Here is a 144,179-nt window from a genome sequence, read left to right on the forward strand (position 1 = left end):
TTTTTGTGAATGATTTTTCCTTGTGTATATTGAGTTGTTTGGTGTGAACATACTCGGGATATTAACTGCACTCCAAAATGATGGAAACTTGAACGGTGGATTTCTGAAGCACTTTGCCTTTTCTTTTTTTGAGCATTCATTAAACGAGACTGAGTGTGATTATCAGACTGCTTCTCTTTCATTGGGGGCCACTTTTTGTTCTTTTCTGAAAGGGACTGGGCCGTGGAGTGGCGGGGGGCGGGGGGTTAGAGTTATTTGGGTTTTGTTTCTCCTGTTAACCTTCACTTTAGGTATACACAGCTTCTTTCCTACTTTAACATAAAATGCCTACAATCTCTCCACTTTTGCTCAAACAATGGTTATTATTGAAATGTTTCAAGGCCTTAGCAGCCTTCAATTAAAACAGATAAGGAGTGTAGTTTCAGATATAGGCTCAGTAGGTCAAATTGTACACAGTTTAACAGACACCATGATGACTGGAGCTGGCAATCCAGTGTCTCCGTTTAGTGGAAAGACTTTTACGCACGCTTTTCCTACTATTACGCATGGTGCAATGTAAACAAGAACAATAATTACTTGATTAAAACAACTGCAGGGGGGGGGGGGATCAACCTAAAAACACAAGTGATTATCTTTAAAATAAAATACTACCATTACTTGTGCGCGTATGGAGAAAAAAACCCAAAACAAAACATAATTTAATCCCATTGAAAGGTGTAAACATAAAGTTTTTGTTTGCACTTAGATCAAAATAAATCTACACGGATATAAAATAATTAAAACTAAATGATCTCCCATGAGATTCAGAAGAAAAAATATTTTATTTGCATACCTTTTCTTTCATGTCAGACGCAGCCCAGTCCCAGCGGTGAAAGCTGAAGACCATGCCCGGGATTGGTGAGGGGAAACCCGGGGTTTGCAACTAGGCTGTGTGGCCTCGAACATCCTGCATCCATGCAGTAAAGTAGCAGCTCTGCAGGGGTTAAATCCCTGCGCGCATTATCTGTAGAATAACAACAGAAGAGACATTACGCGTGCAAACAAATTCAAAACTCAACACTAAATAGAAGTGATTCAAGTGTATTTCATCTAAAAATATGCAATGCAAAAATACAACGTTTAATGTAAACTTAAAACGAGTTTTTTACTATTGTAAAGTGGCCAGTTTAAATGCGTCTGGTGTGTGTTTGCATGCATGAACAGAGAAATAATAAAACCTATAAAAGTTTGCAGAAACACATGCAGGGAAATAACTACCCATGCATGCATAAAGCATAACATTTCTGTTAACGCAACAAGTTAAAACAAGTCGAATTCTTTGTCTAAATTATACTGCAGGATGATAAGTTATTTATGTCATGGTGGATTAAATGCACTCAGTTAAACTTTAGGGTGAAAAATGTGCACATAGTCATGCAGAAAACATGTGCAACATTTAAAAATTGAATAAAGACATTATTTTAGCAATTAAATAATTACGCAGTAACAAAAGGTGAAACCTATAAACCAAAGCCACACTACATTACATTTTAATGTCGATATGTGCGTTCTCCAAGGTTCCATGATGATCCACAAAAAAGACCTATAACAACTCAATTCAAATAACACATCAATCTTATTAAATGTTATTCTCCTTTTCTTTGGCTTCAAAACCATAAGATTTCCAAATTTAAGCAAACTATTATTACCCAATCTTATAAAATGCTCATAAGTGGTGCTTTAATTCATGTTGTGCTTCTACGTGTGTCGAGGAAATTTAAATTTTAATGCAATCCCTTTAATAAGTGACCCCGAAGCGTTGAAAAGCACATTAGGAGGAGACACAGGGAGCCCTGAGCTGGATGCATGGAGAGTTTCCCTGCACATAGTGCTGAGGAGTGGGAGGAAGGGGGGAAAACCAGTGCCAGGGGCTCCCAGTCCTCCCAGTCCCACTCTATATATATACTCTATATGTCATGGAGCTCAAGCACATTTGTTAAAAGCTTTTCAAAGCCAGATATGCCTCATACATGCATGGAGAAAAGTGTTAAAACAACTTCTACCAATTAGTTATTATCAGTAGAATAAACTCAGAGGGGATTTTAGGTTAAATTATTGAAAATTTGATAAATTATGAAGATTTTACACAAAGAAAACAAGCATTCATGAACACTTCGCTGCATATGGGTTGCTTTTAAGTTTGTTTTTAGAGTAGTTTTTTGAGTTTGGGCAAAAAAAAAATCAATATAAATGTTTTAACATTTTTACATATTTTGCATAAAAATATGTATATAGGAATATAATACCTAATGAGTTTGAGCAAAAAAAGAAAATGTATTTTTTTATTTTTGTATCAAACATTTATACAGGATTTTGCATAAAAAATACTACAAGTACCTATAGTACATGTATTACTTTTTTAAATTTTTATTTTGGTGTCAAATATTATTTTGCATTAAAAAGAGGAGTACCAATAGGTACTTTAGTATAATACTTGTTGAGTTTGGGCAATAATAATAATAATAATAATAATAATAATAATAATAATAATAATAATAATAATAATAATGTTTTACTTTTTAAATTTTACTTTTGTATCAAATATTTATACAACACATCCTGAATAATAAAAATAGTTTAAATATAGGTACTATAGTATAATACTGGTGAGCACTTCACTATTAATGGATTGCTTCAAAGTTTGGTCTTCAGAGAAGATTTTTGAGTTTGGGTAAAAAGAAAAATAGATTAACTACTATTTTTTAAATTTTTTTGTTTTTGTATGAAATAATCATACAACATATTCAAAAAAAATGTACATATGCTGCTTGTGCACAAGTTTGGTTTGCACATTTAAACATAATTTAAACAAGCAGCGTTTGTGTTGTTATGTTGTTATAAAAGGGAGATAGATGGCTAAAAACTCCTCAATTACTTAATATTTATCTAGATAACTCAACGCAAAGCTCTCTCATCAATTATAAAACTACAAAACGATAATAAAAACAATTTACTCTTAATTTATCTAACGTCTTTTTAAATGTATTTTATTGCGACCCCACGTATAGTGGAACCATTAGTTGAGAATTCAAAGATTAAAATGTCCCCCTGCTCTGAAAACTAATAACTAGACACTGCTTTTCTTTTATCAAAACCACAGGTCAGTGGAGAACATTACAAACCATTGAGGGATTTGAACATGGCCACAAGCAGTGGTGACCTTTGACCCCTTCATACCAGAGAGTCAGGGCGAGGAGCCACGGCTCAACTGGATAAAAGCCACCAAGCATGCAAGCACACATATACACACTTACAAAAGCACGCACACACACACGCAAACATACGCACGAACACACATATAGGCACGCACACAATGCACTCACACATACGCAGTACACGCAAGTATACGCACACACACATACGCACGCATGTACACAAAACGCACGCACACATACACACATATCCATGCACACAAAACATATGCACGCACACAGACGCACGCGTACATATACGTAAACACATACGAAGGCGTACATACGCACGCACACACACGCAAGCACACATGAGCAAGCGCACAACCGCATGCACACATATGCACGCATACAAAATGCACACATATGCACATGCACGCACACACACATACACATATATACACAAACGCATAACCCAAAATTAGCTGCATTTCAGCTTGAAGATTATTGATTGCTGTGTCACTGCCAGTTGGCCTCTCTGCTGCTGCTGGTGATCGGCAGATAGAAATTTGGTCTGTGTGTCAGATTAAAGGCACAGCGGTCATGCCTTGCTGCAAGGAACTAAGGCAGAGGGGAAACCATGCGTCAAATGCCACTTTGACAAAGATGAGCTTCTTTTCTTCTCAACTTCAAGCGAAGTAACTTCAAATGAGTCTGTGAGGAACAGAAAAACACAGTTTTCAGTGAAGATATTTAACAGATTAGCTTCCAGTCGTACATTTATTTTTAGTGGAAGTTCAAGGCGTGGGACAAAGAGGTTAAACTGGGAATCATCACAGTGTTTTGGCTCCTTTTCAGTGAAATAAACCATGATTAAGAGTGAAACAAGCAAAGTGTAAATATAATAAAAGCATTCTTTTGATAGTTGGTAATAGTTTATGCCTATGTTTTTCAACCTTGGGGCTGCCTGGAGTTTATATATATATATATATATATATATATATATATATATATATAATGCAGTAAGAAATAAAAATAAAAACATCTGAGCTGGCACAATTTCTCACTAATCCTGGCTACTTTTATTTGTAATGCATTATAATAACAATACATTAGATTACATTACAATTTTTAGAAATTGTATCAAATGGGGTCAGGATCCAAAAAGGGTTGGGAACCACTGGTTTAAGCATTCAAAATATGACTAAAATGCAGCAAATTTTCTAACCGTAAAGTATGTTTACCCAAAAAAAACTCAATTTAAATCAGATGAACTATTTCTTATATAGATATTCTATCAGATTCAGTCTAAATGTCCCTAATATGGCATTAGTTGTTAGTTGTGCTATTGTTATCCTTTCTCTGTCAAACACACGAGACCACTGCTGATAAAATCTTTACGTTGGGAAGGAATTGGTTGTAATAATTTGGTTTGATGGAAGAATGTTTGTGAAGTAATCTGAGCTGCAGGGATCCTTCTTCATCCCCTGAGGGGGGGATGAGTGGGGGGTGGGGTTTAAAGAATGGAGCTGTCAAATAGGCTTTAAAGAAGCATGTTTCACTTATAGATTTAGACACAGAGTGATCGACATGAAATGCAGATGAGGAAATAATTATTTATGTGTTTAGTTTAAATTTTCCACTCATTTTTGTCCCTTTTTTTAATGTCAGCTCTTAATTCTATTTTTTAATAATGTTTTACCTGCACTCATGAGACTTATTTAGCTGTTATTGGGTATTGGGATTTTAATTTAATTCATATAATTCAATGCAGAGACTTTAATTGCGTTACACTTCTTGACAAACAAGCTTAATTGGAGGCAAAAAATACATTTAAATATAAATCTGATGTGATACTAATTTACTTGGGACAAAGAATGGTGTGTGATTAATTTATTATTGTGTGACTTTTCATATGAAAAAAACAAAGATTTAACACAAAGTCAATGAAGCAAAATTAGATGTTAACCTGATGTTGTTGGATATATACATATATATATATATATATATATATAAACTCCATATATTAAGAACAACTTATAATTAAAGAGCTACAAGTAGATAGAAAAATAATGTTTTTATGAAGCAAAAATTTGTGTTGCAGTGGCATGGATGAAAACATACAACTTATTAAAATAATGGGACAAAATGTAAAGTTAGATGCTCTGTAACATGAATATATGATAATAGGATGAGTAAAATTCTTTCTTTTCTTATCTTAAAAGTATATTATATAAAAATAGTAGAATTGAATAATTGGTGCTTACATATTTTATCATGATTTAGGTATTTTTTTATTTACCATGTGAGTTTTTGTCTCTCAAATGTATTAAAAAACTGGATTTTATCTTTATGGAGTGAAGTTTGAAAGCATCAATCGTGTATTTTCTTTAGGATGACAAAATTTACACGTATATTGACTTGTATTCACAATGTGAATCAGATAAGAAGAAAATAAGTGTCACTTATAGCTGAAAATCTAAAGAATATTTCAGATTATTATCATTTTGATGGATTAAAAAGTGAAAACATGCTTGTGGTTTAAGGTTGAAGAGTCAAAGAAGAGATGAAGATTAAATGAAAATCGAGGAAACATAAACTGTTAAAGTTAAGAGAATAAAAGTGAAATTATAAAAATTCTCAACAGATTATTAGAAATGAAGACCAAGTCATTTAAAGCCTGACAAGTTGGGTAAAAACGCCTTTTCCTATTTGTTGATTGTTTATTTAATGAACGTTTCGCTTTTTATCTGAAAATAAATAAATTAAAAATAATTTCATCATCAGCTTTATTCACATTTATATCGAACAGCGCAGTTTTCCTTCATTACCTCATTAATTGCGCAAAAACAACGTCAGACGGAGTGGATTTATTTATTGATTTATCTTTTAAATTCTTGTCATTCCTGTTTAATTCCATCTCAGCTTAATGTCCAACATGTAGGTTTTCAAACTGCGGCGCTCTTACATAAGGACGCTGTTGATTCCCAGCGGGGCACCAGCATGCGCTGCTTTTTTTTTTTTTTTTTTTTTTTTTTTTTTTTTTAAATCTAAGTTTTTTTAATGAACATTTCGCTGTTTTTTCAATCCGAAAATCGCATCCACGCACAACATACAAAGAAAACAAAAGCTGGACTTAACGAATGGACAAAATAAGGGCCTTAAATTGGGTTTTTTAAGCGCGCTTGTGCCCATAAGGTTTAAAATGGACTGGATGGGAGTCACGTTTCATGGTGTGACCTGTGCACTTTTCATAGGAGGCTGTGGGTGTTCTTATTAAATAATAATAAATATCACACTTTAAAAGTCAGATTTTTCCCTTTTTAATTTTTGATTCGGTGACTTTAGATCATATTTAGATAATTACGCGCAAACATTCTGATGTCAAAGAAATAGTTGATTTGTTTGTGAACGGAAATTACCATAATTTCTTTCTTTTCTTGGGGGTTGTGAAAATAGATTTCATGTCTGAGCTGCTTTTTATGCTTTTATAATTTAACTGTGAGAGTGTTTGGTCACCAAACGAAAAAAAAAAAGAGGAAAAACTGCAACAACTGCGTAAAAAAATGAAATCTGGAGAAAAAAAACCAAAAAAAAAAACGTCTGATTCCCCGTTTTTTATTTTTTTAATTCTCCTTCTTTCCGCTTGGACCGGCGTGCGTTAAAGGTGTGGTCTAACGGCGCCCCCTGCTGTTACTGAGGGGGAGTGGAAATAACTCTTAAAGGGGAGGTTGGGAGGAGAGGAAGAATTATTTAAGGTGGACCGGGAGAGATAGCTGAAACGGTCTCAGACAAGAACCTGTACCACTGACCAACTTTAAAAAATGTAAAATTATATTCAGATCCATTTTTTGTGCGTGTATTTCCACATATATTATTTTTGGATATTTGAGTGAGTTTTATTCAATATATGATTGGCAGCGGTGTAAAGTGTACAGATGTATCCTTCTCAAGTAGAAGTACTGTTACTTGATTCAAGTACAAGCACAAGTAAAAAAAAAAAGCACTAAAAAAGTAGGAACAATTAGTTTAAACCAGCAAATAATTTGTAAGACAAATTGACATGAATGTGGTCAAATGGGCCAAAAATAGGCATGACATATGGTGAAGAGGCTAAAGGTGACAATATGTAAATCCTTGTTTTGATCAGAAATAAAAAGGGGTTAAAAGTGGCCAAAAATGGTGGAAAAAGGTGGTGAAATGGCATATTAAAAAAAACCACAGAAATTGGTTAAAAGTTGTAGGGGCCAAAAACAGACAGAAACGTTCAAAGTTCCAATTAGAACAATTTGTTTAAACTGGCAAATAATGAGAATGACAAATCTTGAATGTGGTTAAATGGGCAAAAAAAAAAAAATAAGCATGAATTATAGTAAAAAAAAAAAGAGGTTAAACGTGTCAGAAATAAAATCTGCTAAAAGTGTCCAAAAATGGTGGAAAGGGTGGTGAAATGGGATTTTAATAACCACAGAAATTAATTAAAAGTTGCAAATTACAGTGGCCAAAAATGGACAGAAAAAGAGGTAAACATGGTTCAAAGAGTCAATATTGGGACAATCAGTAGGAACAATTAGTTTAAACAGGCAAACAATAGGCGTGTCAAGTTGTGAATGTGAATAAATTGGCAAAAATCAGCATGAAAAATGATGAAAAGAGGTTAAAAGTGACACAAATGGGTCAACATATGCGACATTAGGGTTTATAAGTGCTGAAAATGTCTTTAAAGTGGAAAAAGATAGTACATACAGTAACCTTAAAGATGTAAATGTAAAAAATAAAATTGGTTAAAAGTGATTAAAAAAATTGGTTGAAAAGGTGGTGAAATGAGATTTTGAAAACCATAGAAATTGGTTAAAAGTTTTCAAATTAGAGTGGCCAAAATCAGACAGAAAAAGTGGTAAAAAGAGCTCAAAATGTCAAAATCGGTTTAAAAGTGGAAGAAAAAAGTAGGAACAAATAATTTAAACTGACAAATAATGGGCATGACAAACTGTGAATGTGATTAAATAAACATTAAATATGGTGAAAAGAGGTTAAAAGTGACAATAATGGGTCAACATGTGAAACATTAGGTGCAAAAAGTGGTTGGAAAGGGTTTATAAGTGCTGAATGTGCAGAAAAGGCAATGAAAGTGGCAGAAATACATTAAAAGGAGCAAAAATCTGGCAAGAAAAAGTGATGAAAATAGGTTAAAATATGGCAAGTTTGGTGTAGTTGCAAAAAAATGGTAAAAATAGACTTTCTTCCTCTTTTTTCCTATAGTTTTTGATAATGATTATTAAAGTGTTTTTTTGTTTGTTTTTTTTTAGCAATTACTAGACAATTGAGGAGACCCCATTTTAATTTATTTCGACCCCACATGGGGTCATGACCTCAAAGTTGAAAAACGCTGCTATAAAGGCGTTAGTCTGAGCATTGGAACGTTTTTTAAAGTAACTCATTACATTTTTATTTAAGTAATCATTCAAGTAACTAGTAACCAGAGGTGTAAAGAGTACTGATATGTAGAAGTATTGTTATATGATTGAAATTGTCCTTGTAAGTTATACATAAAATACTCAAGTACAAGTAAAAAGTAGCTCAAAGTAAAAGTTACTAGTTACTTTCACACCCCATGTTTATTTTTGGTTGTTTTTTAATAAAATAACACTAATGCACACAGATTAGGGCACTAGTTCCCAACCTTTTTTGGGTCAGGACCCCATTTACATATGACAAACTATTGGTGACCCCAAAGGTGCATTTTTTTCTTTTATAATTAGTTTTTGATCATGTTAGTCATTAGTTATACTGAGTTACAAATACAGAGAAGCCAGGATCAGAGCACAAAATGACAAAATTATTATCAATTTAGACATTTCAGGAGGTGACCTCATTTGAATTCCAGGTGACCCCACATGAGGTCATGACCCCAAGGTTGGAAAACTCTGGATTAGGGCCAGTTTTTAATGGAGACGGTTTATATTTGAGAAAGTGAAAGCATAGAATAGTTATTTAAGATTGTGTTACAATTTGAAAAAAAATAACAACTAAAACATAATAACTAAACTTTTATTTTGATCAGTATTTATTTCTTTTTAACACTAGACATTTCAGGAGACCCCATTTGAATTCCAGGTGACGCAACATGGGGTTGCGACCCCAAGGTTGTAAAACCCTGGATTAGGGCCAGTTTTGATGGATACTGTTACGTACTGTATATGGTGAACTGGCCCTTGTCAGCTTCCGTAGATTTGACTTTATTAGCAATCCCCTTTTTTCAACTTTAATTTCAACATTTTATTTGAACTTTATTCTCGAAATTTCAATTATATCTCGACATTTCGACTTTATTCATTATTTGTTCAACATCATTTTCTCAAAATTGGCCCTAATCTGCTTCCGTTTTTTTTTTTTTAATTGCTTTATCTTCCTGGTAAAACTCCAGGCCCCCACCCACACTGTGAAAACCACCTCCACCTCTGGCCCTTCCTTTGCATACAGAAGCTTCCCAGTCTCTACTGGGGGTGTCGGTCTGTTTTGGTCCCTCGCCCTGCGCAACGCGCTCCTCGTGGCCCTCCGTGCACCTCCGTGCACGCACAGAAAAAGAAATGCTCGGGTTTTTTTCCTGCACCGTGGGGGTGTCTCTTTGGGTCTATGTGTGCACGTCTACAGCGGACTCACCCCCGTGGATGGACCGCAGGGCTCCGGCTGCAGGAGCGCATCCACCGGAGCGGCTCCGTGACCTTGACCCGGCGGCCTGCGCTGCTCTCTGCGGGGACCATGGGTGAGTGGCTGCTGGGTTAAAGACACATTTAAATAGCACGGTTCTAAATACATACACATGCGTATTATAAGGTTGTTCATTCAATAAAATGAAATTATTTCCAGACAGTCTTGAGAAAGACAACTTTTACGCACAGTGGGGGCCACAAAAATGTGATTGATCTATAAGAGTCACATGATTAACATTAACTTTAATGTTAACATTTAGAATAATGACCAATCTGAGCATTAAAACAGGGGAGAAAACAAAGAGTTTGGTCCGTTTTCTGTCTTTTTGTTGTTATTTAATGTGTTTTTGTCCATATTTCATTGTTCAGTTGCATATCTTTATATTCATCTTCTGAGTTTTTGGAGTAAATATTATTTTTGTTGTATAATTTTGTGTTTTTGGACTAATTTTTGTTGCCAATTTCCGTATTTCTATTGTGTGTTTTTGTTATTCTTTTCCATGTTTTTGTTTTCATTCTATAATTGATTTTATCTATTTTTGTTGCCAATTTCAGCATTTTGTGATTTCATTTTTTGCATTTACATATTTACTCAGATTAGAAAGTAAAATGAGCTGCTTATTCTTTTTTTTTGTTTGTTTACAAACTACTTTAATACAAAGCAAAAAAGTCTTTTTTGTGTAATTTTGTTGTTATTTAGTGTGTTTTTTGTTGTCATTTCCCATATTTCTGTGTGACATTTGCATATTTTTGGAGTTTTTGGAGTCAATATTAGATTTGTTGTAATGTTGTTTGTTTTCGGAGTACTTTTTGTTGCCATTTAGTGTTTCTTTGTTTTCATTGTGTATGTTTTTTTGGGAGTCATTTTAAAAAAAAATCTATTTCTGTTTTCATTTTGTGCATCATTTACTTATTTACACAGATTAGAAAGTAAAATCCCCCCCCCCCCCCCCCCCCTTTTTTTGTTGTTAAACTACTATAATGCAAAGCATACAATATCATTTTATTACATAACATTGTTTTATGTTTACAATGAATATAATGCTCAATTTTTGCCTCCCTTTTTTCATTCAAACGTTGATTTATAACTTTTGTTTATGTTTGGGAGACAACAAAAAGAGTTTGGGTTTGGGCTTTAAAAATGTCTCTGAAGGTGAAAATAAACCAAATTTGCAGGAGTCACATACATTTTTGCATACAAAATGTTTTTTATTTTTATTTTATGTAAATAAAAATAGTATTTTTTTCCCTCAAAAAAACATAATAAAATATGTGATTTTAGAAGTCTATTCTATATCATTTTTAAATCAGTTTAAACATGATTTATTTTCAATAAAGTCGTATCCTTGTGACACATTGGTGTGGTTGTGTGTCTTCATGTGTGTCACCAACCCCTCATTAAGGTACCAGGTTGCACTATTGTCTCCAAGATCTTGTTACTGTGGCAACCAGCTGAATGCTTCAGTGGTCTCTGAGTGTTTCGACACATCCTCCAATGAAAACACAATGGATGAGAAAAGAGGAAGTCAAACACAAAGGTGAGAGCGACAGCTGCTTATATTGACGTCTGATTGTTGCTTTTCTTACATGAAGTGATTCTCAAACAGCCACAGAAAGAAAAAAGAAAAAAAACCCCACGTGTTTCACAGGTGGAAAATTACATTTGGAATTAATTTTTACAGGTCCTCGTCTCCATCTCACGGAAAGACTTTTATTTTGGAAAATTCAGGAAAGCTGGTGGGACGCCCAGGTCAGCTGTTCTATTTCACACACAACTCACAATATTAGATATCATATCACACTAAATGCATTGAATTGTCATTAACACTCTTATTTGTTTACCTTACTCTGTGGGGTTTGCATGTTCTCCCTGTGCTTATAAGAGCTCCAGTACACACGTGACTGTTTGAAATTGATTTCAAATGCACAATACACACTCAATGAGTATATACTGTCTACTAGGGCTGCACGATTATCGCCAAAATGATAATCACGATTATTTTGATCAATATTGTAATCACGATTATTTATCATATGGGGGGGGGGTCATTTTTTAATGCACTACTTTTAAACAAACAAGATTTGTACAGGATACAGTGCAAAATTAAGCTTTAAAATGGAGTTATAATAAATAATAATAATTAAAAAAAAATAATAGAAGAATTTAAAAGGATACAGTGCAAAACTAAGCTTTAAAATGGAGTTATAATAAATAATAATAATTAAAAAAAATTAATAGAAGAATTTAAAACGTACCCAAGGCTAACGCTGAATAAATACATTATTACAGAGTGCAGAGCCAGGATTTTAAATGTAAATATTGGCAACGATTTGGTTGAGGTAACCGTGGCAACCAAAATCGTGATCATGATTAAAATTTGATTAATTGTGCAGCCCTACTGTCTACTATATACTATTAGTATGATTAGGATAATGAGCGTTCCCACTGAAGTATACTTCCAAGTTTCCCAAGATGCATTTGGAACCTACAACGACAAAAACCTGAATCACACTGAGGCTAAATATCTCTGTTGATTCTCCGCCTTTACTTTGAAAGTTATGAAAACATTTTAAGTGAGAAAGTGAATAAGTAGAATATCAACATGTGCTCATTTGATCCATAAAACTCACAGAAAACACATTTCATGCCAACATTTCAGAGATTTTCTGAGAGCCTCCATTGTGATACTGACAAAATTCCGGTTAACTTCAAAATAAGAGCCCTATTTACAAAAGCGTTAAAAAAACTAATGGAAGAAAAGAAGAGATGCTTTTATTTTGAAAAGAGGATGTTTGTTTTTTAGCTTGAAGCCGGTCCCAGGACCATTTTACATTCCACACACAATGCATCATAGGACGGTTGAGTATGACTAGTGTTCCCACCGTGCATATAATATACATCCTGGTATTTCTCGTGTACTCAATCTTTACATGTGAACGCACTACATACTCATTTTGACGTCAGACTTAGTATGAGTAGTACATTAGCATGAATAGTACGTTAGTATGAGTAGTTCATTAGATATTTACAACACGGCCACGGTCAAGGTCGGCGCAATGTGACAATGAACTTTGACCTCCAGAGTTAGAGGTCAAAGTTCACATGAGGTCAGTGTGCTGGACTGTTAGATTTAGCTCTGAAACATAAAATCTGTGAGTTTAGACAAATAGTCTGACCATTTCAAACAAATAATGAATAAACGAATAAGGACGATTCACCATTTGTCATGCCCATTATTTGCCAGTTTAATCCTATTTTTCCTACATTTTTTCTGCCACTTTGAACCCTTTTTACCACTTTTTTTGTCCGTTTTTGGCCACTCTAATGTTCAACTTTTAGGCAATTCCTGTAGTTTTTAAAATCCCATTTTACCACCTTTTCCACCATTTTTGGTCACTTTTAACTCATTTTATTTCTGATTGAAACAAGGATTTACATCTTTAAGAACACTATACTAGGTGAATGGAACGAGTAACTTTTACTTTAAGTACTATTTAATCAAGCAGCTTTGTACTTGTACTTGAGTAGGATATATCAGCACTCTTTACACCTGTGCCTAATAAGTCAAATCTTTGTATTTTCAACTTTTTTTAATTTCCTCTTTTCTGTATGAGTTTTAAAATAGAAATGTTCAAAAATGTCCTCTAACTTATTAATCCTGCATATTTTTGTTTTTGCAACAATCAAATCAGTTTAGCATTATTATTACATGACGTTGAATGTTGCTATGTAAATGGGACTCGTACAGCAGACTGTTGTAGGAAATATGTTTGAAATAAATACACATTTTTAAGCCAAAATCTCCTGTAAATGGCGTCTGTTTTGTTTCGTCTTGTAACAGTCAGGATTCATGCAGAAAAGCAGACGTATCCTACAAACACAGACATAACCCTCCAGGCTGAAGCTGATGCTTTGGATCCTGTGGAGTTTCTCTGGTACTTTGGAGACTCCACATCCATCAGGACAAACTCAAAGACCGTCACCAAGAAATACCACTCCGCTGGCCGGTAGGAGAACTTCTTTCTTTACACGTGAAACATGTGGCCTGAACACATCTATGTTTGCTTGTACTAAAACACTAAAAATATATGTTCTGTATGTGAATGACATACAGAACATTGGTTACAGATTAGGGGTGTGCATTTCCAGGAATCCGACGATACGATTCATGATTTGCATGTCACGATACAATATATCCCGATACCTAACAATGATATACATCACGATATATTGCGATATAAACAATTTGACGATACAATACATGATTTGCATGCCGCGATACGATATATCCCGATATACCCAGGGGCTAAACAATGCGATATATATGTCGCAATATCAATAATAACAAATTTAACCTTTACAAGTACAAAATGGTATAAAATACAATTTACTTCATTTTTTTCGAACTTGCGAAAGCTTTTAAATGTCAATTAACTGTAATTCAAGTACCAATATATAAAAGAAGTGGTATATTTATCACACTGTCAAATTACTATTTTTCCAAAAAGTTTCACTTTTGCTTCTACAACAGATTCTGATTCTGTTAAGTTCTGAAATTCCACATACATCTATAAAAGTGTCCAGTATGTTTTATGAAAATAAATCAACTTCCAGCTAAAAAGCATTGAGGAGTGAGGTAGTTTAACAAGGTCTGACGGTGCATTCACTGACACCTAGTGACCGGGCGTTTACTTGCTATGCATATGATGCAATGAAATGGTTTTTTCGTTAAAAAATATGATTAAACAAAATTTGTTTGTACATTTTTTTGATTGATACAATAATCGTGCGGTGAACTATTGCGATGTATCACCAAATCAAGTTTTCCTTACACTCTTATTACACATTTTAATTCCTAATGCTGTCTTTTTTAACCAGATGTAATATTGGTATGATCTGAAAACGTAACCATGACGTTTCTCACCACAGGTTTGACGTAGTTTTGGAAGCTTCTGATGGTGGAACATCCGTCACCTCTGATGTGTTCCAGTTGTTCATCCAGAGAGTGGTGAGTCTCAACAGGCTGGTCCATCGGGCCTCGGTCCTGCAGAACGAGACGGTGACAGTGAACTGTAGAGTCAACACAGGGTCCAACCTCACCTTCCTCTGGAGCTTTGGAGACGGGACAATAACCAGGCCTGGACAGAGCACCACAGAGCATGTTTATCACAGGTGAGAAGGGCCACATGATCAACATTCTAGTCAGAACAATGACCATTCTGAGCGCTAACACAGGAAGAGTTTTTATAGTAAATGTCTGTCATTCTGTTTGTTGTTGTCTTGCTTGTTATGATTGCATTTTGTGCATTTCTGTTGTCCTTTTGTGTATGTTTCATGTAAAATGTGTGTTTTGGGGTCATGTTGTGCATTTATGCTGTCATTTTGAGTAACTTTTGTGTAATTCTGTTATTGTTTTGCTTGTTTGTTAGTACTGTGGGTTTGAAAAGCCATTTTTGTTGTTTTTCTTGTCTTTTTCTTGACTTTTGTTGTCATTTTCTGTAGTTTTGCAATTTTTTGTTAGTCATTTTTGTGTATTTTTGTTGTCATTTTGTGAATCACTGTTGTTGTTTTGTTCATTTTGGTAGGAGATTTGTGTGTTTTTGGAGTATTTTCCTGCAATGTTGTAAATCTTTGTATTTCTTTAATGTATGATGGCTTTTGTTTTGTGTATTTTTCTGTTATTTTCTACGTGTACTTTGGGGGCCGCCAGTTGCCCATGTCTGTGTTAGAGTTTCACACTGTAGATATGAAAAGAATCAGTATCGGAACGTGAAGACTTTTCCTCTGTGTTTTCAGAACAGGAGAGTTCACCATCGAAGTGACTGTTTCTAATCTGATCAGCTCGGCTTCTTTAAGAACTCATATTTTTGTGGTGGACAGGCTCTGTCAACCTCCACCAGTGAAATCTATGGGTCCACCAAAGCTACTGGTACCTACCGGAACGTCACTAAAACCATAACATTTTATGAAAGCTGCTGGAGACGATAATAAGATCAGATAAATCCATTGTGTAGGTCTCATAGATTGCATGCACACATTGCATTGTGGGATTTAAGCCCATTTTTGCTTATTTTGATCATTTTTCATCAACTACACCAAACTTGCCATATTTTAACCTATTTTCATCACTTTTTTTTTAAATGCATTTTTGCTACATTACTCCCATTCCATTAATGTTCAATGCCTTTTTTGCACATTTTTTCCTACTTTTCAAGACATTTTCAGCATTTATAAACCCTTTCCACCACTTTTCCACCTAATGTCACATATGTTGACCTTTATTGACACTTTTAACCTCTTTTCACCATATTTCATACTTATTTTTGCCAATTTAACCACATTCACAATTTGTCATGCCTATTATTTGCCAGTTTAAAACAATTGTTCCTACTTTTTAAATTACATATATATATATATATTTATATAAAGCCAATATTGACACTTTGAACCCTTTTTACTACTTTTTCTGTCCATTTTTGGCCACTCCAATTTGCACATTTTAACCAATTTCTGTGGTTTTTAAAATACCATTTTTATCACATTTTCTACATTTTTTGGTGACTTTTGACCCATTTTATTTCTTGTTAAAACAAGGATTTACAAAGTTGCGGCAAAAACAATGGCAAATGTTTATTTCGGTGTTCAGAAAGATCTGATTCCAGCCGTAACTAAATGTCTTGTGGAGTGAGGTGAACGGTGATATGGGGAATACCGGGAACAAACTAGAACAACAATGGTGAAAAGCAAATCACTGTCCTCCGTATCTGGCAAATAAACACAAGAAATCATAGTAAGAATGAATGAAAAACACTCAACATCTCAAGCAAACGATTTCAGATGTATTGACTTATGAGGCCTACACTATGATTGTCTCCAGCAGCTTTAAATGTGTCAACGATTAAAGAATTCCGTCTTGTGCAGGTACGGAGGAATGAAGTCATTCGTCTGGGTGTCACTTATGACACAGATGTGGACTGTGAGGCGTCACAAGGGCTCCGCTACACCTGGACTTTACTAGACTCTGCAGGACGGATCTTTCCTTTGCCGAAGACAGAGATACACAGACAGAGCCTTATAGTGCAAAGTCATCTCCTCAAATATGAAACATATACTGCCATTGCAAGAGTAAGCAAGAGGGTCATTACATGTCATTTTAACAAATGGCCAACACACTTCAGTCTTAAAAAAAGCTTACATTTTTACCACCTTTTCCGTGATTATTCAATTGGCACACTGTAAATTTTTAGTTTGATCAGATTAATACTTTTTGAGATATGGACAAATAAGTGAAGAGGGTATGTGTCAATTTTGGTGCGTTCTTATTTTTCTTCCATTTTTAGCTTCCAATGTCTCAGGAAGAACATCACATAGGAAACTGAAATGTGGTACAGTAATATAGCTCCACCTACTCTCTCAGAATATATAAAAACATCTGCTGGTGAAAAACTAATAACCAATAAATGATTATAAGACACAGAGACAAGCTACAATGGCTTCATGTATAGGATATTCAATATCCACAAGTAGTGAAATAACCCAAAGTTTTAGTCCAAAATAAGAATAAAGAAGTTGCATAAAGAAAAATAGTTTTACATCCCAAGAAAGAATCTATTTTATACTATGAATTAAAACAGAGATCAATGTTTTTCTTACATTCCCACATGCAGTTATGGGCCAATGAAAATAGCAATAAAAGTATATTTTGGGGATTTGAAGACACTGTCACCCAAGAACCAATGCATATACTGTATGTGACTGATCATTAGTGATGTGAACAGTCTATGTTCATAGCTCTAAGCTGATCTAATTACAGGGAGCTGAGACATATGCTAAGTTATTTACTGAAGACCCAAACATGTTCCAGACCCCAAGAAACTTTTTTCCAATTTTGAGGAGCTGGCATGTCCACCAGATAGGATGTATAGCACATGTTTTTGTATATTCTGAGAGAGTAAGTAGAGTTGTATTACTATACCACATTTTAGCTTCCTATGTGATGTAATTCCTGAGATAATGGAAGCTAAAAATGGAAGAAAAATAAGGAAGAGTGAAAATGGCATGAAAATCGACACATACTGTACGCCCCTCACTAAAATTGCCATATCTAAAAAAGTATTCATCTGATCAAACTAAAAATATAATGTGTCTATTGAATAATCGCGTAACAACTGGTGAAAAATTCAGAATTTTCTAAGGCCCAAGTGCGTGAGATGTGTTGAAAATTTGTTGAAATAACATGGAATAACCCAGGATTCTTTTTGTCTTTTTGGTCCAAATAATGCAGTATGACGTCCATTTATTTCTGTGTGCAGGTGCAGGTTATCAGCAGTGTGGTGTACAGTAACTATAGCGTAAAGGTTGAGGTGATGCCGAGTCCTCCTGTAGCTCTCATCAAAGGTGGCACAAACATCTTCATTAGCAAAGAAACCTCCAGCGTGATACTTCTGGATGGACGGGGATCGTACGACGCCGACTTCCCATCCAATCCACTCATGTAGGAAAAATGTGTTCAGCAACGAAGCTTCCGATATGACCCCCAACAGGTGGCTCAACGTTTCCTGATGTTTCTCTGTGTAGTTACAGTTGGACGTGTAAGCCTGTCAGCTCCATCTCCAGCTCCTGTTTCAACCAGTTTGTTCCCATTTCGTCGCCTGTGCTTACGTTTCCAGTCGCTAACCTAAAAGCTAACTTTGACCAGTTTTGGTTTAAGCTAATCGTGCACAGCGGGAACAGTTCGGCTTCATCAGAGACCTTCATCACAGTGATGCAGAACATGGTTGGGTATGAGACAGCAGTTTAGGGCTGGGCAATATGGACCAAAACTCGATATTTATTTCTCAAAATGGTGATATACGATATAAATCTCAATAATTTAAATTCAAATTAAGTTGACCAGAAAGACAATTCTGAGTTAAATTTTCACAGAAAAGTGCCCCACAGACACACTGATTAATTTATTATAATTATTTCACTGTATGTGAATTTTTGGCTTTTTCTCCTTTTACGGGACAGCACGTGTGAGTGAGTTCTGTAGTGTGTATATATATCGATATATCAAAATATATTGATATTCATTTTTTATTTTGGCGATATAGAAAATTACAATATTGCCTATATCAATTTACAGTACATATTTTTGTATAGCTTATTTTGTATCAAAATATTTCGTTTAGGAGTTGCTGCTTTCTCTATTTCTCAGAACATCATAAAAAGCTCAGAGTGTGTCCTAACACAGACCTTCCCCTAAACAAGCCACACAACAGAACTCACTCACACGTGCTGTCCTTTATAGGAGAAAAAGCCAAAAATGTCACATATTGTACAACAGTTTGTTGATAAATGTGCTTGTGTGGCATTTTTCAGCAGCAAATTTAACCCAGAATAATCTTTCTGGTCAGACTTCATTTGAATTAAAATGATCAAAATTTATATCATATAACGCGATTTTGAGAAAAAAATATCGTGATATGAGGTTTGGTCCATATCGCTCAGCCCTACAATATTATGGCAAAATGTGGATATTTTTTTTAACATTCAGGCCCACTATCTAATCTTTTGTCTTACTGTTTGTTAAAACCTTCAGAAAGGTGTTGATTTACTGCAACGAGTGCCAAGGAGAACATGTAAACTGGAACCATCCGTTCTCCGTCAATGCTTCTTGTGAAGACTGTGTAATACCTACAGAACATGTTCAGTACACCTGGACTTTGTACCTGGTCAATGCTTCTTCTAAACCAGTCATTGATGGTAAATCATGAGAAAGTCATCTAGCAGCACTGGTCCATCTTACCTTAGACCTTACATCTGTATGCTTGTGTAATCCTACAGTGCCGTTTTGTCACACGGTGGATCTCGGAGTTCCTTCTACCATCAACGAAAAACTCACCTCCAGGATTTCACACCAGAATTCTTCTGTCGTCACCGGCCAAACCGTTGATGGAACTGTGGTGGACGAGCAAGACGATAAAATCTCTGACTGCGAGACTTCCTCAAACAAAAGCAGAAATACATCATGCGTAGCCGGTCTGTGTTGTGGTGTCTTAAGTGAAAGCTTAGCCACGCCCTGATTTCACCTCCATCATAACCTAAGACTCTCCTCTCGTCTTCACACAGATTCATCACAGTCTGAGAATGCACACAAACTACTCAACCGTGACAAGGAGAGAAACCAGCATTTAGACTATTTTGATGGAATGAATGAATTCCCAGTTGACCATGATTTGTCTGTTGACTGGGAGATACTGGATAGTGTGGTTGAAGGCCAGCTCGGTGAGAAAACACAGAGATATGTTCTAACACGTTACTTGATGTTTTATACATAAGGCTGACATTACGCTGCCATTAAGTGTCGATCGCTAAATTATGACACCTTTGGAGCTATGTTGGCATTTTTGGGTTAGGTGGAGGGATTTAGTGGGGTTAGGGTTAAGGTATGGCTAAGGTTAAGGTTATGGCTAAGGTTAGGGTTAAGGTTAAGGTTAAGGTTATGGCTAAGGTTTGGGTTAAGGTTATGTTTAAGGTTATGGTTATGGTTAAGGTTAGGGCTAAGGTTAGGGTTAAGGTTAAGGTTATGGTTAAGGGTGTCAGGCTCATTTTAGTTCAGGGGCCAAATATGGATCAGTTTGATCTCCAGTGGGCCACAGATGTTAGGCGGGAAAAAGAACCCATTTAACGTCAGTTGGACTGTAGTTTTTAATATCAGTCCCTGCCATATCTTCACTTAAAAAATTGTTGATTTTGTCACAAATGTTTGTGTAATTTAGAGGTATTTTGTGGGATGGTTTGTAAGAAATTGCAAGATTTGTGAGAAAAATGTTGAGTTTTTTCCACAATGACTGCATTCATGTGATATAAACAAAGGAAAACTGCAAATTTGTGGATTTGAGATATCTACAACTGGATTATTTGGTCATTTACACAATAGTTCATGTTATCTGTCATTTATACAGTCTACTGAGGGCCTAATTGAATGCTCTAAAGGGCCAGATTTGGCCCCCGGGCCTTGATTTTGACACGTGGGTTAGGGTAACGCCACTTAATGACAGCCTTCATGACAGCTTATTCATGCTAATGACAGGTATCATGTCATAATGTCAGCCTTCATGTATAAAACTTCTAGTGTTACTGATATGTTAATGTTTCTACTTTTTTCAGGAAAATTTACTTTGATCTCCGGACATGTTTCGACTGCCAACTGTCAGTTTTCCTCAGAGGTGTCTGCTGATCGCTTTGATGAGTTCCTTATGAGTTTAACCTTAACATATTATTCAAAATGAAGACGAAAAGAACTTACTGGAATTACTGTGCGCAAGTCAAAGAAACCTCAACAAAATCAGCTGACGCCTCTGAGGAAGACTGACAGTTGGCAGTCGAGACATGTCCGGAGATCAAAGTCAATTTTCCTGAAAAAAGTTGTCTGAATGAATAAAACCTTAACATATTATTCAAAAAAAGACAAAAAGAACTTGCTGGAAGATACTAGTCATTGAAAAGCACCACTTGTTCAATAATCAGTGTAGTTATTCTGTTATTCTGATCTTTTATTCCTTGTTAATTCTTTCAACTCTTCCATGCAGAGGAAGGAAACCTGGGAATGTCAGCCGGGAGATTCCAAGGTACAGCAAACAACATCTGCTAACAGCATCATCAGCCAATATGATTAATTCACATACTGTATGTTGATTCCCAGATGTCAGCTCAGGGGATTTCCCCACGTTTGACGCGTCGTTGATTGAAGACGTGAGCAGTAACCTGTTGGATCCAAAGCCATTGGTTAAAAATCCAGAGCCAACGGTACTCGACTTACCTCGGAACCCTGTGGGGAGGAGCCTGTTTGAATCTTACACCTCCACAGGTACATATTCTGTAAAAACTCAAATGACTACATCCTCTGTGTGTGTGTGTGTGTGTGTGTGTGTGTGTGTGTGTGTGTGTGTGTGGTAAATTACATTTTCTCTTCTCCGCCATCTTTCCAGGAATCTTTTCTGATTTAATCAGCTTTAAACCGTTCAGTCTGAGGCCGAACAGCAGATACATGTTGGAAGTCACTGCCAGTAGGTTTTACAACTACATTAACATCACATAATAACATCTCATATCGCACATCATGCTCAATGAATGCAATGAACTGGAGGCTTTTTAAATGAGTTACTGGGAAATGTCAATAAAAGCATGCTAGGGCCATTCCACATCATTCCAACAAATGGCAAACACACTTCCGTCTCAAAGAATTCAGATTTTTACCAATTGTTCCGTTATTAATCCATAGGCACATTGTATATTTATAGTGTGATCAGATAAATACTTGTTGAGATATGGCCAATTTAGTGAGGGGGATGTGTTGATTTTCATGCGTCATTTTTCTTCCATTTTCAGCTTCCAATATCTCAGGAACTGCATCACATATGAAACTGAAATGTGGTATATTAATACAGCTCCACCTACTCTCTCAGAATATAGAAAAAGATCTGCTATACATCCTATCTGGTGGACATGTCAGCTCCTCAAATTTGGAAAAAAGTTCTTCTGTGTTTGGGCCTGGAACATGTTTGGGCCTTCAGTAAACTACTTAGCATATGTCTCAGCTCCCTGTAATGTGATCATCTTAGAGCTCTGGACATAGACTGTTCACATCACTAATGATTAGTCACATATATGCATTGGTTCTTGGGTGACACACACAGGAATTGGCCCATAACTGCATGTGGGAATGTAATTTATAGTATAAACATTACTCTTTCCTGGGATATTTAACTATTTTTCTTTATGAGACTTCTTCAGTTTTATTTTGGACCCCAATTTTGGGTTATTTCACCACTTGAGGCCATTGTAGCTTGCCTCTGTGTCTTATAATCATTTGTCATGTATTAGTTTTACACTAGTAAATTAAAAACTATAAAAACCATTGCATCAGAAAATATAATATTAATTATGAACAAAATTGTCAAAATTTGTTGAAATGACTTGGAATGATCCATATAATATGTTTTATATATATTTTACAAAGTCATTGGGGATGTTTTTCATCCAACAGGACCAATGTCTGGCACCCGAGAGCTAATTATTATCATTATTATCTCTGTGCTAAATGTTGTTATAATATTTCAGCATCCCAAAGCAACGTAATGGGTCGAACTCAACTGTTCCTACAAACCAACCCTGCTCCTGAAGGTGTGACCTGCCAAGTGCAGCCAGTCAAAGGAAAAGAGTTACACACACACTTCAGCGTCTTCTGCACCTCAGGGAGGGAGGTACGTCACTTTTTACATTTCATTTTATTCAGCTTGCAAGATTAAGTTGCAACGATTCCTCCACAACGTCCTCACTTCCTGTGTGAAAATATAAATTGATAAATTTTCTTTGCCTCAAAGCCTCATTTATTGAAAAAAAATGTAATTTAGATTTTTAAATTTAATAATTATTTTTAGGTTTTTCTACCCGTGTGTGTGTTTAAGGACTTACTGTATAAATACAGTTACCGTGTTGGAGGCGGAGCTCCCAGGATTCTGTACCAGGGATCAGACTTCCAGTATTATTTCAGCCTTCCTGCAGGTGACCCAGGTGACGACTATAAAGGTAAACAAGCACTATGTAAGATACTAAATGCTCATTAAGTCGTTTGGCAGAAAAATAATCAACATTTTGGTTTCTATAGTTACCATTTACACTGAAATCAGGAGCAGGACACATGGATCCACGTCCAAACCGTGTCCGGTCATCGTCCTAGTGGAGCCGAGCTTCTTCAGAGAAACATCGTCTCCATCTCCGGCTCACAACGACCAGATGTTGTAAGAGCATCACACACACATGTGGAAGTCATGTGTGTGTTCCATGAACTAACAAATGCAATCGATGCTTTACATTTTAGAGCAGAGATGGGCAAGTTTTATCACAATGGAGGTTCCGAACACCGCATTGTGATCATTCATGTCAGCATTTAGATCATGTGTCAAACTCAAGGTCTGGGTGCCAAATCTGGCCATTTAGAGCATCCAATGTGGCCCTAAAGATAAATTAAAACAACAGAAAAAACATTATTTATTACTTGACTGCATTTTATATCTCAATTATTTCAAAGAACTCTTAGTTTTTTTGAAAATCCTGCATTTTTTTTTTCGGAAAATATTTAACATGATTTCCCCAAATTAAATAAATATTGGTCACAAAATCAATGAAATTTAAAAGAGAAGATCCCACAGGGACTGATATGTCATTTACTGCTTGGATATTGTCGTTGCCTTACATACTTTATATATCATTTATATGTAGAAGTTCAAACTAAGGAGCAATAATGTTGAAATTGCTCAATGTCTCGCCTAAAATCTGCGGCCCACTCGGGATGAAACTGCTCTGCATATGACACCCCTGCTTTAGAGTAATTACCTATCTGAAAAAACAATGTTTTTTGTGTTTTTGTGGTAATTTTGTATCTTTTATTGTTATTTTTGCTTATTGCTGTATATCTAGTGTTCTTTTAAAGTATTTTTTGTTGTTATTTTATATATTTTTCTGTAATTCTGTATCTTTTTCAGAGATATTTGCGTTTACTTTGGGAGCCACACGATATTGGGCCGCATGTTCTACTGGAGTCCATGACTGTGTTTGACGTCAGAATTAGTATAGTGTGTTTACATTAGATAGTATGAAAAGATTGAGTATGTGAGAAATACCCACATGTATACTATATCGGGACATTTTTTAAGTATCCACGGTGGGCCCCATGATGCAACCGCCCCATGATGCATTGTGAGTGGAATGTCTTGGAACATCCCCTTTTCAAAATAAAAGCATCTCTTCTTGTCTTCTGTTAGTTTTTAAACTCTTTTGTTAATAGGGCTCTTGTTCTGAAGTTAACAGGAAGTTTAGTTAGTAGCACAATGGCGGGTCTCTGAAAATCTTAGAAATGTCGGAATGACATGTGTTTACCTCGAGTTTTATGGATCAAATGACCTCATGTTTCAGAACTTTCAAAGGTGGAGAATCAACATGTACTGTATATTTAGTGTGTATTGTGTGTATAATGTACATTATTGTTATGGTGTTTTCTCCGTCTCTAGTTGCGAGTCTGGACTGAAGAACCTGTCGTCTCTGCTGTCGCTCGGGAACACGTTAGAGATTCACAACTATGTTAGTTTGCTCTCGATTGTCCTGAACCGACTTGGAGAAAACACACTGGCCAACACACGTGCACAGAGACACATGCGCAGTGTGCTCATCGGCACCATGTGTGAGCTGGAGGCAATGCAGCAGGTCTGTGCACAAACTACACAACTATGGAAAGATGTGATCTGAGCTTTAGCCTATAGCGAAGCTCAAATTTAAAGTACATGTACTCAATTTGGGTTTACTAGTGCATGATTACACTTTACAAGTGAAGCAAATAGTGTCACAAGTACTACTAGTAAGCCTCATATGCAATTATATGCAATAAAGGGGGCGGGGAAAACAAATTTGCGAGCAGACCTTACTCGTTAAGCAAAATCATCTACTAGTAGTAAATCTTGTGTTACTAGTAGTTGTAGTTAAGCTATGAGTTTTTATTAATAGCATATTTCAAGGGTGCGTTCACATCGATGACTCCTAGAGCAGCTAAATCACTCTAGGATTTGTTTGCTTGGATAGTCCGACTTGATTGTTTGGTGTGAACACGTAAACAAAGTCTAGAGCGGATCAAAGTGGCAAATTGGCAAAACTGACTGTTTTTGTCTGTCTCTGAGTGTTTCAAATCGAAGCCCAGAGCGATTAGGAACGTTGTGAACACAACCGCTCTTGGAGTAGATCAAACATGAAGAGCCGGCGATGACGCAAAACAGGGCATTAAAACCAGAAGACAGAAGTTTCTGAGCACTCTATAGCGCTCGCTTTAACCCATAGATGGGTGCCTCTTCTTTGAGTTTCTGTTTTTCTGCTCATAGAAGTCTCGAGTTCCTCAACTGGTTAGCTCCAGATGCTTTTTGAAACGGATCAGAAACTGTTCTCTGAACGCAAACCAAGCCAAACCAATGTGATAAAATTATCACCTGCCCTCCACCCATTCGGACCGAGTCCAGGACTAAACCCGTGTGAAAGCACCCTAAGGGTAGTTGTCCCACCATCCCGTGTGCTCTACGTCATCGTAGAGAAGTTGTGGTCACGGGGGGGCTCCTAATCGCTCTATACTTTGATTGGAAATGCTCCGAGACCGACAGAAACAATCTCTCTAGACATTGCTTGTTTGATCCGCTCTAGACTTTGTGTGTTCACACTGACCAAACGAGGAGGACTATCAGAGCAAATAGATCGTAGAGCGTTTTAACCACTCTAAGATCCGTTGCAAATTCAGCGGCTCTGGAGACCAAAATACATTTAAAATCAATGTAAACGATGCAACGTCAAGCAACCTCCCTTCAGGCGATGCGACTCGCACTATTCCAGTGACTAGAGTCGCTCAAAGCGGAAAATTCTGAACATTTCACGCAACTTCTAGTGACGCTGTGTCGCGAAAAGGAGTTTCTCCACACGTCACTCCCCCGGTCGGAGAAGGGAACGTCTCCAGAGCCAGAGGCTGCACTGAGAGGGCTGCACACTTCTTCTACGGCCGCACGCTTACAGCTGCATACTCCTCTATTAAGCCTTTTAAATTTTAAGTATATTTTGAGTGAACTCATCCTTTAGTAACTCTGTAAGTTGATCATTTAAACCGTAAGTACTGTAGATTCTGCCGTAGACAAAGTGTGCAGCCTTTTCACGGTCGTCACATCACTGAAGCGATGAAGCGAGCAAAAAGCGCAACTAGGTTCAAGCGATTCATCATGAGCGATTTAAGCAACTATAGTCGCTGAAGTCGCGGTCGATGTGAATGCACTCCAGGTCTACTAGCATCACTAGTACACAGTGACACTTTCTGCTACACTAGTACTAGAGATAAATATTGATTTACTAGTAAATTAGTATTGGTAAACCAAAATTGAGTACTAATTGAGCTTAACTATATGGTTGATATCAGATTTATGCTCAAACATCTTTCCATAAACATCTCTTCATTGATAGAAAGACTTTTAGCAGCACACTGATCTCATGTGAAACTTTTTTCCAGGAAACAATGACAGACAGCATCTTTATTCTTAAAGATCTTCTACAGGTTAAACACCAGGTAGGCGGATCTTAGAGGTTCTATTGTTTTTAAAAACTTAAAATAATTGGTTTCTGCCTGTTTTAGGTTTCGTTCGTCAACGTCCAACAAGTTACAGCTCATGTCCAAAGTATCTGTGAGCGGTTAACGGACTCTGGACCTTATTCTGGATTCATTATGAATCAGAGGATTCTCACCGCTCTCATCCAACTGCTGTCGTCCAGTCTTCAGACGATCACACGTGTTGATAAAGACACTTCCACTGATCCTCGTGGTTTAAAGAGTCGATCCGGTTCACCAAAGCAGATTGAGCTGATTATCAAAGAGATTCTGGAAACAGCGACTGAGCTGATGCTGGTGAAAAAAACGCCCATTTTTGTCTTAATAATCGTGTCTCTGTCTAAATCATGGAGTGATTAAAAGTGATCAGTAATAACTCATCTATATCAGGAGTTCTCAACATAGGGGTCGATAGATGCCTTCAAGAAACTAAGAATATTTTCTCACATTTTAAGCCAATTTGTGCTTATTTTTACCCTTTTCTGAATCTACACCAAACTTGCCAAATATTAACCTATTTTCATCACTTTTTCTTCCTCCTTTTAATGCAATTTTGCTACGTTATTTCCATTTCTGCCACTTCTCCATCAAATCACTTACAAGACATTTTTGGCACTTCTAAACCCTTTATACCAATGTATCCACCATAATGTAGCATATGTTGATCAAATATTGTTACTTTTAACCTCTTTTAACCACATGCAACACTTATTTTTGCCAATTTAAGCACATTTACAGTTTGTCATGACCATTATTTGCCAGTTTAAACTAATTGTTCCAATATTGACACTTTGAAACCTTTTTTTTTTACCACTTTTTCTGTCTGTTTTTGGCCAATCTAATGTGCAACTTTTAACCAATTTCTGTGGTTTTTAAAATCACATTTCGCCACCTTTTCCACCATTTTTGGTGAATTTTACCCTATTTTATTTCGGATTAAAATGAGGATTTACATCTTTAAGATGACTATATACTATGGAAGCAAATAATAATTCATTTCCTGGATAACAGGAGATGAATAAATGAATGTGGTTAGAACAATGGACCATCATTTTGCTGACTTTATGGATGGGACCTAAAAGGACGTGGGCTAAAAATGTTGAGAACCATCAGTCTATACCACTTTATATAACTATGATATATTTGTTTATTCCTCAGAAGTTTATTCTGCTGAATAAAACCAAGGAACACAGCGTCACCACTGGTTCCATCTTCTTAAAGGCTGCATTCCAAAACCAAAGCTCCAGAGTCGTGAGTGGAGGAACTTCTACTTTCTACATTTCTGCCTCTTTGATGGAGCCTCTGTTTGCTAAACACAGATTAGAATCAGACCCCAGGCAGCATCAGGGAGCGTGTTTCCTCACAGTGCTGACGGAAATCACTCACAGTTCTCACATCTGGGCAGCTCTTCCAATACAGGCGAGCACAGGCACAACGTGCGGAAACCAGTCATTAAAAGACAAATCATTAACTTACGTTCTTTGTGGTTTTTGCAGTTGAGTGGACCGCTGGTAGAGCTGAATTTTTACAAGTGCACAACAAGGAGAAAGATCTCGATTGGGTCAATCATTCAGCCGATCCATGTGGAGATGAAGCTTCCGCAAATAAACGTATATTCCTAAAGCTTTGTTACGCTTCAGGTGAAACTCCTTTAGTGAGACAATGTGTGTATATTTTGTTTCAGATGAGCTCCAGTTCAAACTACACACTCTCGCGCCGTAAGATGAACTTCCACAGCTTTAACATTACCCAGCAGCACCTGCAAGAGTCTATCCAGATGACCATCAGATTCACTACACCGTGTAACGCAAGGTCGTTTCCCATCATGCTTCTCTTCAGGTACAATCACATTTCTCAGGATCACATGATCACATTGTATTATGAATAAATGGATAGAACTGGACACACAACAAATGTTTTTTTGTTTTAAGAATGTTTGAGAGACCGACTCCCAGCATGCACCACTTATACAAGATTCACCGCTGGGGATCCAACGTTGCACACATCACTCTGCCTCCATTATACCTCAGCGGTAGGAACTTTTATTCTATTGTTGCATCAGATCACTCTTGCACAGTGAAGTATATTGTACCATGTCGTATCAATTCTTACCTCCGCCAAGACGTTGATGTTTTTACCAGCGTTCGTCTAACCGTCTGTTCGTTAATGTGGATGTTTGTCGCAGTGATAGACAATGTCAAAAGGAAGAACGTGTTTGATTGTGGAGATTATCCAGTTGGTCTTGTGGATACAATACCCAGAACATATTGTTGGCACATAACGTGGATGTTTGTCACCACTGGTGACTTTGCACCTCTAACCTTGGCAGAGGTTCACGCTCTGAGTGCTCTTGTTTACACAACTGTTCTTTTCAGTCACTCTCATTATTAATGGCACAATATTTCGTCTTTTTTTTTTTCTTGCTTACACTTTCTACGCACATGCCTTGAGCCATAAAAACTAGTTTTTTTGTATCTACAGTACATTTCAATAATGTAGTGACAGTTAGTAGAGGTTGGAACGACATATTGTGCGATAAGTAATCGAAATGAATAAATGCCACAGGTTGTATTGAGGAGTGTACAAGTGTATATTTTAAATTCCTATAATTGGGTTGAAAAGGTCAAACCCAGAGTATTACGTTTTCCTGGTTAAAGTCCAGGAAACGTAATACAAAAGAGTTGTAACAATTAGTTTAACCTGGCAAATAAAGAGCATCACAAATCAAGCATGAAATATGGTAAAAGTGACAATAATGGGTCAACATATGCAACATTAGGTGGAAAAGTTGTGGAAAGGGTTTATAAGTGCCAAACATGTCTTGAAATTGGGAAGAATGTGCAGAAAAGGCATTGAAATTTGAAATAGGAGTAATGTAGCAAACATGCATTAAAAGGAGCAAAAATATGGCAAGAAAAAGTGATGAAAATTGGTTCAAATATGATAAATTTGGTGTTTGCAGAAAAACGGTTAAAAATAAGCAAAAATGGGCTCAAATTGTTCAAAAAATATTCTTGTTTCTTGAAGGCATCTGGCGACCCCCTCCCAGTGTCTCGCGACCCCAAGGTTGAAAACCCCCAGTCTATCGTATCATACCTATATTGGCTAATAAGCCGATGCTACATGTATGATCACAGCGTACGACTATATTCCACTTCCTTCTGGTGACATTTTGTTGTTGTTTCCAGCTGCAGGCGTTGGTCACCTGGCTCTACTTCATGCAGATTATAATCAAACGTCCAAACACAGACATGTGAGTGAAAAGGTGAGCTACAGTGTGACAGTGGAGAGCAGTGTGTGTCTGCTGTGGGACGGTCAGAGCAAGACATGGACACGTCACGGCTGCCGTACGCAACAGGAAGACACCACGTCTACAGTTACCTGCAGGTCTGGAATAAAATCAAAGAGAATCTGTGTTTTACTCACGGTTGGAGTCCATTCAAATTTTTAATTTCAATTATCCATGTTCAAATACAATTTAATTACAATGACTTTGACCAGCATTCCAGTTCAAATTAAGATTATTATTTTTCCCCTGAAAGTCAATTACAATTAAGTTCTCAATTACTGAGTCTTTAATAAATAACATAACCTTCCTTTTATGTTAGCTTTCTGTTAGCATCTCTTATGATCATGGTTCCGATTTGACCCAAAATAATTAAAAATCTGGTGTCTTAAACCAATTTGAAAGTAATTTTTTTTTTTTATCAAATTAAACAAGCCAACCATGTTTGCTCTTGAAAAAGAAATAAATCCATCTGTTGTTTCAACTGCCCTCCAAGCTCAGAAATAAATGACTAAAAATTAGCACGAAAAAACGAAATAAATTAGTCTGATAAACAGAAAAAAAAACAGACCAAAAACAATAATTATTCATGAAATAACTGTTTTATTTTTTTCAAGTGAATGCAATATATTTTTCCATATATTAGGCTTCCTAATCAACGAAAATATTGGTATTAATATTAATATAATGGTAAAATGATTCTCAGAGAACATGAAACATATTTTAATAATTGTTAACTATACAGTATATGTGTAAACCATATAAGCCTGATTCCCTAGATTTGTTTTTGATTAAAATGTAATTTACAGTTTTTTTTAAATAATTTCCATGCCAATTACAATTACAAAGTTACAAGAGCAAGAGTTTTCTCAATAGCAATTACAATTATAACTACATCACAATGGTAATTAATTTTCAATTACACAAATATAATGAAACTATTCATTCCTCACTTTTTAATTCCAGTTGCCAGATGCTGAGGCCTCTGACTGTGATTCAGCAGAAGTTAAAAAGCAGTCACGACGACATAGACGTGGATCCTTTTCTCAGGTGGTTTTACACGTTCTCTGAATCTTTTCTCCTCCTGTGGCTTTAATCACAACATTTTATAGGTTTTTAGTGATTTTAATTTCGTCTCTCCTAAACCTCAGTGAATCATTGTATGATCTGACCATCCTTGGCGTGTTATTGGTGAGCGTGCTCCTCTACATCGTGGGGATGAGGGTGTGTAGGAGAGCTGATGAAGCTTCAGAGAGGAATAGAAGAGTCCACTACCTTCCTGATAACTGCCCGTCTGACCCTCACCTGTATGTGGTCACCGTCCACACTGGCCTCTGGTCTGCAGCTCACATGAGTGCAAAGGTACTATTACCAATGTTAGTATTCATGTTCTGTTAAGCCTTTATCCATTTGATTTTTATAAACAATATGAAATCTATATTTAATTAGATGCATTCATTCATCTTTAAATTATAAAAAAAATACTATTATAGCTGCTGCTCAGCAGTAGTGGAGGCCAGGCAATTTTAGGCAAAACAAGACAGCAGCTTTCTAAAGTTCAGTTAATATGACAAAAAAAAACCACAAACACCCATTATATCTAGACCAGGGGGTCTCAACTGGTCTCACCCTGGGACCCACATTTTGCCACGGTCATTAAATCCCGACCCATTTTTGATTTTTTCGTCAATTTGACCAATTAAATTTAGTTTTTCAAAAATAGCTGTTGAAGACACATATATAATATATATAATTGTTTTGAAAACAAATCTATACATTTTCTTGTGTAACATGTATTTTACACCATGTCCAACATGTGAGACAATAAGTATTTATTTATTTATTTTTTCCCAGCTGTCCGCGACCCACTTTTGGCTCCGAACCCGACAGTTGAGAATCGCTGATTTAGACTAGTGGTGTAACCAACGATTTGATTCACATCCCGATTTAAAAAAACGACAACTAAGATTAAAGGATGGGATGTAATGATGCATTTAACTCATACATAGAATACATAGAGATCATAATATGGAGAAAAAAACTTGTTACTAATTTTTTAAATATATTTTCTTCTAACAAACTGTTTGAATTCAGAAACCAAAATAAAGTACACGTTTCTTAATTTATCACTATGCAAAGTTGAACAAAAATACATATTTTTTAAACACATAAAATAAAAATATAAGAAAAGTTTTCAAATCATAAATTACAGTGAAAAAAATAGGTGACTTTCTTTTCTTTTTTTTAAGTGCATCTTATGCTCCCGACATGGAATTCACATATTTTTTCTTAAGGAATCGTGCATGCATGTGTATTTTCTTGCACTACTTGCATACAGTCTGTTATACTGTTATTAACAAGCATCACTAAAACAGTCCCAGCGCCCCCTATTGTTTCAGCACAGTATTGAAGCACATAATGTGCTGTAACCATTTTAATCCACTCTTATTTGCATCGATTTGAAGGTGATTTAGGAGATATTACGTCCCTAATCTAGACAGCATGAAAATGTTAATAATTTGTTTTTATCAATGATTTATTGGTTCCATTATTGAAAACCTGATGTTTGAAAAGGACATTTTTGCATTGACTCCAATTGTTCACATGGTAGGGAAATTCAAAATGCTGTAAAAAACGTGTTTTTAAAAAAAATTTTTTAAATGTATTTAGCCAGAATTTGTAAATATGTTTACATTACTGTTTACAGTCAAACATGTTGATGCACTGTGGTCTCAATTTTTGATAAATCAAAAGTCTGTGTGTATGGTTTGTTTACAACAGTCTGAAGATGCTCTTGTAATTTTATTTTGGCGGGTAATTCTTCCTCACTTTGCTCATCAGGTTTACATTGTGCTGCATGGTGAAGACGGATCGTCACAAACCAAAGAATTACAAGTTCCAGGTTTTACTCTGTTCAGGAGGAACTCTCAGGACACGTTTATTTTGAGGTAAGTTCATCAAACTTTGTTAATCGAGACGTTCCGAAACACATTATTAACGAACCAAAGAAGAAGTCTAAACGTTGTACTCCACAGTACGGCTGATGATCTGGGAGCAGTGACGGGGATTCACATCTGGCACGATAACTCTGGGCCGTCCCCAGAGTGGTACATCAAACATGTGGAGGTAACCGAGGTTATTTTGTATTTGAAAAATAATAATACTTACGTAAAAATGTATTAAAATAAAAAAAAAGTAAGTTTTTTTTTTACCAATTACTAGACATTTCAGTTGACCCCATTTTAATTCCAGGTGATCCCACATGGGGTCCCGACTCCAAGGTTGAAAAACACTGTGTTAATGTTTCATTCATTCAGACAACTTTTTTCTGGAAATGGACTTTGATCTCCTGACCTGTTTCAACTTTCAACTGTCAGTCTTCCTCAGAGGCATCTGCTGATTGCTTTGATGTGTCCTTATGAGTTATTTCTGGGTGTGGTCAACGTGACACTTCTGTCAGCCTGGCCATGCCTCCTCTCGCCCATGGTCTCTGGAGAAGTGAGTCCCAGGTGTAGTGGCCACATTTAGAAAAAAACCCCTAAGCACACACCTGAGGAAGACTGACAGTGGATTGTCGAAACATGTCAGGAGATCAAAGTAAATTTCCTGAAAAAAAGAAGTTGTCTGAATAAATGAAACCATCACATATTATTTGAAAAGAAAACAAAAATTATTTGCTGGAATTATTACACGAAAGTCAAGAAAACATCAAAGCGATAAGCAGATGCCCCTGAGGAAGACTGACAGTTGGCCGTTAAAACAAGATCAAAGTGAATTTCCTGAAAAATAAATGTTGTCCGAATAAATGAAACATTAACATATTAAAAAATAGACAAAATTGACTTGCTGGAATTATTAAGTGAAAGTCAAAAAAGCTCAAAGTGTTCAGAAGATGCCTCTAAGGAAGACTGACAGTTGACAGTCGAAAGATGTCAGGAGAAGTTTTTAAACCACAACATATTATTCAAAAAGGAGACAAAATGAACTTGCTGGAAGTATTACGCAAAAGTCAAGAAAACATCAAAGCAATCAGCAGATTCCTCTGAGGAAGACTGGAAGTGGACAGTTTCCTGGGAAAAAAAGTTGCCTGAAAAAATGAAACCCTAACATGTTTAAAAAGAAGATAAAATGAACTTGCTGGAATTAAAGCTCGGTGTGTTCTGTGCTGCGTTCACGTTGTATTTTTAACCAATAAGACGACTCGCTTCCTGCTTTTTCTCCAGCTCAGCACAGCCAATGAGAGGAGGCCTGTGAGCTTGTTGCTTGGTCACTGCTGGCTGGCCGTGAACAAAGGAGATGGTCGGGTAGAGAGAACGCTGCGTGTTCGCACTGGACGGATAAGTTTCACTGAGGTGCAACACACACACACACACACACAGACACAATTGTCCTGGTGGGCCAGTCCACTACGTTGTGGAGGCAGACATGGTAACAGGTGACTAAAAACGGTCCAAAAGCAGTCAAGAGTGCCCAAAAAATGGGCAAATACAGAGGAACCAGGTGGTATGTAATGGAAAAAGGTAACTTAAATGGGCAAAATGTGGCAAACAATAGTGAAAAATGGCAAAAATGTGGAACAAAAAGAGGCTAAATGTAGGGGCAAAAGGAAACAAGTGGTGTTTATAGGGCAAAAGTTAGCTTATTTTGATAAAAAGTGGCCAAAAAAATTAAGGAAAGGACAAAAATTGGATAAAAGTGTCAAAAAGAAGTTGTAAAAATCAACAGAAAATAGTGGAAATATATATATATATATATATATATATATATATATATATATATATATATATTTATTGGCAAAAGGTAGTTAAAGTCTGATAAAAGTGTCAGAACTTTTTGAAAAGATCAGACAAAAGACGTTGCAAAATGGAAAAAGGTAATAAGGGGTTAAAAAAATCACTGATAATGTAGTGGGATGGTCTGGACACAAAATGCCAGGGATACATTTTTGTCCCAATCCACCCCTGCACACAAACACAAACACAACAACAACAACAACAACAACAATGGGGCTTTTCACAATAAAGGCTTTGTACTATGTACATCTTTGTACATCTGTACTATTAATGTTTCCAGATGTTGAGTGTAAAGCTGGTGGACTACATGGCTGACGTCCACCTCTGGATGTCTGTGTGCTGCTGCCATAGCAACGACCCCTTCACACACTCTCAGAGGCTCAGTGTGTGTCTGCTGCTGTTTTTGGGTTACGCTTGTGTCCACACGGTTCTCATCTCACAGATGGATGATCAGGTGTGTTCATCGAGTTTAAAACTACAGTTGTTTAAACCTGATTAATGGGATTTGTTGCTTTTTTTCACAGTTAAAGGTGGACGTCATCGATGTGTCGTCAGTGTCTGTGACTACAGGACTTTTAGGTGTTGCCTATGCGTTACCCGTGGCAACAGTGATGTCTTTGTTGTTTAGAATGTGTGGCAACAAGTCAAGAAAAACCAAAACTCCACCAGGAAACACAGACTGCTTTCCAAGTGAGCTTTCTTTAATAAAACCCCTGTATGAATCACTTGGTTCTTAATTTTATTTAGGTTTTTTTTGTTGTAATTTTGACTTTATTTCTTGATTTTTTTCCTCATGCAGATGTGCATTCATTTGATGACAGCGCGTTTGGAACTGATTTGTCCTTGAATGAACTCAGGATTAAAAAACAGGTTCAAATTTCTTTTTTTTTTTTTAATATTTTGATAAAGAGGTTCTCAAACTATTGGTTTGGGACCCAAAAGTTGAGGATTTTGTCCAGGAAAAAACAAGAAAATATATATTTTTTAAATATATAGCAAAGCTTTGACTATTGTCACTTCTAACAATAGCTGGCAATAATTTTAGATTTGATTTTAATGCAAGTGTAGCAATTTTTATTTTTATATATTACCTACATAAAAATTCTACTAACTTATATTTAGATTTTTAATGAATTTATTTTGTTGAATCTGTTTAGGTTGTGCTTAGTTATTAAAGCTGCCGGCGATGATTCTAATCCCCTCTTTTAACACAGAAAAAAACAAAAATATCAATAAATAAATAATTTGCTCAGGAAATAATATGTCAGATGAGTCCCGTAGGTTTTTTCACTAGGGGCGGGACTTCATCGCTTTAATTGCAATTAATTAATACAGAGAAATAATGCAGCGTGTTCTGTACTAAGTGCTGTTTTTTATTTTAATACAAAAACACATTTGCTTTGAAAAGTTTACAAAAAATCCAGAAGAGCATGAATATAGTTTACTTGCTTTGTGAAAAACGCAATAAAAATATTCTTTATTCATATTATTACATAATATTTTAGCACTCAGTGATAAAAAAATATATAATAATAAAGACTATTTTGTTGTTTAAGCTCATTTATTGTTTTAAATGATTCAGTCATATACCAAAATACATTTAAATTGGAAAAAAAATGTTGCTTCTCATGTCAAATATTGTTAGGCTATTAATTCAGATTAATCAAGATTAATTAATTACAAAGCCTCCAATTAATAAGATTTTTTTTTTCTTTAATCGAGTCCCACCCCTACAATAAATAGATCATTTGGGCAGAAAAAAGATGCAAGATGATTCCCGCAGGCAGACGCTTTTCCTTAATTCTTATGAATAGCATCAGTAATGGATGACAGTTTTTTAAATATTAGGGATCGTTGTTGGCAGCTTTAAGAGACCTGAACTCTTAAGCATAACCAGATTTTTTATAAAAATACATCTAAGTTTTTTTAACCTTATGTTTTGTAGGACCCAGATGTTTCCTCAGTGTGCACCAGAACCCCAGTGAACACAGACAGAGTCAAAGAAAGGGGGATCCTGCACACAGATGTGCTCTCACTTTTAGAAAAGGTCACGATGACGTCTAAGGAAAACAGTGCAGATCGAGCACCTCAAAGACACAAATATCAACTTTCAACCCAAAGCATCAGGATGGAGAGAACGTTCTCGTCATCTGATGTGATGCATGAAGATGCTGAAGGAGGGAACACACACATAAGAACAACACATTCTGGCCTCTGTGTGGCTTGGACTCTGTTGTTGCTGCTGTCCTCCTCCTGCCTGATGATCTCTGTGGTGCTGGGGTTGAGGTAACGCAGCGTCACTAATCATCTTTTTCTAACGTCTGTGTCACACTGTACCTGCATGTCTGTCTGCTAGGTTCAGCAGCAGAGACGTCCTGCTTTGGATTCACTCTCTCTTTGTCTCTTTGATCTGTTGCATATTCCTCATCCAGCCAGCTGTGGTAAAGTAACATCTGCATTTTATCAACCTCTCACTGCACATCTGCTTTAGAAGCACTCAGTTCTTTACTCCTTTGTGAGGCCTCATGACATACTGTTGTGTATTTTGTAGTTTAACCATGAATTTGCAAGGATTAAGTCCCCCCCCCCCCCCCCCCATGAGCCTCTATTCAAACCCATCACTCCATTAGTACCCCTTTGTTTGATTTTTATGTTGTTTACATGCTTGCATCAGAATCATCTTCTGCAGCTAGAGCAACAATGTATGGAACACATGCATTTTACTCTGCTTTAGAACAGATTTTTTTTTTACCATTTCCAGTGAGTATGGGCTTGCTTGGTTTTGATGTGCCACCCCACAACCTAAACCTAAGGTTGCATAATGCAGAATTCAGCCTACTGTGTCAGCTATGTTTAGCGACACGCATTTCAACCATATGCACCAAAAGAGCTTTAAAAATAGTTGAAATTATCTTTATTTTGTAATACAAGGAACCAACGGATTTAAAGTTTTTCTTATTTCTTTCTTTCAGGTGTTTATTATGGCTGTGATCGTCTCTGTTTGGTACCTGAAATCATCAGATATGCACAGTTTCTTCAGGATTAGTGACTTTACCCTGTGGGATGGTGATGTTAAGGACGACTTTTGGCCTTATTTCTCCGAAAAACGATGCTCTTATTTTGAAAAGGTGCTTCACAGATGGCTGTTTTGCATTGCCTACATTCCCCTTTTATTACAGTGAGTCACAGATAGTCATTTATCTCTCCTTGACAGAGGCTCGAAGCCCGTCAGCGAACTCGCTACCTCCGTCTAGTGCATCCGTTGGCTTCTGCAGAACTGAGGAGAGCTCGTGGGCAGAAGAGGAGAGAAGCTAATATTCAGGAAACACTGCGGTGTGTGTGTGTGTGTGTGTTTGGATGTGTACACCTCTTTGTAACTGACTCTTTCCTTATTTGCTGTGCAGGAACTTCCCTCTTTGTGTCACAATGCTTTTCCTAATGATGTGCACGGCCTACAGCAGCTCATCCAACGACATTTATCATCTAAACACATCCATCAGAAAACAATTAACCAGGTGACTTTAGTACACACCACGGTTGGGGTCAATTACATTTTTCAACTACAATTATGTCTTCAATTATACATGTTCAATTACAATTATGGTAACCACCATTTTTTTTTTCTAATTATCTTTAAAATGACAATGATTGTTTTTCCCTGAAAATCAATTAAAGTTACTAAAGTTCAAATTCAACAAAGCACAATTACTGAGCCTGAAATAAACAACCTCATAAAACTTGTATTTACTTTTGTGTTAGCTTTCTGTTAGCATCTCTTATGATAACGGGTCAGTTTTGACACTAAGAAATATATTACTATCATCCAATTGGTTTTTTTTATCTCTTGGTTACCTTGTTAGTAGGGATGTACGATTCGATACACTATACTGGGTTCACGATACGATTCTGTCACGATTTATTTTACAAAATGGGACTGTAAACAAATGATGACTGAAAAATATTCCTTTATTTTTTTGGGGAAAATACTGTACTATTTTCCTTTTATTTTTGATTGTCAAAAGAATCCCTTGATAAACTATTCAAAACAATGCAATTTAACTATAAATAAATCTTGAATGAAATAAAGGAATAATACAAATGAAGAAGAAGCCTATTAATTTAAATTATGGTTCTATAGTAAACAATGCAAAACTGCATAATAGTTCTTTTCCTTTTTAAAAGTGCAACTGAAAATGTATTTTGTGCCTTAACAATTGGACTTTTTAAAAAAAAAAAAACAGTCATTGCACTGTATTTACGTCAGACATTTGTTTGGACCAGCAGAGGGCGCTGGTAACCCAGTGGTCGGTAGGCATGCAGCTATTCTTGCAGTGAAGAAGAGATGCTATGCGCTAGCAGACAGAGCTAATAGAAAAACGTGACTCTTACAGATATTCACGTAATATTACAGATATTCTTTCGGTGCTAAAGGGTTATGGAATCATTTATGAACATGTTTAAGAGTAGAAGGCGGCCAGAAAAAAAGTGGTAGCAGATTCCACCCGCCGCCAACACTTCTGGACAAGAGAAGGTGCTGTTTAAAAAAAGTACTGCGATTCAATTTTCACAGCATCGACGTTAACCGTGATACCTATGAATCGATTTTTAACTGCCTTACGATTAATCATTAAATCCCTACTTGTTGGGCTTCCTAGTCAATAAAAATATTGGTATTTATATTTTTGGTGTGGGTGTCTGAGCCTTTTTTCTGTCACTATACCCCTAGAATATTTTTTTATAATAAAAAAAATGGTAAAATGACCCTCAAGCGAACTGACAAGTGCAGTAGCCATGTAGACATGAAACATATTTTAATATTTTTTAACTACGTATGTGTAAGCCATCGAACTGTAACATGGTTCCCCAGGTTTGCGTTTAATTAAATTGTAAATGGCAGTTTTTATAGAATTTTCATGCCAATTACAAAGTCAATTATCTGTACTCAATTATATTCAAATTACGATCACAACAGCAACAAATTTTGTTTTACAATTACAACTCCTATTATAATTATGTCATAATTGTGAATAATTATCAGTTATGCAAGTACAATGATAATTGACCCCAACCCTAGTACAGATAATATGTTCCAGCTCGGTGGCTTTGTCACAAAAGCCAAACTAATAACAAAGCGGTTTTTATTCCACAGAAGCCATAATAAAGCTTTCACACTCATACACAGTCATACAGAGTGGTGGAAGTGGACACAGACAACTCTGCTTGATTTACTCTACAAGAATTTAACGGTCAAATCTAAGGTGAGTCCAATATGAAAGACAAAAACCTCACACTTACTATGAATTTTTAACTAATCTATCAAAAGTTACTTATCCCTCCTTATAAAATATGTTCACAAATATTAGTCTTCCTCCTATTTTTCCTCCAGATCTCCAGTATTCTGATTGGTGAGCCAGTTCTGCAGAAGAAAGAGAAGTCTGTCACACTTCAGCGCCTGGTGAGCAATAATGACACGTTCAGGTGCATGCGTTTCTACTACACAAGAAACAAAAAGGTTTTCTTTCTCCTGTGGAACACTGGTTGGTGTTAGAGTTACTGTGCAGAAACCAGAAGTTTGATTCCTTCAAATTGGGCCTCAAACTTCTCAAACAAACAAAATGTGTTTAGACAAACTGGATTCTAAAGTAAAAGAGCAGGAATCTTGCTACACTCTTGAAAAGTCAAAAACACGTAAATTCAAACTTATAACGACTTGCTAGCGAACAGCCTCGGTACTTCCTATAAAAGAAATTCTGCATCCAGACTTAAAGATCCTGTACTACGAAGCTGGATAAGTATATCCTGATATCTCTCCGTTAGCTTCTAATAACCAAACGTTCTCCATTACAGAGCAACTGTACTACGACTCGAGAAATAAACACGTTCACTTCAGCCTGGCTACGTGCGCGCTCCTGTGACAGTTGTGGAGATTTGCAGCGTCAGACCAATCACAATCACAGAGAAACCGTAATCTCTAAAAATAACAATTTATGCTGTGCTAACTAGCTACTTAATACTCACTATACAGCTCTATTCACAATTCTCTCAAGCCAACCTACTCACCACAGATTGCAGAGTCCACAGGTGATTGTTTTTATAAAAGGGGTGGAGCCAACATTTGTGGTTAGTGATGTAAAAAGCCACCAAAAGGTCACAAACTACCATTCTTAGCCAATAGGAAAATTCTATTGTAATGGCCGGGTTTCGACCCATAGAGGGCAATCACTCTCAGGTTTTGCAACAAAATACACCAAATTTTAATACTTTGTCTAAAATGTCAAGAGTTGAACTGTTTATTACTCTTATGTGACAGTTTTGCGATCCCCCGTGAGATCGTGTCTAAAACACATGCATGTTGGCAAAGATGTGCAACCTTTCTGAGTATTTAATAAGGAAATTATTATTCCTGACTTGTTGTAAAACTGCTTAACTCGTAATAAAAATCGGATTACTAGGTTTCCATGATGACACTTCCAGGAATCTGTGGGTACCTGGGTTGCTACTCGAGATCCAGTACTGCAGTGGGCTTGGGACACACCAAGTGAGGAATTACAAACAATTACACAGTTTGCTTTGTTTTTTTGCACACAATCATCACCACTCTGCTGTTCTGCAGACCCGACGCCGCGTCCAAACTGGAGCGTCTGCAGTCAGACGTCTGGCTACGTGGACAAACGATGGAGTTGGGCTTCACCTTGTACAGCTCCTCCCTCAACCTGTACACCAGTGTAACTCTGCTAGCTGAGCGTAGCAATGGTGGCGTGACGCTAGCATCATCCAACGTCCAGTCAGTGAGGATACATCACACTCCTACCACAGGGGATTACGTTATCATGGCCTTTCAGGTACAAACACTTCAGGATGTTTGGCCTCTTTTTTTTTTTTTTAAAAGCAATCCTCCACTGTTTTTACAAATGTGGTCTAAAACCTTTACAATGTACTTATTAGAACCAAAACACATTATTTTGCACCACATTCATTTTATTAACTTTCTAAAATGGGCCTGTGTTCTCGCCATTTTGAAATCACGAGTTATTGATGATGGGACAAGCCCCCATTTGCTTGTAAACACATCCCTTTGTTTTCTATTAGAGTGAAATGTTCAGCCTGCTTTTTAGACGATTTAGCGGCTTTTTCAGTCCAAATGGCAATTTGTGCTGCTTTTCTTTGCTCTTAATCAGGGGTGTCAAACTCATTAGCTCAGGGGCCAAATACAGACCAGTTTGATCTCAAGTGAGCCACAGATTTTAGGTGGGGTGGAAAATTAATTTTTTTTTTTAATATGTGTGCCCTATTTTTCAATATCATTTCAATTCACTTTAAAAATGACTGATTTTATAACCAATATATGTGTAATTTAGAGGAATTTCGTGCAATAGTTTGTGATAAATTGCAAGATTTGTGGAAATATTGAGAATTCTTTCCACAATTTGCAATTAAAAATGACTGCATTCATGCAAGCCCCTAAAAATATTGTCGAGTTTCATTAAATTGGTGAATATGAGATATTTACAACTGGCATTTTTGGTAAATTACACAATAATTAATATTTTCTCTGTAATATTTTACTCTCTTCTGAGAGAATTGGATGCTCTAAAGGGACGGATTTGGCCCCCGGGCCTTGAGTTTGACACGTGCTCTAAATAATCCAGAAAATAAGTCAATGAAACCATTTTTGTTTACCCAAAGAGGATAAAAACAATGTGTGTCAACGTAGGGCGACAGTTCCACCTCTGCTGTTTAGTAGTGGACAATGAAGCAGAGAAGAAGAGCTCTCCTAAGGGACCTTTACTCTCTTTTAACAGTGCACTGACACGCTCTGGTGACTGAAGTTAGCGAGTAATCACGAACTGTTGAAGACACATAAACCATGAGGATAGAAGTCCTTTTGGGTGGGAGTCTTTCAACAGTCTGTGATTTACTTTAAACCAGTTTGTCCCACTTCACAACCAAAATGTTGACGTTTTTTTTTTTTTTTTTTTTACATACAGCTGGTTTTCCTCTTGTTGTCTTTGCTACGACTCAGTCAACAAGTGTCACGTGTGATACTGGAAGGACCAAAAGCTTACTGGAGAACGTACAGCAACTGGATAGAAGTAAGCTAACGCTTTTAGAGACAGACTGTAGATAAAACAGGACACACACAGACACACACACATGCTCAAATGAGTCTGCCAATGCCAACACAACAGGACAAACAGGATCAGGACGACCTCACTGAAAGGACAAAGCGACCTGCTGCAGTTAGGATGAAGATGGACGAGGCCAAAGCACACACACGGGTTTAGATTGAGCAGAAAAAAAGAGTTTAATTGCAGCTCTGCTAAGGGTGTAAGAAAAAATGATTTCAGAGATACAGACTCTTTCCAAAAAAATAGAATATCATGAAAAAGTTGTTTAATTTCCATAATTCCATTCAAAAAGTGAAACTTTCATAGATTATAGATTCAGGGACACAATTTAAAGTATTTATTTATTTATTTTTACATAATTTGGGCTTCCAGCTCATACAACCCACAAAAACAGGAATTCAAAAAATTAGAATACTGTGAAGAAATCACCATTTACTTCTCAGTTTTTGCAGAAAAAAAGAGGAGAAGAAGGACTGGACTGTTGGCCAGTGGTCCATGGTCCTCTTTTCTGATGAAAGTAAAGTGTCTTTCATTTGGGAATCGAGGTTCAAGGGTTTGGAGGAAGACGGGTGAGGAACAGAACCCAAGTTGCTTGAGGTCCAGTGTGAAATATCCACAGTCAGTCATAATTTGGGGTGAAATGTTCTGTTCTGTTCTTAACCCTTCTTCATGTGTTATCAAATTCACGTTATCTTTTTTTCCATTACAAAACTTTATTCGATATCATTTTAACTTTTATACACTATATTGTCTTCATTGAGAAGGTACTTTTTTCGCTCCAGAAGGACATTAATCTAGGTGAAATGAGACAAAATGGCTCCTTTGAGAGAAAAGGTTACAGACGTCTGTGAAGTTCCAGCAATCTTTTTGAGAATTACTTCTTGCAAGTAAAAAAAAATTAAACAAATTGTTTTATTTCAAACCATTTTGTACCTGTAAAGATGAATTTTGTAATAATTGATAGTGATATAACGTGATGTACTGTATATAATATTGTTTAATATCGTATTGATACATGCAAATCGTGAATCGTATCGTGAGTACCTTGTCAATGTACACCCCTAAGCTGTGCAGTAGAAACATGGCCGACTCCTCTGTTTCCCTCTCTACAGGTCATTCTGCTGACTGTGACGCTGATCTATTATGTCTACTACGTCAATCGCTCGGCTGTTATGGTGGAAGCTGTGGAGCAGCTGCAGACACACAACCACACAGAGCGTGCTGATATCAGAACACTGGCCGCCTGCGAACAAGTGAGAGGAAGAAGGAAATCCTCCTAGTGAGCTTTGATTTATCCTTCGTTAGAGGATTTCTAACAGGTGTTTCATTTGATTTTCCAGTTTCTTCGAACTCTTCGAGGTATTTTACTCTTCCTCCTCATCGTTCAGTGTGTGGCTGTGCTGAGGATGAGTCGGACCTTTGCTGTTCCTGTTACACTATTCACCCGTTCACTGTCCAGACTCACATGGCCCGTGGTAAAAACAACACACACTTAGAATCATTAAACACAAGACGTGATGTTAAACCGTCCTTTGTGCTAAAAGATGAGGTTTACAGTTTTAGAGTGTCTGAATTTAAATAACAACACGATAAAGTTTCCTTACTCTGCAAACTTTAATCATGCACACAAGAAAACAACAATAAATACAGTTTATATACTCAATTATTATTAGGCAGTTATTGTTTATTATACACAAATATTAGAAATTAAAAAAAATTATCCAAAGGAGGCATTCAAACTAGGGCTGGGACTTTAATGCGTTAGTTGAAATAAATTAATTATAGAAAAAAAAAAAAGTACTTTAAAAAAAAAACACGCAGTTAATCACACTTTTTTTGCACTCCAACTAGCACAGAATGTCGCTCATTTCACGAGTTCCCCGTATACCCATAATACTGATACACAGACTACGGGAGAACCCGAGGAGAAGTGTTTCCTGTGCTTCGTTGACGTTAAATCGGAAAAATTGTGGAATAACGTCAGGAAATTTACTGGATTTTGGAAAAATTGAGAGTTCTTTTAACAATTTGAGATGAAGAATGACTGCTATCCGGACCTTGACTTTGACACCTGTGCCCTTTTTGTATTGTGTTCTAATAAAACTGTGTGGAGCTGACATCTTGTGTTCTGCGTTCTAGATTTCAGGTGTGATCCTCCAGTTTGCCTTGTCCTCCTGTGGAACTTTACTGTACCCCGTTTCCTTCAAATCTAATCTTTACTGGTGCCTCAAAACTGTCAGAAGCAACGTCATCTCTAGAGAAATCTCTGGAGTTTTCAGCTTGTCTTCCTTCGTGGTTTGCACCATCGTGGTATGAATAATCTACTACAACTATGTGTTTGCTTTAAAATCCAGAAAACAGAAAGCGTTAAATATGAGATTAAGATATCTGACAATGATTCATTTCACAGGCGGTGGCTGTCGTCACGTCAACGTTCAAAAGGGTCAAACGAAATCAAAGCCGAAGAAATGCCTTTACTGTAGCAGAAATGGCTTCTAGCATCAAAGTCAAAGTCTCTGAGGCGACAGGACGACACAGCCGCAGATGGAGCGACAACAACAAGGAGAGACATGTAAGAAATGTACACTGTAAACATGGATGTGATTATTGTGGAATATACAGTTATTTTCTATATTTTTTCTTTATCTTTAGATCAGAATCAGAAAAAACTTTATTTATCCCCGAGAGGTAATTAGAAAGGCAAAGAGCGGCATATTAAAAAATAATAACTAAGCAAGACCTGTATTCGCATGGCGAATACGTATTTGGCAATTTCAAAAAAATTGGCAAAAATGACAACCTGTATCTGGATTTGTTGACCAGTTTGTTCTTTTTACTAATTAAATCGAAGGTAATAATGTAGGAAAAACAGAAGACTGACCTTGAACTTAAATATGTTTGCACACATTGAATGGAAATGTTGTTCAATGGTACCAGTCTGAGGACTGTATCTCAATTTGTGGCCAAGTTATAGGGAAAAAAGTTTTTTTGTGACGTCACAAACTTTGACCCCTACCGATCTTTTTACTGGTAGGTCGTACAGCTTTGGTCCAAATAAAATACTCCAGTTGAGATGAGCTTTTCAGAAATGTAAGCATCAAACTTGTACCATAACTATTCGTAGAGATATAGAAAATGTTTTTGACACTTGACCTTGATATTTTGGCTCCAAAAAAGGTCGACTGCACACCCTTGACATTGCCCCTATGAGATGACATACGTGTCATTAGTGCTGCATTAATAGCCTAGGAGGAGTTCCAGGACAAAAGAGTTACGTAAGAAAAATAATAAGAACTCCAACGAGAACAATGTATTTGCTAATTTTCAATTGCCAAATACAATAAAAATAAAATAAAAACAGCACTAATAATAATAAGAATTATACACAAACATGAAGAAAACAAGGAGGTTGTAAGGGAAACTGAATAACAAGGTGCAAATGAATGATAAGGTGCCAAATGCTTAACGAGAAGTAAAAAATATCAAAATTTGGTAAAAAAAAATTAGACCCGACCTGAGCACGTCAGAACACGACCCGAACTCACCCGACATGAATGAAGCCGATTATTACACCTGAACTTGTTTCAACCAGACACTATTCACATCCGTGCACACGCATGTAGATGAGTCAGCATTTATTTGTGCCGTTAAAAGGAGATTTTTGTCTCGCCACAGTAGCTGATACATGTTCATGTGGATATGTTGGGTTTTTTCTTAAGAATTTGATATTTTGATAAGTGCTTCGAGATGACTATTGTCGTAATTTGCGCTATATAAATAAAGTTGAATTAGTTTGAAGTCAGAGCAGGTGTGGCAGCATTTTGTCTCTTTGAAATCAGAAAAAATGTATAAAAAGGTGAGAAGATCAGAGTAAGGACAAAGACTGTATGAGAGTGTTGCAAAAAAATAGTCACGAACACATGAATTCTTTAGAAAAATATGTAAATTTCAAGCCAGGAACATAAGCTGCACTTTAAAAAAATGTAAGTCGCCTTTATTTTTTCACTGTATTCATGAGTTGAAAACTTTTCTTATATTATATGTTTTTAAAAATATTTTTTTGTTCAACTTTGCCTGGTGACAGATGAAGAAATGTGTAGTTTATCTTGGTTTATGAGTTCAAATGGTTTGTAAGAAGAAAATACATTAGTTTTAATAAAAGAATAAGAATCTTTATTTTGACTTGAAAGGAGTTAAAGTGCATCATTACATCCCAATCTTTGATATGAGTTTTTTTTTTTTTATTATTTTAAATGAGGATTCAAACCTTTTGTTTTCCAGTGGTGTCAGCTGGAGGAGTTTGAAAGCGCTGTGGATGAACTGTTGTTCAGACTAAACGCTCTGACTGACAGTCTGCACCACACTCTGCCTCCTAAAGCCCACGCCCACAGCCCCGTGTTCTCAGCTTTACCTGAGCTTCATCACATGGACTCACAGGTGAGACGCCTTCGTGCACAGAAAACTGACAAATAACATGAAAAACAATCATAATGTGTAGCTAACACTGAATTATTCTGTTTCAGTCACAAATTCTGCCTGATTCAACGTTTATCAGTGATATTCAAAGGGAAATTCGTGCTTTTTCTCCCCAGTTCAGGTAAAAAAAAAAAAGAATGAAAACACAGTCAAATAAGAGTTTACATTGTATTACTGTATAAAAATGTATATTGTCATGTGACTTTTCATGTCAACAGGTGTAAAAAAGGCCAAACAAGCCATCGCCCATCTTCAGTTAGCAAAGAGGGAAGATTTCAGAATAAAGAGTACGGGACAGACGGAGACCACCGATTGGTTAACAACACAGATGACACGAGTTTATTTAGAAAACTGCAGCCAATCAGTGCAGAGCTTTTAGTGAAGGTGCTCATACATGACGAGCCTCAGAGGCTGAATGTGTAACGATCACACGGGTGTTTATTAGTAATCAGAATTCAAAATATTAAACCAGTTTTTAGTCCAAATCTTTGCATTGATTTATCAAATAATTTTGTTGCTTGAAGATTTTAGCATTTTATTACATTTAAATGTTTTTGTCACTTATCATTTTTGTACTGTTACAAATACATTTTGTCACATCATAAGTAATAGAGGGTTTTTTTTTTTGCATGTGACATTTGTGTTTTTATAGAACACTTAATAACCAGTGTTGTGTTAACTACTGAAAATGTGTAAATAGATACTGTTACTAGTTATTTAGATTAGCTAAGATTACATTTGAGTTCCTTAAAAAATAAAACTAAAAAAAAAAAAAAAAACTTGCTCAGACTACTAATGACCTTATAGCAGTGTTTTCAACTTTGGGGTGGTGACCCCATGTGGGGTCGAATGGAATTCAAATAGGGTCTCTTGAAATGTCTAGTAATAAATTAAGTTCAAAAATGTTTTTATTGTTGTTCTTTTCATATTGTAACGCCAGACAATCTCAAATAACTGTATTCTATACTTTTACTTTCTCAAATATAAATCTAGTTCAAATAAAAAGTAGTGTAATAATATCTGAGCTGAAAAAGAGAGGAAAAAAGTCTATTTTGACCATTATTCTGCAACTACACCAAACTTGCCTTATTTTAAGCTATTTTCATATTCTTTTCTTGCGATATTTTTGCCCCTTTTAATGCATTTTAGCTACAATACTCCCACTTCACCATCAAATTTCAGGTCTTTTCGGCACATTTTTCCATTTTCAGGACATTTTTGGCATTTATAAAACCTTTCCATCACTTTTTCACCTAAGGTTTCACATGTTGACCCATCATTGTCACTTTTAACCATATTTCATGCTTATTTTTGCCAATTTAACTACATTCACTATTTGGCATGCTTTTTAAATGCCAGGTTAAACTAATTGTTACAACTTTTTAAAATCTTTTCACCACATTTCAAGCTTTTTAATAGTTGGCCTTGAAGTGGGCAATCCTCTGTAAATAGGCTGTATGTTTACTATATCATACCGTGCAGTTAGTCTGTGAAGATGTCTCTGGTTAACGGTCCCTCGGTTCAAATCCAGGCGCTGTTGGGTGGATGGTGTCGTATGGATCAGGTTGGATGTGTCCATCAGGTCTCCTTTAGCATCTAGCTTAGCCATACTTCCCATTTCTAACACCCAAAAGAAAGACAAATTGTAAAACTGGACAAAGACAGTATTTGTACAAAAAACGATTGCAAACCAATAACATAAGACTGTGAGAAAATAGAGTTGAGTCACACTGTATATTAAAACATATTTATACATATACAACAAATTATGTATGGGGCGCCATTTGTTAATTGCTCATGCTAAAATAAACACCAACTTTTTGTGGTTTACAAACCACATTTAAAAATACTTATGTGAATTTTCTGTTACTTTTGACCAGCAATATTTGTGGAATTTGTGGTATTGGTTTTTCTCGTAAAAATATAATCTAAATGTTAAATATTAAATCTAAATGTTAAAGCAGCTAAATGAGCTTATACTTTTTTTTTTATTTCATTTTGCATATTGACTAAATATTTATTTCCATCAGTTATATTTGTATTTAACATTTAGATTTATATTGAACATTAAGATTTAACATTTGACATTTACATTTAACATTTGGATTTAACAATTAGCATTTACATTTAACATTTCTATTTACTGTAAATATAATATTTACCATTTAAGTTTAACATTGACATCATCTTTACGAGAAGAAAGGACCTCAAATTTCACTAATATTGCTGTGAATCTGGTCAACAGTAACATACTTTTATTGTTAACATATCTTTTAAACGTGGTTTGTTGCTAAATGTTGCAAAAAGTTCTAACACACTCCTTTTCCTCCCGCCCACACTTATTAATCCTCGTTCTACTCCCGCCAACCACGAACTAACGCGAGAGTGAGGACACAACAAAAGGAAACGTCACAATCACATGCATTAATTCAGGGCGGCAAAAACACACGGAAACACCCAACGTGGCAACCCAGACATGGCAACACAGAACAACAACAAGGCTGGATTCACCGGCATCACAATATTTTAGTTTTAGTTTCAGATTTTATACAGCAGTCATAGTGTCTCAGGTACAATATTAATCCCCAAAATATAATCTTCTTGTTTTAGTATTTTATATTCTTCACTTAAAAAAAAAAAAAAAATATATATATATATATATATATATATATATAAAACAATTTTTTTCTGCATTCATTTGGATTTTTTTTTACACATCTGAGCTTTCTGACATTAGTTCAGGTCTGTGTCGCCTGTGCTACAAAAGCTATTAAAACACAGGTTCATTTGTCATTTTAATTCCTGACAAACAGTGGACTAAATAAAGCATTTAAAGTCATGAAATGGTTTATTTAGTGAAAGAAAAGCTTCTGTCTTTTGTTTAATTACCTTATTTTCTATTCTACAACGTGTCTGTCGGTGTTTGTCTGAAGTACCTCACACTGCACGTGCTCTGTGTTGCCAGATAAAACTGATAATTCTCCTCACATGCTGTCAAAACGTAGCCTAGCACACACCGCCTCCATCGGAAACTCTAAACCCAACCTGGCAACACAGCTGCAGCGTCCCAATGCACTGTGACGTCACGCCGTAAAGTAATTTAATAAGACACGTTTATTTATTCTTTACTTATTTACACTAGTATATTGTCATTTTAGAGATGTAAATTATTATAAAGTGTGTTAAAAGTGACCGATTGTGGAAAAGGTGGTGAAATGGATTTTAAAAACCACAGAAATTGGTTAAAAATTGCAAACAAGATTGGTTAAAAATGAACAGAAAAATCGGTAAAAAAGGGTTAAAAGTGTCAACATTGGAACAATTATTTTAAGCTAGCAAATAATGTGGTTAAATTGGCAAAAATAAGCATATGAAATATGGTGTAAAGAGGTTTAAAGTGACAATAATGGGTCAACATATGTGACATTAAGGGGAAAAGGTGGTGGAAAGGGTTTATAAGTGCTGAAAATTACTTGAAAGTGGAAAAAATGTGCAGAAATAGCATTCAAATTTGATGGAGAAGTGTCAGAAATTGGAGCAATGTAGCAAAAATGCATTAAAAGGAGCAAAAATATGGCAAGAATAAGTAATGAAAATCGGTTAAAATATGACAAGTTTGGTGCAGTTGCAGAAAAATTGTAAAAATAAGCAAAAATGGCCTCAAATTGTAAAATATTCTTAGTTTCTTGAAGGCATCTAACGACCCCCCCTCCCAGTGTCGCATGACCCCAAATTTGAAGAATTTTTTATTCCTTGTTTGATTTAGTTTTTTCAAATTGTATTTTCATCCTCTCTCTCTAAAAAAAAAAAAAAAACACATTCCTCTTGATTTATCACGACAAGCCAAACTTGACAGACTGGTTGGCCAGATTTTTAGTCCTCCAGCTGCATTTTATACATTCAGGTAAAGAGTAAATATTGCAGTCGCTCTGACTGAAAAACTACCAATTATATACTTATTTTCACCTGCTCTGATCATCATGAATGGCTCATTATGAAAATTTCTACATCTTGATAAATTGACTTAAAAGGTTGTCATCAATTGACTCATGGTGTATGAGGCGCTGATTGTAAAATTGCAACTTTTCGCAACATTTAGCAACAAACCACTCCGCGGCTAGCGCTCGTTCTCGTCAATGAGCTTTTATTTTGGTACTTCCAGTGAATTTGCATAACATTCGTGATATTTAGATTTAACATTTAGCTTTAGATTTAACATTTAAGATCTACATTTAAGACTTGCATTTAAAATTTATATTTAAATCTAACATTTAGATGTAATATTGAACTTTTAGATTTAACATTTAGATTTAACATTTAAGATTTATATTTAAGACAGATTTAAGATGTATATTTAAATCTAACATTTAGATTAAATATTTAATGTTTAGATTTAACATTTAAGATTTATATTTAAATCTAACATTTAAGATTTATATTTAAATCTAACATTTAAATTTAATATTCAACATTTAGATTTAACATTTAAGACTTAGATTTAAATTTAAATCTTAAATCTAAGTCTTAAATGTAAATCTTAAATGTTAAGTCTAAATGTTGAATATTAAATTAAATGTTAGATTTAAATATAAATCTTAAATCTAACATTTAGATTGAATACTTAATGTTTAGATTTAACATTTAAGACTTAAATTTAAGAATTACATTTAAGACTTAAATTCAAGATTTAAATTTAAATCTAACATTTAGATTTAATATTGAATGTTTAGATTTAACATATAAGATTTACATTAAGAGTTAAATTTAAGATTTATATTTAAATCTAACATGTAGATTCGACAATTAGATTTAGACTTCATATTTAACATTCAGGATTTACATTTAAGACTTAGATTTAAAATGATATTTAAAGCCAAAATTAAGATTTAGATTGAACATTTAACATTTAGATTTAACACTGACATTCTTTTTTTTTTTTTTTTAGAAGAAAAGTAAATATCACAAGATTCACAGATATTGCTCTAAATCTGGTCAAAATAACCCTAACCCTTGAAACATGGTTAGTTACTAAATGTTGCTGTTTATTCTATTCTATCATAAATATATATATATATATATATATATATATATATATATATATATATGTTTTTTTTAATCGATAAATCATAATGTTTCTTGTCTACGTGGTTCATTGACATTATTTGTTCAATTAAGAAACCGGTTGCTAGGAGACAATGAACGACTGTATCCAATGGCAACCTTCAACGTCTTAACTTTAGGAATTGAGTGGCGTGCTGTGATTGGACGACTGCTGGCGAGAGGAACCAATCGGAACGTGGCAAGTCAGACTAGTTCGCAAAAAGGCGGAAGAGGCGGCGGAGTGTGATTGTGATTGAAAAGTAGGAGCAGAGAAACCACTTCCTTTCACACACACACACACGGTAACATACCCGGTAACACGCACACACTCGGGGGGTCGGTCCGGTTGCTTCGGTCGTTCTTTGTGTCCGGGACGATGAGGAAGGTCGCTCTACTGCTGATAGTTCTGCTAGGAGTCGCTCACTTTGCTACTGTGTGCAGAGCAGACGACGGTGAGTGGGAAATTATTGGCATAATTCATTTATTCAGTTTTTATTTATTTATTATTATTATTATTTATGTCTGGTTGATGTCAAAGATGAGGTCTGCGGCTCCAAACTAGCTACACAAAACGTAAAAAATCTGGCCTCTAGAAATGTACAGCACCTGGTAAAGGATACAGCAGGGATTTAGAAACTAACAACGCAATTCAAGGTTAGGAAGCCATTTATAAAGGTTAATGTAATACAGAAACTATTGTTTACGTTTTAACTTAAAACTAAAATGTTATTGAAAGAAAAAGCAGTAATAGCTTCATTTTTTATCCAATGTTCAGTTCTTTAGCAAGTGCTACACTATTATTGTGCATATGAAAACATATATATTATTTCTACATAGTTTCATTATTTCAAAAAAAGCAACAACAAAAAAAAACTCGCTTTAGTGATTTTCAACCTTGGTGTCATGACCCCATGTGGGGTCGCTTGGCGTTTAAATGGGGGTCACCTGAAATGTCTGAAAAATTTAAAAAAAAAAAAATAGATTTTTGAAATGTTTAATATTTTTTAATTTAATTAAAATGACAATCTTATATTAATCCTCCACTGTTTTTTTTTTTGTTTTTTTTTAAAGAAATGTGGCCTAAAACCTTTAAAATGTACTTATTAGCAGATCTATGCCTAACAAAATGCATTATTATGCTGTTAAAAGAGATTTTATTAAAAGTTAATAAAATATTTTTGTCATACATTTTTAAAAATGGGACTACTTTACCGATGTTCTGCCATCTTGAAATCACATGATTGACATCACACACAACCATTCACCTGTAGTGTAAACATCCCATTGTTTTCTATTGGAGTGAAACATTTAGCAGCTTTTTCAGTCAATATTTGTGCTGCTTTTGGTTGCTCTACAGACAACTTTCTCCTGGAAAAAAAAAAAAAGTTGTCTGAATAAATGGAACCTCAACATATTTAAAAAAAGCAGACAAAAAGTAAAAACCAACATGCAGAATGTTTGCGCTGGTGCATAAACCGGTGTTTACTGAGCAAATCAATGTGATTTCATCATTAGTAAATAATGCCTAATCACTGAAAATCATCCAAAACATGATTCAAAACCATTGTCTGATGCACCAAACTGTCTTATTTAAACCTGGGGCATTCTCATTGTTAAAAAGCCACCACACAAGTTCAACTTCAACGCAATTAAGTGTGAGTCATTTAAAGAGTACTGATATCCTACTGAAGCAGAAGTACTGTTGATTTAATTTGTACTTGAGTACAAGTAAAAAGTAGTTAAATTAAATAGTACTCAAAGTAAAAGTTACTAAGTTATGTTTATTTTTGGTAATAAATCTTGCCATATAGTAAACATCTCATGTATAAACTAAAAAAGTCAAAATTTTGCATAATTTGAACTTAATTTACTTTCTACAAAGGCATCTGTATAAAATAAAAAGTTTGTCAAAATGTACAATTATTAAAAACAAAAAACACCAATTAATTCAATTAAAATATAGAATGTGTAGAAATGTAACAAATAACTTTTTTATTTTAAAACGTACTTAAGTACAAGTAAAATGACTGATTTAGAAATATACGCAAAAAAGTACAAGTACCCATTAAAGTGACCTGATTACAGCATTGAGTACTTGTAATCTATTGCTTTCACCCTATGTTAAAGCGTACTAATGACATGTCTGATTAAAGCAGTAAATAAGTTGGTGTTTTTGTGGTTTTTAATTGATAAATTTGCTCTCGTCTAATATTGTTTCACCTGAAGATGATGCAGACGACAAGGAGGAAAGTGATGGAGAGGAGAGTGAAGATGAGGATGATGATGGTGATGAAGATGACACAGAGGTGAAAGAAGAGAATGGCGTTGTAATCCTCACTGACGGCAATTTTGACACCTTCGTGGAGGGCAAAGACACCGTTTTAGTGGAGTTTTACGCTCCATGGTGAGACAACAGGAATCACATGGTTCTCTACGCTGGTTTGTCCAGTTTTGTGTCAACTCATCAGTGATTGTGTTCCAGGTGTGGTCACTGCAAACAGTTTGCTCCGGAATATGAAAAAATCGCCCAAAGTCTGAAAGAAAACGAGCCTCCGATCCCCGTGGCTAAAGTCGACGCGACCGTAGCCAGTAAAGTAGCAGGAAGGTTCGATGTGTCGGGGTATCCGACCATTAAGATCCTGAAGAACGGAGAACCTGTGGATTATGAAGGAGACAGGACGGAGAAAGGTAGGAAGAACACTAGGGATGCAAGGATGTAATCCTGAATTAGCTACACTCACCAACGCACACCTACACATTAACACAGTGACATACATACACACATACTGACACACACATAGCGACATACATACCAAACCACATGCACACCGACACACACAGTGTCATACATACCGACGCACACCAAAACACACACATACCGACACATACCAACACACACACACAGCGGCATACATACACACATACCGATGCACACCAAAACACACACAGCGACATAGTACATACTCACACACCGACGCACACCACAACACACACACACACACACACACACACACACACACACACACACAAACTTTAAGAAAGAAATGTAAATTCCAAACCAGGAACATTTGTAAAAAAAAAAAAAAAATCATACAATTGTTTAACTTTGCATGTTGATAAATTTAGAAATGTGCAGTTTATCTTGGTTTGTGAGTTCAAACGCTTTTTAAGAAGAAAATATATTAGTTAAGAAAAATATTGACAATTTAAATAAAGAGCATAAGAATCTGTATTTTGACTAATCAGTTTTTTTTCTCTCCAAAATATGATCTATGTATTCAGATTGAAAGCAGTTAAATGCATCGTTACATCCCAATCTTTGATTAGTTTCTTTTAAATTGGGATTTGATTAGTTTCGTTGTTTCAGTGTATCCTTGCATCACTAAAGAACACTGATTAATTTGAACGTTGAGGTTAACTTTTCATCTCTTTATTTAGATTAATTAGTTCATTATTGTTTAATGACCATAAGTGTGTGTTTTTTTTTTTTGGGTGACAGCCATCGTGGAGCGAGTAAAGGAAGTGTCTCAGCCAGACTGGAAACCTCCTCCTGAGGCCACGCTGGTGCTGACTAAGGATAACTTTGACGACACTGTCAACGACGCCGACATCATCCTGGTGGAGTTCTACGCTCCGTGGTGGGTGGAGGTTTCAAACCAAACGCCTACGCAGGATAAATGGGGTCACAAACCACAGCTTTTAACCCTGTGCTGACCTCCAGGTGTGGCCACTGTAAGCGTTTGGCTCCAGAGTACGAAAAGGCGGCGAAAATGCTGAGTCAGCGCTCGCCGCCCATCCCTCTGGCTAAGGTGGACAGCACGGTGGAGAGCGAGCTAGCATCACGCTACGACGTCACCGGGTACCCGACGCTTAAGATCTTCAGGCGCGGAAAAGTTTTTGAGTACAACGGACCACGAGAGAAAGACGGTTTGTTTCAACACGAGCTGAACACAGATCAATCACTGATGATGATGATGATGATCCTCAGTCTTTGTTTCCCTGAAGGAATCGTTGACTACATGAGCGAGCAGGCGGGGCCTCCCTCTAAGCAGGTCCAGGCTGTTAAACAGGTGCAGGAGTTAATTAAAGACGGAGACGACGCCGTCATAGTGGGCGTGTTCAACAGCGAATCAGACGCAGCGTATGAGCTCTACATCGAAGCCTGTAAGAATTTAAACACTGACGTTTTTAACTCCCTGCCAGGGTTGGACTCATTCACACTTTTCAATTACGTCTCTAATTATCTATGTCCAATTACAACTCAGTTATGATAGTGACTGGCATTTTTTCCAATTACTTTTAAAATTAATAAAACTAGAATATTAGCATTTCCTGAGGAAAATGCAAGTGGGAATGCAATATTAACCTAGCAATAATCTAGCATTAACATTAACCAAGCAATAGTATTAGCCTAGCATTAACATTAACCTAGCAATAGTATTAGCCTAGCATTAACATTAACCTAGCAATAATATTAGCCCAGCATTAACATTAACCTAGCAATAGTATTAGCCTAGCATTAACATTAATCTAGGATTAGCTCAGCATTAACCTAGCAATAGCTTAACATTAGCAATAAGGTATCAAAGGTTAAAACGTATTAGCTGAACATGTTAAAGGTTAAATGTAATAAGTTAAAAAGTTCACAGAAGTACAAACAAATCTCTGGAACTTTGTGAACGTTTTTACAGCTTATTTGTCAACATCAGACAAACTGTAGGACGCCTCCTGCGTCCTCACTAATTACATTCAATTACTAAAGCTTAAATTCAATTACTGAGGCTGAAATAAATAACCTCATGAAAAGTGAGTTTCATCTGTAGCTGTAAAATACACTAAAATATGATCCATCATCTAATTTGTTTTTCTTACAGGCAACGCGCTGAGGGAGGACTTCACCTTCCGTCACACGTTTACCGCTGACGTAGCAAAACACCTGAAAGCCGCCGTGGGTCAGATCGTCATCGCTCAGCCGGAGAAGTTTCGCTCTAAACATGAGCCGTCGTCATACACGCTCACAGTCAAAGTATGACTTTTATATGATTAACATTTCACTCAACTTATTTGATTTTGTAAGTAATTTTTAATGTAGTTTGGGGGAAATTGTGTAATTTTATGGAATTTGCAGGATTTTGGGAAAAATTGAATTCTAACAACTTCAGATTAAAAATAACTGCCATCATGTGATGAATGTGGGGGAAATGTGAGCCCTGCAAATATTGTGGAGTTTCATTGAAATTGTGTATCAGTTTGTTGGTAATTTACACCAGGATTAATAATTTTTCTGCCGCGGGATAAATTGGATGCTCTGAAGGGCCTTTGACACGTGTGCTCTAGCATCATAAAGTTAAATGGAAAATAATAGTTTTAATTAAATTTAAACAATTGAAATCAGTAAATGATTGACCAACTAACATTTGTGAAAACGTCAAACTGTATTTAATGACACAATTGGCAACTAGACTGACTTTAATATGGATTTCATTTTTTAAATGAATATTTCAATAATGAAACAAACTCAACTAAAGCATACATTTGGGTCAATGTGTTTGTTCAATAATCTCCTGTAGGACTCCACAGCCGTCTCAGAGTTGCAAGAGTTCTTTAAGAAACGCGTGGTTCCACTGGTGGGACACAGGAAACGAAGCAACGACGCCAAACGCTACGCGAAGAGGCCCATGGTGGTCGTTTATTACGGAGTGGATTTCAGCTTCGACTACAGAAAAGGTCGGTAGCAAGTTCTCTTTGAATAATGTTATTCTGACAACTTTACTTTGATCTCCTGACATGTTTCAACCGTCAACTGCCCGTCTTCTTCAGAGGCATCTGCTGATCGCTTTGATGTGTCCTTGACTTCCGCGTAATAATTCCAGCAAGTTCCTGAAAAAAGTTGTCCAAAAGAACTTGATGGAATTACTACGCGGAAGCCGAGGACACAAAGTGATCAGACGCCTCTGAAGAAGACTGGCAGTTGAAAGTCGAAACACGTCAGATCAAAGTAAATTTCCGGAAACAAAGTTGTCAGAATAAATAAAACTGTAACAAGTTATTTAAAAAGACAAAAAGAACTTGCTAGAAATACTATGTGGAAATCAAGGTCACATCAAAGCGATTAGCAGATGCTTCTGAAAAAGACTGGCAGTTGACAGTCGAAACATGTCAGGAGATTAAAGTAAATGACCCCCAAAAAAGTTGCCTGAATAAATTAAGCTTAACATATTATTCAAAAGAACTTGTTGGAATTACTATGTGGAAGTCAAGGACACAAAGCGATCAGCAGATGCCTTTGATCTCCCGACATGTTTCAACTGTCAAGTCTTCTTCAAAGTAAATTTCCTAAAAAAAGTGTCAGAATAAATGAAACCTTAACATATCATTGTAGTAGTTTTTCAACGCGATTCCCGCATCTAACAAAATTTTTGGCTCTGACTTTTTAGCGACGCAGTTTTGGAGATCAAAGGTTCTGGAGGTGGCCAAGGACTTCCCGGAGTACACGTTTGCTATCGCCGATGAGGAGGATTACGCAGAGGAGCTGAAGAATTTGGGCCTGGACGAGAGCGGCGAAGAAGTGAACGTGGGGATATTGGGAGACGGAGGGAAGAAGTACGCAATGGCGCCGGAGGAGTTTGACGCGGATGTGCTGAGAGACTTTGTAATTGCGTTCAAAAAAGGTAAAAACGCGATTTTGGAGTGTTTGATTTTGACGTGTTTGATTGTGACGTGTTTTTATTTTATATCGAAATCTCATTTTGTCGTGAATCTTGCAGGAAAACTCAAACCCATCATCAAGTCACAACCGGTGCCGAAGAACAACAAAGGACCGGTGAAGGTCGTGGTGGGAAATACGTTTGACGACATCGTCATGGATACCAAGAAGGACGTCCTGATCGAGTTCTACGCCCCGTGGTGCGGCCACTGCAAGAAACTGGAGCCCGACTACGTGGCTTTAGGTAAAAAATACAAAGGGGAGAAGAACGTGGTGATCGCTAAAATGGACGCCACCGCCAACGACGTCCCTAACGACAGCTATAAAGTGGAGGGGTTCCCTACAATATACTTGGCGCCGAGCAACAACAAGCAGAACCCCGTGAAGTTTGAAGGCGGCGACCGAACACTGGAAGGATTTAGTAAGTTCTTAGAACAACACGCCACGAAGCTCTCACAGAAGGATGAACTTTAAAGCCTCGGCTCGACGGGAAGCAAAGAACTGTTGATGGTTTGTGGAGGCGGAGTCAAGAGGACGACCGCGAGGGGGTGGTTGTTACTGAGGTGATTTTGATTTCAGTCATCTGTTTAGTTTCTGTTCATTCCAAGAGATTCAGATGACTTCTGTTTAAAAGCTGGTAAGCACTGTTGGAGAAAAGTCTTTTTAAAATAAAAACACTAAATGGATCGAGGTTTTGGGAGTCTTTGTTTTAGCAACACATCAACACATGTGGCCCTCAGTCTAATTTTTTGCGGCCCCCGGAGGAAGCAAATCCATAAAAATTGTGATTCAAGAAGTTGGAAGGAATATGAAGCCCAACATAATAGACAATAACTACCAAAACACACACATTCAGAAGCAAAATGCACAAAATCCAGGCTTGCCATTGGCTTTCAAAAGTTTTACAACCAATCAGAGAGCTGGATTTGGTTCTAATCCCTCCTACTTTATTTGCATTAGGGCTACTTGTACTACAAGTGAATCTTTCAGCTTTACTAGTAGAATAAAAACAATCTACTAGTTTTGAATTTATACGCGTAAACATTCATGTTTAGTTTTATTTGTGGCTCCATCTTGTTTTTATTTCTATATAATTATACATTTTATCTGTATTCTAATGTAATTTTTTTTCATAGAGCCAAATTAATATATCTATACTGACAGAGTCAGATAGTACAGTATTTAATACTAATAACGGTTGTCAGGTTAAATGGATTGTTATACGATCATTATGTACCAATGATATATTAGGGATGGGGTGAGTTAGGGGCCTCAGGATCCAAACTCGCTCTGGGCCCCAATTTGGTCAATTAACGAAAAAAATAAAGGAACATGAAATGTGTTTGAGAAAATGTATTTGTTTGGCTTTAATCACATTAATTAACATTTGTAAAAACAAATGGCTACATTCCAGGGAAGACTGAGATTCTAGCTAAGGTACGTTTTGTACAGCCTGGATTTATGATCTAACTGTAAACGTTTGGCAGGACACGGACAAGCATTAAAAAGCTCTACAATCGTTATTTATTGAGTCTAGAGAAACTCAAAGGGAGATATAAAGGGGAGGGGGAAGTGCATCTTGTTGTCATTAGAGGAAGACTGACTATCTGCTGTCTGAACAGAGTAACTTTCAAAGTAAAGTTCTAAAATCTCAACTTAAAGAAGAGTTACGCAGTGAAATCACTGACTCTTTTGCTCAAAGGCACGTCATCATTACTGGCACTGAAAGCTTCCTGTAATAAATGTTAGGAAAACTCTTGTGTGAACCGCAAGTGGAAATCTTTGATCCTCTGGAGAACTATCTTCAGCTTCTCTGTTGGTGGCAGTATGGTCATTCTGGAGAAACGACAACAACAGGGTCAAAAAGTAGTTTTCGTTCTCTTTTCATGCCTCTTTTTACACACCTGAAGTGGAACGTTCCGTCTCTTTGGCCAAATCCACTTCCTGGAACCAGACAGATTCCCTCCTCCTCCAGAAGCTTCATACAGTAGAACATGTCAGGAACCTGACCCAGCTCCTGCACATACACAGACCCATTGTTACGATCCTAAATATACTGTTAAAATGTCAACATTATGGTAATTAATACGAATTTCATCCAAATAGTGACTTTTTTTTTTTTTTTTTACAGAAGAACATGTGGGACCTGTTAAAATAAGCCAATCAAAAGTTATCTGTGGAAATGTAATCACTACAAATACTAAACAACAGCACAAACCTCCACCAAGTGTTAAATCTCCCCCTTTTTTCCCAGATATTTGCAGTTATCTGGATCATTGACACTTTAAAGGCTTCTTATCCCCATTAATAACGAGACAGTAGGTCCATGTATAGAATGCAATTACACACGCAATCCAGATCAGATCCTGATAAAACTCTGAGTGAAGAACCAATGTGGTATAACTGAGTTAAATTTCATGTTGATCGGTGAATTACGAAATGAAATTCTGCCAATGATGAGCGATTCAGATTCCGTCCAAATATTAGCTGAAGCTTCCATGGCATAAGGTCTACTGTATCTTAGGTTAAAAATGTTAAAATCTATGAAGTACCTTTAACGCAGGGGTGTCAAACTCATTTTAGTTCAGGGGCCAAATACGAACCAGTTCCATCACACGTGGGCCGCAGGTTTTAGGCGGGAAAACCAACAATTTCAACATTAATGTGCAATAGTTTGCACTTCAACCATATCTGAGCATTAAGCGTCAGATACTTAAATGTCCTTTGATTGATTTATTTTTTGACCAATTTTTATATAATTTGGGGAGATTTTGTAAAATAATTTAAGAAAAAAAATGCAGGATTTTGGAAAAATTGAGTTCTTTCAACAATTTACAAGTGAAATATTTGATAAGTTACACAATGATTCATTTTCACTTTCTCCAGCAGGCCGAATTCGATGCTCTGAAGGGCCGGATTTGGCCCCCGGGCCTTGAGTTTGACATGTGCTTTAATATAATCCTGTGGAAAGCACTTTATCACAGTTTTTATGCTTTTATTTTTAAAGCCTAATAGTCAAGCCCTGTGTAGAAAACTTTGTTCTGTAGGAGCCTATAGTGTATATGTATGAATGACAATAAACTATATCTAAAAAAAAAAGAAATGCAGCGCAGACTTTTGAAAACGCCTAATTGTCATAATCATAGTTACTAGATCTGCGGACGTCAGTTAGATTTTTCGGAAAATAAAAACTGCTTTGGAAACTCGACATTTTGATAGAGGTCACAACCCGACATTAATCCACCAAATTTGAATAAAATGATAACTTATTTAAACTGTATAGGAATATTTGAAAGTCGTGAATGGGCTTTCCAATGTTAATTTCAAAAAAATTGCTGAGTCAGCAATCTGGATTGGATCCGGATCCTGTTTGGTCAGATGTTGCACGTCATAGCCTTACATCATCCTGCAAAATGTTGAACCAATCGATGAAGAGCTGACAGAGATATGAGTTTTAGGAATTTTGCCCAATCCTCAAGATAGAGAATTTTGCAACTTTTGAATTTTTTTTGTGACCTTGATCTTGAACATAGCTTCACTAAAATTGAATGGTCTCATCTGTGGCCAAAAACCAATTACCACATTTTTTTTTTTAAGTGGATTTGTCTAAAATTGAGGACACCATCGTGTACAAAAACAACCAATATACTTTAGAAAACCGTTTTTAAAAGTAATAAATATGCCGGTTAAAATATTCCCTCCTTGCCGGAGGTAATAATAGAACTATTTTCATCCAATTGGTGACTAATGTTAGCGGAACAGTTGGTGTGGACATGTTAAGCCAATCAAAAGTTATCTAAGCTACAAACATACATCAGTAATCCTGGGTGATGACGCAGACTAATATCTTTGTTTTTCATTTGTCAAACCTTGGCTTTATCGATGGCCTTCTGAGGAATGCTGATCCTGGGGAAGGTGTACATGGCTCCTTGAACTGGGTTACAGGTGAAACCAGGCATTGTGTTAAAGGCCTGTTCTGTGATACTAGCTTTCTCAGCTAACGCTGCTAGCACCGCCGTCTTCTCCTGAAAGGACAGAAAAAAGTAGAACATTTTCAGATCCATTTTCTGACCCGTTTGTTCCTGTTTTTCAGAGTTGTGGGCGTCTGCTGCCAATCTCCAGCGGTACACCACAAACAGAGTGTCAGTCCATCACAGAGCAACAGACACACAGACAAACAACCACACACACACACACACACATATATATATATATACATATATATATATACTACTACTGAATAGTACTTTGACATGTAGTTAAACAGCATTAGGGTGTTGACCTTTATGTGCACAGTGTGCAGCAGGGGTGAAAAAAGAAGGTAAAGAATAGTAAATGAGCATAATGTGATATAAACAGAGCCACAAAAACAAAGTTAGCTAGCTAACATACCTCTGACCAAGTGATCACTACAGACTCTGCTCCTCCAGACAGCAGACGTAGCTTTAAAATCCACTTTTTACGTTGTTGTTCTGTGAGCTTTTTACATTTCTCACCTTTGTGAACGACAATCTTTGGTAAAATCTATTTTCCTTTTCTCAGTTAGAACGATTGGAGCATCCGTAAACTACACAAAACATGGGCATTTTGATTATTCTCAAGCTACTTCACTTCCTGCCCTCCATCTGAATTTTTCACTCTTGTAGTAATGTGACATCATGTGAAAGCAACCAATAGAAAGTGCTGAGATTCCTTCAGATGAACCCATCTATTGTCTCTTTTCTACCCCCTTGTGGACAGACAGGGTATGAGAAAGTAAAGTATTGCTCAATCCCAACAGCCTCACATCTGTCACTCATTGAGGCCTTGAAAACGCTGCAGAATAGTTTGAGGATTAGCACACACGCACACAGACACACACACACTAAACTAAACAGGGCAGCACATATGCAGGGAGTCATGACATGTCCTGATTGGCTGATACATTTCAAATGAGCCAATGCAGCGTTTGCGTGCACAGTGACTCATGTCTGCACGCACACACGTGTGCACACACACAGCCTATACTGGACAGCAGCTGTTTAGAGCGACTCGCCTTCACGAAGGTGGTGTAAGACGGTTCATCAGGCTGAGGGGGGTTCACCACTAGGTCCATCAGAGCCTGCCCGGGTACGGGGGGGCACAGCCGCACAGACACCAGTTTAATGAGCTGAGCTTTCACTGCAGGGTCCATGTTGATGACCTCCATGTAACCACCACGGAACCCACACCTGAGACAGAAAACAAACAGAAGGATTAATTACAAATAAATAAGAAGAACCGATAAATATTAATACTAGTAACAAACATAAATAAGGATTTATTACTAGTAATAAACATTAATAAGGTTCTATTACTAGTAACAACCATTAATAAGGATTAATTACTAATTATAACAATAATTAATAGAGCTTTAATAAGGTTGATAAGGCTTTATTTCTAGTAATAATCAATAATAAAGATATAAGAATAACTAATAGGCCTTCAATAAGGTTAATATGCATTAATAAAGCTTCATTACTAGTAATAAGGATTAATTACTAGTAACAAGCATTAATAGGGACTAATTATGAGTAACATTACTCTTTATAAATTCTTATCAATGCTTAAGCATTAACAGGACTGTGATAATGTTAATAAGCATCAATCTGGCTTTATTACTAGTTATAAGCATTATGAAGGACTTATTACAAGTAATAAGGATAAATAGAGCTTTAATAAGGTCAATATGTGTTGATGAGGCTTTATTACAAGTAATAAGCAGCAATAATAAGGCTTTATTATTAGTAATAAGCATTAATAGGGCTTTTAATCAGATTAATATCCATTGATGAGGATTTATTACTGGTAATAAGCATTAATAGCATGTAGCATCCATGGAAACCACATCTGAGAGAAGCAAACTGCAGAAGTAACATGTATGTAATCATGTCGTGCTCATTACACAGCGTTCCTGACACTCACTCCCCCATGAAGCACTTGGAGGTGGAGTGAAACGAGGCCATCTCCACCGTGCTGGAATATTCTGGTCCCATCTCAAACAGAACCTTCTTGAAGGAGTGGAACTTGCAACCCTCTGCGTACACGTTATCCTGGTAAACCTGTGGCCAGGAAACAAGCTTGCATTTAAAAACGTAAAGAGGTTAAAATACAACCAGAGTAAAAGTGACACATTAAACCATTTCTAATTATTTATAAGTGTAGTTACTGTTGTGACAGTGAACTACAGGGAATAATCCTACAAAATGGTTAAAAAATCTCATAAAATAAAGGTACACTTGAAGGATTTCTGATATATATAAAAAGTGTTTATTTCAAACGTGCAGATATGTTTTTATTCTCTGAATAAAATAAAACATCAGTAAATTATTACTTCATCAGCCATGAGGAAGAGACGCTCCTCTTTAGCGAATCGGATCACGTCTTCAATGCATTGCCTGCTCTGGACCTGACCTATCACAGAGGAGTTTAATGTTTTCATTAGCACAAACAAGATACAGGCTGTGTTAGTATTATTAGTATGTTAATATGATATTTCTAAGTCCAACGTCTAAATGAGTATGTAGTACATTTACATTAGATAGCATGTAAAGATTGAGTACACGAGGAATACCCAGATGTATACTATAGGGGACATTTTTTTTTTTTAAGTGTGCACGATGGGCACACTAGTCACACTCAACCGTCCCATAATGCATTGCGAGTTGAATGTAAAATGGTCCTGGGAGCATCTCTTCTTGTCTTCCATTTGTTTTTAACCCTTAAAATAAATCATAAATAGGGCTCTTGTTTTGAAGTTAACAGAAAGTTTTGTCAGTAGCACAATGTACGGCCTCTGAAAATCTGCAAAATGTCAAAATGAAATGTGTTTCTGTGATTTTTCTGGATGAAATGAGCACATGTTGATATTCTACTTGGTCACGTTCTCACTTCAAATGTTTTCAGAACTTTCAAAGGTGGAGAATCAACAAAAGCGTTAAAAATGAATGGAAGATAAGAAGCTATGCTTTTATTTTGAAACGGGGAAGTTTGATTTTTAGCTTGAAGCCGGTGTCATGGTTTGAGTTCACATCGTACTGAGATTGTAAATGCTCATATATGCGCATGTGCACTACCAAAAAATTAATTTTTCCTAAAAAAAAAAAAATTTGTTAATTTTTGTTTTCAAAGTGAACGGACGCGTTTTATATGTTTAATGGATTATGTTAGGGTTATAATCTCAGCACGGAGGTAAACACAGAAGTTGACACCAGTCCCAGGACCATATTACATACTGCTCGCAATGCATCATGGGACAATTGAGTATGACTTATGTGCCGACCACGCAAACTTAAAAATGTCCCCATATATAGTATACATCCTGGTATTTCTCACATACTCGATATTTTCATACTATTTAACATGAACGTACTACATACTCATCTAGACCTCAGACTTAGTATAATTACGTTAGTATGAGGTTTCCAACATGGCCCTTGAGTTGATTCCTTTCAAAGTAAGACATTATTTTTTTTAAAGCATAACCCGACCCACCGGTGGGGTTCCCGGGGTTGATGATGCAGAGGACGCGGGGGTTGCAGTGCTCTCGTGCTGCGTTCAAAGACCTCCTGAGCTCCGCGACGTCCAGACTCCAGGACTTGTCCTCGTCCAGGTAGTAGTTGATCTGCACCGCGGCCAGGTCGGCCAGCGCGGCCGAGTACAGAGGATACTGAGGGATGGAGATCATTACACCTGTACGCTGACGACCTTCGCCACACACCAGCAGCTTCAGCATCGTCTGAGGAGGAGAGAACGTAGAAAACTATCAGTGCAGTTTGAGGGTTAAATAGAAATCTAGAGTCCATCATCTACGTTCTTGACTCATTTTTCCAGTTCAGAAACATCTGTCCTCCTGTTTTCACTGAACAAAACTCCCACTGAGATGTTAAGTAATCCTTTAGTAATAAAAGTAACCCCATGTTTAAAACATTCAGACTTGTTTCTACTCGTTTCTCACATTCATGTCTGAGTCAGCTTTGGTTCTTGCTGCAGAAAAGAGAGGTGAAAGTAATGGATTACAATACTCACGTTACTGTAACTGAGTTGCTTTTATGGATACTTACTTGTGCTTGAGTATGTTTTAAAAGAAGTAAAGTTACTGAGTAAATTATTATTATTCTGACAACTTTGTAATAGAAAAAACCCAAGATTTAGGTCATTTTCTCTTGTTACACAATCCTGGGTGTAAAATGATTTGAAGTCTGAGAACACAGTGTGACTAGGTTTGAAGCTCCGCCCAGTTTCAGTGCTGCAAATGAGTCGTGCCTCGTGCACTCAGACATTTCTCCAGCACTATGCTCACAGGATCCTGTACAGTGTCTCTTGAGGTCACGGAATTGGACTGATTCCATTACACAACATTAACGGAGACATTGTGGAAGATTGTGGGAGGAGTCTCTCAGAGGAAAACAACAGCTGTGTAAAATCACTTCAGAAAAGGGTTTTAACCACAACTATTCTACTCGTGCTCATTAGTGGCAGCACATTAAAGTGATCCTCCACTGTTTTTACAAATGTGGCCTAAAATGTACTTATTAGTAGATCTATGTCTAACAAAACACATTATTTTGCACCATATTTGTTTTATTAACTTGTAAAAATGGGACTATTTTACAGCGTTAAAGCCTGTGTTCCTCCATCTTGAAATCACATGATTGATGATGTCACACGGCTCCACTGCCTGTAAACATCCCATTGTTTTATATTGAAGTGAAGCATTCAACCTGATTTTTAGATTATTTAGCAGATTTTTCCGTCAAAATGTTAATTTGTGTTGCTCTAAATCACTGATGTCAAACTTAAGGCGCGGGGGCCAGATCCGGCCCTTTGGAGCATCCAATTCGGCCCGCATGAGAAATTAAAAATGTAAAAACATGAATCATTGTTGAAATGAAACTCAATATTTGCAGGGGCTCCTCGCAGTTTTCCCGGTGCTTATTAATTTTTCCGCTAATTAAATATAAATTGGTCTGAAAATATTGGCGCTGATATCTTTCACTTGTTGCTTGGATATGGTCGGTTTCTTACATAGTTTGTATTTTATGTATACGCAGAAGTGCAAACTCGGGCATAATTGTTTTCAATTTACTCGTTTTCCCGCAAAAATCTGTGGCTCTCTTGAAATCTAACTGCTCCGTGTTCGGACCCGGAACTAAAATGAGTTTGACACCCGTGCTCTAAATAATCAGAAAATGTTAAAGGCGTCTCTTTTGTTAACTGAAAGAGGATAAAAACAGTTGTGACCCGTAAAATAATCTCCGACTGCAGAGGGCGACAGTTCCAACTCTGCCGTTTTATGTAGTAGACAACGAAGCAGAGAAGAAGAGCTCTACGAAGGGACCTTAACTTAACTCCTCCCTTTAAACAGTGCGCTGACCCGCTCTGGTGGCTGAAGTTGACGCAAATTATTTCAAGATGGTGGAACACAAGCTCTAAAACTGTAAAGTTGTCCCATTTTTGAAAGTTAAAAAAACAAATATAGTGCAACATAATGTGTTTTGTTAGGCATAGAGCTACTAATAAGTATATTTCATTTGTAAAAACAGTGGATAATCCCTTTAAACAACCCTGGAATGTCTCATATCTTAGTGTTAAAGTGATGATTACACACCACGATGGCGTCGCTGGCGCCGGTAGAAAGGTAGATGTTGTCCGGGTTGGATGGGATGCCTCCGTCTCTTTTCTCGATGTAGCGCGACACGTCCTGTCGGATGCACTCGATTCCCTGGCTGGCGCTGTAGGCCCCTTGAACGCATCACAGTGAACTTTGACTCAAACCGCATTGATCGTTCAGTCCAAAGTCAGGCTGTTGCACTTGATTATTAATGAGTCAGCAAACAGACGTGGAGGCTGCTGACGTGGGTGCTTAAAAATGTGTCTGACCTATACTGTGACCTCCGCAGGCGGCCAGGATACGCCGCGCTCTCTGTTTGGCGTCCTCTGGGAACTTTTCTTCTTCCAGGAGGGCAGGGTACGCGCACAGAGCCAGGACCTGTAGTAAGAGGGACACGAGTCAGCAAAAAAACACTCAGAAAACCCTCAATCCTCATTGGCTCCCTCAACCCTGGACTTTTCTGTGGCATCATTAGACGAGGTATTGGAGGGAGTTTTGATTTAAATCAGTCACACACAGACTGTTGATGTTGAATTTTAACAGTTCTATATTGCATATTACTACTAATAAGCAATAATAAAGATTTGTAACTAGCAATAAGCATTTATAGGGCTTTAACAACTTATAAGTAATAAAACTTTATTACTAGTAATAAGCAATAATACGGCTTTATACTAGTTATAAGCATTTATAGGGCTTGAATATGTTTATAAGCATTACTATGGCTTTAATTAAAATGTATTACTAGTAATAAGCATTAATTAGAATGTATTACTAGTAATAAGCATTAATAACAATAATTAGGTTAATATGAATTGATAAGGCTTTATTACCAGTAATAAGCAATAATTAGACCCAGCAGCTCTCTCAGATCTATGGGCCCAGGTCAGATAATGGAGCCCAGAGTTTACAGCAAACATGATGATACTACTTTTAGTTGCATTTAGCTGCATTTTTTTAAAAATTCAAGTTAAAAGCTGTTGTTGATTTCAAACCTGTTGAATGTTTTTTTTCTTATTGTTTAATGTTTTCTGTTGTACTTTTTAAAATCATGTAAAGCACAACTGAATTGTCTTTGGTTTTTATTCCCAACACAAAAATAATAACAAGAGTACCCAAAGAGGCACTGGGAGAACGTGCAAATTAAATAAAACTATTTACATGCTTAGGATTTTGACTTCACTGTAGTACAACACAAAGGTTGCACAAGATTGGTCATAATTACTCATGTTTTTCTTTAACGAAAAGTGCATAAACTAAGAAACTCTGATAAAAAATTCTTCTTTACGTGATTATGAGTTTAACTCTCACAACTGCCGTCATTTCCAGAGGTCCATCTATTGCAGACATGGGCAAATGGGAGCGAGGGGTCCCAGTCTAATTTTGTGTGGCCCCCAAAGTAAACACATAACATAACTCCAAAAACATCTAAAATTACAGAAAATTACGCAAAAATACCAAAAAAAATATACAAAAACAGCAAAAATTCAAAACACAATTGACTCTAGAAAACATAAAATTAAAGAAAAATAGTAAGTACACAAAAGGACTACAAATATACACAATATCACTCCATTAAGTGCAAATGGACTAAAAAACACACAAAATGACAGAAAAAACACATTACTTCATAAATAAATAAACAAATTAAACACAAAACAGACAAACTATACCAAACAACAAAAACACACGAAACGAGAAAATATACAAAAAACAATAAAACTACACAAAATGATTCCAAAAAGACAACAAAAATACACAATGAAATCCATTGTTCTTTTCCTTAATCGATGCTCAGATTGGTCTTTATTCTAAATGCTGACGTGAATGTTGATAACGTGGCCCCTTGTGGCCCCCGCTGTAATAAAAGCTGCCTGTCTATTATTTCATGGTGTGTTAACTAAAGATTGGAGATGACTCTTTATTTAGATGTGTTGATAATCTTGTATCTGACAGACGTGGAAGATGATGTAATGTGTCTGTTCCTATGCTGGTTGGATGCCAGCCTAGGCCCTACAGTCATGGTTGTAATCCTGGTGCGTAAGCAGCTGTCTGTTGTTCCTCCGGAGAAAAGCCCACCCCAGTAAAACCAGAACCCCCATTTTATCCATCACAGAAATCAGAAACCAAAAGGGAAAATCCGTGTCACGGTGCAGCAGTTTGAACCGTTAATGACCTACTTATTGGTTATTATCAGTTATGGATTCACACGCTTACATAGTAAAGGTGACTTATTTAAAAGAAGTAGAAACAAAGTTAGGGCTGATTGAACTTTAACTCATGTGTACAGATTAGAATGAAACATCAGGGCAGAAAGAATGAGCATTTGTCACATGACTCCTGGAACAAACAGGATTTACTTGTAACTTCAGTTACAAAAGAGCATCAAACAGCTGCAGCTGGTTCAGAACAAAGAGGTCAGAGTACATTAGTTCACTTTTATTATATTCACACTAGTCTTTAGGGTCTAAATAAAGCTTTAACTCACAAAAATCCTTTTTCATTTTGGGTGTTTCAGATTTTTGACATTTTGGTTATTTTACTGCAGTCTCACTTCAGTTTAAGTGTGTTTTACGTATTTACACTAGTTTTTAGGGTATTTCTTTAGACTTTATCTAAAAAAAAAAAACTACATTTAAACTTTTTACCAATTTTATGCCTTACCTCTGATTTTGGCTTTTTCATATTTTTGAATTTTTTTGTATTTTACTGCACTCTCAGTTTTACTATGTTTACACTAGTTTAAGGGTCTTTTAAATGTTTTACTGCTTATTTTAAATGTTTTTACTGCCAATTTTAAATGTTTTTACTGCTTATTTTAAATGTTTTTAGTGCCAATTTTAATGTTTTTACAGCTTATTTTAATGTATTTACTGCTTATCTTAAATGTTTTTACTGCCAATTTTAATGTTTTTACAGCTTATTTTAATGTATTTACTGCTTATTTTAATGTATTTACTGCTTATTTTAATGTTTTCACAGCTTATTTTAATGTTTTTACTGCTTATTTTAAATGTTTTTGCTGCCAATTTTAAATGTTTTTACTGCTTATTTTAAATGTTTTTGCTGCCAATTTTAAATGTTTTTGCTGCCAATTTTAAATGTTTTTGCTAATGATTTTAAATGTTTTTGATGCCGTTTTTAATGTTTTTGCTATTGATTTCATGTTTTTACTGACAATTTTAATGTTTTTACTGCCAGTTTTAATGTTCTTCTTGCTTTTTAAACTGTTTGTTTTCTGTTGCACTTTTTTATCATTAAAGCACATTGAATTGCTTTGTGTATGAAATGCTCTCTATAAATATTATTGCCATGGCATGCCCAGAAGTCGTGCTGTAATTATGAGAGTAACCGGTTTAGAGCGCAAAAAACATGCAGAAGACTTGAGGAACGGTGTGTAAGAAGTGTCCCTACCTGTCTGAAGAAGGTTATGGGCTTCTGACCCATGGCGTGGGCGTCGCCGATGTTGGCCTTAATGACCTCTGTGAAAGGTTTCTTGGCTCCCTGCAGCAGGACAGAAAGCAGAAAGATTGATTAGTTTAATGTCAATAAAATGGGTCAGAGAGAATAATATAAATGAGTCATAATGAGCAAAGAATACCACTTTCCAGCCTTTATTTTATTCATTTATCATTTCTAGGACAGAACAGACTGATCTTTGTTGCTTTCCATCAGCATGAAAAACCCAACACTTATTGTATTTATTCAAACAGAGCCTCTTTAGTTCCTTTCAGCACCGTCACATTCATCCTCACTCATTAGCACCTTTTGTGCTTTTCACATCCTGGGACGATGGGCGTCCCACAGAAACTCTAAGAAGGACTGACATGGACCACAGACGGCCCTCTGTCTAATTGGTCTAAAGTTAAAGTGCAAATGGACTGAAAAACACACACAAAATGACACAAAAAAATACAACAAAAAACTGCACAAATACACCAAAATACTCCAAGAAACACAATATTACTTCATAAACACAGAAAAAGACTACAAATATATAACTACTAAACTACACCAAAAAGAGAAAAGAAAAACAAAAATATTAACAAACAAATTGCACACATAATGACAGAAAAAAACTGAACAAACAAAAGGCAAAAAATACAAATAATATTTAAAAAAATACACAAAAGACAAAAAAAAAAAAAATGCAAAACTACACCAATTGACTCACACAAAAACACACATGACAGAAAAATATACAAAGGGACTAAAAACACACAAAAAGACAAAATACACTAAAAAACAAAACAAAAACAAATACACAGACAACACAGAAAAATATACTGAACACACAAAAACAAAAATACACAAAATGAGAGAAAAATATTAATGAAAAAATGGACAAAAAAACACTTCATGACAGAAAAAATTACAAAACAAAAAGCAAAAAAATACACACACACAAAAAAAAAAAATACATGTAGAATTGAAGAATCTTTATGACAAACATGAACAAAATACAGTAAGTGATGAGAAACACTAGGTCTGAGTTAAGACAAAAGACTCAGATCATAATGATTCACTGTTACAGTCCTTCCTACTGACCATTAAGACCAGGACAACAACACATTAATGTTAATGGTAATCACAGTAAATCCCAATGAGAGCGCGTTAGACTGTGACTGGTTCTTTTACACTTTTATTCATCATCCACTCCCTGTTCCCAGCTTTTATTCAGGTCATGCAAGCACAGCACATCATCTGATATGTAATCAAACTGATCTGTGTCAACGTCATAAAAAATATGTAACTTGATCTCACGTCTGCAGGATGGTGATGTGTCATTCATAAAGGGTAAACACTGGAGGTTAATCGTTTTATTATTATTATGCAGGAAATGCAATTGTATGTACAAAAAAAGGCAAACCTGGACAGGATAGTGATGACTTACTAAACATTTTGTCTGTTTTAACTTAGTTTACAAATGTTTTCATGACTTTGTTTTAACTCCTGTTCTACTTTAACCACTCCCTTTAGTCAAACAATGCTCAGCTGGTTCCACGTAGACAAAACACAGGCATGATGGGAGGAAAAATGCTGTCTCTGCCCAAACTTTAAGCTTTTAAATCAATTAATATTGCATTATTAATTCATTCCTATGGGCCACTGGCACACAAAAAAATATAGAAAAATACACAAAAAAACATACAAACAATTGAAAAAATACATAAAAATAGAAAGAACACAAAAAAAAACAGTAAACATACACCAATTGACTCAATATTACTTCGGAAATACCCTGGATGACTACAAATATATAACTGCAGAAAGCTTTTATAAATTAGACAGAGAAATATACCAAACATACAAAAACACACAAAATGACTCCAAAACAAACAAGAATTACGACAAAAACACAAAGAGAGAGAAAAATATTAACGAACAAATTGACATTGACAAAAATACACAAAAAAACTACACAAATATACTAAACAAGCAAATAATACATAGAAAAAAATCAAAATTCACAAATACATACACAATTTAAAAAATACACAACAAAAAATACAAAACAGCAAAAAATACACAAAAAAATAGCAAAAATACACACAAAAATAGAAAAATACATACAAATTTGAAAAATACCAGAAAATATAAAAAGAAAGAAAATAAAACACTAATTGACACAATGAGAGAAAAACATTAACAAAGACTAAAAAACACACATACATAATGACAGGAAAAATATACCAATATCACACTAACTGACAAAAACACAAAGAATGACAGAAAAATATATACAACAACAAAAATGCAATAAAAAACACACCAAACGATAGAAAAATAAACATAACGATACCAAAAACAAAAAACCTTTTGATTCTTCCTGTGTTAATGCTCAAATTGGTAATTATTCTAAATACTGACATGAATGTTGATAATGTGACCCTCGGATCAGAAACAATCACACGTGATAAAAGTTGCTCTCTCGATGCTGAAATGCTTTGTGAAAAATTAGTAATAACGTGACGGATGCCGTGCTTTGCATGATTAAAACAGGTTAAAAAAAATAAAAATTCCTGCAGCTCAGACTGTGTAAAGTTGTCTCAGTTCGATACGTTTGATCTTAGTCCAACTAAGTGGATGCAGCACGTTTCCGTTCTCGTCTTATCCTAGTTTTCCAACAACAAAGAGGCTGTTGTTCCCTGAGTAGAAAAGCAGCCATTGGTCTGAGTCGTCCATGCGCAGAGTGCACAGGACTCACAGCACTGCTTCTACTGCACTTTCTATCACATGAAACCTGACACTGATCTACTCTGAATAATAATTTTTAAAAAAAAGGAGAAGACAAGTACTGAGGAAGTGTGGTTCTCCTTCCTGTCGTAATTTCTCTCTTGTTGCAGAAACTAGAGATGATCAAACCCAGAGGTGTGAGAGCAGACTGTGGACTACCAGATGTGTGCGTGAGGATTCACGAGGGTCATTATCGCTGCACTCGGACACACAGAAAATCTGCTGAGGCGTCAATAAAAGTGTTACGGTCACAGCTTAGAACAGGAAGTACGTCTGCAAGATGACTATGTTCTCCTCTCTCACTACACAGACTCTGAGGAGCATATATATATATATATATATGGCTTGTGTAGCTAAAACAAGCTTTGATAGCTAAAGCAAAAAACAGAGGAAAAACGTGTCAAACTCAAGACTTTAGAGCAGTTGTTCTTCTCAACCTTGGGGTCTTCAAGAAACTAAGAATATTTCTTATTTATACCATTTTTCTGCAACGACACAAAACTTTCAATTTTTTAACGTATTTATCAGTTTTTCTTGCCATATTTTTGCTCCTTTTAATGCATTTTTGCTAAATTACTCTGCCACTTCTCCATTAAATTTCAATGTCTTTTCTGCACATTTTTTACACTTTCAACACATTTTCAGCACTTATAAACCCTTTCCACCACTTTTTCCACCTAATGTTGCATATGTTGACCCATTATTGTCACTTTTAACCTATTTTTTTGAAAAAGTGATGAAAATAGGTTGAAATATGGCAAGTTTGGTGTAGTTGCAGAAAAATGATGTGAAAAAAATAAGCAAAAACAGGCTTAAATTGTTCAAAAAAATATTCTTAGTTTCTTGAAGGCATCTGACGAGCCCCTCCCATTGTCTCTCAACCCCAAATGCAGTCCCGACCCCCAGGTTGAGAACACCTGGGAAAACAAAAAAAAAAAAAGATATGTATCGGCTTTAGGACCACATATAAAAGTGAAATGGGCTGGATTTATTTATTTCAATTGTAATCCTGTTGTTCAGACTGTCTTTAACTAATCAGATACAGGACACGTGGGAAAAAAAGATCAGATTTGGGTCGCATTTGCCTCCAAAACCTCTGGAACTGTGTTCCTGTTAAACTCTACAGTCCGCTTTGGCCTTTTGCATCGTCAATCATCAATCTTTATCATGATTGATCAAACATTAACGATTGAGGAAAACAAGACGATGACAGAGAGCTGAAGCAGTTTTTAACTTTTTATCAAATAAAGAGTTCAGCCAATGAATGGGTCGTATGGGAGGTGGGCAAACCCGAATGTACCCTCACCTCTTATGTAATAACTCTACAACACACACACACACACTTGAGCTGCAGCTTCCAGGTCACTGAGTGTCTCATCAAGACTCAATCAGAGAGGATTACACAGCACTGCAGCTCTTAGAGACACTGACTCTGCATGTTTCACAAGATCAATATATAATGATGTAATGTGAGCAGAGAATCAAAGGGTTATTATTGGAAGCATTCCAGGACTCCAACAGCTGATTTAACCCCAAGAGTTCCCATCTGACCTGAGTCACTCAGATCTATAACGGCCTGAACTAAACCATGTCGGTATAAGTGTGTGTATGACAGTAGCTGCTGCTTTGGTCCAAAGGCCAGAGGCTGAGCACGGCTTAATTATTCATAGCTGGGTAATTGATCAAAGAAGGATTGGTCTGAAAGCCAATGTAAAAAACCACATAACAAGCACACAAAAGGAGTGATTGTCAGATAAGTGAAAGTCCAGATGTTCCTGCTATTAGAAATAAAAGGAAGAAAATACAAATAAATTATATTCTCCTGCACAACAATGTGTATATATGCCTTCATGTATGTTAATGTGTATAATTTATCTTTATCTGTTGTTATATCTATATAACAGTGATGCACCAAAATTCTGGCCACAAAAACAAGATGTTGTAAAGCTGATTTTCATCAAGAATCATGAATGCACTTTGTGTTTTAATGAGACAAAATATTTAATTTGACTTTTTAAAAAGCCCAGTCAGCTATAGGCCTCCTGTACAACATTATTTAATGCATGAGTGGAGTCAAATTTAAACATTTTATGACTTTATTTTATATTGTGCATTGTTGGAAGTCAGTGCTAAAGAAAACGTATAAATATGAATTGCAATGTTTTAATTTTAGTGAGGTTAGTACACATTTCACAGCCATAAATGCAATGGGATTCATAATTTGCATAATTTCTTTCAGTTTTGGCCAATAATTTTCCTTTCCCTGCATTACTATATATACGTAAAAATATATATATTTATTATAAAAAAATTTGTTTTAATATTTTACCTCAAATATTCTTGCTAAAAGACATAACTTAAAACTGATTGGAGGATATAACCTAAAGCTTTACACATTCAGTCATTGTTTTTGATGGGACACCCCAACATTTCTTAAGGGCCCCCCTCTGAGAATTTGCTATTGTCGCCCCTGCATTTAATATGCGTTCATTCAAGTAATTTTTGTCTATTTTACTAATGATTTCGTGCATGTTTTTTGTGTAATTCGTGCAGTATAGTGTTGCTGGTCATTTACCTGCTTGAGCTCCTTCTCCAGCTGCACGGCCCGCTGCACTATGGGTCCGCGGACCGCGTATTCGACCCGCTTCACGTTGGGGTTCATGGTCTCCACCGTCAGAACCTTCGCCCGGCACCGGTCCCCGTTTGCTGCCTGCTGGGACATCTTTGTCTCCCCTCTAACACTTCCACACTCTCAAGTTTAACCTTAAAAAGCACAGATAGTGACTAAGAACCAACTTTTAACTGACTAAAGTTGAGATAAACACACTTTTATCGGCTGGTACCAGGCTTTTGGCTGAAGGCGGTGTCAGAGTCGCCTCTCTGCGGTGTTTTGCTCTCTCTGAAGCCGCCTCCGAAGCACTGCCTGGCGGTCGGTGCTCTTATTGGACCCAGGTAGACCCGCCTCCTCCCGCTGCAGCACCTGATTGGCTGCTTTTGTAGGGGCGTGCCAAAATTACGCCTTCACGGACCGTCGGAAATTTGGATTACTTTAAACAAAACCATTTTCGTTTGCTCTGTTGTTGATCTGATTAAGGGTGGATTGTACGGTGCCATTTCAAACCCATTAACACCAGGGTTTGGGTCAATTCTAATTATAATCACGTAAATGATAAGTAACTACAACTAGTGCAGTGCCTGTAGGAAGCATGTATTGCTATAGAAAAGTGGGAGGTTTAGTATTTAGCACTGTAATATAGGCTAGCATACATCTGCAGCTTGCTGAGAGAGAGAGAGAGATGTGTGCGTGTGTGTAGCTAGTCGACTAAATGAGCTGTGCAGAGCATAATATTTAGCGCTGTAATATACTGTAGGCTACTCATATATAGTGAAAGCCTATTTTTGTTATCAATTTTTATTATTACTCACCTTAGTTACAAACGTTGCTCACTGAGGACACCTGCTGGCCAATATTTACAGCGTGGTTTTTTTTACGCTATTAGACGCACTTTATTCGTTTTTAAAAGCCCTTTGTGCAGACACTCCTGTAGATTATACGCTGCAACAACGTATCCTGAATTACCATCACTACCAGTCATCAATGAGCTGCATTTAAGACAATTTTATGAACTGCATCATTGCAGTGCAAACAAATCCTTGAACCAAGCAGCAGCCATGTTGAAAGTCTCAGGTCAATCTGAACCTGACTCGCTGAAATATTTGAGGAACAGACACACAGAGACAGAGATTCATTGCTTTATATATTAATAGATTATTGCATAATTGTAATTCATTTTTTTCTTCCGTCACAGAATTTTGGCGCGTTCTACTCCATCGTTGATTTTGAGAATTAAGATGCTAGAAAATGTTAATGCTAGGTTAATGATGACATTAGCTAATGCTAATGTTAATACTAGGGTAATGCTAGCTAGTGCTAATTAATGCTAGGCAAACACTAACGCTAGGCAAATGTTAGCTAATGGCATTGCTAGGTTAATGTTAGGCTTATGCTAAGTTAATGCTAATATTAGGTAAATGCTAGTAAATGTTAATGTTAATATTAGCTAATGCTAGCCAATGCTAATGCTAACTAGTGCTAATGCTAAGCTAATGCAGTGTTCAATGATGCAGGCCAGCACCTGCATCTTCACTAGCATTTTCTTCAGGAAATGCAAATATTCTAGTTGTAATTGTAACTAATTGAAAACATATGTTGCTGTTGTAATTCATAACTGAATTGTAAGAGAGTTCAAATAATTGACTTTGTATTTATAATTGCATGGAAATTATATTAAAATACTACAATCCATTCATTTGTAAAGCAAGTAATCTCTGTCTGTCTGTTCCTCAAATATCTCAGTGAATCAGGCTCAGATTGACCAGAGACTTTCAACATGGCTGCTGCTTGGTTCAAAGTTGGCCAACGTCGGATTTGTTTGGACTGCAATGATACCGTTAAGAAATTATTTCATTAAATTGTCCACAGAGAGCGGACATCATCACTGTAGATTAAGCCTTTGTCACGCGGCACAGTGGGCTGGGTTAGAGGCAGCACCAGAGCCAATCACTCTGTGGGCAGTAGTTAACAATCATTAAAATATGTTTCATATCAAGTTTTCCAAATACATTTCAGTTCTCTTGAATATCATTTTATCTTTTTTCAAAAAATAACTTGAAATTGAGGGGTATACTGACAGAAAAAAGGCTCAGACGCCCACACCAAAGACATTAATACCATTATTATTATGGATAAGGAAGCCTTACAAGGTAACCAAAATATGAAAAAGTATTTGGATGATAGATAATGTATTTTAGTGTATTTTACAGCTGATTTAAGACATGGGTCAAAACTGACCCATTATCATAAGAGATGCGAACAGAAAGCTAACACAAGAGGAAGGTTACGTTTTATGGGCTTATTTATTAAAGCCTTAGTAATTGCGATCAAATGTAATTGAACTTTAGTAATTGTAATGAACTTCTGTGGCAAATATAAGGCCCTGAATAACAGCTCACAGTCTTGATTTGATTTACATAAGTACCCTGAATAACAGCTCACAGCAATCATTAAATATATACAGTAAAAACATTGATTAAAACTGATGAGATTGTCCTTTTTACTTTAAGACTCAGAATTGGTTACTGATATTTATCCCCAGTTGACACCACTCAAGACTTATTTACTTAATTCAATTAGATTCAAATTGAACTGCCGTTACCAGGCAGCGCAGAACATTAAACTGTTCCTGTAAAAGGAATGAAGAAGAGCCCACAGTGTTTATCAGAATGCCCTTTGATTATTTTAATATTTTGCTTACATTTCTATTGGAATCTATAATGATGCGATCAGAAAACTTGTGTCAATAAACAAGCAGCATAAATACATTATAGTTTCCATTTGTATAATAGAAAACCTGCCAGCAAATGCAACAATGTACAAATTATAAGATTGACACATTAATGGGATCCTCCATTAAATTTTATTTATTTTTTACAAATGTGGCCCAAATTGTTCCAGTTGTTCTCATGAGAAAGTCTGTGCTGTAAAAAAAATAACAACCGACAACTGTTTTTCAGGAAATCGACTTACGTAGATCTCATGTCATGTTTCGACTGTCAACTGCCAGTCTTCTTCAGAGGTGTCAGCTGATTGCTTTGATGCTACCTTAACTTCCACGCAATAATTCCAGCAAATTCCTTTTGAATGTGTGTTTAAGTTTCATTTATTCAGACAACTGTTTTTCAGAAAATTTACTTTGATCTTCGGACATGTTTTGACTGTCAACTTTTTTGCCAGTCTTCTTCAGAGGTGTCTGCTGATCGCTTTGATGTTTCCTTGACTCCTGCCTAATAATTACAGCAAGTTCTTTTTGAACAATGTTGTGGTTTCATTTATTTAGACAACTTTTTTTCAGGAAATGTACATGTTTCGACTGTCAACTGCCAGCCTTCTTCAGAGGCGTTGCTTTGATGTGTCCCTGACTTACGTGCAATAATTTCTGCAAGCTCTTTTTGTCTTTTTTTTAACAATATGTGAAGGATTGATTAAATCAGGCGATTGTTTTTCAGGAAATTTATCTTGATCTCATGTCATGTTTCGACTGCCAGTCTTCTTCAGAACCGTCTGCTGATTGCTTTGATGTTTCCTTGACTTCCACATAATAATTCCAGCAAGTTCTTTTGATCTTCTTTTTGAATAATATGTTATTGTTTCATTTATTTAGACAACTTTTTATCAGGAAATGTAGATGTTTCGACTGTCAACTGCCAGTCTTCTTCAGAGGTGTCTGCTGATTGCTTTGATGTTATCTTAACTTCCGTGCAATAATTCCAGCGTGTGTAAAAGTAGAAAAGCTGAACGGGGAACAGACAAACAGCCCAGATGTCTTGGAAGGAGCTCGGGGAAAGACATTTGATCCCAAACTAAAACTGCTTTCATAGAAGCATGTGATGCCGCGGTGGCTCTGGAGCGTCACGCAGTGAACTTTCCTAAGACACGGCGTTCCTTTTTAAACAGCAGGTCCCACTCCTCCACATCCGATCATGGTCTACGTTTATTTAAGAGCAGGAGACGCTCACAAGCTCAGCCCATGGCTCACAGTCAAGCCATAAACATAAGCAGCAGGAAGTATTTTTAACACACGATGGGCACAACTGCTTCCAAGGCCACACACAGAAGTAAAATTAGAAGAAAAACCTGTTTAACTATGTTTTTTTTTTTTTTTTTTTTTTAAACAAACCAGCAATGTGTGGCTTTCTTAAAACCTTGACCTGAAGGTGTAATGAGATGTTGACAATGTGTGTCAGCTGCTGCTTTGGCACTGAAGGAACAGACTGTGACATCTGAGAGTGTGATGTAAGAGGGAGGGGAAAGGCCAAAGGTGTTTAAATATTTTTTGGCATTTCTAAACTGGGTGCTAGAAACACTCAAAGATGGAGACGTTTTCAACTTCTTTTTCTCAAATCAGATCAAAAAGTCACTGATGGTTTCCATTTTTTTTTGTGGCGTTAACTCAACATAGTGAAACATTTACTGCGTCCAAATATTCCCTCCTATCTCCTTTCCTATCCACTTTTCCTTAACCCTGTGGATGATGTCACAGGGTTAAGGAAAGGCGTTAAGAGACTTCCTAAAGGAGTGAGGGAAAGGCCATCACGTTGTTTTGACAATCAGATGCGCTTCCACTAGGTGATGTAATAATAATAATGTTAGTGACGTTTGCTGTGGTGAAAAGAAACGAAAAATGTCCTAAAATGAATGACAAATTGTCTGTTTTATGTGAGTTATAACCTGATAATATGGCTTAGATAACATAATATATGGGTTTTAGATTATTTAAGGTTGTTCAAGGCATATTATTGCATTGCAAAACTCAGGATTTCATGAGTTTCCGTGAACACTCTGATGAGCGGTTCTCTTTAAATGTTGTCGCAGCAAGGAATTGTGGGTCATCATTATGTGGTCTCCTTTGGTAAAGGATACATCAGTGTTTCCAAGCTAAAGGAGGTTATAAAGGAAGCATCAAACCTCCTTTCCTTAGCTTTTAGAGAATTGGAAAGCTCCTTATCATGGCTGACACTTAAACACCAAAGGGCGTTAAGGAAAAGTGGATAGGAAAAGGAGATAGGAGGGACTATTCGGACACACCCATTGTAAATCATGCTATTAATTGCCCATTATTTTGGTAACCCTAACCCTAACCCTAATATTAGGGCTGGGTAATATGGATCAAAACTCATATCTCAAAATGGAAACTTTTTCCTTGACAGTCTTTCGCTTGAGTTGAAAATATTGAACTCCAGCAAATGTTTTGCATGAGGTGCAGGCGCGAAAGCCAATCAGAGTTCTTGTTGACAATGACCATGAGGCCATCAGGCCATGAGCGCGGAAATCGCTCTTTTTTCACCCATTCAACCATGGAGGACAAGCTGATTGTAGCAGCGTGTGACCACCCGGAGCTCTACGACACAGCGTGACATTTTTACCAGGACCAGACCAGGAAGGTTTTGGCATGGAGGAGAATAGGCAAGGAGGTGGGAATAGCAGGTAAATGTTCTCTCTGTAGTTTTCATCTTGGAAAGTCGGCAATGAGCAAGGATTTGCATTAGTTAATGATAGCATTAGCCGCTATGTCATCACACTGGCTTTTTTCACTGGTGGTTTATATTTCCGCTGTTTGTCAGAGGATGTCTGGCAAAAAAAATGGGTGCTTTTCATTTTGTTCTAAGAAGTGGTGAGAGCAGCGACTCCTAAAACAAGTATTTTGATACAAAATAAGCTAGAAAATAAAAATATATCGTTACAGGCGATATCGTAATTTCCTATATCGCCAAGATAGGAATCTCAATATAGATTGAGCTCAGGCTTGATCACCCTGTAGTTGACCACCTTTGATGAGCATCTCAAAAAAACAGGTTACCTGAGCAAAAACAAAAATAGAAAGGGGAAAATTCCTTGCGCTTTTATTTTGAAGGGGACACTACCTACAAAAGGTTTAAGAAAATATAGACGCATTAAAAACACGACCATTTTCAGTGAAAATGTGTTTTTTTTTATATCTTCAGTGTTTCTGAAACAGGAATCAGTAAAAATCACCACCAAAACTGAAATGATGCAGAAAATAAATGGAAGTGCAACGACAGCAATAAACATGTCCACGACACGGATCCATCCCACTGCTCCAGCAGGACTTTGTGCAAGTGCTGCAAACCGATAATAAATAAGGTTCCAGATGAAGGCACTCGTATTCCGCTCTGTACACAATCGTTAAGAAGAGCTTTTTTCTCTGGTGCAACATCGAAAAATTAGAATCAAGCCAAACTTTCTTTCTCCTTCATATAGTCATACATCTTTTTAAATAAGATAATTTACTGTCAACATCAGATAGAATAAATAATCATATTATTCTAAAGGTAGAAAAATAAAAAAAAATACTGACTGAAAACAAAGAAACAAAAAAAATCTTATTGATGTGCAGCGTCAGTCAGTTTTCCAGGTTGGAAACAATCAATCATTTACAAATCACGCGCAATTACAATTTCATGAATTGTCGGCAAATGTAACAAATCTTCATTATATTACTCAGTTTATTAAAGAAAAAGAAAAGTATAATCGTGTAAATAAAGCTATGATCAGCCACAACATAAAACAACCAAGATGTGATCGGCTTGAGAAAGGAAGAAAACACACGCACACGTGTTGGAGGAGAGTAAACAGACACACACATTCTGACATGATTGAGTTACAGGAAAGAAGGCTGGGGCTCATTTGGTGGATTAATGGATGACGACTGCACCAAATTACAGGATGAATCGCTGCTGTCAAGTGTCAAAATAGTGAGTTTGACACGATATTAAGGTTTTATATTGTGGCCGAGCAGTTTATTTTGAAATCTTGGGTCTCAATCATAATAAAGATACAAGAAACTGAATTAACGGAGTGACTTTTTGCGGCTGAAACAATGGATTTTGTTGTTTTTCTAAGAGTAAAGGAAAAAAAAAATGATTAGAGTGTTGATTAAAGGGAAAAATAAAGCACTTTAGCTTACTTTAGCTCACCGTTATTGGCATGTGGCCTTAAGACTTGTCATGATTGATTTTTTTTAGCATACACACCTCTCCCTCAGTCTACATGAGTCCACAGCACGGCTCCTTCTTGGTCTGTTCCTCTTCAGGAGCTCGCAGCTTTAACAGCGGAGGATCTCCACTGCCTGGAGTGAAGTACACCTGTGTGGAGGGAAGCGGCTGCTCCGTTTGGTCGCCATGCTCCGCCTGAGCAGCAGAAGATACCTCAACAGCTCTGACAGCAGCAGGCTCCTCCTCTAGAGGAGGGGACAGCGGCGGGGGAGGAGCAGGGTATTTGTTGAGCTTGGCGGCGGCTCGCTGGCGCTTCAGGTCGGCCAAAGTGTGGTGAGACTTCTCCCGGGTCATGTCGTCCCCGCCCTCGCGCTCCTCAGAGGCGGAGCCAAGCTGGTAGGAGGCGCTGCGATCCATGCGGCCGCCGCCGCTCCACAGCTCGCCGGGCACGGAGGACGCCAGGGAAACGGAGGTGTCGCCGTTACCAACAGCGGGCATGATTGTTCTATCCGCAGCCTCAAGTTCTTCAAGACGTGATGTTGCTCCGCCTCCAGAAACCTGAGACATACGGAGAGCGTTAAATAAAACATCAATAATCACAGAGACTATTTATTGGCTACCAACAATTCCATTCTAATCCCTTTAATAACTTGGAGAGGGATGGTGATGGTGATGAGAATTATGCAATAAAATAAATGCATTTATTTAATTGTAATTCAAATAATTGCACAGCTGTCACAAAAACATTGCACTACATGTAGTGTTCGAAAGCATGTGCAGAAAAGGTGAAAAAAACATAAAGATTGGGATGTAAGGATGCACTTTAACTCCTTTCAATTTGAATACATAGAGATCATATTTTGAAGAAAAATAAATAAATAAATAAAAAACGAATAGTCAAAATACAGACTCTCATTCATTTTATTTAAATTGCCAATACTTTAAAAAAATATTTTTTTCTTACATACCATTTGAATTATTTGAATTCATAAACTACAATAAACTGCACATTTCGTAATTTTATCACCATGCAAAGTTGAACAAACATATATATATAAACAAAACATAAAATAAAAAATAAAAAAAAGTTTTTTATGTTCTTGGCTTGGATTTTTAACATTTTTTATTTAGAAACTCTTTATTACACATTTTTGGCACTCTAACAAAAATGTCCACATTTGGTACAGTAATTACATGCCTGGCTTGGAATTTGCATATTTTTCTTAAACTATGTGTGTGTGTGTGTGTGTCGCTCTGTACCAACGGTTTGGGCTTTAATTTTGATTGTTATGCCACGGACTAGGGCTGCGTTCGGACGTTGTGCTGTAAATCAGGTGACGACTCTTGTGACGATATTGAAATCACTTCTTAAAACACACTTATCAGGGAGCCTTCCATGATTGTAAAGGTATTGTGGAGGATGTTATTTTGGCTTCAAATTCCAGGTGGATCATCAAGACTATTGCTCCTCCTAATTGTCAATCATTCTGGTGATATGTTTACGTAAGTCCGTCGTGCGTGCTCGTCCCTAGCTGGTTTTTGCTTGCTGTGCATGCACACATTTCACTTGCCGGTAGAGAGTCTGACAGATTGAGAAAAGTGCAAATCTTCTTTTGGAAAGTAACCTTGTATGGGCGATGCCGACACCAACTTGTAAACAGAGCTGTGCACGAGGAAAACTGGGCTCGTGCACGCTCTCTAGCACACGTTTAATAGGTGTTCCCTCTTGGGAGCAGGTAGAATGTTGTGCATAGGAAAGGGAAACTTCAGGAAAATCCTTCTCTGTACCTTTAAGTAACTTCTAACTTGTTTTTATGTTTCTTAAACTGTTTGAATCTCTGACCAAGAATCTCTATCTTTTATTTTCTAATGTATACATGCCTTTGGAAAGCAGTTATTACTATTATGATAATTATTATGTTTAAGCAGAGTATTGAAGCACATGCTGTGCTGTATCCACTAGAACAGATCCCTACAACCCTACGAGAGACACTTCTAAACCTGCTCACCGTGGCAGTGTGATGATGATGATGATGATGAAGTTCATCATCAGTCTGTCTGTCCTCATCGTCGTCCTGAACCTCAGCCTGTCGTCCTCTCTCCTGCCACACCATGGCCTCTTTGTGGTGTTCCCTCCGATACAGACTGGATCGCTCGTTCACGCTGACACGTCGCACCACCTTACTGCACACACACACACAGGTAAAGAGTAAAACCATGGAGTGGTTGAACATCCATGCACGTGTATCTCTGAAAGCTGTCATCTGACCCTCTGCTTCCAGTGCTGGACGCTCGTCTCTGCAGCGTGCCCTTCTGCCTGTCCTGGCTCTTCATGATGGCGTCGTGTTTGTTCTTCAAGTCCATCAGTTTGGCTCGAACCTCCTCATCTATACACATGTCTGAGGACAAACAAAGGGCAGGAAACAAACACACAGACTTACCAACATGTCAGGAACTAAATAAATATGGGTCATTTCAACAAAAGTGAGCGTGTGTTTGGGTCTGGAACATGTTTGGTCCTTCAGTAAATAACTTAGCATATGTCTCAGCTCCCTGTAATTAGATCATCTTAGAGCTATGAACATAGACTGTTCACATCACTAATGATTAGTCACATATATGCATTGGTTCATGGGTGACAGTCTCTTATTTTACTATTTTCATTGGCCTATTTTTTATTTCTCCACTCGTGAATATTGAAAATCCTTTACATGAAGTTAATGTAGATTGTCTCTATGTCTTATTATCATTTGTTCTTTATTATTCTTTCATTAAATATAAATTTAAATAAATTATAAAATGAATGAAAATATAAATTGTAGCAAATGTAGAGCATGAGAAATTCATAATTAACATTATTATTATTACGGTTAGATCTTTTCACATGTGTTTTCGTGTTTGTTTGTATGGTTTTTATGGACTGAAATGAAGGTATCTATCTATTGTTATATCTATCTATTATGTTTTCAAAAATAAATGTTTTTCTGATGCAATGGTTTTTACATTTGTTATGTTATATTGTTTATTAGTTTTCCACTAGTAACATAAAAATGTGGAACTTGGGACATTTGTTCATAATTAATATGTTTTCCAAAATAAATGTTTTCCTAAAGCAATGGTTTTTATTTTATTTATTAATATTCTGAGAGAGTAGGTGGAGCTGTATTACTATAGCAAATATCAGTTTCCTATGTGATGTAGTTCCTGAGATATTAGAAGCTGAAAATGGAAGACAAATAAAAACGCACAAAAATCGACACACACACACACACCCCTCACTAAATTGGACATATCTCAAAAAGTATTAATCTGATCAAAATCAAAACATTTACAGTGTGCCTATTAAATATTCACTGAACAATTGGTAAAAATTAGAATTTTATTGAAATGACATTGACCCAATACACATTAAATATTCAGGTCAGCTTCTCTAAACTCACCCAACGGCGTCTCATCCAGAAGTGACTTAGAGTTCAGATCAGCTCCATGAGCCACCAGTAGCTCCACCATCTGTATCTGCATATGAAATGCAAAAATATACGATTTTAGTTTTTAAAATCCTTTAACACTTTTAAACGTGTGATCCAGGCTGCAGTGCTGACCTGTCCCCAGCAGGAGGCAGCATGTAACGGCGTCCATCCATCACAGTCCTTCACTTCAACCTGAGCTCTGTTCTCTAGCAGCAGCTCCGCCACAGACATGTAGCCGTTGGCTGAGGCGATATGAAGCTGGAGGAAGAAACAACAACAAGTCACGTCAGCAAAAGGTTTGGACAACATTTTACAACAAAACCTTATTTTTTTAACACATTAAAAATGGATTTGGTTTTCTTTATGGTGACCGTATTTTGATTTCCAAAACAAGAGGACACGGGCCAAACTAACGACAATATACAATATAGTAGATAATTTGTTATTGTTTAAAAATTAATTTCTCTATTAATAACAAAAACTTAAAAAACATCTGAAATCCTTGGCGACTGAAGTCAATCACCTTAATTATGCATTATAACAATCTGTCCTCTCATATAAACCTTCTTAAAATATCTCAATCATTGAATGAAGATTAGAAACATCTCCTCCTAGAAATAAAGAAACTAAAACTAAAACTAAAAAACCCTCATGGCTTATAGAACATTAAATAATTATTAAACATACACTTCAATAAGTAACTGTGACCATAACTTCCCATGGGATAACTTTCTCCACATGAAAAAAGGACATGTCCAGGTAAAAGTGGACGTATGGTCACCCTATGTTCTTAGTGAGCGGGAATAAAACCTCAGAGGAAGGTTGGACCTTCAGACATCAGTGGCCACGTTTACATGGGAGCTTTAATTCCTCTTTAAAGTGGAATAAAAGTTAATTCCTCTTTAACCTGACCTTGTAAACACATACTTCCTAATGATAATTCCTCTTTCTTGTAAACACTTCACTTGGTTTAAGTTAATTCGGATTGCGACTTGCGAAGATGACGCGCTGGTGAAGACATAATCCAAGATGGCGGTGGCCCGGACTCCAGCCTAGACTATTTAATAGGAGCCTTAAAAGACATGGATATAATGAAAAGAGTGGATGGACGGAGGCATAAACATGCAGACTTTCACACGGACACACACAAAATTATTAAACACACACAGACCTCGGTAAACGGTACCGGTTTGCTGGCTAACTCGGAACCAGAGGCAAAGTAAATGCGTCTCCGTACTGTATGCACAGGCTGTAATATCACCAGTTTATCATTTTACCTGTTGTTAGAGCTACTATCGTTATTAGGGAGCAAATATTTATTCCTGGTGATTGTTTTCCAGACTTTTACTGGGATTTTTACCAGTAATTAGTTACTATCTCTCTTACGCTCCGCAGTCCAAACTGAAACCGTGTGTTATTGTCGAGCTGCTGCTTCAAAACTACAATCAAAATAAAGGTGAAAACAGTTCTCATGTCTGGTCATGTGTTATAGCCGACAATAAAAGGTTTGTTGTGTGTTTTTCCTGATAGACGTGATACGTCATGTTCTCCCTTTGTCCAATCAGAGCCTTCCCAACCCCAGACCTAAAGCGGAATTAACTAAAGCCGAATAAACCTGTTTTCCATGTAAACCTCATTCGGGAATTACCATTTCCATGTAAACACGAAGCAGAACACTTTAATTCCGAATGATTTAATTCGGAATAACTAATTCGAAATTAAAAAACGTCATGTAACCGTGGCCAGTGATGCCATTCAGTTCCAGTCCCTCTTTCTTACCAGTGACGCTCCATTGTTGTCTTGTGCATTTAAATCGGCGTCGCTCTCAATCAGAGCCCGGACATCGGCCAGCATCGCGATCTCTTTAGCTGCTCTGCATTCATCGATGCGATCCTGAGTGATGCCTTCACCAGCAAACACACACACACACGCACACACGCACACACGCACGGGCAAAAACAAAGAAATAAAATTAGTAGAGAGTGGGTGTACAATACACAAGTTCAGAAATAGAATAACATTTTAGTTTAGTTTGTTACACAATAATAATAAAGGAAAGAAATAATACAAAATCTTGGTAATACAGTTGAACCACTGTTAATGTGGTTGAAGACTGATTTGAATATAACTTAGTCAAAGTTTGACATATATATATATGTATATATTATATGAAGGCAAGAAAAAAAGTTACCAAAAATGTCAGTGTTCTCTAAAAGCTTTTAATTATATACACACATACATATATATATTATGTATGATACTACTCTCTACATTGAAGCATTAAACCTTTTAATCCATAAATCCTTGACTCACTCAATGATGTAATAAAATTATAAAACTATTAAGGAAAAAAAAAACTATTTTGCGTGCCCCATAATGTAATAACAAAAATAAGTATTTATGTTTTCATCTCAGCATTATTGACCAGTAGCAATATTTTGGTTTTTATTTATTTTTTTAATTACATTTCAGCCTCAGCACTTTAGTTACATTATTGACCAGTTATTACATTTTGGGTTTTTATTACATTTATTTGTTACTTTTGGGGTTTTTATTACAGTTTGGGCTCAGCATGTTTGGTACCAGTTGTAACATTTTGGGTTTTATTACATTTTTTTTTAAAATTACATTTCGGATCATTGTTGCATATCAGGCTTTAGCAAGTTGTCTTTGCTTTTTCCAAAATCTTGAACTTTTAAAAGCGTCCTGTGGACAGGTGTCGACAGTAAATTAGCATTTTACTATAATCATTTATTGCAGTGCATGTGGGACCAGTGCATGATAAAATATGAGAACGTCAACGTTCCTGTGTGCATGTTAAATAAATAATGGAATTTCAGTTCAAATGTAAAACCCAGGGCTAGTAGTAGGGGAGGATGTGATCCAGGCTACAGACCGTGCTCAGCCATGACCATCTCCAGCAGCTCCAGGGTAGCCTCGTCCTCACAGAGGTCGTAGGGCATGTTGCCATCGGCGTTGACTGCCAGTAAATCAGCCCCGCTGAGAACACACACACACACACACACACACACACTTTAGGTCAAGCCTTTATTCAACAAGCCTTTAACAAAGAGGGAGGACGACACACCCTGGTGAACAGAGCGGTCCACTCTACTCACGCTTGCATGAGCAGCTGCACCAGCGCAGTGTGTCCACAGGTGGCAGCAGCGTGCAGAGGGGTCCACAGCTCACTGTCACAGGCGTTCACACAGGCGCCTGCATCCAGCAGACACTGAACTATCTCCACAAAGTCATCAATGCAGCACTGCAAACAGTATGCAGATGTAAATAAATAATAAAGAACACTAATCAGACATATACACACAGAGCGTGTCTTTCAGGGACTGTTTGGAGAAATGAATTTGCATGAAGAGCTTAGCTTCCATTCTGCTGAACAAACATCAGAGTTTTTTCACTGAGTCGGCAGCGCTGAAAGCTTCTATAAAGAGCTCTCTGTTTTAACCAATACTTCTCACATCATTAAGGTCAGGCATGAATACGTGTGAGCAAGAAATCAACTTAAAATAAAGCCAAGAGTTGTAAAAAATCTCTAGAAAGGTAAAGAGAATATGTGTAGGCTCTCTAAAGAACTGAACTAAACAAAATATCCCTCACACACACCTTTAAATCCTACTTTAATATTAAGAAAAAGCTCAAATGCCTGAGAAAATATTGAATATTCACTGGTGAGATAAAAGTTTTTATTATGATTCTAGTTTGTACTAAACTAAATATTCATATTTAGTCATATTTCACGAAGTTTTATTTAAGTACGACAGTTTAAATGAGGAAAACAACAGTATTAGAGAATTTATCAAATTACTGTAGTACCAGATTTATGCAGTAATAGAATTAAATTGTGATCACAGCTCTTTATTAGGATAATTCTTTAACAGTTGAAAAAAAAGGTTTATCAACCAAATAAAAAAAAAATAAAAAAAACTACAAATACCGTCATGGATCAAATTTGGCACCTCTGGATTTTTTTTTTAGAAATTACACAATTTCTCCCAGCAAATGTGTTATTTCCAATGTACATAAAGTAAAATAAACATGTGTACCAAAAACATTTGTAATTGCAACTATTTCTAGGTGAAATTGAGTATTTTCTAGAAAAATTCCAGGGGTGCCAATACTTTTGTATTCCATGACTGTATATATTTGGATTAGCTCTGTTAGCTAGCTCTCTACACGCAGAGAGAGGACTCCTCGTCTGAGGTTATTGCTTGTCGTTTTAACGCACAATAATAAGCCTTTTCACGCTCTCGCACTGGTTCAGCTCTTCCGCATTAGGTCAAAGGTCAAGAGGGATAAACTCGCCATGGCTGACGGTGTTGGAAGCAAGTCTGACAGAGATTTACATTATTTTACCCGTTTGAGCGTTGAGCCCTTGAAAGATTTTTTGCGTAAACCTTAGGGATGTAACGATTAATCGTAAGGCAGTTAAAAATCGATTCATAGGTATCGCGGTTCACATCGATGCTCTGAAAATTGAATCGCAGTACTTTCTTTAAACAGCAGAGGGCACTATATATTTATCCTTCTTGTCCAAAAGTGTAGGCGACGGGCGGAATCTGCTACTACTTTCTTTCTGGCCACCTTCTACACATGTTCATAAATTATTCCTTACCCCTTTAGCACCAAAAGAATATCTGTAATATTACGTGAATATCTGTAAAAGTCACGTTTTTCTATTAGCTCTGTCTGCTAGCATAGCATCTCTTCTTCACTGCAATAATATCTGCATGCCAACCGACCACTGGGTTACCAGCGTCCTCTGCTGGTCCAAACAAATATCTGACGTAAATACAGTTCAGACTGTTTTTTTTTTTTTTTTTTAAGTCCAATTGTTAAGGGACAAAATACATTTTCAGTTGCACTTTTAAAAAGAAAAAGAACTATTATGTAGTTTTGCATTGTTTACTATAGAACCAGAATTTAAATTAATAGGCTTATTCCTTTATTTATTTCATTCAAGATTTATTTTTAGTTAAATTGCATTGTTTTTGAATAGTTTATTAAGGGATTCTTTTGACAATGAAATATAAAATGAAAATAATACAGTATTTTTTCCCCAAAAAAATAAGAATATTTTTCAGTCATCATTTGTGTACAGTCCCATTTTGTGATAAATTGCGAGAGAATCGTATCATGAACCCAGTATCGTGAATCGAATTGTATCGGGAGTTGAGTGCATCATTACATCACTAGTAAACGTGGTATCGGTCTCCGAGGCAGAAAGACAGAGTTAGCTGCTATAGCTAATGCTGCTAAAGCTAATGCTGCACACGAGCTGAAAATTCTGTTTTTCCCCGACTTTTCTTTCAAACTGTTTCAGCTGATGGCATTACTACAGATCACTTATCAACCTGTCCATCTTGTGCACTTCATTCAAATTTGTAAATTGAATTAAAATAATAGCCTAATAAATATAATCATTGACCTGGTTAGTGAATGTGTACATTGTAAAATTTACCTTTTCAAAGTGAGAACTCATGCCGTCCTTTTCACATTCGGAAATATCTCTTGTCCCATCAATAATAATAATAAATTTGATTTATAAGAGCTTTTCAAAAAACTCTAAGACACTTTACAGTTGTTAAAACGACTACACAAGTCAGAAAAAGAAACCAACAACAATAAAGTAAACACATAACAATGAAAAGTTGAAAGCTTGGGAGAGGAGTGTGGAAGCATTGTGATGCTTTGATACTGTTTCTCACTTCGGTTTTACAAAAGTGCTCAGATACGTGCATCATTCCTGGGTAGAGTCCTAATCCGCCCACTGCAGACCCAGGTAGTCTGTGTTTTCATTCACCAGGGGTGGAAGCGAGGGGACCGCACTGCTTCAATACGGCTGCTGAGATGCTTCCTTCGGTTTTTAAAAGTGCTCGGATCGGTCGAAATCGGCATCAGCGGAAAAATCTGGACACTATTAAAACACTATGACCCCCCCCCCCCCCCCCAGGTCGCGCATGCGCAGTTCCAGAGTGTGAAAAGGCTTATTACACAAACAACACAAACACAAAAAAAATTGTTGCACTGAGATGTTTTTGTATTTGTGATTGATTGTGTCTGAACAACAGCAAAAACATGCACGTTTACCTGATGTAAGGCTGTCAGTCCGTCCTCATTCACAAGATCTGGGCTAACACCGCTGTTTAGCAGCTGTCGCACTGGAAAACACCAACAACTCATAGTATTAATATGATATTATAACAGTCATAATCATATTCATAATGAAAGTCTGAGTCAAAATAACTCACTACTTGACTTTTCTGAAGTCAAAACAGGCTGCAAAAACCTCTTAATGGATGTTAGAGGAATGCTATAAATATATATCTATAAATAAATAAATACATAGAATTCTTCTTTATTGATTAAAGAAAACCCTGCACATTACAACACAACACTAAGAAATGAATAATAATTCATGACCTGCAGGATGTTAAGTAGAATTGTCTGATACACGGACACCAAAACCTAGTTCGTTTTTACTGCTACATCATACTTACAGTATATCCAGTGAATCATTGTCCAGTTTACAGGAACATAATCACCAGTCAGGAATGTTGGTTCAGGGAAAAAATATGCAAAGCAGCCCTGAAATAGGCCACCAGAGTCTCAGAGGAGCAGGACTTTTAACAGTAGGTTTTATTGGATACGAGCCTGTTTGTTTCTATGTGTTTTCAATGTGAATATGTTTCTGTCTTTTGTTATTTTTTTTTCATATTTATTTTCTTTGACATCACTATTGTCTCTGGTTAATTCCTTTTGCAGTATTTTATAAATCTTTGAAATCAGCCTTTTGCATGTATACGACATGAATAATTCCTCTACTTTGGCTTATTTTTTTTTTTTACATATTTTGTTTTCCACTCCTTGTGTTTCTGAAGATAATGTCTCAATTACAAATGTTTGGGTTGTTTAAATGATTTCAAAATTTGTCCCTTAAAACAGGCGTTCTCAACTTTGGGGTCAGGACTCCATTTATGGTCGAGAGACACTGGGAGGAGGTCGCCAGAGACCTTCAAAAGACTAATAATTATTTTTTTGCTGAGTTTTTTACCCTTTTTCTGTAACTACACCTAACTACTCCTTTTAATGCATTTTTGCTACATTTCTCTCCCATTTCTGCCACTTCTCCTTCACATTTCTGTTCTTCAATGTTCATGTCTGTGTTCAACCACCTTCAGCTACAGTGGGGGTCCCCGGTCTCTGGAACCTTTATTTTGGGGGTTGTAGGCTGAAAACGTTGAGAACCACTGCCTTAAAGACTTGTTCAATAAATATTCACCTCTAACTTGTCCATTTTTTAAATCCCTTGTATATCCTACATGGTACAAACCCCAGATTTTTAGCGATTTTAGTCATTTTTCCCACTGAATTCGATACATCTACTTCTTTTTGGACCACTGACCATAGTTTTATTGTTTCTTTAATCCATTAATTCTGAATCTTTAGCTTTGGTTGTTCTGATCCAGTCTTGAAGGTTTGCTTTTTGTTTCTTTTTTCTAACTCACCTTCCTCTACGTCGTTGCGTGCTGCAGCATCGAGCAGAGTGACGGCGTGGGGAAACGTCACTTTGGTGGTGCGGGCCTTCTTCTTGTCGGCCTTGGCCCTTGAGCCTCGCACCACGTCCTTTTCCATCTGAGCCCAGGATTTCAGCTGCTGTGCGCGACGCTTCTGGGCGTGTTTCAGACGCTCGGTCGCGCTCAGTCGTCCAACCGTCGCCATCTCAGCCAGTAGTTCGTTGTGTTCTGCGGCCATGTCACCGCGCCGTAAGCACAAACGGTTCCCTTTGTGTGGACAATTAATCCAACCAGTGTTCCTTTGAAGCCTTTAATAAAGGACTACATTCCGATCCGTCACCAACAATCCTGTAGTTCACATGAAAAATGTCACTCCAAAGAAATGTCCAAACTTTGACAAAAAAAAGTACGATTATGTGACGTTTATCTCCATGATTTAAGAGGAAAGTGCATAGAATTACAATCACGTCTCCCTCCCATCTTTACTGCAAGACATCTTTATCACGATGAAGAAAATGGAAAACCTGGAACTTCAAATGCAACAATCCAAGCGGAGGTTTTCAACCTGCTGTCAGTCTTTATATCCATTTCATACACCGTAAACGGGCCAGGAATCCAAAGGAATGGTGTGGTCTTGGTTCTACCTGTGAGATCCTTTATTTCAGTTTCTAACCTTTACTCATGATTGGATCCAGGTGTTACAGATGTTAATATATATCAATCCTGCCCGGCGTTAAATGCAGAAAGTACCAAAAATTACAATATTCCGTTGGTTTCTTCCTTCTGAATTCTCCATTGATTATAAACATTGATGATATTGAAGCTTTGCATTGGAAATGTTTCTTTTCATACGATCCTTTGAAGAACAAAGTGTGGCAAGAAAAGCTCAATCACTTCTTCCTCCATCTGTGAAAAAAAAGCAAACAACACACTTTAGAGTTTTTTTTACACTGGCCAAGGTTACATGATGTTTTTTAATTCGGAATTAATCATTCCGATCAAAAGAATTGTGCGCTATGTTTACATGGAAATAGTAATTCTGAATTGAGGTTTACACAGAAACAGGTTAATTCACCTTTATTAAATTCCCTTTTAAGTCTGGGAGAAAGGGGGAAGGGTTCCAATTGGACAGAGGAAAGTCTACCGGAAAAAAAACACTCTTTTTGGCTACAACATAGAATTGATTGATTGTAGTTTTGAAGGTTCTAAAATAAATAGTCTCGGTTTGAGTCCAACGCTTGCTTTGGCGACCATCTTGGATTATGTTGTCACCAGCGCGTCATCGCAACAGGATGAGCGGAATTAATTTAAAGTTGAATGAACGTTTACAAGATCAAGGAATTTTCATTAGTCTCTATTTCGTCAGGAGAACCACATTGAGATGAATGATCTCTTTTACAAGTGTGTCCTGGCAGCAGTACATAAAACAAGTTTACAGTGTCAAAATATTACTAAAATGTTCTTAAAAATAATAAAATTCTTCAAACAAATAAAATCATTCAATTCAGAATTAAAAATGGCTTAAACCAGCTACTTTCTTCAGATTTAAGTTTAATTCGGAATGACATTATGTGTTTACAAGGTGATTTTATATCTTTTTAAAGAAAATGTAACTTTTATTCTGAATTAAAGGGGAATTAAAGCTCCCATGTAAACGTAGCCACTGTATTTTGTACGTGTGCAGCTCTCAGTTTTAACCCTAATACCTTTAACCCTTGAGCTCCTTCTCCCTGCTCCCTCCTTTCCCACTCCTGACAGAAACTTGAGATGCGGGGATGCTTTTCATTAATGACTGACAAACGCTGCCGTCCAGCCTCAAACACTTGTCTGAGAATAAAGTAGCCATGAGAGAACATAGGAGGGAGTGTAGAGAGGAGAAGCAGTGAGTATGCAGAATGTTTCAGTGTGTACACTAACTCTGGTAAACATTGGTGAGGGAGGGCGATCCCTCTCACTACCTGTGGTTACAAGGCGAGTTAGGGATCTCAGGCGCACTGAGCCATTTGCAGGCTGCTCATATATTATTTAGACTGTGGCCTGTGAGCGCTGAGAAGAAGGTCAACTAGAGGCACTCGCTAAGTTAGAGAACGACTGATGAGAAGACAGACCCGGGCCAAACGTGCTTATGTAGCGGCTAAGCCTGTTAAAGCCGGATCATCGCACACACAACTGGTGCATGCCATCCATATATCAGCAGAAACAGGACTTTGTACAAAGATAGGATTTAGTTTTTATCTGAGTGTTGTAGTTTAGTACCAAAAACGAAAATGAAAAACCCACAGAAAGACTCCAGTGAGTCACATCCTGACTGCTCTGTAGTCTGTACGATGCAATAATGCAAACACTGTCCACAGCTTCTATAGAAGATGAACTCTTCACCCCGGCAAGAAGTGACTAAGCATAAATAAGAGAGATAAAGACATAGTGTAGACCTCAGATCGATAAATCAAAAATTATTTGCTAAAAACAAAGTAAAATCACGACATTACCACTAGAAAGTTTGTTATGATCTCCACTTGGTTTATTGACATCGTCAGAAATGTTTAACTTGCATAGACATTTGCATAGACGGATACATAGGTAGTGCCCAAAAAGTCACTTCCCAACACATTTCTGGTGTTTTCACAGACTGGAAGTTGCAGCAAAACAATGGCAGATTTTTATTTCGGGTTTAGATCCAAATCAGGAAAAAAAGACTGAGATGATATGACAGGGAATACCAAAAATACAAGAAATCACAGTACAAATGAAGTCAAACCCATCTATGCATCAGTTTAGGGGACTCCACATCCCACAATGCAATGCTTGAAACTTTTCCAACATCGTTAATAAGAGTGTTAAAGATGGCGACGAAAACAAACCTTCAAGTGGCGATTTCAACTTTTTAATATTTATTTTTTTTCCCCGAGCAAATGATCTTCGATTTATTGATCTATGAGGTCTACACTATGGCTGCGTTCTAAATGTTTCACTGAGTATATACTGTCTACTATATACTATACGTATGATTAGTATGATCAGCGTTCCCACTGAAGTATACCACCAAGTTCTGCAAGATGCATTTGGAACTTAAATAAACCTGAATCACACTGACGCTAAGTAAACTTTGGTAAACACATTTTATTCCCACATTTTGGAGATTTTCAGAAACCCTCCATTGATCTACCTACAAAACTTCCTGTTAACTTCAAAACAAGAGCCCTATTTACAAAAGCCTTAAAAAAAACAAATGGCAGACAAGAAGAGTTGCCTTTATTTTGAAAAGACAATGTTTGATTTTTAGCTTGAAGAATAAATTTACGTTCTGCTTGCAATGCATCATGGGACGGTTATGACTAGTGTGCCCACCGTGCATACTTAAATGTCCACATATAGTAGGGCTGCTCAATTAATCAAAATTCGGAAATGATTTCGATTATTACACCCAACGATTACAAAAATAACATAATCGAGAAAAACAATTATAAAAAATAATAAAAATATTAATAATATATATGTTTTTTTTTAACGTGTTTTGTTCGCTTAATAAAACAAACCCACCATTACGGACAGCTACAAATAATAAAGCTTGGCATACACATTATTAATACTAACTTTGAGTTGTTTAATCCACACACATGCAAGCTCCTCCCATCCGCCCCGCCCCTCTCAAAGCAAAATGGGAACAACTGCATCCATGTGATGTGACAAATATCAAACAGCAAATGTATACCAGTTATGTGTTCTTAATTATTTTTTCAAAATATTAGTTATTATTAAAAGCTCAGTCCCATACAATAGTGGAAATGGATTACAGTATATTTAAGGCCAAAAGCCTTTGGGAGCAAATTTAAAATACTTCCCGTACCTTTAAATACTCTGGCCAATACTTTTGACCATGGGGAAAAAAAAACACCAGTTTTTGTCATTCCTTCTCTTGCTATGCATGCCAACTATTTTTAGGAATAGTCACATCTCACCCTTTGTAACAGACCACAATGTGAGGATTTCCTTAGACTGAAGTAGTAAAAATTCCACGTTGATCAGCAAACATGGAGCAGTTTACTCAGAATTTTACCAGCTGATGATGGGAAAAGAACTTTTTCTTGATTGTTTCACAAAGTTTCCTCTACAAGTAGCAGTGCAGCTTGTGTTTAAGAGGTTTGGTTTGGAACACAGTGAAGAAGAATGAGAAACACTGAAAGCTCTGGCATTTTAAGGTGGTTTTCAGGGCGATAGGATTTGAATAACTAGGAAAATACCAGCAGGAACTTAAGTTCAGCATCAGTGAGATAATCCCACACACAATCTGAAAGATCAGTGGAGTAAAGAGAACAAAGCCCTGAACTTTTGGTTTGTGTGGATTACTGACTGAACAAAGTTTTTAATACACATTCCAATTGATTCCAAGATGTTCACAATTACTTATAGATTTAAAAACTCTAATTAGACGACTGATTTCATAAAAAATTACTGATTAAAACTCTAAATTATTAAAGGAAAACACACTTAAACCACAGGATAAACTTGAATGAAGACTTAAATCTAAGGTATGTGGTCACTGAAAAGACTTGTAATTTTAATGTTGTGATGAGCAAAATTATAGCGAGAAACTTCATTAAAAACGTAAACATTGATGTAAAGCAGTGATTCATAACCTGGGGGCTTTGGGTGCATTTATAATTAATCTGTAGTTAACAAAATAAAAGCACCAGGCAGTTTATTATAATTTCTCTAGTTAGAATCATGAGTGCCACCTAGGCTTAGTGGTTAGCACATCTGCCTCACAGCAAGAAGGTTCTGGGTTCAAGCCCTGGGGTGGACACCTGGGTCCTTTCTGTGTGGAGTTTGCATGTTCTCCCCGTGCTGCGTGGGTTTCCTCCGGTACTCCGGCTTCCTCCCACAATCCAAAAACATGACCGTAAGGTTGATTGGAGTCTCTAAATCGCCTATAGGACTGAATGGGTGTCTGTCTGTGTTGCCCTGCGATGGACTGGCGCCCTGTCCAGGGTGTACCCCCACCTAGTGCCCAATGAGAGCCGGGCAGACCCCCGCGACCCTGAACAGGGATAAGTGGGTCTGATTACTTTTTTTAAAGAATTTAAGAACTTCAGAATCTGTTGTAGAAGCAAAAGTTAAACTTTTTGGAAAAATGGAATTTGACAGTTTGATAAACATTCCACTTATTTTTGATATTTGTTCATGAATTAAAGTTACCATTTATTCGCAGGTTTTTAAAAAAATTATTATTTTCTACTTGTAAAGATGAAATTTGTAATCATTGCAACGTATATCGTATTGTTTAGTATTGGGATGTATTGTATCATTACCATTTACTTGTTCTCGCAAGTATAAAAATAAATAAATAAATTGTATTTTATACCTTGTAAAGGTGAAATGTGTAATTATTGATATCGCAATATATATTGTATTGTTTAGTATCGGGTTATATCGTATTGTAACACGTGAATTCTATCGTATCATCAATTTAATAGCAATGCACACCCCTAGTGCCACCTCTTTATAAACAGCATCATCACTTGTAATAATATTAGTTTAAACTAATATGAATTAATTACTCTTTATGACAGTAAAATAGGTGATTCTAAGCCAATTTACTGCAATAATTATTCACTCAATCATTAGAAAAAGTAGTTAACACCCACTGACCACCCTAAAAAAAATAAAAATAAAATAAATACCATCACGTTCCGTGAGTTTTGAAAAATACTGTGATATAGATTTATACCATTTATTTATCCCATTACGAAATGCATGTAAATCTAAAATTCCATTAATTTCCATACAAGTAGCGGACGACTCACTATCATGACATTGACTTTAAACATATAACCCAGCAAAAAATTACAACAAATAAATAAAATAAATCATACAAATGGTATAAACACCAGTTTTAAAGAGATTTTTTGTTTATAAATGTACACATTGCTGAACAATGCATTAAAATCACAGACAAAACAGACACCAATTTCTGACAGAGTCAAAGCTCAATGAAAATGAAACAAATCCCCTAAAAAAAATAATAAGTGTACACATGGCAAACAGCAGCATAGACAGTGAATGTCACTTTACTGAACAACATATAAAACAAACTAATGTTTCTTGTTATTGATCTTACCTGACTGATGGTCAGTCTGCACAGGAAGTTTAAAAGTTTGTGGTGACATCATTTCAAACCTTAGCTTGGTCTGAATTTGTTGGTTTTTGTTGAAAACGAATCATTTCTAGTCTCTGAATTATCCAAAACACAGAGTGAAGAATAAAATCACAAAGTAAGAGAGAACTCCTAACGTCCAAACTGTGACACGTAGTAGTGTGTGCACACAAATAGGTGTGTGTTTGGAGGGGAAAAAGTAGATCAAGGTGACGTTTCTGGTCCTCAGACTGTTTCTGTGAGCTCACAGGAAGGGCTGACTTCAGCTGAAACTTTCCTTCACCCACAGATATGAATGGTGTACTATGAACACACACATAAAACACACACACACACACACATACATTCTGAGGCTCATACACTCAGAGTAGGTGGTGCCTTGGACTTGAAGAGCGTGACAGGCTAATTTACTGTTCTACCTTCAATCTGGAAACCACACAAGCTAATTTATGGTGTACGACCAACCAACAGCATGTAACACACACACACACAGGCACGCACACACACACACACACACGCACACTGCTGCAGAGTCGATGTGGGCTGGTGATTCAGGAATGATCCCAGTAGACAATCCCAAACACAGTGGAATGGCTTTTAGCGCCTGCCAAACAGCTCAGACTGTTTAGGTTATCACAAGTAGACAATGAAAAACAGGCCAAAAGCCAAGCACCAGTCTGGATAAATAGTTCATATTAATGTCTCAACTTAGTCAAATAAAGTAAGAAATAATGTTCTAATTACAGTGGAAGCTTCATTAGAATGCTCACAGATCCTTTATTAGTGACTCTACTGATCTGTGTCAGTTTACCCTTTTCTGTTTCGTTTCCATTCTATCATCTTTCCCAATTTAGAGGACTTATACTTTCTGAAATTGTACCAAAAAACATGCTAAATAGGGTTAATAAGGTCAAAACCGGTTATTAATTTCATATTTATATGCTGCCAAGGGTTATGTTAAAATCGTGCAAAATTGGGCCGTGTTCTCTTGGCCCAGGCCTTCATTTTCAGCACGATTAAGTGTGTGTGTGTGTGCGTGCGTGCGTGTGTGTGAATTCTTATGGTAAAAGGAAAGTTTATTTTTTGTTGGAAAAGCACTTTCTGTATTAGCATTTGTAATTCTGAGTTTAAGAAAAATGTGAGTGGCAGCGTGTATTACTTTAAGTTGTTGTTATTTTCATGTGAATGAAAAATTAAAAGCTAGGCCTATGTGTTTATAACATAAATCTTCAATTTTGTTGGTTCAGGAACTACACCATGACAGGCTGCCGGCTCCCACTGCTTTTTTTTTTTTTTATTATTGAATGCTACCTCTGACTCTGAATGCATTATTTTGTACTTTTATTATATTATATTGTACTTTATTTTGGAATTTTGAGTTGAAGAGCAATAAACACATATTGCAATGTTAAGGAATTCATGTTCTTTTTCACTTTAGATATGTAAACCAACATGTATAAATTATTTTTAATCAATTAATGGGGAGATGATCGATAATCGAATCAAATCGAACTGGAAAAAATGAATCGTTAGATTTATCGAAGCATTGAAAAAAATAATCGCTAAATTAATACTTTATCTGAGCCCTACACACACATATATATATATATATATGAACACCAAGCATGAGTAATTATCTAACTACATTCATCATCACCTTCACTTACTTCTAGCTTTAAGGTAACACTGGAACAAAGATAAAAACAACAAAACTAAAGCTAACTTTAGCTTTACTTCACTAAATGTGGCCCTCAGAAAGTTATACATTATAAAACGGTCCGTGCCAGTGGTACTCGCACGCCACACGATGCTGTGAAAAATTCCAAGTAAGAGAACTGGCCATGGTGTATAACAAAAATACATTTTTTTTTAATTACTTGATGAAGGAAAGTAATTGCAACTCTTTAGGGTTACAGATGAAAAGAAGGAAAAGTACTGAGGAAAAGCAGGAGGATGTAAAATAAATCCAGTCACATGTGAAGCTTTGCTGCATCTAATCTCTCTGAAATCTCAGTAATTCTACAGCCAAGTGTGGCTCCTTAAGAAAAACCCAGAGCTGTGGTTGGTAGATGTTGGATGGAGATAGAATAGAAGCTAACGGTAGACTCAAAGACAGGAAATGGAAGAAGCGTTAAAGGAAGTGGAGGACGGAGTGTAGAGAAAATAGAAAATCTGAGCAGGAGGAAGGATGGGGAGGAGATAAAGACTAACGCAGTTAACGCAAAAGTTCTCAACCTTGGGGTCAGGACCCCATTTGGGAGGGGGTTGAGAGATACCTTCAAGAAACTGAGAATATTTTCTCACAATTTGAGCCAATTCTTGGTTATTTTTACCATTTTTCTGCAACTACACCAAACTTGCCATATTTTAACCTCTTTTCATCACTTTTTCTTGCCATATTTTTTGCTCCTTTTAATGCATTTTTGCTCCTTTACTCCCATTTCTGCCACTTCTACATCAAATTGCAATGCCTTTCCTGCACATTTTTCCACTTTCAAGACATTTTCTGCACTTATAAACTCTTTCACCACTTTTTCCACCTAATGTCGCACATGTTGACCCATTATTGTCACTTTTAACCTCTTTTCACCATATTTCATGCTTATTTTTGACAATTTAACCACATTCAGGATTCATCATGCCCATTATTTGCCAGTTTACACCAAATGTTCCTACTTTTTAAATAATTCTGCCACTTTTAAGCCAACATTGACACTTTGAACCCTTTTTACTACTTTTTCTGTCCATTTATAGCCAATTTAATTTGCCAATTTTAAGCAATTTATGTGGTTTTTAAATTCCCAAAAAAAATCTCACCACCTTTTCCACCATTTTTGGTCCCTTTGAACCCATATTATTGCTGATTAAAACCATGATTTACATCTTTAAGATGACTATATACTATGGCCCAGATAATAATAAACTTCCTGGATAACAGTGGATATTATTCAGATAAATAAATTAAAAAATGTGGTTATTATCACAGATTCTTAGAACAATGGACCATCATTTTGCTGACTTTATGGATGGGGAAGGAAACAAAGTAAAATAAAAACTAAACATGGAGGAGTGCGAGCTCAGAGAAAACACAAGAAAGAGCCAATTCAGCAGTTTTACTTTCTTATCACAGGAGAAAAAAGATTAAAAAAAGAACAACGAAGTCTCTTTTACACTGTGTCCTTCCAAAATTATCTGAAGAAATGCCTTCAGTAGAGATAGATTCTAGTGCAGAATCTGACAGTGCATGTGTGCTTTAAAGCAGAAGCAAAAGTTGTAATTTGACCTTTTTTTATGATTACCTCTTTATCAGTATTACTGTACACACAACACTGCGTGTACATACATACGTGCCTTACTCACACTATAGGTTGAGAAACCTGCAAATATTTGACCAAACATACCAAGAAGACCCTGTTGAGGAAGTACTTTGACCTTTACCGACGTTGATCTAACAATCACTTTATGGTTGAGGTTGTATTTATTCATCCATTATCTACTCTGACCATCCCCTATCCCCCAATCTGTTCATTAGAATTTAGAAACTATTAAATCAACACAAGAAATACAAAATGTGACAACAGAAACACACACAAGAACAACAAAAAACAAAGAAAATTAGTAAAATGTTAAAAATTACATGAAAAGAAACCCAACCAAAAACATAAAGGGAAACATTTACAAAATTAAAACAAAAATACACATAATGAAAGAAAAATATACATAAAAAAACATACATAAGCTTTTGTTCTTTCCTGTGTTAATGCTCAGATTGGTTATTATTGCTCTAAATGGTGATACTGTGGCCCTTGAATTAAACTAAGAAGAGGCCCTAATTTTGTGCGGCCCCCATAAGCAAATGTACAAATTGAGTTCAAAAACAGACAAAATAACAGAAGTTACACAAAAACGATTCCAAAAACACACAAAACAACAACGAAAATGTTTGAAATGAGTGTAAATTATTAAAAAATGACAACAGTAACAGTAATTGATAAAACACGTCACACAATCATAAACAACTGAATTGTATTCTATACTTTCACTTTCTCAAATATATATATTCATATTTTACTTTTATTTTGTATGTTTTTCATGTCATTTTGCATTATTTACTTGTTTTAATGGGGTTTGTGTGCGTGTGTGTATATATATATATATATATCACTGTTGTCATTTGGTATGTTTTACACCCATTTTGAATGTTTTTGTTGTTTTTTGTGTGTTTTTGGAGTCATTCGGTGCATCTTTCTGTCATTTTCTGTGTTTTTGTGGCCCTTGCTGTGATAAAAGTTTCCAATCTCTGCTTTAAAACATTGACCCAACAATAAAACATTGATTGTACCAATAAATATCACTGGGTGTCACTTTATGAGAACATTTAAAGGTGTGTGTGAGCTCTACTGTCACACATTAGACTCAGATAGAGGATTAGCAACCCATCAGGTCCTCACACACACCGGTGTTACGCATTCACTGGTTTCCATAATAACTGGTGACATACTTTCCCATACACGTGTAAGATAATATAGGGTAACTTTAAATGTGTCTGAAAGTAAAATATATCTACATTTAAGCCACAAATTGGTTGAATACATGAGGGGGAAAACACCGGAAGATGTTCATATTCACAAGTTACCAAAGTTACTAATAGATTCCTAACAGTGATCCAGGCTCAACAGGTGTTTAAACACCGACAGGTAAAACAAATAGCTCCTATATTAATCACTTCTGGCTTTAATAAGACTATAACCGATGTGTTTACCTAAAGTAATTTGGTTTAAATGGTTAAAATGGAGTAAAACTCCTTTAGAAGTGGTTATGTCAGCCCAGTAACCATCGATAGTGACGCTAACGCTAACTTTAGCCGCAGGCTCCAGCTTTTATTGACTCAATAACCAGCAGAATGTGTTTAAAACCAGTGTTGTACTTAGTTTAACTGATTAAATGAACACAGGGTTTGGTCATAAAGCGACAGAAACAACAAAGTAGAGCTCTTACCTGTTGGTTTTTCCGTCCGCGGCTGTAACTGAATCAGCTGCTTCTGGTCCGTCCCTCCGAGCAAAGCTTCACCATAACAACCGGCTCTCCTCGCTCTCCTCCCGGGGAAGAGTGACGCTAGAGGGCGGCAGAGGACCGACGGAGGACCGCCTCCTGGAGACACACTTTATTCTTTCTTTTTCTTTTATTGTTTAAAAGAAAACAACAAACAAACAAACAAACAAAAATGTCACTAATTTTGAGTTTGATTAATTCATTTAATATATGTAAATACAAATCCACACATATCCCAGAAAAAACTTTTTTATTTACTCTTATCTTATTAATTCCCCACAAGTGTTAATAAATTAAATAAACTAGTGCAATGTCCGTAGGAAGTGTAAAAGTGGGAGTTCAGTGGCTTTTGGCCAAATGAGGTTGTGTTTGAAGGTGGGACGTCAGGGACATTTAGGTAAAGTTTGTTATGAAATGTGTAGAGTAATAACTATTGTGTTTTCATATATTTAAATGAATAAATTGGGAAAAAGCAACGCACCAGCATGAAGTTATGCCTCGAGAAAGACTTTGAGACACTCACGTTTACATAGGAGCTTTAATTCTTCTTTAATTCAGAATTAAAGTTAAATTTAATTCTGAATCACGCGCGCACACACATAACCAAGCAAAAAGTGAAGCTCTGCCGGCCGGGGGCAGCCTGCGGAACCACCACCCGGTGACGGCACCCCGGCCCCGGGCCGCCGTGGCGCCGACGCCCGGGACAGGCTGCCCCCGGCTAAAAACCATCCGCCCTCTACCCCGCTGCCCACGGTGATTGGCTCTGATGCGACCACAGGCTGCCTCTAACCCAACCAACTGTGTCGCGTGATCAAAGTCAGCAAAGGCTCAATCCACACTGATGATGTCATCAATTTTAAAAATGTCATAAAATTACCCGCTCCCGGTGGACAATTTTATGAAATAAATTATTAACGGTATCATTGCAGTCCAACCAAATCTGACGTTGCACATCTTTGAACCAAGCAGCAGCCATCTTGAAAGTCTCAGCTCCGTCTGTCCCTGAACCGCTGAGATACTTGAGCCACATACACACACACACACACACACACACACACACACACACACACACACACACACACACACACACACACACACACACACACACACACACACACACACACACACACACACACACACACACACACACACACGATAGATACATGTTTGGAAGTGCTACATTTAAGATGGATGAAATAGATTAATAAGTATCTTTGCAGCAACTTTTTGTGTGTATTCATCTCTGAGATTGTGTGAGAATAATTATTTGCAGTCAGTCGACAGCTATAGTCCAGAGTCCTTCATAAAACACATAAACATCATAAAACACACACGTCCTGAAAAAGGAAGTTTAAGTTTGTGGAATATACCAAACAGATAGTTACCATGACAACAGTAGTAGTAGTAGAACAGCAGAACAAAATTTTAGATGCTAAAAATTACATAAACAAATCAGAGTTTAGAAAAAATTGAATAAAAATCTACTCTGAAAATAGACTAAGTATAGTAAACTCTACATAATTACATAATTCCTCTAAACTTTTCCTTTTCCACTTTTCTTTCTCTTTTGTATGTAGGTGGTGTGTATTTTTATTTTTTTTTTTGTTTCTTGACTTATTTAATTAATATATTACTCACTAACTTACTAAAATGCAGTGCACTCTCAATGACAGTGGGGGCCACAACAAAGTGATTTATCTGATCCGAGGGCCACATTATCAACATTCATGTCATCGTTTAAAATGAGGAGCCATCTGAGCATTAATACAGACAAAAACTAAAGGTCTTTGTTGTCGTTTTGTGAATTTTTGCTGTTATTTTGTATGTTTCTGTCGTTATTTGTTGTTTTGTGAAAGTTCTAAAAGCAAATAAATGTAACCCGAGTGTCCTATATTCATGCTTGATTAATTATGTGTTTCTCAAACTGGGGTCTGCAGATGCTTTGGGGTCCAAGCTATGTGACTTATTTAATTAATAAATTGCTTTAAAGAAATGCAGATTACTCTCGATGACAGTTATCTGTTGCAATTAGTTTTCTGTTAATTATTGAAATACAGTATTAAAAAACAAAAATTCTACATTGCTACAACAACAATATTTAAAAGAAACCCTATATTTACCATGTTTATCAATGTCTTTGTGTTATAAAGCAGAGAAGTTTCCTCAGCTTTAGCAGGGATTTCCTTCATCCCACTCAGACGTTGTCCTATTCATGCAGCTTCCTATTCTCTTCACACAACACTCTCTAATCCAGCCAAAACCTATTAGATCCCACTCCAGTAGACAGGAAGAGAGTCTATTTAAATCCACTGAGGACTTTCACCACCACAAGGTTTAAATAAATTAAAAAAACACCCACTTACCAACTAGTGAAAACATGGATCAGCACACGTTTGAACGTAGATTCACATTCTCTAGGGCAGAGATGGACAACGTCTATCACAGCGGGGCCACAAAAATGGGATTTATCTGATCCGAGGGCCACATTATCAACGTTCATGCCAACAACAAAGCTGAGCATTAACACAGGAAAAAACAAAGGGTTTTGTCATTGTTTGTTGTCTTTTTGTGTAGTTTTTAGTAATGTGTGTTTTTGGAGTCCTTTTGTGTATTTGTCTGTCATTTTGGTATTTTCTGCTGGCATTTTTGTGTATTTTATGAGTCATTATATGTGTTTTTGTTGTTTTGGTTTTTTTTTCTTGTGTGTTATGTTTACATTTTGTTTATTGTCAATATGTGCCTTTAGTTTTTCAGTATTTATTGTGTTGTGTGCATGTGTTACCATCCTTTGGTGTCATTTTGAATATGTGCCATTGCTTTGTGAGTTTAGGTGGTTGTTTTGTGTGTTTGATGTCCTTTTGTGTGTATTATGAATCTTTTTTTTTGTGTGTGTATTTTTGGAATCATTTTTGTTGACATTCTGTGCATTTTGCCATTGTTTATTGTGTTTTTGGAGTTATTTTGTGTATTATGTTAGGCTTCACATTACTTCCAAGTTCTTGAATTACAATTTTTGGTGTATTTGTCTTGGGGGCTGCACACAATTAGATTGAGGACCGCAGTTGGTCCCTGGGCCACCAGTTGCATGTATGCTCAAGGGCTTCACGACTGTCGTTTGCATCATTTGAATCCAAAGGTGGAAGAAGAAGAAGAAGAGTTAAAACAACAATTGTAAAAACAGTGATGAAAACATAGAAATATAAATCAGAAGAAAAGAAACAGGCATGAATCGAGTTGTTTTTATGGATACTTGTACTTTATTGAGTATATTTCTAAATCAGTAATTTTACTTTTAATTTTAAAAGAAGTAAAGTAATTTTTCACATTTCTACACGCAACTGTTACTGAGTAAATTATTATTTATTTATTTAGAGAAGTAACTAAGTTTTACTTTGTAACCACTGGAAAAGTGGTGGAAAATTTAAAAAAAATGTGCATTTAAGGCATTGAAATTTGATGAAGTGGCAGATGGGAGTAACGTAGCTAAAATACATTAAAAGGATAAAACAAAATGGCAAGAAAAGGTGATGAAAATAGGTTAAAAAAATTGCAAGTTGTCGTTGTAGTTGCAGCAAAAATGGGCTCAAATTGGTTAAAAAAATTCTTAGTTTTTTTTAACGCATCTGGCATTCTTGAATACTTTATGCTTGTACTTGTACTTAAGTACTATTTTAATTAAGAAACAATACTTCTACTTGGGTAGGATATATCAGTACTCTTTACACCTCTGTTTGAATCACGCTCACATAAATAAAATAAATAACTCCCACTAGAGGGAGACAGTTAGCTTAAAAACATTTTTTTAAAAACAGGAGAAGAAATAAATCTCCATCAAACAGGTGAACATGCAGGTGAGTGAGTGTTTGGTGGTTGAAGGCATGAAACACTGTGTTTTATATTTATTTTAGGCATAAATTGTTAGTTTAAGTGTAGATAACCTTTTATTTTTGTTTTCACTCATCAAATCCAAACAATTGTAGTAGGATAAACAAACATTTGAATTGTTTGTAAAGTCTGTAACTTTATCTAATCTGATCTAAAAATCCTCATTAGTGATTAAAGTGTTGCCTAAACTGAAACTGTTAAAGTCACGTGTGATAGTTTGCGCTTTTCTGCAAAGATAAAATCAACAAAAAAAAAAACCTGTCAAATGTTTATTCCTGTGTGGACTGGAAGATAAAAATGTAGCTACTGGGAGGGAAACATGGGTTTTGGTGTTTGAGGTGATAAAGGCCTTCCCAGTTTTAACACCTTAGCTCCCAGTTTGGCTGTGGCCCCTGAGGGCCAACAGGGGTCCAACGTGTTTTCACTGTCTTGCTGGGAAGCAAGGGTTACCACATTAGCACGACATTAATTTAGACAAAAGACATGCATTCCCTGGGCTTGGCCCTTTGACGCTGCATAGCATTAATATCCACACCTATAGACGCCCTGCAGGGCCCCCAACACCCCCCCACCCCACCCCAACATGCACAATACTGCTGCAGAGACACAATAATGACAACAGAAACTCATTCATCAAACCTTTTATCACAGCAGGGGCCACAAAAATATGATTGGTCTGATAGGGCAACATTATATAATATATCAACAGTCATGTCATCGTTTAGAATGAGGACCAATCTGAGCATTAATACAGAAGGCAATAAACTGTTTTTGTTGTTTTGTAAGTTTTTCCATCATTTTTTGTCTTTTTTTGCTGTGGTTTTGTATAAGTTTGTTATTTTTTTGTTTTTGTGAGCTTTTCTGTCATTTTTGTTGTCTTTTGATGTATTGTTGTTGTTTTGTGTGTTTTCGAGTCATTCATTTTGCACATTTCTGTTGACTTGTATATTTTTAATGAATTCATTTGTAGTGATCTTGTGTGTTTTTTGTTGTCATGTTCTTTGTGTATTACCCTGCCATTTTGATTGTTTTGTGTGTATTTTTTTTATTCAGAATGAGGACAAATCTGAGCATTAATACAGGCCACAAGAAAAGGTTTTGTCATTTCATCAGCTTTTTTGTCACTTCTGGTGTCGTTTGATGTATTATTATTGTTGTATTGTGTGTTTTTCCACCATCTTTTGTTGTTTTGTGTATTTTTGCTGTTGTTCTGAGCTTTTCTGTCTTTTTGCCGCCATTTGATGATGTTTTGTGTTTTTAGTGTTGATTTGCGTGTAGTTTTTCTTGTTATTTTGTATAGCTTTCTGTCATTCTTTACAGTTTTGTTGTTTGTGTGTTATGAGGGGCCACAAAGAAGTGAATCGCTCAATCCGAAGGTGATATTATTACACTGAAAGTTTTTTTTTTGACTATATATATATATATATACATATATATATATATTGGGAACCTCTGCTCTAATTAAACCAATTCAATTGTAATACAAGTAATTTAAATGTAGACACTTGATTCAATGTGATTTAAATTTCCATGTAGTTCTTGTTTAGAAACCAGTTACAATATCTATTTTGCTCATTTAGCATTTATTTCTTCCTTTGCATTTCTTTGTATTGATTGGAGTAATTTGTAGTTTAGTTTCTCTTCTCGTGCACAAACCCCTGTCGCCCCCCCAGCCCCCCAACAGAGCAGAGTGGCTCTACTCTCGGATAACGCCTCATTCTCCCCTCGATTACGCAGCGGGGTTTACATGAAACTGTTAATTGTTTGCTCTTCAAATAGTTTGCCTGGAGCCAGCAGTCTGCGACAAGTTAAGGACCAACCAGCTCGGACATCCCTCCCCCTCCCCAGGGTCCTGTTCGATCACCCCCACCCCTTCTTTTTTTGGTTTGATCAACATGACAAAGCTGTGGCCGGGTCAGAGCGCACTGGCACCGGCACCACCACACCTCGGAGTCCTTTCCACCCTCACCTTGGCTTCCACAGACATGCACCACCGCAGCAGACCGTTCCTCCGTGGCACGTAACGCGCACCTCCTCCAGGGACCCACATCTGGCTGAGCACCGCGCACGGATGGCTCCACAGCGGCTGGAGCGCACGGAAAAGTGCAGCGTCAGCGGGGACTCGGGCTTCAGCGACAGCCCAGAGTCGTTCACCTCTGCCCTCCACAGCAAACAGGAGCCGGGGGTCCAGGACATGCGGCGCAGTGAGGAGGAGGAGAGTGAGAGGAGCAAAGGTGGGAAGAAGAAAAACTACCAGCGATATCCGAAACCACCATACACATATCTGGCCATGATCGCCATGGTGATCCAGAGATCTGCAGAGAAGAAGCTGACACTGTCTGAGGTAAGGAACTACACACAGTTCATCATGGGTTCCCAAATGCGTCTTTACGCACGGCGACGCACAGAGGTGTAAAGATTACTGATGAATCCTACTCAAGTAGAAGTACTGTTACTTGACTGCACAAGGCCTACCTCTGCTTGCTCAGAATTCCCACTCTCTAATCCAGGTGTTCTCAACCTTGGGCTCAGGACCCCATTTGGGATCGTGAGATACTGGGCCCTTCCCAGGATCTCACGATCAGATGCCTACATGAAACTAACAATATGAGTCCATTTTTGTTTATTTTTACTCTTTTTTTTTTTTTTCTGCCACTACACCAAACTTGCCATATTTTTTTTTTTAGCTCCTTTTAATGCATTTCTGCCACTTCTCCATCAAACCAAAGCCTTTTCTTTATATTTTTTTTCCATTTTTTGGCACTTATAAACCTTTTCCACCACTTTTCCCACCTAATGACACATATTGACCCATTATTGTCACTTTTAACCTCTTTTTAAAAAATCATATTGCCTGCTCTTTTTTTGGCCAATTTAACCACAATCACTATTTGTAATGCTCATTACTTGCCAGTTTAAACGAATTGTTCCTACTTTTTAAACAAACATTTTCACCACTTAAAAACCCTCAAAGTTACTGGTTACTTTCACCCCACACACACACATTTATTTTTGGTAATAAATCTCGCTACAGTTCCCTTGCATAACAGTAAACATCTAATGTATAAACTTTAAAAGGAAAAGGCCAAAAGTTGCACAATTGGAAGTTAATTTATTTTCCACAAAGGCACCTTTATAAAATAAGATTTGTTGAATGTATGTAAAAATAAATGACTGATTTAGAAATATACTCAAAAGTATAAGTACCCATAAAAGCAGCTCAATTACAGTAACGTGAGTTTCACCTGTGGTGACGTACATTTAAACCTCTGAACAGATGTTTGTTGTCTTGTAATCGGGGACATTTTAAAGCTCACTAAATAATACTAAAATGGTGACACTGAGTGGTTGGTTACCCCTCTGCCATTCCTGTGTTTCTTTTGATAAGGATGATCTGCAGTGAAACCAGACTCTGGTCGTTATCAACAACTGTGATAAGATACAGTACCAACTAAACTAAAAACCCATTTAAAGAGAGTGCATTGTGTTTCACAGGCATGCAAAATGGATATAAATGTTTACAGGTGTTTCTGGTCAGTTTTTGTTCCTCCACAAAGTTCAATTTCTTGTATGGTTTTTAAACTGTACTTGGCAAATAAAACTTTTCTTATTCTGATTAAAAAAACTCATTCTAGACCAAAATGTCTTTAAGGTCGCCAGAAATTCATGATATCAAAATAAGGTCACGATCGAAAAAGTTCAGGAACCAATAACTTAGAATAAAATTCCCAACGCAATTGCCCATTTTTCTTTTTTCTCGTTAACATTTCAGACGATCAAAGTTGTGTCCAAATCTTTTGTTGTTTTCTTTCTTTCCAGATTTTAAAAGAGGTCAGCACGCTTTTCCCATTTTTCAAAGGAAACTACAAAGGATGGAGAGACTCTGTGCGCCACAACCTCTCGTCTTACGATTGCTTTGTAAAGGTTTGTATGAATAAACTTTAAAAATGTCCCAAGTAATAGAACAACAGTCTCCAAACTCTGTACAATTAGGGCCAATTTTGATGGAGAAAATAATTTTAGGTAGGTCAAGAATAAAGTCCAAATGTTGAAATATAATGTTGAGATTAAAGTGAAAAAAACAAAAAGATTAAAGTCAAAATTTCAGCCTATTTAACTTTAATACCAAACCTTCGACTTTTATCACAATATTGTATTTGGAGTAAATTTGAGAAACTTATTTCACCTTTATTTTGAAAATTTCAACTTTAATCTCGACAAAATTATTTTCTCCATCAAAAGTTAGATTTTGCAACATTTGAGGCCTGAGGATGGACAATGGACACATTTTGTTGGAAAGTTTACTTTGAAACCATTTGGGAACAAAAAAAATCTCTAAAAACAAATAAACATAACCCTGTGTCCTTTCATGCTTGATTGTGTTTCTCAAACTGAGGTCTGCAGATTCTTTGGGGTCCAAGCCAAAAAGAAAAAGAGCCTGTGATTCAAAAGCACATGCAAGTAATCAATATGCTTTCCATCTTCTGTATATACCCGTAGGTGCTGAAGGACCCAGCAAAGCCTCACGGCAAAGGCAACTTCTGGGCGGTGGAGCTGGGCCGTGTTCCTCTGGAACTCCTCAAAAGGCAGAACACGGCCGTCTCGCGCCAGGACGAAACAGTCTTCGCTCAAGACCTCGCCCCGTACATCATGAAGGACTACAAACCCGAACCGGAGTCCCTTCCAGATCCCGTGCAGGCGTCCTGTTCGCCGCGTTGCTCTACGAACCCGACGTCGCTACCGCAGGACGACTCCCTCCACCCAAAACTGGACTCGTCCTTCGCAATCGACTCGCTGCTCCACAGCCTGCGGCCGAGCAGCGCCTCGGAGGAGACGGACGCAGTGGCGAGGAGTTGTTGGGCTGATGTGGGAGCTTTGAAACCTTCGCCAGTGCGACACCCGTGCTACGCCTGCTCTGCTCGTAGCGCCTCGGCTAGCTCCGTCAGCCCAGCTTCCTCCTCTTCGTCTTCGGCACTTTCTGATGACGAATGGCGGGGAGCGTCTCACCACGGTAAGCGTGGGCTCCCAGATGGCGAGGCTCCGCCAGGTGTTTACGACGGCTACATGGCTCCACTGCACAAATCCTCCAGACGGGAGGCGGTCGCACCTCCCTGGGAACTACCGACGTCGTACGCTAAATACGCCCCTCCCAACGCGGTCGCCCCCCCCAGCATGCGTTTTAGCGGCGCTCCTTTGATGGCGCTACATGGCGGACTGTCAATGTACGGCTACGCCAGTCCTCCAGTGACAACCGGTCACTTCATTGGCCACGGCTACTGGCCGCTGTTCCCCAGCAGGCAGGTTGCGGTCCAAGCCCCGCCCCCTTTACTCATGGACCTGGATAACCTGTTGCAGTCAGTGCCGCCCAATAAGAGCGTGTTTGATGCTCTGACTCCAGCCAGCCAAAGCCAACAAAGCTATCATCCACAGAGTCAGTACGGGACTCCTCGCAGTAGATACCATCAGTACTGACCACAGTGGAGAATAATAGACCAACTTCAACAGAAAAAAACAGCTGCACCTGTAATTTTACAAATGATAAATATAGCAAGTTTATTTTGTCTTTTTTAAAAAAATATGTTACAGTTTTATTTATTCAGACAACTTTTTTCAGGAAATGTACTTTGATCTCCGGACATGTTTCAACACATCAAAGCGATCACCAGTTGGCAGTCAAAACATCAGTAGATCAAAATAAACTTCCTTGAAAAGAACGTTTACTTTGAAATGTACTTTGATCTCCTGACATGTTTCGAGTGTCAACTGGTGATCACTTTGAGTCGAAACGTCAGGAGATCAAAGTAGATTTAGTGAATAAAGTTTACTTTGAAATTTTCTTTAATCTCCTGACATGTTTCGACTGCCAACTGTCAGGCTTCCTCAGAGGCATCTACTGATTGCTTTGATGTATCCCTCGCTTCAAGTTCTTTCATAGGGAAAACACCAAAGCATCTACTGATAGCTTTTATGTCACGAGTTCTTTCACATCAAAGCCATCAGAAGGTGTTTTGATGTTTTCCTTACGAAGGAACTCGTAGCGAAGAATACATCAAAGCAATCAGTAGATTCCTCTGAAGAAGACTGACAGATGGCAGTCAAAACATATCAGGAAATCAAAGTAAATTTCCTAAAAAGAGTTGTGTGAATAAATGAAACCCTAACATATTCTTACAAAGAGGATCTTTACAATGTTTCACTGAAGCCAAACGACCACTTATTAAACTATACGTGACCAAACGATAATCTACCTCAGTGTTTCAGTGAAATCATGTCGAATCACACGTGTTTTTGCACACCGTGTCTTTATTTTTTGAGACTTTTTGAATGTTTTCTTCCTGCTGTGACCACTGAATGTATATGAAATTTTCCGAGAGACTTTATTCGGTGTATTTATGTGATATATTTGTGAGACGGATTCAAGCTACAAGTGTTTTCAGCACAGAAAAGTCACAAAGGACGACTATTTACTTTAAAAATTGGAAATACACAGAATCAGAGGTGACCTATGAATAATTATCCATGTCTTTTTAAAGATTTGCTACAGCTTTATCAGTGTTGCATGACTTTAAAAGTATGGAGTATTTTTTTTTTTTTTTTAACGAGAAAATATTCACTGTTTTTTTGTTTTTTATGTCAAGCTTCCCTTTACACTCTGTAAACATTGTCCATCCATCACTGACTTTTTTCTTTTTTGATTTGTATTTGTAGCAAAATTCAACAACTACCTTTCTTTGCACCTATTAATGCAATATTCGGTTTTTAACTCAGGGAAAACTGCCAAAAATGCCTGCATCTGACTTATTTTTATGGGTTTTTAAGCCTCATTAAAAGCTGCAGAAAAGTGAATACGAGTCTGAAATAAAATGCTTTAAAATAGATGACGATGAATGTGTGTTAACTGCGCTATAGGAGGATGTGATGGAAAGGAGGTTTTGACCCTAAATAGTACCGGTAAGATGGGATATAAAATCCAGCTATGGATCAGGATAAGAAATCAATGTTTTGTTTGTAGCTTCTTCAATTTTTTTAATGCGAGTAAGAAAGCATCAGGGCAATTAAAAGCCTTTTTTATGCAGGAGACATTTACAGCATAATGCAAAGCTTTAACTCCTCCTTCCTAATGTTACAGTCAGTTGGTGAGAAACCTGCACTGATTTACTTTATACCCCTTCAAACACTGCATATCTTTAAAAAAAAAAAAAAAAAAACATAGAAATAAAGGCATTTTAGAGGTTAAACTTTAGCTAGTACACGACTTTTTAATCATCAAATAGAAGCTGCCAACAGAAAATTTTATTTTTCAAGGTAAAATGTTAGATTCCGGTGAGTTTTTTCCTGTTTACAGTAATGTTTTCCCCTGAACTCCTGCACACGGATCAACTACCGGAAAGTAAAGGTGTAGGAAAAAAAATCGATTCAGCAATATATCGCAATATTTCACCGCACGATTATCGTATCGATCCAAAAAAAAAATCTAAATCGCTTTTTTTTTAATGATGTTTTTTTTAACAAAAAAGACATTTAATTGCGCAAACATATGCGTAGCATGTAAATGCCTGTAAAATTTACTTTGGACTTTGTTAAACATACCACTTGTTTTTGATATTTGTACTTGAATTAGTTACCATTTACTCGCAGGTGATAAAAAAATGACCATTTTCTACTTGAAAAGGTGAAATTTGTAATTATTGCGACGTACTGTATATTGTATGGTTTAGTATCGGGATATATTGTATCGTATCGTCAGATTCATGGCAATGCAAACCTGTTTTGTGTGAAAGCTGCCTTTGTTTTTAATTTAATTACTTTGACATTTAGGTTTATTTTTTTCCTGCATGTTTTACAGTTTCCCATTCTTCTCTGTCAGATGCTCTGATCTTAAAGACAGATGAATGTGAAAAAAAAACCTTTGTGCAGCAGTTTTGAGCTTATAAATATGAGCCTTTCTTCTTGCACCTTTTCTCACACCCACGCTCACCCACTTGATTTACATCATCAGCCGTCGGGCTTCCTGCTGGGGCTGCTATTTCTTTATCTGTGGCCTACGCATGCCTGCACTCCCTCACTGTCCGAGGTCGCTCCGAGTCCTCACCCGACGGTGGTGGGATGCCTGTTAAGTAGTTAAAAAGTATAAAACAGTCATTTTAAACCAACTATTTGCATATTGGTATTACAGCGTTTGGAAGTTCAGCCCTAAAGCTAAATCTTTCCTCACAAACCACCCAAATATCTGAAGTGAAACTACAGATTTGATTGAAATACAACAAAAAAATGACAATTCCTATGATGAAAATTGTGTTTATTTGTCCAGTTAACGCGACAGAGGAAACACAGAAGAACTAGTGTTTGAGCTTTAGTTCACATTCATTTAATTCACAGTATGATTTGATGATAAGTCCAATTTGTTATAAAAGAGGACTTTCTAATAATAAATGCCCAAAAATCTTATTTTATACATGAAATTTGAGATATTTTTTGCATTTACTTTCAAAGGAATCAAAGCTTTAGTGTGACTTTCTTTAACTGTTGAACATAATCATAGAAATAATTCCTCTAAGTTCATTTTGTCTTCTTTTTAAATAATATGTTGAGGTTTCAATTATTTTTTCAGGAAGTTTACTTTGATCTCCTGACATGTTTGGATTGTCAACTGCCAGTCTTCTTCAGAGGGGTCTGCTGATCGCTTTGATGTGTCCTTGACTTCCGCGTAATATTTCCAACAAATTCTTGTTGGTTTCATTGTCAGGTTTAATTTTTTCAGGAAATTTACTTTGATCTCCTGACATGTTTTGACACATCAAAGTAGTCAGCAGACATGACAGGAGATCAAAGTAAATTTCCTTAAAAAAAGTTGTTTGAATAAAATCAAACCTTAACATTTTATTCAAAAATAAGAAAAACAGAAATTGCTGGAATTATTACGCGGAAGTCAAGGACACATCAAAGCGATCAGTTGAAAGTCGAAACATATCAGGAGTTCAAAGTAAATTTCCTGAAGAAAAGGAGTCTGAGAAAATGAAACCTTAACATATTAATCTAAATTAATGTATCTTTTTGAATATACTCAGTGGGTGTTTCCTCTAGTATCTCTCCCTCCCTCGCTTACACTCCTTCCTGTGTCATGCGGTATTCGAACACGCTTCCTCTCTCTGGGAACCCTTGGTTCAGACGTCGCCGCTTTTTCTGAGGTCGACTGACGTCGTCGTCGTCTTTTCCGTATCCTCCTCCCCCAGGAGTGAAGAGGCAGAACATGTCCTGTAGGGGGCGACGCACACCAAAGCATGGTGACATTAGACGATAAACTACTATTAAATAGCAAAAGTTACAAACACAAATGAAATATAGATACATTTATGAACTCTAAAACTGAGAAAATAACCAGCATTCAATGCTGTGCATTACATTTAATCTGATTGGTCGACTATGATGTGATGCATTTGATTGTTTTTCGTATTTCCACAAAAAACAAAAAATAATAATTTAGTCAGTAATGGTTGGGTGTAGAAATGTAACAAATTACTTATTTTAAAACATACTTATGTAAAATTACTGATTTTGAAATATACTCAAAGTACAAGGACCCATTAAAGCAACTCAATTACAGTAACGTGAATATTTGTAATCCGTTACTTTCACCTCTGATAAATACAAATCCACACATATCCCAGCATGTATTCTTATTAAGTGTTCATACTAGAGCAGACATGGGCAACTGGTGGCCCGGGGGCCATATGCGGCCCTCAGTCTAATTTTATGCAGCCCTTAAAGTAAACCTATGAAATTACAGAAAAATACACAAATCAAACGCAAGAATACATTCAGAAATACAAAGAATTACAACACTACAGAAAAATACAGTAAAAGACAAAAATGAACAAACTGACAACAGTAATACACAAAAAGCATTCAAAAGTGGTAGTTTCACATTGATTATTTTAAAACAACAAAAAGAACAATTTACTTCTTTTAAAATGTACTTACATACAAGTAAAATGATTGATTTACCCGTAAAAGAAACAATTACAGTAACGTGAGTACTTAATGAATTCAACTTATTACAAATGAATATATTGTGAGCCAAGAATATGTTTGTATTTTTTGTGTTTAACTAGTTTGAAAATAAACATTTTCTCCTGCTATAAAAACACTTTCTGCTATTTTATCTTTCTTTCTTTCTTTCTTTGGAAATGTTGCATGTGTTCCAGTTGAAAAAGCTTAAAAAAAGTCTTTAACCATCATCCCATTAGAAGAACTTACTGTATGTGTTACAGTGTGTTACAGACTTACTCCAGGCTGCAGACTGACACTGGTTTTGCCCCCCAGGTTAAGGATTCTTCCATCAGCTCTGTGGAGCAGGTTTAACCCTGGAGCACCGTCCTCACCCCCTGACACCCAGACAGAGAGAGAGACAGTCCATAAAACACTCACTTTTACACTAAAAAGTGTTTTAAAAACCCTGGTTTAGAGACAACGATTACCCAGGAGGCCGTAGGGCCGGGTGGATCTCCTCTCCGTCAGCACAGACAGAACAACCTCGTTCCTGAAGAGAAGTTTACGGATCACTCCGTCTCCGCCGCGGTATTTTCCTGCTCCGCCTGAACCAGGCCTCAGAGAGAAGTGTTTTAAAACCACTGGATACCTGCACACAACGTGACCACAACCATCTTTATATCTTATACCAGTGATTCTCAAATAGAGGTACGTGTACCCCTCGGGGTACACAGTGGCACTACAGGTGGTAATTAAGAGAGAGAGAGGAAAATTATCAAATGAAAGCAATAAAATATGGGGTTTTATAATGTTTATTTTTAGTCAAAAGTTATAAATATACAAATTATTACCAGCAACTCATAAAAGGACAACAATGACACACAAAGAACAGACAAACAACAACAAACTACACAAAATGACACCAAAAACACACACTAAGAGAGAAAAATACCATTACCAGCAACACACAAACAACATTAAAGACACACTAAATGAGAGAAATATACACAAGATCACTACGAAATACACAAAAATAACAGAATCACACAAAACGACATAAGAAACAACCAAACGACACCAAAAACACACACACTGAGATAGAATCATTTAGATAATAGTGACAACACACAAAAAACGACAACTAAAACACACAAAATATGAGAAAAAATATACTGAATAATGAAAAGAACAGACAAAAAAAAACAAAACACACAAAATGACACAAAAAACACAAAATTATGATAGAAATGATTTTGTTTAGAACATGAACTGAAAATACAAGGCCAGTCATTGTCCATCACCAGGAGGGAAATTACCAGAAATGATAAAAACTATAGAAAGTAATCTATTCAGAAGGCACTAAATGGTGTTTTATTCCACTTATTTACTAAATGAGACTTTTTAAAATGTGTTATCACTCATTATGATCTATAGTTGTTTTTTCTTATGCCACGCTGTTTGAAATCCTTTCCCACCTCTTTTCCAGGATCTCTGGGTCAGTGATGCGAGTGTTGGTCATGTGACTGTGGACTCCACTCCGCCCGTTCCAGCCCGGCCCTGCACCGGCCCCCCCGGCCACCGTCTCATAGTAGCCGACCCGCTCACTGCCAAAGGAGATGTTGTTCATGCAGCCCTGATGGGAGGAGGAGAAATGTGAATATTGTTCGAGCTCGATATGTAACAACGACCCAAGTTGTTATTAAAAAAATTTAATAAAACCCAAAATGTAAAATAGAAAGAGCTTTTGAAATAACAAAAGAACAATGGCAGAGTTATTGTGGAACAATATGGAAAAGCACTAAGTCACATACAGTATGAGTTTGCGTAGAAATGCTCGATGAAATGTTGGCGTTGTTCAGGGGATCAAGAAGCAAATCATTACCACATGTTCTATGAGTGTTTGAGGATGAAGAAATTTTGATGTGATTTACGTGAAATAATGGAGGAAAAATTTAACACAAAGTTGCCCAATCACTTTTTTCTTGGGAAGAGATGTTTGCATCATGGGGAATCTGATTCTGAATAACAATTATTTAGAATGATGGTAATAGCAGCAAAGAACAAGTTCTGATGAACCACGGCCGGGCCCGCGAAACGCCTCCAAGCTGAATTCCCGAGAATTCAGTGAAATGACTGGATTCCACCGAGTAAAACAAATTAAATTGTGCGACATTAAATTGTAATCTACGTTGAATTGCATTTGAAACGATATATCACACGACCATGTTCGATAAATTTAGAAATGACCTTTCAAAATGGTCCCCAAGAGACTTTTGACATCTGCTCATAGAATATCTGTCAAATTACAGCCCGATTCAACCAGCATTAACAGAGATGGGCCCCATTCATATATTGGTATGTGTCAATGATTCGGTTCCACCAACTGTTGCAATATTTGACTCACAAAAAAATGAGAAATCGACTTTAATGAAGAAAAAAGGGGGTGGGCCCCAGAGCCCCTAATTGAATTGTGTGAGGCATAATCGTAATCTAGGTTGAATTACTTTTGAAATGATACATCACACGACTATGTTCCCATAAATTTGGAAATTACCGGAAATAAGGTGTGGACCCCCAGACCCCGTTTCCAAAAAATTCATACCAAATTAAATCCCGATCTAACGAGAACTAACGGATGACTAGTCATTTGAAAAATGCTATTTATATATTGGTATGTGTCAATAATTCGTTACCACCAACCGTCGTAATATTTGACTCACAAATACAGTAAATGACAAAATCACTTGTTTTGTTTTTTTTATTTTGGGGCCCCAAATCGAAAATCAGGCTCCGAGCGTCGATGCGTACACATCCATGGATTATAGCTGCCACATTTCAGCATGATCCGTTCACAAATAACAGAGGAATAGTGATTTTAACTAGTGTACACAACAACAACAACAACAAAGTGGGGGCGTTTTGTGTCCAGTAGCACGAGTCAAACCCTGAACCTCCCTCAGTAAGCGAATAGATAGACATTAGATAGATGAATTAAATACAGTATATCAAAGGGAAAAAATGACCTATTTGTTTCATTTACAAGGATGTGGACAAACTGGGTCTCATTTATGGATAAAATGAAAAATTTTAAAATTTTGGGAACAAAAAGCACAGGTTGTCTCCGTCACTGAATATAAAAACAGTGAGCCTGCCATTTGTTTTGGAAAAGTGTTGAACTCTGTATAATTTTTTTTTCTTATTTTGGTTTTACACATCCTTGTTTTGAAACAAAAGGAAAAAGGCCAAAAAAAAAGAGGAGTAATAAGGTCTTGTTGTATTTTAATAAATGGCTCGATCTAGTTATGACTGTGTTTTCTGACCAAGATGTACAGCAAATAATACAGATGTATGTATGCACTGTAAAACTCTGAAAACTAAATAATATAAAAAAAGAACCTGAAATGTAATAACTGGTCAATAATGTAAAAAGCCCCAAACATAAAAACTTTTAACCTTTTTTAACACACACTTACGCACACAAACACAAGAAATAAGCCCTATAATCCATAAATCATTGACTCACTATGATGCAATACAATTATTACACTATTAGGGGAAAAATATGATTCCTGTCCCATAATGTAATAACAAAAAGCATCTTTTGACATTATTGACCAGTTTTACTTCATTTTTTTTTTTTAAAAATTTGAGTCGTCGTTACAAATCAGGCTCAAACAATGTTTTTTTCTCGTATACCTGTGAGGCTGCGCAGACCTCAAACGCTCTGAAGATGACGTCAACCACTCTCTGTGATGTGAGCACATTACCCCCGACCACTGCTGCATTCTGGGAAGGTTGGAGGATGGATCCAGGGGGGATGATGACTTTGATTGGAGCGAGGCAGCCCTGAGTATAAATAATGACATTAGATATATATGTATATCAGACAGCTATATGAGTGGATGATATTTACCTGGTTGAGAGGAATGTCCTGTCCCACCATGCAGCGTAGACAGTAGATGAGAGCAGAGAGGGTGATGGCTCGTGGAGCGTTACAGTTTCCCCAAACCTCCGTCCCCGTCCCAGTGAAGTCAAACAACGCACTGCCCTGGAAATACAGAGACACCTATACAGTAGCTGCTGCGCAGCAAAGATCGGGGCCAGGCAATTTCAGGCAAAACAAGACGTCAACTGTTAGCGTTTAAAGCCAGATTTCAAACAAAACTTCAGTTATTAAAGAAATCCTCCAGTGTTTTTACAAATGTGGCCTAAAACCTTTGAAATGTCCTTATTAGAAGATCTATGCCTAACAAAACACATTATTTTGCACCATATTAGTATTATTAACTTTTAAAAATGAAACTACTTTATTGTTGTAGAGCCTGTGCACCGCCATGTTTGAAGTGACATCATTGATGACGTGAATCGGCCCTTTTAGTCCATTGAGTTCTATAGGAGGTGAAGCTTTCAGGATCATTTAGCAGCTTTTTCAGTCAAAATTATAACTTGTGCTGCTTTGGGTTGCTCTAAAAATCAGTAAAAGTTAAAAAAGTTGATGTAAACCTCTTTTGTTTACTGAAATTTGATAAACAAAATCCGTCTTCTGAAAAAATCTGTGACCACAGGGGGCGACAGTTCCATCTCTGCTGTTTCGTAGACAACATGAAGAAGAGAAAAAGAGTAAAAATCCAGATTTAAACCATTAAAACAAACCTTCAACCATTTCTGACAAGAACGTGGGTTCTTTGCAGCAGACAGATTCTACTTGGGTCAGCATTAATGAGCAGCAGTGGATCCTGATTGTCTGTATTTACATGCCCGAAGTTCTTCTTCTCTTCTTCATGTCGTCTACAAAACAGCAGAGATGGAACTTTCGCCCCCTGGTGGTCACTGATTTTTTCGGCTCACGGATTTTGTTTATCAAATTTCGATAAACCAAAGATGTTTACATTGACTTTTTTAATTTACTGATTTTTAGAGCAACCCAAAGCAGCACAAGTTGTTATTTTGACTGAAAATGCTGCTTCACCTCCTATAGAACTCAATGGACTAAAAGGGGCGATTGGCGTCATCATTTAGATCATTTCAACACGGCAGAACACAGGCTCTCAAACAGTAAAGTATCCCCAGTTTTAAAAGTTAATAAAATTAATATGGTGCAAAATAATGTGTTTTGTTAGGCATAGATCTTCTAATAGGGACATTTCAAAGGTTTTAGGCCACATTTGTAAAAACAATGGAACACAAAATGTAACATGGAACTCAAGTGCAAAAATAATGTTTTAAAATTACTTTAAAAATGTTTTTCCTGAAGTTTTTTGGCACAAAATGTAAACAATGTTTCTTTATTTCCTGTATTTTTTTACTACTGCACTTTTACATTTGTTATTTGTGTAGGTAATTAGTTTAATTTAGGTTTTTTATTTTTATTTATTCATGAAATATGATGTTCCCTGTTAGTTCAATCAATTAGAAAATGTGTTATTTGTCAGGATTCTTTGGGGGGCAATGGGTGCAGGTGAAAGTTCACCTTTGTTCAAAGTGGGAAATAACCCAAAAAGGTTTTAGAACCACTGATGTAACTGCATGGATCCACCTTATCAAAGGCTACATTTAAATCTCCTTCCTGTTTACCTCCTCTTCGTTAATCTGAACCCGTAGTCTGATTGGTGTCCCGTCATCCATGAAATCCTCTGACTCCACCTCCAACGACCCGGTCTGTTGTCTCCGTTTTCCTGCGAAGTCCCTCAGCATGTCCCTCACTGCCAACTCAGCGTTACTCTGACACACAAACGCACAGGATTAGTTTACGCTACGCACATGTTACAGTCACACATACAAACAGTTCCCAGAGCTGACAAGTAACAAAGTACAAATACTTGTACTTAAGTAGTTTTTTTTCTGGTATTTGTACTTTACTTGAGTATTATGGTTTTTGATGAGTTTTGACTTTTACTTTTTAAAACAAATATCTGTACTTTCTACTCCTTACATTTTAAAAATGACCCTTTAAAATGACGTCATGGCGTAAAAAAACGCAAACCAACAACTGCCAACCTGGAGAAGACCAAAAAGTTGAATGGAAAATGTTGGTAGTTTGAGTTTTTTTTCTGTTAGGCAGGTCCATTAGTTTTATGGTTACCATTTTAAAGTTTTTAAAAATGTTAAACCCAAAGCCGCTCTGGGTTCAATTGAGCATTTGCATTTTTTTTCCTTGACACATTTTATTTACAAATTGTATTTATTATGAGTGTTAAATTCTCCAGGTGTTCAAAGTTAACAGATTTACCTTGTTTCCATGTACCAGTTTTCCACAAGTTCTTAAAGGTCCCATATCATGCTATTTTCTCCATCTGTTCTAAGAACCCCAAAAACATAATATTTGAGGTTTATTTTCCCAAACTCGCCTGTTTTCCAGAGTTTTAGCCTCTGAAAAGTTACTTTCTGAACAATTCTACACAAACAGGCTGATTTGCGTCCTGCATATTCATGAGTGGGCGTGTCTATAGACAGAACACTGACTTCCTCCTCCCCGCACGGTGACGTAGGGCCAGAGGACTGTAGAAAATACATACGTAGCACTGCGCGAAGGACGCTGACATGCTCACCTTTGTGGGAGTGTCTGTTTACATGTCAATCACGGCAGAGAGCTTCCTGGAGGCGCGGCTTCTCCAGCTCAGTGCTTCGTGAAATTCATCATCAAAGTGGGAACGCATCATCAAATTGGAGCGAGGTGTTTGTGCTCACCCTGTAGTAAGAAAGGAGCAAATCACCCTCTAACTAATGATCGATGGAATCAATGAAAAAAACACTTTGACCATGTGTATGAAGCCCTAATAACACTTTATGACGTTTAAAGCACAGAAAAATTGATTTAGCGTAACATGGGCCCTTTAAAAAATAAAAGATATGGAATTTGCTGATTTAAAAATCCTCTCTTATTATTGAAGTGACATTTGTTTTACTTTGTTTACTTAAGTACATTTGTACTTTTATACTTTTACTCAAGTAAAGGAGAAACTTCAATACTTTTACCAGCAAGTATCTATATTTTTACTAGAGTACTAAAGACTAGTACTTTTGCCACCTCTGACAGCTCCTATAGCGTTACCTGGATGTAGCCCATGTAGGCCTGAACCACCGCCAGCCCGTAGCTGTCTATCAGCTCCCCCACCAGCGTGCTGCCTCTCTGATTGGCTGCAACCTGGGCACGGAGATCTGACAGGTTGTCGTGGAGGTTACGAGTCCCAGAGCAGTCTGGGTACTGGGCCGGAGCCATCAGAGCTTCTGTTACAGCTGATATGAACAAAGACAGCAGGAAGGAAGCAGACAAATAGGAATAAAAACAATTAAAGACAAATGATATCCATGTTGTTCCTAGTAACAAAAATATGAATTAATAATTAAATTGAGTGAATTAATGACTGCTACCTGGAATTATTTATTTTTATTTAAAAATGATGTGTATATGTAGTTTTCTCTATAGGTATAGATATAATTGTATTTATTTCTATTGCAAATGGAGCCGGTACCAAAATACATTTCAGTGAATCTTAAATTCCTGAGTATTTCCTTTCGATGAATCAAAGGATCAAAAGCAGAGTCAAAAGTCTGAGAAGCATTTCTGACGTACCTTCCTCCTGGAAGATTCCACCAGTGACAAGTTTAAAAGACACAAACACGGCTCCCTCCTGCTGAAGGGAGGTGGAATGGGGGGGCATAGAGCCAGGAGTGATGCCTCCAATATCTGCATGGTGCCCCCTGCTGGCCACAAAGAAAACTGGACCACTCACTCCTTTATTAAACACCTTCACAGAGGCAAAGAAGAAGAAGAAATCTGTGAGAAAACAAATTAAATCCTGTTGGTACGGCCTTTAAGAACTGACTGGTGTGATGACGGTGAGGTCAGGAAGGTGGCTCCCCCCCGCACATGGATGGTTACTCAGAATCACATCGCCTTCCTTCAGCTTGGAACCCATCGACTTAATCTGTGCAGCCGTGGTGAAACAGAACATCATGAATGTGTGTAAAAAAAAAAAAAAGCAGCGTTTTTCCGTCAGCTACGGTCACCTGACCTGGTACTGGACCGTCTCCTGCATGGCCCCCAGGTGCACTGGGATGTGTGGAGCGTTGGACACCAGGCCTCCGTCAGGTCCAAACACAGCGCAGGAGAAGTCCAGACGCTCCTTGATGTTGGTGGATATGGAAGTTCTTTGGAGAACTCTGCCCATCTGCTCTGTGGAAGAAACCAAACGTAAACCTAACGGGCACCACACGATGGAGTGAAAATAAACTGGCTTCAGATCTACGGAAGATCTTCAAACATGTTCTCACTTTTGATATAAAGGAAGGGATTAGCAGACAACATTAAAGAGTAGCTGTAGTGAAAATGTATACATAAAAAAACTTATTTAATGTATTACCAATAAACAAAAAATGTGCAACTTTAAAAAAAAAAAAAAATTAAATTAAAGGACTTTTTAGAATGATTTTATACCTTGGGTCATAAACTATGTACTACAAACCGCCATTTTTGCCAGGTCCACACATTCGTTGATCAGCATGGCCTGTCACTTTAAATAAATGGTGCATTGTGGGAGGTAGAGGCGTAACCGTCTGTTTAAATTGCGGGAAGTGTAGTTTTTCTGTCTGCCCTTGGCATGAAGCGTATGTTAGGAGAGGATTAAATATCACCTTTCTCAGCAACTACCTGCTTCTTCAGCATGCAGAATCAGCCTAACAAACAGAACTGCTATTAGCAGTAGAAACGAGCCATGGCTGAGTAGTTAGGTGTTGAAAGTGCACAAATATGGCTAGCAACTGTGATGAAAGCTGCGTGAAAGGATATCTGTTCATTGACAGGTGCCCTAACCAACAGCTAAATTGTCCTGACAGAGTTCATCATTTAGCCACAAGGAAATAAGAGGGAACAATGTGGTGGGGGTGTGGTTAGTGCCACGACAGCCGACCATAGTGTCGCCTATAAGCATAAACGTAGTAGTGCTCTGAACAAGTACATTTACAAGCTGCATTGAAGGACTTTCGGTGAAGGAACTCTGTGGTTTCAGACATAACTTTGGCTTGGTGCCCATTAGCTTAGCGCATTAGCTTAGCCCGCAGACCCCTCTCATAGCAGTTCAGCTTGAAGCGGTCTTCGCATATCACCGAATTTGTCCAAATGTAAACGTAAGTGTGTATCCCGTACCGATATTATGGAGCTAAATAAATCCAAATAACTCAGATTTAGTGTCTTTTTTTGAACAGCTAACAGGAATGAACAAATGTGAGTCATATCCTGAACAAAATGGCCAGAATAACCCTAACCCGCAATGACCAAAATCGTTCTAAATAGTCCTTTTAATGTGTTTTTTTTTTTTTTAAAAAAGGTGAACATATTTTGTTTATTGATAATACATTAAACACATTTATTGTTATATACATTTCTACTACAGGTACGCTTTAAGCCACTTACCAGCTATGCTCATGAAGCGGTGGGAGAAAATGGAAAGCTGCACCGTGTTGAGCTCCGTGCCCAGAGCGCAGTGGGGGTCAGAGCCGACCGTCATGCAAACGTCTCCTCCCTCTGTTAGATGGGCCTCACAGCATGGCTCCACTAGGATGGTGCTGATGGAGAGCAGATAGGACACAGGATTACACACAAGGGAAGGGATGGACGTTATAGTCTGCATTGGACAATGTCTTTGTTTTTGTCTTCTAAAAATATAAACACTGGTGGGACGTTCTGAGATTTCTCACACCATGAGAAAATTGCTAAACAGCTAATTTAGAGGTAAAATTAAAAGTTTGTTCAAACTAAAAAACTCCTAGGTGATTATAATCTGAATAATATCCACTAATATCCAGAAGTTTATTCTTATTGCGCCATAGTTTATAGTCATCTTAAAGATGTTTTAATCAGAAATAAAATGGGTTAAAAGTGACCAAAAATTGGTGGAAAAGGTGGTGAAATGGGATTTGAAAAAAAATTTAAAAATGAAATTGATTAAAAGCTGCAAATTGGAGTGGCCAAAAACAGACAGAAAAATTGGTAAAAAGGGTTCAAAGTGTTAATAATGGAACAATTAGTTTAAACTGCCAAATAATAAGCATGACAAATTGTGAATGTGGTTAAATTGGCGGCAAAAAAAGCATGAAATGTGGTGAGGAGAAGTTAAAAGTGACAATAAAGGGTCAACATATGCAACATCAGGTGGAAAAGTGGTGGAAAGGGTTTAAGAGTGCTGAAAATGTCTTGAATGTGGAAAAAAAGTGCAGAAAAGGAATTGAAATTGGCAGAAATTGGAGTATTGTAGCAAAAAACACATGAAAAGGAGCAAAAATATGGCAAGTGTGATGTAGTTGCAGAAAAAAAAATGGTAAAAATGTGCAAAAATGGGCTTAAGTTGTTAAAAAAAATCTTCTTTGTTCCTTGAAAGCATCTGGCGACCCCTTCCCAGTGTCTCGCGACCCCAAGGTTGAGAACCCCTTCTCTAGGAGATGGTCAATACAATCTGATGCATTCTGCTAGTAAAACTGTGGGGTTTATCATCGATCAGGTGTACGTTTGGTCAAAATAATATTTCAGATCAAAAGCTTGTAACTTTTAAAAACTGTTTAAAATGCGACAAATATCAGGATCAAAGGTTGAGTATCTAAAAGAAACTTGGGGATTGATTATTTGGGTTGTGTATGTGCGTGCCTGTTTTTGTCAATGATGATGGCCGGTCCCTGTATGCTGTGACCACAGGGAAGCTCCTCCCACAGATACACGCTGGTGTTCAGGTAACCGCCCTCAAAGTAGCACTTTGTCATCTACACAAAAGGCAGATGTTTCATCATAAAGATCAAAAACAGAAGTTTTATTCTAGATTTAAACTCTGCTGCTGTGTTTACCTTCACAGGTTTGGCGTGTTTCTCTCCAGACTTGGTCGTGTACACTGACTTAATTCCAGATTTCCCACAACCCCTGACTCTGATGTCATCCACCATGATGGCTCTGTCTGGGATGGTGAATCCAAACTCCTTTAAATACCTGAAAAACAGGTGAAAGCTTGTGTGTAGCCGGTGTTGAAAAGGTAAACTTTTGTAAGCAGGAAAAGGAGAAGAGAATTAACCGCTTAGTGAAGGCGCTCCTGAAGTCCCCGGCTCGACAGGAACGGGCATTGCTGGGGTATCCGGCCGCTGTGACCATCAGAGCACAGTCGGTTCCTTCATAACGCAAGTGGAGGAAAACCTCGGTGGTTATCTGAGCGCTGAAAGAGAAAGAATAATTCCAGCAAGTTCATTTTGTCTTCTTTTTAAATATGTTTAAGTTTATTCAGACAACTTTTTTTCAGGAAGTTTACTTTGATCTCCTGACAAGTTTTAACTGTCAACTGTCAGTCTTCTTCAGAGGCATCTGCTGATCACTTGGACACAGTCCTGTCCTTGACTTCCACATAATAGTTCCAGTAACCTAATCTTGTCTTTTTTTTTAATAATATGTTAAGGATGAATTTTTTTACGGAAATTTATTTTGATCTCTTGACATGTTTTGACACATCAAAGCGTCAGGAGGTCAAAGTAAATTTCCTGAATAAATGAAGCATGAACATATTATTGAAAAAGAACTTGCTGGGATTATTACACAGAAGTCAAGGACACATCAAAACGATCAGCAGATGCCTCTGAAGAAGACTGGCAGTTGACAGTCGAAACATGTCAGGAAATCAAAGTAAATTTCTGAGCGATGAAAGAGTGCAAATTACTTTTGTCTTCTTTTTTAATAATATGTTAAGATTTCATTTATTCAGACAAGTTTTATTTCAGGAAATTTACTTTGATCTCCTGACATGTCCTGGCCTGTCTGGCATGTCTCCTAGCATTGGACACATCAAAGTGTTCAGCAGGCGCCTTTGAAGAAGACTGGCAGTGGACGGTAGAAACATGTCAGGAGATCAAAGTAAACTTCCTGAAAAAAGTTGTCTATAAAAATAAATGAAATCTTAACACATTACTCAAGAATAGAGAAAACGGGTAACAGCATTGGTTACCAAACTGGGGGCGCGCTGTTGGTTCTAACCTCACAAAGCCACGCGCACACAGCGTGTCCTGGCAGCGTTTCCTGAGCCGTTCCACCCTCTGGTCCAGCTCGCTAAAGGAACCGTGTTCGTACTGCAGTGAGCACGGTTCCTGCTCCTCCTCCACCACGTCAGCCAGAGCCAGACCGTAGGCCGACAGCACACCGCTGTACCTGCAACACACACACAAAAAAAACACTCACTTCCATCCTTCCAGTGCAACACGACATGATGTAATTTTAGGAGAATAAAGTTGTATCCCAATAAAATCCTAATTTTATGAGATTAATGTAATAATATTTCAAGATGAAAGTTGTTATATTTTGAGAATAAAATTGTAATTTTATAAGATCAAGTCATAATATTTTGAAGTTAAAATCGTAATATTTCTAGAATAAAGTCGTAATTTAATAAGATTTGAGTCGTAATATTTCTAGGAATAATAATAATAATTCTAGGAAGTCAATTTTATTAGATTTAAATTGTAATATTTTGAGATTAAAGTTTTAATATTTCAAAATTAAAGTCGTAATATTTCAACATCAAAGTTGTAATATTTCAAGATTAAAGTTGTAATATTTCAAGATCAAAGTTGTAATATTTCAAGATCAAAGTTGTAATATTTCAAGATTAAAGTTGTAATATTTCAAGATTAAAGTCGTTATATTTTGAGAAAAAATATTTTATTCGATTAGTCATAATATTTCAAGATCAAAGCTGTAATATTTCTAGACTAAATTTGTAATTTCATGAAAACAGTCATTTCTGAATAAAATTGTAATTTTATGAGATTAATGTCAATATTTCAAAATTAAAATTTTAATTTTATTAAAGTTGGAATATTTCTAGAATAAAGTCATAATTTTCTGAGAATAAATTTTAAATCCAAACAGGATGGTGTGTGTGTTTTGATCACTTATGAGAATATGAGGTATTTAGTGAGATATTTATCTTTAGGTTTCACACATGGTGAAATACTGAGGCTTTTGGCCCCTCATCACCACACTGTTTTATATCACTTTAAGAACTTTAAAGACACTTTGTAAACGTTTGTGTTGGTTCCGACTTAAGAACCAGACTGGTGTGGAGCAAATAGTCTTTTTAGTGGAGGAGGAAGTGGCTTAAAGTGGTCGACTTCCTGTGCAACACGACGTCGAGTTTGAATCGTACTTGTGTATGAAGACGGTCTTCATCCCCAGGGCTCGTGCGATGGCGCAGGCGTGTTGTCCACCAGCTCCTCCAAAGCAGGCCAGCACATGCTGAGATGTATCGTGACCTTTGGCCTATAAAAGCGTTTTTTAGGCTTTAAATGGAGACAAAATACACAATCTGTGACAGAAAAAGCTAAAAACCTGTGTGAGAGCTCTGATTGGTCGACACATAGCCTCGTTAGCAACCCGAATGAAGCCCATAGCAACCTCCTCCACACTCATCTCTGATTGGCTCTGTGGCAGCACGCTGTCGTCTGAGTGGTCGGTTCCGTTAGCTGCAACCTTCACAGGAAGTGGAATAGGTTAGTCTCACTCATCAATGTTGTTCAAACACAGAAAGTCAATATTTCAGATAAAGTGTTTGCCTTTGATGGCTTTGATGACAGGAAGTGGTTGATCTCTGTGGTGAGGAGACGGAAATGGTTCATGGTTTCATCCAAAGACAGCGGCTCATCCTCTCCTGGTCCAAAGATCTTTGGGAACAATGACGGGAGGAGGCGACCTAAAGCTAAGTTAGCATCAGTCACAGTCAGTGGGCCACCTGAGGAAACAGGAAATCAACAGAAATTATACAAGAATATAACTATTCCTTACTGTTACATTCCTATTTTGACCCCAAACCACATATTTAGTGTTTAAAATACAGGAAAACTGTGGATTTAATAAGTTATGTAAGCTGGAGCTGCTGAGGTGACACACTAAAGCGCTAAAGCAACACTAGAGTCACATTTCACAGACACATTTCCACCTGAAGACAATGAAAATAGAATGAAATCATGCTTGGATGCTATGCCCGTCTCAACTTCATGAACCCAAGTCTGAAATTTAAAACCACAGTTTGAAGCTAGAACAGGATTAAATAAAACAGTTTATTTAGTGAGCATGGAGGAGAAAACAGCAGCAACAGAGGAAGAGAAGAGGAAACAAATAAAAAAGGTTAGTCATTACAATCATGATATTAAGACAGCATATTAGGGCCACAAAATAAATATCTGGGCACTACAAGATTAAAGTCGTATAATAAAAAAATAAAGCTGTCATTTTATGATAATATTTTGAGAATAATGTAATAACATTTCTAGATTAAATTCATAATTTCATTAGATTAAAGTTATCATTTCATTAAAGTCATATTTCAAGAATAAAGTCGTAATTTTATTAGATAAAAGTAATAAAATTGTAAGATTAGAGTTGTGATATTTCAAGATTAGTCATAATATTTCCAGAATAAAGACACAAGTTAATATATTAAAGTTGTAATATTTCAAGATTAGTCATAATATTTCTAGAATAAAGTCATAATTTAATAGATTAAAGTTGTAATATTTCAAGATTAAAGTCGTAATTTATTAAATTAACGTCATAATATTTCTAGAATGAAGTCGTAATTTTATTAGAGTAAAGCAATAATATTTTAAGTCTAAAGTTGTAATATTTCTAGATTAAAGTTGTAATATTTCTAGAAAAAAGTTGTAATATTTCAAGATTAAAGTTGTAATTTTATTAGATTAAAGTTGTAATATTTCAAGATTAAAGTCGTAATTTTATTAGATTAAAGTTGTAATATTTCAAGATTAAAGTCGTAATTTATTAAATTAAAGTTGTAATTTTATTAGATTAAAGTTGTAATATTTCAAGATTAAAGTCGTAATTTTATTAGATTAAAGTTGTAATATTTCAAGATTAAAGTCGTAATTTATTAAATTAACGTCATAATATTTCGAGAATAAAGTCGTAATTTTATTAGATTAAAGTAATAATATTTTAAGATTAAAGTTGTAATATTTCTAGATTAAAGTCGTAATTTTATTAGATGAAAGTTGTAATATTTCAAGATTAAAGTCGTAATTTATTAAATTAACGTCATAATATTTCAAGAATAAAGTCGTAATTTTATTAGATTAAAGTAATAATATTTTAAGATTAAAGTTGTAATATTTCTAGATTAAAGTTGTAATATTTCTAGATGAAAGTTGTAATATTTCAAGATTAAAGTCGTAATTTATTAAGTTAACGTCATATTTCGAGAATAAAGTCGTAATTTTATTAGATTAAAGTAATAATATTTTAAGATTAAAGTTGTAATATTTCTAGATTAAAATTGTAATATTTCTAGAAAAAAGTTGTAATACTTCAAGATTAAAGTCGTAATTTTATTAGATTAAAGTCATACTATTTCTAGATTAAAGTTATAATTTTATTAGATTAAAGTCATACTATTTCTAGATTAAAGTTGTAATATTATTAGATTAAAGTAATAATATTTTAATATTAAAGATGTAATTTTATTAGATTAAAGTCATACTAATTAAAGTAATAATTCTAGATTAAAGGGCGACCGTGGCTCAGGTGGTAGTGGGTCGTCTTTTGATCGAGAGGTTGGGGGTTCGATCCCAGTACCTGACTATGTGTCGAAGTGTCCTTGGGCAAGACACTGAACCCTAAGTTGCTCCCAGTGGTCGACTAGCGCCTTGCATGGCAGTCCTGTCCCACTGGTGTGTGAATGTGAGAGTGATTGGGTGAATGAGCTGATATGTAAAGCACTTTGAGACTGTTTCAGTGTGGCGATAAAGCGCTATATAAATCAAGTCCATTTACCATAATATTTAAAGATTAAAGTTGTAATATTTCTAGAAAAAAGTTGCAACAGTTCTAGAATAAAGTTGTAATTTTATTAGATTAAAGTCGGAATTGTCTGAGAGTAAAATTTAAATCTAAACAGGATGTTGTGTGTGTTCTGTTCACTGGTACGTTATGAGAATGTGGAACATTTAGTGAGATTATATTTGTCTTTAGGTTTCACACATGGTGAAATATTGAGTCTTTTGGCCCATCATCATCATCATCATCATCATCATCATCACTTTAAAGACTTTAAAACGACTTGTTTTTGCGTTTGTTCCGACTGAAGAACCAGACAGGTTTGGAACAAATGGCCTCTTTAGTGGAGGAGTTTTTAAAGATACAGCTTTATTCTCATAAAATCATGACTCTATTCTCAAAATATTACAAATTTAATCTAAAAATATGACTTTCATCTAATAAATGTATGATTTTAATCTAATAAAATTGCAACTTTAATCTCAAAATTCTACGTCTTTAATCTCGTAGTACTTGGATTTATTTTCATTTTAATGTGGCCCTAACAGTCTGTAGATGTATGTCTACCAGTTTACATATTATACAACAAACAAACCTTTTCTGTAACAAGCAGGTCCTGGATGTGCTCCAGCAGATTCTGGTCCAACTACGAACATTCCCGATCTGAAATAAATTAAAAACATAAATTCAATAAATAACAATTGAACTACAAGATCACAAAACCTACAATGTCTCAACGTTTTAGGCACAAATTAATAGTTTGAAGAAAAAAAAACACCAGTGAAAATACTTTTTAATGATCTCAGTAAGTATAACTCCTGTATTTGATGTTCAGGTTAATATTTGATCATATCTGTTACAGTAGCTCCTGCCACTATAGAACATAGACACGTGCATAGTAAATATGTAACCTGAAAAACAGTCGTGATCCTCCGCCTGCAGCCACAGTGTTGATGTCCAGCTGTGGCGCCTGCAGCGTCACTCCAGCTGTGGTAGCCTCGAACACGTGCTCGTACTGGCCGGCGTAGCGACTCACGTCAGTGGAGGTTCCTGTTAGAAAACAATACATTAAGTTTAGGGATTATTTAAATGTTTTTTTTTTGAATGACTTTAGTGTGTTCCAGGCACATTTATGTCATATTCATAGCTTTTAAACAGGTTAGTGTAGTAAAAAAAGTGCTTGTATCAACAAAATGTGGTGAAAACAATGTCAGGAAGTTGATATAACTGCACGACACACACACACACACACTGACCACCCATATCAAAGCCAATCACAGGTTTGTCCTCCCCGTGGCTGTAAGAAGTGATGGCGTAGCCGACCACGCCCCCTGCTGGGCCGGACAGTACAGCCCGCGAGCCGCAAAAGCGCTCCATGGGAGTGAGACCTCCATCAGACTGCATGAACAACACGTCCACGTCCTGTGGAAAGATCACATGGTTTTTAAAGTGTGGGAACAAAGAGAGGAGGTTGTAATTTTTCTACAGAAAATAATTCATTCTCTACACATCATGGGAAATTATTATATAATAATAATACATTATAACTAGAATATTTGTATTTCCTGAATGCTAGTAAAGATACAGGCACTGGCCCGCATCGTCAAACACTGCATTAGCATTAGCCAAGCAATAGCATTACCACTAACATAGCATTAACCAAGCAATAGCATTAACACTAACATAGCAGTAACCTGGCAATAGCATTAACACGAACGTAGCATTTACTTAGCAATAGTATTAGCCTACCATTAGCTAGAATTAACCTAACATTATATAGCATTAGCATTGACCTAATATTAGCATTAACATTAACCAAGTATTATCCTAGCAATAGCATTAACACTAACGTAGCATTAACTTAGCAATAGTATTAGGATAGCATTAGCAACCATTAAACTTACACTAGATATAATTAGCACTAACATAATATTAGCATTAACATTACGCTAACAATAGCATTAACACTAACATAGCAATAACCTAGCAATACCTTTAACTTAATATAAACTAGCCTAGTATTACCCTAACATTAGATAGCATTAGCCCAGCATGAACCTAACATAGCATTATTGTTAACAGCAACTAGCATTAGCCTAATATTAGCATTACCTAGAATTAACACTAACATAGAAGTAACCTAGCAATAGAATTAACCTAATATTAACTAGCTTAGCATTACTCTAACATAGCATTATCATTAACAGTAGCTAACATTAGCATTACCTAGCATTAATCCAGCATTAACATTAACTAAATGTTAACCTAGCAATAGCTTAGCATTAGCATCAACTTCACATTAACATAGCATTACTGGATTAACATTTGGTTAGCATTAACAGCAGCATAACATTAGCCTAGCCAATGAACAGAATGTGAAATACTGCAGAACATATGATACAAATTGTTGAAATAGGTTGTAGGATCTAAAAGAACATAAAGTTAATAAATAAGACTAATTAATGAAATACAAATTTTAATATTTTTTTTATCAGATAAAGACATTAGTGTAGGCCTGATAGATCAATAAATCAAACATAATTTGCTCGAAAAAGATGTAAAAGGTTGAAATTGCGGCTAGAAAATTTGTTTTAATCTCCGCTGTCACATCAGTTAGGTGCATTGCATTGTGGGATGTGGAGTCCTGGATGCATAGAAGAGTTTTCCTTCATTCTTACTGTGATAAGTCCATAAAAAACACCAGAAATGCAACTTTTCCAACAATGTTAATAAAAACAAAAATGTTTTTACTGTGGAGAAAAAAACCAAAAACTTTCAAGCAGCAATTTCAACCTTTTAAAATGATATTTGGTTTATTCATCTGAGGCCAATACTATGTCTTTATTTGGCTAAAACTTGCACAAATCACTGAAGGTTTCAAATAATGTCCGTTATGAGTTATTATACAACTTTATTATCAGAGTAAAGTTGTTCTAAAAGTGATATTCTACAGCAGCAAACCTTCAGTCCTCCCTTGAATCCGGAGGTGAATCCTTTCAAATACTGTCTGATTTTAGGTGTGAGGTAGGCGTCGGCACACACGGTGTAACCTCTGGGAACCGCCCTCACCATCGGCATCACCTCACTGGACAGAGACACCTGAGTGAAACCCAGACGCTGTGCCAGAGCACCTACGGCTTTCTCATGATCAGACCAGCTGCAGCGCAAAAAGAAAGGACAAAAAGAATTAACAAATCATCAGAACTGTGCACATTACAACATCATGCATTTAATATCTGAGAGAACAGCAAATGAATCCAAGATAGTGAAACAAGTGTGGGTTTGTTTTAGGTTTCAAAGAAGGTTGAGAGCTGAACAAATGTAAGTCGACTCAGGGGAAGAAAAACATGAACTTCCACCCACTAAGCCACGGGAACAAAGACGACTATTGCTACAAACAAACAAACTGTGCTGCAACTTTCAGCACAAAAATCTGATGATAACGGATGCGAGGGCCACATTATCTACATTCACACAAAAATAAAGACCAATCTGAGCAACAGCACAGGAAAGAACAAAGGGTTTGGTCTGATTTTGTGTGTTTTTTGGGGTTAACTTTGTAGCTTTTGTAGACATTTTTAAAAGAATTTCTGCGATTATGTATTGTTATTGTAGTTTTTTTTTTTTTTTTTGGCTCTAGTGGCCTTTATATGACAGTTGCTAGACAGGAAGGGGGTCAGAGAGAGCAGGGAATGACACGCAGGAAGGGGTCCCAGGCCGGGAATCGAACCTGGACCCGCTGCAGGTGAGGAACTATAGCCTCTGTACATGGGGCGGGCGCTCTACCCACTGAGCTACGCACCGCCCCGTTATTGTAGTTTTAGTGTATTTTCTTATCATTTAGAGTATTTTTGAATACTATTCTGTGATATTGTGCATTTTTGTTGTCATTTTAGTGTATTTCTCAGTCAATTTACAGATTCTAGTTATCTATTTGTATGTTTTTTGGTTTAATTTTGTATATTTTTGTTGTTTTGTGTATTTTTGTCGACATTTTTAAATGTATTTCTGCAATTGTTTTTTGTTGTCATTTTAATGTATTTCTCAATCAATTTGTATGTTATTTGGTTTAATTTTGTGTATTTTTGTTGTTTTGGTAGACATTTTTTAAATTTTATTCTGGGATTGAGTTTTTTGTTGTCACTTTAGTGTATTTTTTTATCATTTAATGTATTTCCGTCGTTATTTTTTATATATTGTTCTGTGATGGTGTATTTTTGCTGTCACTTTAGTGTATTTTTCTCTCAATTTGTGTATTTTAGTCAGCGATTTCTGTGTTTTAAGATACATTTTGAGTGTTTTTGGAGACATTTTTTAAATTTCTTTCTATGATTGTATATTTTTGTGCATTTTTGAAGGCACTGTGTGTATTTTGGGAGTCATTTTGAATATCTTTCTGTGATATTGTGTATTTTCGTTGTTTTTTTCTGTATTTAGTCAATGCACGACAGAGATTTAAAAGTTGCAGAAAGAATGAAAGGGGAGGAGAGAACAAAATGTACCACTGACGTGTATGAATGTAGCAGGAGAACAGCCAGGCTGCTGATCCCACGAGACAAAACTCCTCTCAAATCTTTCTCTACTTGCTCTAAATCCAGCTCCCTCCACACCTCCAGAGAATCCCCTGTGCTTCCTAAGAAACACACAAACGAATCACACGGTTTAGGTCAAACAACAGATCCAGAATGTTCCGTTTACTCTGCTACAACACCTGTAACAACACGTCTGGGCTTTTTACTCGTCAGCTGACAGCCCCTCTGCTTTAGAACGACTCGCTCGTCCACCTCAATCACCTCCTCGTACAAAACATCAGGCACCGACACCTCCTGTTGTGGACACACACACACATAAGGTGGTGGGTTCAAACTTTTGCTGTAAAGTGTTTTAGCGCTACTGGATCAGATCATTGTGGTTCATTGTTTCTACTTGGTTGTGATTGATGGCTATAAAAATGACAACACTCCACTCAAAATCCTGTTTTAATCTTTTGAACAACTTTTATCGTAGACCTTCAGTGAAGCTGTGCAGATAAGTAACTACTTGAGAGCTAATGATGATACAACTGGCCTGAAGCCAAAGTTCAGCTCCTGAACCTCAGCCCCATTACAGCAGCGTAATAACTAAACCATTGTGTAGCAGCGGAACAAACCACTGTCCCATTTCACTTCATGTGTGGAATTTGCATTGATCTGAGGATAATAAATGTACTCACATTTTTTACCACAGTGTTCTCGCCAGCGCTGTTGAGCGTAGGGACCCCCTACGCTGTGATTTTGATCTCCTACGCTGTGAATTTGATCTCCTATCCTGTGATTTTGATCTCCTACGCTGCGATTTTGATCCCCTATGCTGTGATTTTGATCTCCCACGCTGAGACTTTGATCTCCCACGCTGTGATTTTGATCTCCTACGCTGTGATTTTGATCTCCTACGATGTAATTTTGATCTCCTACGATGTAATTTTGATCTCCTACGATGTGATTTTGTCCCCTACGCTGTGATTTTGATCTCCTACGCTGTGATTTTGTCCCCTACGCTGTGATTTTGTCCCCTACACTGTGATTTTGTCCCCTACACTGTGATTTTGTCCCCTACGCTGAGATTTTGATCTCCTACGCTGTGATTTTGATCTCCTACGCTGTGATTTTGTCCCCTACGCTAAGATTTAGTTCCCCTACGATGTAATGTCCCCCTAATTTTATGTTGTTCTTTTTTTTTTTTTATAAATCAGTACCATCTTAATAATTACTGCACACAAAAAGGAAAAAGCTCCTGGTGAGAACCCTGTAAATACTATTTGTGAGCTCCATAAAACATGGATATTAGATTATGTGGTGACGCACCACATCAAACAGCTTGGGCCTGGCCTGGGTGCCGATGTGCAGCAGGTCCTTGAAACCCTTGGTCAATAGCAGGGCCGTCCTCTCCCCCTCCCTCTCCAGGAGTGCATTGGTTGCCACGGTAGTGCCCATCCTGATCCAGCCAATCAAGGACGTGTCCACGGGCTGATCGCGAGGGAACGGCGTCCCTGTTTCCTATCAAAGAAACCACAGATGATGATGATAATGGGGGATCGTGTTCCTCAGACGTTCAAATGCACAGGTAAAAATCTATTGTTTATCAAACCTCCTCTAGGACCCTGCGGATCCCCTCAGTGGGTGCATCCTGGTAGTTCTGGGGGTCTCTGGACAGCAGCTTGAGAACCCGCTCTCTGCCATCAGGCAATCGGGCGAACACATCAGTGAAGGTTCCACCTCGATCGATGGCAAAGTCAAACTTCTTCTTAGTCCCAGCCATGGAGAAGATGAAGTTGTTCTGGAACTGAGGCCTGATATCACTGAGCTGATAGTAGAGGGTTCAGATTAGAAACATTCATAAACTCATTAACAGCTGCTGCCAAGATAACACTTTACAACATACGAGAGTCATTAACTTTCTAGCAAAGACTTCAAGGGTTCAGAAACATTTTGGTTACGACTGAGACGCACTGAAAAACAACACAGTTAATCGCTTTTTTTTTTTTGCACTTTAAAGCTGATATTTGGAGTTTCTGAGAAATCTATGTACGATACTTTTGAAATGCGAAAAAATACCTAGTCTTTTACTATGGTTTACTACCGGTGGTCATTCATATACATTAATGTATATAAGTCCCGCCTTCGTCCATAGACCCCTATACAAATGCAAGAAAGCGCCGACTTCGCCCAGCCAATAGGCTTCGACTTCCTGCAGCGGTCCACTGTCAATGCTTGTGCACCGTCACAACAGCAAACAGGTATCACTGAGCAGCAGCAGCATAGCGTCATGGAGGAGCGCTCCGAAACTCCAGTTCCAACGTATGAAGTTTCTACTAAAAAAGAAAAGAAAAGTCCGGGGACAAAGCTTGTCAATAAACATCTTTGTGATTGCAACACAATTGATCTCTGAGCTGCTTTTCAAAGGGGGAGGGACTTTTAAAAGGATTCCAAACGAACCAGGATTTGGCGACAGGTAATAAACATGTTTTAATCAAAAGTTATGGCACTCTAACAATAAATGTGTAGTTTTTGTAGTTGTGGGACTTTGTTATGTTTTGCAACGCACGTGCACAAACGTAGAGGCGTAGCTTCTGGTAGATTGGCAGAGGCAGGGGAGGAAGTAGAGCTGTTGGGGGCGGGACATCGAGACGTTCTCTCAGAAACTCCAGATAGCAGCTTTAAGTACGAGTTCCCGGTATACAGTACCCCTTAGCACTGATGCACAGACCACAACACAAGAAATGTGAGAACCCGAGGAGAGAACGTTGCTATGCTTCGTGAAC

General features: G+C 36.8%; 6 protein-coding genes across 8 annotated transcripts in view; 3 read left to right on the plus strand and 3 right to left on the minus strand.

Moving 5' to 3' along the window:
- Positions 1–9,841: 9,841 nt before the first annotated feature.
- pkd1l1 (polycystin 1 like 1, transient receptor potential channel interacting) lies at positions 9,842–48,161 on the plus strand. The gene is made up of 51 exons (XM_028434102.1): positions 9,842–9,936; positions 11,287–11,421; positions 11,566–11,633; positions 13,726–13,891; positions 14,814–15,056; positions 15,681–15,813; positions 16,806–17,009; positions 18,197–18,378; positions 18,462–18,665; positions 19,468–19,631; positions 19,713–19,907; positions 19,998–20,153; positions 21,461–21,499; positions 21,574–21,738; positions 21,860–21,937; positions 22,992–23,134; positions 23,339–23,459; positions 23,539–23,671; positions 24,941–25,133; positions 26,959–27,015; positions 27,082–27,351; positions 28,213–28,473; positions 28,551–28,664; positions 28,739–28,893; positions 28,986–29,086; positions 30,243–30,441; positions 31,307–31,390; positions 31,492–31,702; positions 33,182–33,288; positions 33,376–33,466; positions 34,564–34,692; positions 35,414–35,587; positions 35,658–35,823; positions 35,933–36,003; positions 37,079–37,419; positions 37,490–37,574; positions 38,106–38,261; positions 38,348–38,466; positions 38,538–38,648; positions 40,283–40,391; positions 40,520–40,588; positions 41,586–41,671; positions 41,747–41,975; positions 43,122–43,226; positions 44,375–44,515; positions 44,603–44,737; positions 45,402–45,572; positions 45,673–45,834; positions 47,544–47,699; positions 47,855–47,859; positions 47,957–48,161. The coding sequence occupies exons 1-51, from the start codon at positions 9,842–9,844 to the stop codon at positions 48,159–48,161; spliced, it is 7,392 nt and encodes a 2,463-aa protein (XP_028289903.1).
- A 4,876-nt stretch (positions 48,162–53,037) lies between these two features.
- pdia4 (protein disulfide isomerase family A, member 4) lies at positions 53,038–60,230 on the plus strand. Its single transcript, XM_028434055.1, has 10 exons — positions 53,038–53,290; positions 55,065–55,242; positions 55,321–55,526; positions 56,338–56,476; positions 56,560–56,765; positions 56,844–57,002; positions 57,713–57,864; positions 58,409–58,565; positions 59,276–59,509; positions 59,606–60,230. The coding sequence occupies exons 1-10, from the start codon at positions 53,215–53,217 to the stop codon at positions 60,016–60,018; spliced, it is 1,920 nt and encodes a 639-aa protein (XP_028289856.1). The 5' UTR covers positions 53,038–53,214; the 3' UTR covers positions 60,019–60,230.
- Positions 60,231–60,882: 652 nt separating this feature from the next.
- Positions 60,883–78,390, minus strand: si:ch211-217a12.1 (alanine aminotransferase 2-like). Of its 3 annotated transcripts, none has more exons than XM_028434058.1 (12): positions 78,256–78,390; positions 77,988–78,175; positions 72,590–72,679; positions 69,445–69,553; positions 69,173–69,306; positions 67,057–67,300; positions 65,897–65,976; positions 65,488–65,624; positions 64,580–64,754; positions 63,414–63,569; positions 61,449–61,561; positions 60,883–61,380 (listed from the first exon to the last, which is right to left on the minus strand). In XM_028434058.1, the coding sequence occupies exons 2-12, from the start codon at positions 78,132–78,134 to the stop codon at positions 61,290–61,292; spliced, it is 1,476 nt and encodes a 491-aa protein (XP_028289859.1). In that variant the 5' UTR covers positions 78,135–78,175; positions 78,256–78,390; the 3' UTR covers positions 60,883–61,289. The 3 variants fall into 3 exon arrangements, with proteins under 3 accessions (XP_028289859.1, XP_028289858.1, XP_028289857.1); XM_028434057.1 differs by having other exon boundaries at positions 78,240–78,344; XM_028434056.1 differs by having other exon boundaries at positions 77,988–78,337.
- A 3,205-nt stretch (positions 78,391–81,595) lies between these two features.
- On the minus strand, positions 81,596–107,236 carry ppp1r16a (protein phosphatase 1, regulatory subunit 16A). Its single transcript, XM_028435032.1, has 11 exons — positions 107,140–107,236; positions 95,979–96,893; positions 94,561–94,631; positions 91,575–91,720; positions 91,352–91,455; positions 90,235–90,359; positions 88,588–88,713; positions 88,426–88,501; positions 87,255–87,384; positions 86,995–87,169; positions 81,596–85,543 (listed from the first exon to the last, which is right to left on the minus strand). Exons 2-11 carry the CDS (start codon positions 96,223–96,225, stop codon positions 85,037–85,039), a joined length of 1,707 nt encoding a protein of 568 aa, XP_028290833.1. The 5' UTR covers positions 96,226–96,893; positions 107,140–107,236; the 3' UTR covers positions 81,596–85,036.
- Positions 107,237–112,825: 5,589 nt separating this feature from the next.
- Positions 112,826–116,550, plus strand: foxh1 (forkhead box H1). The gene is made up of 3 exons (XM_028434103.1): positions 112,826–113,422; positions 114,898–115,002; positions 115,579–116,550. Exons 1-3 carry the CDS (start codon positions 112,826–112,828, stop codon positions 116,548–116,550), a joined length of 1,674 nt encoding a protein of 557 aa, XP_028289904.1.
- A 2,810-nt stretch (positions 116,551–119,360) lies between these two features.
- oplah (5-oxoprolinase, ATP-hydrolysing) overlaps positions 119,361–144,179 on the minus strand; it is a 27,200-nt gene continuing 2,381 nt past the window's right edge. Inside the window, exons 2-28 of the mRNA XM_028435052.1 lie at positions 143,006–143,221; positions 142,723–142,914; positions 141,591–141,705; positions 141,389–141,512; positions 139,841–140,036; positions 138,136–138,301; positions 137,791–137,929; positions 137,475–137,542; positions 134,644–134,819; positions 134,420–134,560; positions 134,238–134,350; positions 133,070–133,240; positions 132,123–132,260; positions 131,902–132,040; positions 131,708–131,820; positions 130,481–130,632; positions 129,084–129,244; positions 128,895–128,996; positions 128,642–128,816; positions 128,120–128,304; positions 126,643–126,789; positions 124,982–125,116; positions 124,765–124,914; positions 122,544–122,701; positions 121,557–121,717; positions 121,366–121,463; positions 119,361–120,333 (exon numbers count right to left, since the gene is read on the minus strand). Coding sequence (XP_028290853.1) covers positions 120,181–120,333; positions 121,366–121,463; positions 121,557–121,717; positions 122,544–122,701; positions 124,765–124,914; positions 124,982–125,116; positions 126,643–126,789; positions 128,120–128,304; positions 128,642–128,816; positions 128,895–128,996; positions 129,084–129,244; positions 130,481–130,632; positions 131,708–131,820; positions 131,902–132,040; positions 132,123–132,260; positions 133,070–133,240; positions 134,238–134,350; positions 134,420–134,560; positions 134,644–134,819; positions 137,475–137,542; positions 137,791–137,929; positions 138,136–138,301; positions 139,841–140,036; positions 141,389–141,512; positions 141,591–141,705; positions 142,723–142,914; positions 143,006–143,176 — 3,939 coding nt within the window. The 5' untranslated portion in view covers positions 143,177–143,221 and the 3' untranslated portion in view covers positions 119,361–120,180. The remainder of the gene's footprint in view (positions 120,334–121,365; positions 121,464–121,556; positions 121,718–122,543; positions 122,702–124,764; positions 124,915–124,981; positions 125,117–126,642; positions 126,790–128,119; positions 128,305–128,641; positions 128,817–128,894; positions 128,997–129,083; positions 129,245–130,480; positions 130,633–131,707; positions 131,821–131,901; positions 132,041–132,122; positions 132,261–133,069; positions 133,241–134,237; positions 134,351–134,419; positions 134,561–134,643; positions 134,820–137,474; positions 137,543–137,790; positions 137,930–138,135; positions 138,302–139,840; positions 140,037–141,388; positions 141,513–141,590; positions 141,706–142,722; positions 142,915–143,005; positions 143,222–144,179) is intronic.

This window comes from Gouania willdenowi, chromosome 20 (genome assembly GCF_900634775.1).
Source record: "Gouania willdenowi chromosome 20, fGouWil2.1, whole genome shotgun sequence".
Classification (NCBI taxonomy): Eukaryota; Metazoa; Chordata; class Actinopteri; order Blenniiformes; family Gobiesocidae; genus Gouania; species Gouania willdenowi.

What these genes read in the sequence shown, in the direction of transcription:
- pkd1l1 (XM_028434102.1), top strand. Translation starts at nt 9,842, where the DNA reads ATGGACCGCAGGGCTCCGGCTGCAGGAGCGCATCCACCGGAGCGGCTC. An exon ending in CAGCTCACATGAGTGCAAAG is followed by an intron (nt 31,703 to 33,181) that starts GTACTATTACCA and finishes TTTGCTCATCAG; the next exon opens with GTTTACATTGTGCTGCATGG. An exon ending in ACGTTATCATGGCCTTTCAG is followed by an intron (nt 41,976 to 43,121) that starts GTACAAACACTT and finishes TTTTACATACAG; the next exon opens with CTGGTTTTCCTCTTGTTGTC.
- si:ch211-217a12.1 (XM_028434058.1), bottom strand. Translation starts at nt 78,134, where the DNA reads ATGTCCCAGCAGGCAGCAAACGGGGACCGGTGCCGGGCGAAGGTTCTG. An exon ending in TGGAGAAGGAGCTCAAGCAG is followed by an intron (nt 72,680 to 77,987) that starts GTAAATGACCAG and finishes GTCCTGCTGCAG; the next exon opens with GGAGCCAAGAAACCTTTCAC. An exon ending in CAACCCCGGGAACCCCACCG is followed by an intron (nt 65,977 to 67,056) that starts GTGGGTCGGGTT and finishes CCTCTGTGATAG; the next exon opens with GTCAGGTCCAGAGCAGGCAA.
- ppp1r16a (XM_028435032.1), bottom strand. Translation starts at nt 96,225, where the DNA reads ATGGCCGCAGAACACAACGAACTACTGGCTGAGATGGCGACGGTTGGA. An exon ending in GACTGACAGCCTTACATCAG is followed by an intron (nt 91,721 to 94,560) that starts GTAAACGTGCAT and finishes TACTGTTTGCAG; the next exon opens with TGCTGCATTGATGACTTTGT. An exon ending in GATGGTCATGGCTGAGCACG is followed by an intron (nt 90,360 to 91,351) that starts GTCTGTAGCCTG and finishes TTGCTGGTGAAG; the next exon opens with GCATCACTCAGGATCGCATC.
- foxh1 (XM_028434103.1), top strand. Translation starts at nt 112,826, where the DNA reads ATGAAACTGTTAATTGTTTGCTCTTCAAATAGTTTGCCTGGAGCCAGC. An exon ending in AGAAGCTGACACTGTCTGAG is followed by an intron (nt 113,423 to 114,897) that starts GTAAGGAACTAC and finishes CTTTCTTTCCAG; the next exon opens with ATTTTAAAAGAGGTCAGCAC. An exon ending in CTTACGATTGCTTTGTAAAG is followed by an intron (nt 115,003 to 115,578) that starts GTTTGTATGAAT and finishes ATATACCCGTAG; the next exon opens with GTGCTGAAGGACCCAGCAAA.
- pdia4 (XM_028434055.1), top strand. Translation starts at nt 53,215, where the DNA reads ATGAGGAAGGTCGCTCTACTGCTGATAGTTCTGCTAGGAGTCGCTCAC. An exon ending in TGTGTGCAGAGCAGACGACG is followed by an intron (nt 53,291 to 55,064) that starts GTGAGTGGGAAA and finishes TTTCACCTGAAG; the next exon opens with ATGATGCAGACGACAAGGAG. An exon ending in GTGGAGTTCTACGCTCCGTG is followed by an intron (nt 56,477 to 56,559) that starts GTGGGTGGAGGT and finishes GCTGACCTCCAG; the next exon opens with GTGTGGCCACTGTAAGCGTT.